Below are 144179 nucleotides of genomic sequence, written 5' to 3' on the forward strand. Positions count from 1 at the left end.
CAGGAAGCTTGCTAGAAGTAACTGCTGAAGTCTGTAAAGGTGCAAAAGGAGTACAAACAATAATATTGCATGGAAAATAAAACTTCATTTCTACATTGATACTCAAAACAAAGAAGATCTAAAACCAGTCTTCACCAGAAATTAGAATTTCAAATAAAAAATTTTTCCAAACCAAACAACACAATTAGCCAAGACCAGACAGCAGTCCCTGCAGATTTTTGAAGTTTAAATGTGAGAAAGCTGACTGTACCCTGTATTGATGCAGCCTTACATCAGGTACTGTCTGCAGTTTTGGGGTTCACAATATAAAAAGGATACAAAACTATCAGGATAGAATCATAGAATCATAGAATAGTTAGGGTTGGAAAGGACCTCAAGATCACCTAGCTCCAAGCCCCCTGCCATGGGCAGGGACACCTCACACTAAACCATCTCACCCAAGGCTTCATCCAACCTGGCCTTGAGTACCGCCAGGGATGGAGCATTCACAACCTCCCTGGGCAACCCATTCCAGTGCCTCACCACCCTAACAGGAAAGAACTTCCTCCTTATATCCAATCTAAACTTCACTGCTTAAGTTTTAACCCATTACCCCTTCTCCTGTCACTACAGTCCCTGATGAAGAGTCCCTCTCCAGCATCCCTATAGGCCCCTTTCAGGTACTGGAAGGCTGCTATAAGGTCTCCACGCAGCCTTCTCTTCTCCAGGCTGAACAGTCCCAACTTTCTCAGCCTATCTTCATACGGGACTTGGGGGTGTTGGTCAATGGGAAAATGAACATGAGCCGGCTTCAGTGTGCTCCTGCAGCCCAGAAAGCCAATGGTATCCTGGGCTGCATCAAAAGGAGCGTGACCGGCAGGTCAAAGGAGGTGATCCTACCCCTCTGCTTTGCTCTCGTGAGACCTCACTTGGAGTATTGTGTACAATTCTGGGGTCCTCAACATAAAAAGGACATGGAACTGTTGGAACAAGTCTAAAGAAGGGCCACGAGGATGATCAAGGGACTGGAGCACCTCCCATAAGAAGATAGGCTGAGAAAGTTGGGGCTGTTCAGCCAGAAGAGAAGGCTGCGTGGAGACCTCATAGCTGCCTTCTGATATCTCAAGGGGGCCTACAGGGATGCTGGGGAGGGACTCTTCATTAGGGACTGTAGTGCTAGGACAAGGGGTATTGGGTTCAAATGAAAACTCTTCTCTTGCTCATTCTCTACTTGCCACCAGTACTGGTCCTGGGAAGCAACCATTGCTGATCAACTTGTTAGAACACATCTGTCAGAAGCAGGGACAAGGTGTGCTGGCACAGAGAGAGGTACAATCCTTGATGCAGAGACATCTTGCTAAAGCCAGAGAAATAATGAAGAATCCTTGTTTTACAAAGCAGATTTGGATAATTTTCATCTTTTTCGCCTCCCCGCCCCTTTTTTTTTTCCTTGTGGAGGGCACACAGAATTTTTCTTGTAAAGTAAGTACATTTTCTTCTCCATCTGAAGCCTAATTTCTGTAACTGTTGGTCAGCTCAGATATGGGTAGGTGAAGAGTTAACCATAAAACCTTTCTGGTACTTTGATAGGAGGCATAAGTAGAATGGCCAGATTTTTGTTTTATCAGTAGCTGTGTGATACAGGAAATGTCAAGGTGAGTTCTTTACAGTTCTTAAAATGAGAGGTATTGTGTGACGTCTGGCACAATTATGGATTAGTTTTACTCCTGGGAGAATACAGGTGTACAGTCTTGACTTTGAGCAAGCATAAGTTTTGCATGACAGTCATAGTGAGACAATAAGAAGTGTATATAAAGCTGTCTCTGTTCATACTCAGAGGCCACTGAAAACAGTTTATCACTTAGTCCAGACTAATAATATCTGGTTTCTGCCTACATTTTAATTGATGCAGAGTGAACTCCCATCTGTCCAGAATGCTGCAGATGGACAAGAAAGTGCAGTTTTGCTTTTCACAGCAAAGTACCCTGTTTGCCTTGTCAGTAGTGCACAGCTTCCTTGGAGCTAAATCAATTAGAAGACATTAGTATGGCATTTAAGATTCTCAGTTCAAAATTGTAATCCGAAGAGTTTCTCTGCTGTTTTTCTGGGAAGATGATCTATTCACCAGTCTGTAGGCTGTTTCAGAAAGAGAATTCTGACTTCAGAGTGCTGGTGGGAGCATTCAACTGAGAGATGACATTCCAGCAATTTTGCCTTTTATTTCCTATGGCCCAACTGAGCATTCATTATTAAATTTCTATCTGGAAAAAACAATATAGAGAATTTCTGCTTAATCTTTCCAATCTGGTTCTTAACACAATATCACAAAAAGACACATTAATATCATAGAATGGTTAGTGTTGTTTTCAACTCTTTCCTGAAATGTTGAGATGACTCCTAATCTAGATTGTTGACATCTGTGTCAGCAGTGTAAAAATTTGCATCTAAGCTAATTATCTAATGTTATTCAATAGATTCAGTACAACAAGTATCCATGGAAACATTTTTGTTGTGATGCATTTGACTTATTTCAAACAGCTAAATTAGGTTGTGTTTTTTTGTTTTGTTTTGTTTTTTGTTTTTTTTTTTTGTTTTTTTTTTTTGTCAATGTAATGCTAAACTTAGAACATACGAACAGATGAAAGGGCAGTTTTCAGCTAACTGACATTCATGTTCTGAAAATGTTTGTTCCAGTGGCTTAATACAGCAAATTTTATTTATCACTATTTTTACTTTGAATCTGCCTATATGCAAAAAAATTACAGTACACATTCTATTCACATCTCATATGTGTATCAGTACTGCATAGACAAGTATCTTCATTTTATCTTGGTTTTATCCTGCTGCTTTCTGCTGAACTGAACACTAAATTTCTGTGTAGATCATTGAGCACTTCAGTGTCTTCAGACTTTCTAATCAGAGCTGCAACACAGAAAATAATTTGTGAATACAACATAATTTGGCATAAATTTTTGCTATATAGCTAGAAGTCTGTTGGTATCTTATTTTTGTTTTCTTTGGTTCTGGGACTGATAATTTCTGCTGGTCCTGTTTTCTGGATTTTGTCTTCTTGTTGGGTTTGTTTTGGTTGGTTGGTTGGTTTTGGGGTTTTGTTTCTGTTTTTTTTTTTTTTTTGTTGCCTTTTTTTTTATTTTTTTTTTTTATTTTTGAGAGGGGGTATTGTAAGTAAACTCACTAGCAAAAGCCCGTGCTGATTATTTCGGTTCTGTCGTGGTTTAAACTCAGTCATCCACAGAGTTTCTACTCCCCCCCCCCCGTCTTTCCTTCCCCTCAGCTCCGCTGTCAACTCCCATGGGTTGAGATAAGAACAGTCCAGTAACTAAGGTGTAACACAAATCACTACTGCTATATTGATAACAGAAAAGAACAAGGGAAGAGAATACAATACCACTTGCCGAAACAAGCCCGACCGAGGAGAGTGCCCTTCCAGGTAACTCCCAATTACCTCCCTGGGCATGACGTGCTGTGGTATGGAATACCCCCCTGGCCAGCTTGGGGCGGGTGTCCTGTCTCTGCCCCCTCCCAGCCTCCCCTCCTCCCTGGCGGAGAATGAGACTCACAAAGTCCTTGGTCAGAGCAAACATTACTCAGCAACAACTAAAAACATTGGTGTTATCAGCTCTGTTCCCTGGCCGAAAGTCAAAACACAGCGCTGCACCAGCTACTAAGAAAAAGAAAATTTGACTGCTACTGCTAAACCCAGGACAGGTTCTAAATGTCATAAAGTTTCCTCTATCCTCCCAGATTTCCAGCAATCCTAAAACGCAGACTGGTATTTCATTTAGAGATTAATATTTCCTAGTCCACTCTTATTTTTTTCTGGAATTGTAGATGGTAAAACCATATTGCAATATGTTTCCATTGATATTGACCCTGAATGTACCAGTGGATTCTGCAGCCTGTTTCCTTTCCCTTCTGGGAGGTTTAGGCTGCCAGGACTCTTGCCTGATCTGTGGTGTGCACTGATTCAGCCTCAGAAGATCTCTCTCACTTGAATACAAAGAGAGGTTAAGCTAGCTCTGCTCATTGGCCAGCGCCTAAAGCCAATGGCAGGCTCAAAAAACACCTGAAATTCTTTTTGTTCATCATTTATACCTCCAAGATAAAATAGGAGCAAAACAGTCATTAATTTCTTAACATTTGCAATATCTGAGACAAGATTTCAGTATACTTTAAAACACACATACAGTTTCAAATATGAAAGGAACATTCAATCTAAAATCTGTCCCATGGGTTGAGATAAGAACAGTTCAGTAACTAAGGTGTAACATAAAATGCTACTGCTGCCACCAATAATAACAATGATAAGGGAAATAACAAGGAAAGAGAATACAACCACTCACCACCTGTCGACTGATACCCAACCTGACCGAACAATGATCTCACCCTTCTGGGTAACTGCCCCCAGTTTATATAGTGGGCATGATGTGCTGTGGTATGGAGTACCTCTTTGGTTAGTTTGGGTCAGGTGTCCTGTCTCTGCTTCCTCCTGGCTTCCCCTTCTCCCTGGCAGAGCATGAGACTCAGAAAGTCTTTCGTCAGAGTAAACATTATTGAGCAGCAACTAAAAACATCGGTGTTATCAGTGTTGTTCCCAGGGCAAAAGTCAGAAACACAGCACTGCACCAGCTACTAAGAAGGAGAAAAATGACTGCTACTGCTGAACCCAGGACAAGTACCTTTCAGCATAACACAAAAGAGAAGAACAGAGAACACAGTTGGTCCAGTATTGAGCTTAACAGGAAGTCTTAATCTTTTGTGCTTAGAGGAAAAGTTAAGCTGAGAGTATCAGACACAGAAAATTAAGCTTCCGAGCAGAACAGTGACAGGGAAAGACCCTGAGTTTTAAAGTTAAAAAAAAAAAAAAAATACCCACAAAAAAAGAAAAACCTAGAACGACAACAAAAAAAAAACACTCTTCCCCTTTACCCCCTCAACACAGCCCCCTCCCCCCCCCCCCCCAAACAACCTTTATTCTAGTATCTCTAGAGGATATTGTCCTGAGTAAGGAGACATGAAGGATGATTACCTCAAAGAGTAAAGATGCTGACATGTAAACATTGCTGGAGGACCTGGGACCTGTTTCCTTGCAAGAATTTCCTGCCTTTGTCTCTGAATGTCTTCCAGACAAAGTTTCAGTTTTTCAAGAGCTGTATGCATAGCTGTGCTTGAAAAGGTCATTTGCATTATTGCAGGCTGCATGGCTCGGAGAAGACAGATTAAAGGTCACTATTTGTTATAACAGATCGGTCTGGTAGGAATTGAATGACCATGATATAATACTTGAAGTAGAATTCACTGTAACTCCAAATGAGAGTCAGACGCAGTCCTGACACAGATCTGCCACTGAGTCACCTAGTACAGGAAAAAGTATGTTACAACAGCCAGTGCAAACTGAGATTCTTCCCCTCCTTTCTTCTGTTAAATCTATGTCTACTACAGCATTAAATATATTATATTATCTAGTTTAAATAAAGAAAACCAAAGAAAGATTAATTGGAGAGTACATTAAATGTCATAATGCTGACACAAAGCTGTGATGTCTGAAAAAAAAATCAGGAAAACAACATTGTAATTAACTATAAATGACTACATGGAGAACAGTAAAAAAGACTTGTGCCTTGCATTGGTTTCAGAGACCTGTGCAGTGTAGTGGTTTACCAAAAAACATTACTCTTACAGAAATATTAAAGGAAAAGAAAATTATATCTACTCCAGAAAAAAGGACTAATTATTGTCTATTTGTTTTTAAATAATTTGTAAAACGTGCCATTCATATAGTTATAAATCAAGGAGACCTCACTTGCTTAACATGCTTATGAAAAAAAAACCAAACAACCCACAACAAACAAACCTATCGATATGGCAATAGTACTGAATTTTCAGCTATATATCAGAAAAATAGATAAGCAACAGATCTTTTAATTTTCTGTATGGAAGATAGTATTCAACTTTCTTGATATTCTTTAGATTTTTTCCCCTCTTGTTGAAATATCACAAACAGGCATACAAATATTTACAGTCGTCTTCACTTACATATCTTTTATAGCTGTGATAAGCTAAATTTACTCATTACTAGATCTAACAACATCTTATATTCAGCTTTGCATGTAATCATAGGCACAGAATAAGAACCTAGGCATGCCAAAAACATGCATTTCTGCATTCTCGAATATACACATAGAATGAAGGTGTCTGGAAGGATAGAAAATTAAACACTTCTATAGGTCTAACTGAACATTAAAACACTCACAAAGCACTTACACATCTAAGTTAGCGTGGATTTCTCTTCCAAACAGTGAAAACAAATGGAATATGGGTAATTCACCAACACTTATTTACTGTATCTTTGGCACATTTAGTAATTTTTTTATGGGAAAAAATACCTCCAGGCTAGTATTTATGCTATCTCCACAGTATTCAGACTTTATTTTTTAATTGCCTTTAAAATTAAAGCAGGTGAACACACAAAAACCTTAAACACTTTTGAAAAGTCTGCCTCTTATTGTTTTTTACTACTGTTCAGCAATTAGAAATAATGAATGTGAATTCTAGCTTTTTCCAAATGACTGTTGAGCATTTCTCAAGCAACACTATGACATCCCCAAATGGCCAGTTAGCAGTGTTCTGAAAATTAGGCCTACCTAGAACATAACATTAGAAAATTCTAGAGAACAATTTTTTCCCCACTTATAAAATAAGATTGTGTTTATTTTTAGGTAATAAATAAAGCATTGTACCTTAACTCTTTTGGAAGAAAAAGCTTTTATGCTAAAAATAATTGAACACAAATGCAGACAGAATCAGCACTACCTAAAAGTTAGCAGGTGAAAGTGGGCATATTTTGGTGTGATTTTAAGTTCCAGTATGCAATTTAGATATCTCATGTGTTGGAGAAAAACATAGTTTTGATTGTAACTAGTTGCTTCAAAGGCAAGTGTGGCTTGAGAGTTCTATGTTTAATTATACAATTTCAATGTGCTGGGAACATATGTTCCCCCATTTTTAATTCTTCTCTGCTGTGTTTTGCTTCAGCTTTGAATCTTCTGATATATTTGCTGTAAATTTTGTGGAGATATTTCAAATATTTTTAATTACGGTTAGTAATATATGATGGTAGTTAAAGTGATTTTTATTATTAGTTTACACTCAGAAACACATGGCACTATAAACTTAAAATTAAAAACTCCAACAATGAGCAAACATATAATTTTCCAAACTAATAAAATCCAAAGTATTTGTTAAAAATCAACACAGCATTCCTGGACATTTACCAGCCTTTCACTTAACCAGCCTTAATCACTTAACCCAGCCTTTCACTTCCTTAACACAGCTGTTCACTTGGCTTCTATTAGAAAGTTTATTATTAAATTGGATTAAATACTTGTATTTGTTTCATTTGAAGATTACTGTGCATTGCTCCTGTTTTCCTTTTATCCTCCAAGAGTGAAATTAATCTTAGCTGCAAAATGAACTTCGGAGGAATATACAACTTTTTTGTTTTCCTGTCATGCAGAAGTGAGAACTGTGGCTACTGATATATCCAATGTGCTGAGCTTGTGAAATAACTACATTTTCCCAACATCTTAATCAAGGCTTTAGAGCAGTTACCAGTATATTTTCATATGTGTTCAGGAAAGCCATGAATATCCCAGACACAGAAATTATCTTGGGGTCGTATTTGGTATCTGCAAATAAGAGGAAATTTTAAAGATGATATATATTGCCTGTCACCATCACAGAAAGGGAGAAGAGACAAATAAAGAAATTTAGTTAGAATGTCCAGAACTTTGGACAAGTTAGTTTACATTATTTTAGATAAAGCATATTCCTTTATAATTATATGTAGATTTGGTATATATTTTCCACTCTAGTATTTTTAGGATGTACAAAATATTCTAAGTTATCAAATCAACTTAAAAGTGAAAATGCACATTCAGCTTTCTGGTCAGGTCTTCACTAGTGAAGACCATTGCCTGAAAATTATTTAGACATCCAGGAATGTGTAAAGGTCAGAAAAAAGGAAAAGACTAACTCTTAATCTTTTGCCATGATAGTTTGATTCAATTCTAAAGATTTTTTTCCTCATGGAAAATTTAATCAAAATCATGATGCTCCTCTACAGAAAATACATGTCAGAAATCATCTCATTATTTTTATTGCTAATATTTTCTAAAATATCCTGCTTCTAAAAGTGTCTTTTAAAAAAAATCTGTTGAGCACTATGTCTCTAAGATTTGATTTTACTTAGAAAGCAATTTATTGTACCTGGGAAAATGTGATTTACATGACTTGTCATTTCACTGTTTCATCTGTACCATTCAGCAGATACAAGCTCTCTTTCCTGTTGTTAATAAAATTCAGAGCAACTTATTTGGCATAAAACATATTTTCCAGTTATTTTCCCACTGAACAGAAGAGTCAATTCTATTAACACAAACTTATTTAAGGACTGCCTTCATTTCAGTAGCTACAAAACAACATCCATTCTGACTAGTTTTATGGGAATTGATTTAGCTCAATGGTGTCAAGGCTTCGGATTTTTTTTTTTTTTAATTTTTTTTTTTGTGTGTCAATAAATTTTCATTACCACCCCTGCTTTCTTAACTTATGTTAACACTTGGTTTACAAGAAGCATTTTTCATTCTGGATTCAACTTTCCTATTGTTTCTACCTGTTTACACTAGGTTTATGCTTTGATTACCTTTTCTGAATTTCATGTGGCTCTAGTGATAAAAATGGTGCGAGATATCTGCCATTTTCCACCTCCATTATCAGCTATATTTGGACTTGTCATGCATATTTTTCTGTCCCTCATAGCTTCTTGCCTGGCTTTCTGAGACTTTTCATTGTCAATATGTTCGTGTTCAGTATGTAGTCTGAGTCTTTTGGGGATAGCAGCATACATATAATAATACTAAATAATCCTGTTATTTAAGATTAATAAAAGCCTTTTGAGCCAGCTAGCTCTGGAGTTTTATATGTGTATTGATTTTGTACATTTTCAGTATAACAGGCTGCCAATCACTAAGTTTTGCAAATAAATACTATTCAGCAGCACACTTCACAGTTGTAGTACTTCTTAGGACTTGCTTGTTCTAAATTATGTTTCAATTGGTTTAATTTTGAGGAATCCTTCATTGTTGTTTTTTATTGAAAAAAAAAAAAGCAGCAATACAAAGATAATCTCTCCTCCTGACTTGTCTCAGCTGCAGAGAAACTGGTCCAACAGCACGAAGAGGGTAAGATCCCACTCCTCAACTGTACAGAGCATCTGAGCTATTGATAGTAAGTGTTCTTTTTCTCAAGGGAGTGAATATAGAAGTGTTCTTTTTCTCAAGGGAGTGAATATAGAAGGCACACACCAGAGGGTAACCTGTGGTTTAACCTGCAAGACCACGGAGAGGACATGAGGACTGGGATAGAAAACCTACTTAGACCCTAAGGGCATGGGTACGTGAATTGCAAGGAAAAAGAATCACAAAGGAGGATCCTTCCAGGAAATCTGCTGCTCCAGTGGACAGTTTGGCAGACAGAGTGGCAGGGCTGATTTTACTCCTGATCCTATGGAAAGAAATTCTAACCCATTTCTACAAGAAGTAAATGGAGAATCCTATGACCAGAAACTGGTGCTGTTGATTGGCATGTTGTGACAAAGCTTTGTAAGAGCAGGTCTATAACCTGAAGAAATCTAGTTTCTTTAATCAAGATCTTGAGTCCCACCTGTTTCTATCTACACACTATTACTATGGAACTCCTTAACAGGAGTTACTTACTTAGCCTGGCAGCATAACACGATGGAAGAGATACCAGGTTATGTGTATGTGTGCAAAAGCAGCTCTTGCAAGGAGCTTCAGATGACAGCACCCAGTTGTTAAAGGGTAGTTGCTTAAGATGCAAGTATCTTCACCTACATATAAGTCATGCATGACTTCTGAGGTGGATTGTTTGGTTTCTTGAGAAGACTTGTCCACCCCCAGTATGTTGGAAATATGAATGTTAGTTGTAATGCTCCGATAGATCTGGGGAAAAATTTACTGCAGTCTTTAGCATTTACCACAATTAATTAGCATTGAAACTGAATAAAATGTAGGATTAATCTGTAAACACTGTCAGAGTATCTAAAAATTATGAAGAATAGGAGCCTATTAGTACTTCCTTCAGAGAACAACTGACATACCTTCAGCATAAATAATGAGAGCTGTAAGTAAAGTGACACTCTTTTTCCCAGTTCAGTTTAAATTAGGCTGTGCAAAACCAGAGATGAGCAGACATTCTTAAAGATGAGATTAGAGTTAATAGAACTGTTTTGGCTAATAGATAAATGCAAGTTCTCAAGAATACGCATCTGGGTTCCATAAAAAAAAGGATCTTTAAAGCAATAGTAAATCACAGAAGGAAAGCCAAGGGTTAGAATTATGAGAGATGTTCTTAGCTGGCTCACAACACTGATTTCTAGCCTCCTGCTAAAAATACCACAGTGATGGTAAGGAAATGTGAGTCATATGGGAAACACTGAAAATCATGTTTAATATCTTCCACAGCCCACAAAACATACATTAGCATTCTATAATTCCAGAGAGCATTTCCTGCTACTGATACTTTCTTATTCTTTCTGACTTTTGATTTATGAAGCAGGACATATTTATGGTTTATTTTTGATAGATACTGTAATTAAGCCAGATTTAATATAAAAGGTACCAATATGGTTTAAAAAGTTTACTGCTTTTTGTGAAGACAAAGAGCTTTCAAAGATTACTTTCATGTTTTCAATGCGGAGGTTTTGTGTGGTTTCTGGTGTTGTTTTTTGGGTGTTTGATTGAGGAATTTTTTTAGTTCTTTCCATTTTAAAGTAGGTTTCTCTGCACTAAAGATCTTCCAGAAACCTTTTTTCCAAACTCAGAGAAATAAGAACTAAAATAGAATGGTAGACATAGGAAAACAAGATTTGCTGTCAAAAATATGTATTTCATTCCTACAACAATTTCAGTCATTATCTGCTAAGAATTATTCATTAATATTAGGCCATTTGGAATTACACTCTTAGTTTAAGTGCTTATTCTTCTATCCTACCATTTTCTCTTCCAGCTCCACTTTGTCTTGCTTTCTGAATTCTTTTAAATTATTTCATTTGTATTATTGTTGTAACATAAGGTAATTACATAACTTTATGTAATTATTATGTATACTATGGTATTGTACTACATATAGTAGTATTATTATTATATGTAGTATATACTGTTATTATATACAATGTCTTTTATTATTGTAGTAACTATATGTTATATATAACTTCATTTTGCTGTTCATTTGGAACAGTTCCATGATCATATCGTCCAAAGAAGCTGCCAAAGAACTGACAGAAGACACAGAAACTCAGGTGTTTCTACTGCTCCAAAACAGGACAATATTCAGCTTTTAAGCAATACAAGTTTGAGACTATTCTATCTGTCCTTTCATACCCCTAGTCTTTCTTTCTTCTACTGTCTACCATCTCTTCTGCCATAACTTCTTCCACATTATTTCTTCATCATGTCTTCATCTTCCATTGTTAAATAAACAAAACAAAACATCCCCACCAAATACCCCAAAATAACCTGTCTTTCCCAGATTAATCCATTTTCTTTGTGACACAGCTGTGATATAACTAAAATGCTTTAACAAGTCTGATGCTACATGGTAGCTAGGTCTTATGTCAATGTGCAGGACAAGTCTATGTCTGTCATTCCAGCAAACAGGTCACAAATAAGAGACAGCACTAACAACAGTACATTCTCCTTATTTTTGTACTATTTTTTTATCTTTCTATGCATAATTTTGTTTTCAGGAAAAAAATATTTTCTGGAAGAACAATGGCAGCAACAGCAATAACAACAGAAACTTCTTGCTGGAATAATCACAGAACAGACTGGCACATCTCTTTCTTCAAAGAAAGAAGAAATAATAGAAATAGAATAATAGAAATAATAGACCTTCTTTCACTGATGTATACTCCAACACTGTTAGCTATTCTCATGCATTATTCTAAGAAAGGCAGACAAGATTTTTAAAAATAAAAATTTCCCACTCCACAACAGAAAATGGGGTCTTGAGTTTTGTTTTACTTTAATAGAGCAAAAGTAACATGCTTTTACTTTTAATCTGTGCCATTTATTCCATAATGCTGAAAATGCTTGTGGTGATTCTATGGCAATATATTTTCAAGACTATGTTCAAGATGCCTATAATAGGAGAGGTAGAAATTTCCTTGTACTACAAAATCCAAAATCAGGCAGAAAATACCAGTTAATCATTAAGAATAATGGACTTGTGGATTAAGATACAAAAGGCAATAAAATCTCAAACTAAACAAACAAAGCCACTGCTTATCTTTCATAATAAACACCATATGAAGTAACTTAGGTGAACCCGTAACTTTAATATCTCTAAAAGAATGAGACAGTTTAATTGGAAAATGTGATATATATATCAGGAGCAAAGTTTTCTGTCAAAGTAATGACATTCCCAAGAAACTAGGAACTGTGTAGCTCCAGAATTATTGGAGCCTGAAATTCTTGGTGGTGGAAGTTGAGCATTTTGATTAAGTGAACCATCATTATATGAATCAAGCAAAATTTAAGACATTGCACTCAAAAAGTTACTGACTATGGACAGTATGAATGAAGCTCCTCAGATAGCTTGAATACTTAACTAACAACTCACAGTACATACATAGCACCTGCAGGAACCAACTACAATGAGTTCTAGTTCTCAAAATGAGTTGAGCACTTTGCGACTGCATAATTGTTATAGACCTGTAGAAGTGAATCAGCTAGTGTTAGCAGCCTGACATTCATACCTGAAACATTTCATTATCCTTTTAATTCTGGATTAATCCAACCTCATGGAGTGCCTGCCCATTTGTGGCTAGAATAGATTAGCAGCACACTATCAGTTTACGGAAAAGAATCCTATTCTTAGACAACTCCAGCAATTCCACTGAATTTAGCTAGCTCCTACTACTGACTAAAGTAACTGGTGTAATCCAGATTACACAGTCATCTTCCTTACATTAATATGAGCAATGCATTTTTTTTTAATCCACACTTGTGTCTATGATCATGATGTTACATCATAGTATGTTTTGAGATTGTTTAACAAAGTGTTCTGATCTAGGTTTTATTTAAGGATTTTGTGTCAGTTCCAGTTAAGTTTTCAAACACCATCCATTCACATGTAGTACAAGTAACCGTCTTTTCAAAATGCTATCTTAACAATGGTTCTGTTGACAGTATCAAGGCGGACATCACCATCATCTATTGATTTGAATAACTGAATAGTCCAGGGAACTTGTGTTATTACAAGAGTGTTAGTGTTTATTTGTTCCCTTACTTTTAATAGTCATAGTGTTATGTGTTTTGGTATACATGAAATGTTGAAACACCTTTAAATGTGCTGCTACATGATGTGGAAAATGCTGCTCAGCATGATACAGTTTTGATAATAGCCTGTCGTCATCAGAGAAATGGTAACTTGTTGCTTTGTATAGAGAAATAAACCAATGTGCCCATCTTAAATTTTAGAAAAAAAAAAAAAAAAATCTCAGGCAAATCTATTTTCCAGAAGTAATATTACACTTTTCAAAATTATGCGTGGAATGCATTGAAGAAAACATCCAACTCTTTTTTGATGGAAACAATAACTATTTCCTTACAGAGTAAACTACATTATGTAGCAAAGTATATCGTGCATAATACAATAAAAAATTTCAAATAGAATTCAAAATAATGCAGTGTTTATACTCAAAAATAAACTCATCCCTGTTAAAAGTGATGACTACCTTTCTGAAGTGAAGCGTAGCTGTAAGTACTCACCTGAACAAAGGCTTTTTTTTTTATTTATATATTTTTCCCAGAAAACAGACATTGTCAAAGGTTTTGTGTGGAATGTCTTCTTTTACTTATTAAAGAAAAAAAAAAAGAAAATAGCTCTCTAATTTACCATGACACAAGCAAATATTCAGGTTACATTCACAAAACCATTGGGTGAAAGCATCTCATTTATAATTTCATGATTACAGTATGATTTGAGGAGAAGGGAAAGCCAGATTCTTTTCCAGCCTCTACTACCTTCCTATTCTATCAATCTGAGTACTTTCAAAATCAGTTGATTAAGGTGTAGCTAGAATATTTGGATTCAGTACTTATAAAACAGTTAAGGGTGCTTTTTTTTAGTTTTTTCCAAAGCAGTGGCCAAGACATTAGACTAAAGGACCATTTTTGTTTTGTTTTTTTTTTTCCTACCTGACTATTCATGCCTTCGTACAAAGACAAAGTGTGTTTATGGCAAGTAGAATGGAAGGCTTATTTTAGGTTTGATTTTTCACTGGGTATAAGAAAAAGTTCTAAATCATTATCTCACTAGATTCAGGCAAGGTTTTGATCTTGCACCTCCTATCTTTTGGTTAGGTATTATTAAAGTAGCTGTAGCTTTTTTAAAAAAACCTTTTTCCATATTTTGACTTTCCTTAAGCTTTAGAAGCAGAGATCCTCATTTCTATGTTGCTGAAGACTTGGGTGGAAAATATGGCATTCATTCAACTGCAGAAGGGGAACTGTCATTACTTTCTTTATATGTTCATGTAAAAAGCCCCATCTTTGTAGTCAGGCTTTCTGATTTCTCAGCCAAAATTCGCTATTACATTAACACATAGGAAAGAACTTTAATATGTGCAGTGTATTTTTTTTTTTTTAATGTACTGCTGTTTGTTTGTTTTGTTTTTTTTTTTTTAACTGTAGAAGAGGTAAAATGCCAGTGGATCAAAACAACAAATCAGGTAACATTCCAATAGGATATGCTTTTCAACATAAGGCTGTTAAATTCTTAGACTTCAGAGGTGAGATCAGACATTATTGTAACTTTTTTCAGGCCTGAGAAGATCAGTACCTGTGTGGGATGAAACAATAAGATATTTTAATTTCTAAGTCTTGATCCTTGATTCCTATGATGTCAATCAAAATCCTTGTAATATTCAACTCTATTAAATTTGCTCAGAATACAGTGTGTTTTGTAATGAGACATGAAAAATACAAAGGAGAAGACACTATTTTGGAGATAGCAGGATGAGTCACACACTATGCTTCCTTAATTATTTTAGCAGGAGCAAAGGGCAACCTCCCAAGTGACATTTCACATTTGGGATAAATTACTTTCATATGCATGCATTAGCTTACAGGGAATTGCTCATGTTTTAAGCACAGATAGCTTTTAAAATCCAAATTCCATCTTTACCCCTAAAATTCCTTTTTGTTTCTTTTCTTGTTCAAGCTTCAGGTTGTATTTTGAGTTCATTATGTTAGCACATATATATTTTAACTATAGGTAATCATTGCTTCAATCTGAGAAAAAAAAAAAACTTTTAATGGTTGTGAGACTATAAAATTAAACAGTCAAGCATATTATGATAATTTGGAAGAGCCAGACTCTGACCACAAAGACTTGAAATTTAAACAAAGGAAATACAATTTTGTGAAACTGAAGGGAGAAAAATTAGTTCAGTTCCTACCACTCAGCATTCTTAAGAGTCCCATTGTTAATGTATATTTGTCATGGATGTGCAGCCTTCATCCTTTAGGATGATTTTCATGGTTTGGGAGGGAATAGACAGACCTTGCTAGCCTTACCAAGACTTTTGAGCTTATCTCTTGACATCTTGACCAGACAGTGTGTATGTCAGTATGTAGGAAACATCAGACAAAATTTATACATAAGATGAAGAGACAGATCATCTAGAATATACACTCAAATTACTTGAGATATTTAGTGAAGAAATTAATTCTTAATCTCTGATTTCTCTATTCTACTCTTTTACTATCATTATGATTATTTTGGTATTCTTTAGCAAACATTTAAATATGTCCCTTGAGTGGACATCAAACCTTGATGTTGCTTTCCTGCTCTAGACTTGAATCCTCCCAGCAATTATTTTAGGATGCTACCTACTAAGGAACTGAGGGGAAAGAATTTGGACCACAAAACATTTTTAATCTTACAAATGTGTTGACCATGCATTTATTACTTAATCTTTATGTTTTTTCCAGGCCTTTTACATAATTACTAACTGATCATTTTTTATTTCCACCTCATCCTTATTCTTCTACTTTTTCTTCCACTCTTCCACTGTCTTCATTTTCCCATTTTATAACAGAAAACCTGATTGAGTATAGTAAAATGATGATAAATTTACCATCATTTTGCCATATTTGGTTTAGAACATCTTTGTCTTCTGTATTTTCTAGCTACACACCCCTGAGAAAATGTAAATAAAGGACTGGCAGTAGTAATGTATTTGTAATGTGGATGTAACCTCAGCATCTTCATAAGAATTTACTCCAATGCAAGTGCCTTTTTTTTTTTTTTATTACATTTTCTTAGAATCATAGAATAGTTAGGGTTGGAAAGGACCTCAAGATCATCTAGTTCCAACACCCCTGCCATGGGCAGGGACACCTCACACTAAACCATGTCACCTAAGTCTCTGTCCAACCTGGCCTTGAACACTGCCAGGGATGGAGCATTCACAACCTCCCTGGGCAACCTATTCCAGTGCATCACCACCCTAACAGGAAAGAATTTCCTCCTTATATCCAATCTAAACTTCCCCAGTTTAAGTTTTAACCCGTTACCCCTTCTCCTGTCACTACAGTCCCTGACAAAGAGTCCCTCCCCAGCATCTCTATAGGCCCCTTTCAGGTACTGGAAGGCTGCTATTAGGTCTCCATGCAGCCTTCTCTTCTCCAGGATGAACAGCCCCAACTTTCTCAGCCTGTCTTCATCCGGGAGGTGCTCCAGTCCCCTGATCATCCTCGTGGCCCTCCTCTGGACTTGTTCCAAAAGCTCCATGTTGCTTTTACATTGAGGACACCAGAACTGCACACAATACTCCAGGTGAGGTGTCACAAGAGCAGAGTAGAGGGGCAGGATCACCTCCTTCGACCTGCTGGTCACGCTCCTTTAGTTTCAGCCCAGGATACGGTTGGCTTTCTGGGCTGCGAGCACACGCTGCCGGCTCATGTTCATTTTCTCATCGACCAGCACCCCCAAGTCCTTCTCCGCAGGGCCACTCTGAATCTCTTCTTTGCCCAATCTGTAGCTGTGCCTGGGATTCTTCTGCTTTATTTTCACAGACCACAGTACTGCTGTCTTTTCCCATCATGTATTTGTCACCTTTTTTCTGATTTTCTTGTTTGGGGTCTTCTCACATATACCAGTGTGTCGTAGTTTAAACCCAGCCATGCAGCTCGTTCACTCACTCCCCACCCCTTCCTCCCCCAGCTCCTGGAGGGTTGGAGAGGAGAATCAAAAGATTGTAACTCCCACAGGTTGGGATAAGAACAGTCCAGTAGCTAAGGTATAACACAAACCACTGGTGCTACCACCAATAATAATAATGATAAAGGAAGTAACAAGGAAAGAGAATACAATACCACCCGCCAACCGATATCTAGCCCAGCCGAGCAGTGATCTCGCCCTTCCAGGTAACAGCCCCCAGTTTGTATACTGAGCCTGACATGCTGTGGTATGGAATACCTCTTTGGGTAGTTTGGGTCAAGTGTCCTTTGTCTGCTTCTTCCTATCTTCCCCTCCTCCCTGGCAGATCATGAGACTCACAAAGTCTTTTGTCAGACTAAACATTTAAGCACTAACTGATACTGTTGGTGTTATCAGTGCTGTTCCCAGGCCAAAAGTCAAAAAAACAGTGCTGCACCAGCTACTAAGGAGAAAAAACTACTGCTACCACTGAACCCAGGACACAGTGTTTGCTTGTTTCTTCCAGACTCTTCGTGAGTCTTTCTTGCTTTTGTTACAGGCATGGTACTGCTGCCCCCACGCAGAACCGATCTGCTGTCCTGCAGGAGGCTAACGAGGTAATGCGCTTGCACTACAAACAACAGAGCAGATGACAGGGGAGGCTGCAGTGCAGAGCTCGGAGTGTAGGGAGTGCCTTCATTGGTCTTGTGAGGGAAAGGTGCACAATGCACAAGGCTGTACTCAGTGCTCCCTGGTGGAGGTCCTCCTGCAGCAGGTGGCTGAGCTGCGGAATGCTATTAACGGGCTGCAAGATGTCAGGGTAGCTGAGAGGAAGCAGGGTTGCTTGCTCCACCCCAAGCTGTGTAGGGGCCTCAAGCTTCTCCTCCGGCTCATGCAAGAAAGAAGGAGGCCGTTATCCCTGGAAGCTGGAAATTAGTGACAAAGAAAAATAACAAAAGAAGGAGGAAAAAGACAATTAAAAGCAAGGGGCTTCGTCCTAAATCTGTTGCCCCCACACAGAACCAATTTGCTGTCCTGCAGGAGGCTAACGAGGAAATGCGCTTGCACCACAAACAACGGGATGATGCACAGGTAAAGATCTCTACTGGCGCTACCAAGAAAAAGCAGAGGGTCGTAGTAATAGGGGACTGCTTTGAAAGGGACAGAAGCACTCGTCTGTTGGCCTGACCCCGTCTCGAGGGAGGTGTGCTGCCTACCAGGAGCACGGATCAGGCGTGTTACAGAGAGGCTGCCTGCTCTAGTAAGTTCCACGGACTATCACCCACTCCTGGTGATTCATGTGGGTGCTAGGGATATAGGAAGTAGTAAACTGGAGACCATAAAGAAAGACTACAGAACCCTGGGAGAGGTGGTTAGGGGCTCTGGAGCTCAGATAGTCTTTTCGTCAATTCTCCAGGACACAGGGGAGGACCTAAAAAACGCTAGGAGGATTGGCCAGGTTAATAAATGGTTAAAAGGGTGGTATCATAGTCAGGGGTTTGGGTGTCTTGAACACGGGACTGAAGTTCGTAGGCCAGGTCTACTAGGGGCTGGTGGAGCTGGTCCGATGATAAAGAAAGGGAAGAGCAGTTTTGGTAGGAGGCTTGCCAGACTGGTCAAGAAAGCTTTAAACTAGATGTGTTGGGGGAGGGGGGCATCATTCCATCCCAATACACCCAGTCAGTTGCCAACACCTATAATAAATGCTCTGAACAATGTAGATACATTCCAGCTGCTCCAGCCAACGATCTGGCTTCGTTGGAGCTCGTCTCAGATGCCTTTATACAAACGCCCGTAGCATGGGGATCAAACGAGGAGTTAGAGATGTGTGCACGTCTACGGGGGTATGATGTAATAGGCATCACAGAAACATGGTGGGATGGCTCCTATGACTGGAGTATTGGAATGGAAGGTTACAGGCTCTTTAGAAAAGACAGGCCCGGCAGGTGGGGAAGGGGAGCTGCCTTTTATGTTAAGGATAGGCTGGAGAGTATGGAACTCTGTCTGGGGACAGGTGAGCAGTTTACAGGGAGTTTGTGGGTCAGGGTTAAAGGGAAAACAGCCAGGGGGACATTACTGTGGGGATCTGTTACAGACCACCTGATCAAGGAGAACCTGTGGATGAAGCACTCTACAGACAGATAGGAAAAGCCTCACGCTCACAGGCCCATGTTCTCATGGGGGACTTCAACCACCCAGACATCTGTTGGAACAACGGTACTGCACGGCACAAGCAACCCAGGAGGTTCCTCGATGGAGTGGAAGACAACTTCCTTCTGCAAGTAATAGAGGAGCCGACAAGGAGAGCTGCCATTCTTGACCTTGTGCTCACCAACAGTGAAGGGCCCGTTGAGAACGTGGTGCTCCAGGGCAGCCTTGGATGCAGTGATCATGAGACGGTCGAATTTGAGATCCCCAGGACAGTGAGAAGAGTGTGTAGCAAGCTCACTGCCCTGGACTTCAAAAGAGCAGACTTTGGCCTCTTCAGGAACCTGCTTAGTAAGGTTCCATGGGATATAGCCCTGGAGGGCAGGGGGGCCCAAGACTCTTGGTTGATATTCAAGGATCATCTGCTACAAGCTCAGGAGTACTGCATCCCAACTAGAAGGAAGCGCAGCAGGAGGGCCAGGAGACCTCCTTGGATGGATAAGGAGCTGCTGAGGAAAATTCAAAGGAAAAAAGAGTCTTATAAAAAGTGGAAGCAAGGACAGGTGGCCTTGGTAGAGTACAGGGATGTTGTCCGGGAAGCTAGGGACCAGGTTAGGAAGGCTAAGGGCCAGTTAGAACTAAACTAGGCTAGGGATGTTAAGGATAACAGGAAAGGATTCTACAGGTACATAGCAAACAAAAAACAGACTAGGGACAACACAGGCCACCTGAGGAAGCTCTTGGGAGAGCTGGCTACACAGGATTTGGAGAAGGCTGAGGTTCTTAATGACATCTTTGCCTCGGTCTTCACTGGCAAAGGCTCTGATCGCACTACCCAAGTCTTAGAAGGTAGACGCAGGGACTGTGAGAATGAAGACCTTGGGCCCACTGTAGGAGAGGATCTGGTTCGAGACCATCTTAAAAATCTGAGCTTGCACAAGTCCATGGGACCTGATGTAATCCATCCGCAGGTCCTGAAGGAGCTGGTGAATGAAGTTGCTAAGCCACTGGCCATCATATTTGAAAAATCATGGCAGTCAGGTGAAGTTCCTGAGGACAGGAAATAGGGAAATATAACCCCCATTTTCAAGAAGGGGAAAATGGATGACCCAGGGAATTACAGACCAGTCAGTCTCGCCTCCGTGCCTGGCAAAATCTTGGAGAATATTCTCCTGGAAGGCATGCTAAGGCACATGAAAAACAACAAGGTGCTTGGTGCCAGCCAGCATGGCTTCACTAAGGGGAAATCCTGCCTGACCAATTTGGTGGCCTTCTATGATGGGGCTACAGAACTGATGGACAAGGGTAAAGCAGTTGATGTCATCTACCTGGACTTGTGCAAAGCGATTGATACTGTCCCACACGACATCCTTCTCTCTAAATTGGAGAGATATCAATTTGATGGATGGACCACTCAGTGGATAAAGAACTGGCTAGATGGCCACACACAAAGAGTTGTGGTCAATGGCTCAATGTCCTGCTGGAGACCAGCAATGAGTGGTGTCCCTCAGGGATCAGTGTTGGGACCGGTCTTGTTTGACATCTTCATCGCTGATATGGATAGTGCGATTGAGTTCGCCCTCAGCAAGTTTGCTGATGACACCAAGCTCTGTGGTTCAGTTGATACACTGGAGGGAAGGGATGCCATCCAGAGGGACCTTGACACGCTTGTGAGGTGGGCTGATGCCAACCTTATGAAGTTCAACCACGACAAGTGCAAGGTCCTACACCTGGGTCGGAGCAGTCCCAGTCACAGCTACAGCCTGGGCAAAGAAGATATTCAGAGCAGCCCTGCGGAGAAGGACTTGGGGGTGCTGGTCGATGAGAAAATGAACATGAGCCAGCAGTGTGCGTTTGCAGCCCAGAAAGGATCCGTATCCCTGCCTGCATCAAAAGGAACATGACCAGCAGGTCAAAGGAGGTGATCCTGCCCCTCTACTCTGCTCTTGTGAGACCTCACCTGGAGTATTGTGTGCAGTTCTGGTGTCCTCAATGTAAAAGCGACATGGAGCTTTTGGAACAAGTCCAGAGGAGGGCCACGAAGATGATCAGGGGACTGGAGCACCTCCCCTATGAAGATAGGCTGAGAAAGTTGGGGCTGTTCATCCTGGAGAAGAGAAGGCTGCGTGGAGACCTCATAGCAGCCTTCCAGTACCTGAAAGGGGCCTATAAGGATGCTGGGGAGGGACTCTTCGTCAGGGACTGTAGTGACAGGAGAAGGGGTAACGGGTTAAAACTTAAACAGGGGAAGTTTAGATTGGATATAAGGAGGAAATTCTTTCCTGTTAGGGTGGTGATGCACTGGAATAGGTTGCCCAGGGAGGTTGTGAATGCTCCATCCCTGGCAGTGTTCAAGGCCAGGTTGGACAGAGACTTAGGTGACATGGTTTAGTGTGAGGTGTCCCTGCCCATGGCAGGGGTGTTGGAACTAGATGATCTTGAGGTCCTTTCCAACCCTAACTATTCTATGATTCTATGATTCTTTGTACTACTCTTCCATCTTTCAGGAAATGCTGTGCTCTTTCTCTAGACTTTACTGCCTACACCTAAATGCAGATGAGAGCAGAAGCATCACTAATCAGTCTATTTCATATAATACAGGCATGAGAAGCCCACTAAGCTACTGGTGGTGTGCACAGGCAAGGGAGAATCTGTCAATGATATCTCCCCAAAGGTATCTAAGAGCTGCCTGGAAACAGAACTGGAGAGAAAGAGAGGACACACAGTCAAAAGAAAGCTGAAGACCTGAGCTTGCTTCTCATAATGTCAAGAAATTATTTGTGGGGAGTGATGGGGAGAAAACTCGAAGTTAATAATTCAATTCTGAATTCACTTTTCCGGTTTTTGTCTTAGTGCTTGCAGTTTTTTTGTTAAGACTTTAAACTACTAGTTGCTAAATTTTTAGTGGTTATTCAGTTTGTTCTAAATGTATTGTACCATACTCATTTGAGATGTGATTTGTTCTATACTAGTTGTGATTACTTGTCAGTGTTAATTATAGGTGTTCAGAATATGAACAAACCAAAGAAGCCGTGAGGTTTAAAGCTCTTGTCATCACACAGATTTGAGAAAAAATATATTTAGGCACACTACAGAATTGTTAAAGATTTTCTTCTCATGCAAAACATTATGATCACTATACAACAACTAGACCACTGTATGATTTATAGGTTAGGTAAATTATATACCTGTATTCACTTACAACTGCTATATATCTATTTATGATATTAGATATTCAGGCTAGGATTCTTATCACCTAAGTTTAGCCTTCTGAAAAAGCTAAGCAAATATCCTTAGCTACACATACAAGCTATCTTTAATAGAGAGAAAAAAATGATGATTTATCCCAAAGATGTTAGACATCTATCTTCCCACAAAATCAGCTATTCTCTGAAAACTACCTATTTCTATTAAAGGAAGTCTAAAGAAAAGCTGACATTTAAAGCCTGTAGTTGAACTCCTGTTCAGCCCTTTAACTCTGTTTCAGGTGACTTATTTCTTACAGAGCAGAGCATCAGTTTATATAAAATTAATTGTTTATCTTCTGAAGATTTTCATCAATGTTTTTACAGTTCTAACTTTAAACCTATCAGAGATTTCACACATCAGAAGTCCCATGATTCTCTGAAAGACAAGGAGTGCTGGGGAAGAAGTGTTAGAAATAGAGACAGTCTGTTCTGGAAAGAATGTGACGGCTCAGGCACATTACCATCCAAACTAAAACATTTCTGGAAAAGAAACACCTCTTTTGGCAAGCTTTATTGTTTTCAGGTTTTTTATGTTGTTTTGGTTTTTAAATTTATTGCAAACTGAAACAAAGGATTTAATGTTTTTACCTATTTAATAGAACAGCTACTGAATTTAATCTTATTATCTTATTAACAGTTACTTAGTCATACGCTTAAGTCCAGAGATAGCATTGGAAAATCAAAACAGGAGATTCAGGAGTGATATGAAGCCTCAAGAACTTGCAAAAGGCTTTCTAAGGCTTTCTAAGAGCTGACCACCAATAATATTTTCTTTAGCTGTTTTCTTCCTGTCAGACTTCATGTGGAAATAGCAGAGATCTGTGGTTCTCCTATAAAGTCTACAGCAATGTAAGGAGTTTGGAAATAATTACATATAGACCAAAGATCAGACAGATACATAAAGCAAGAAATCCATGGGGTTTTCTTTCCTTTTTTTCTTTTTTCTTTGCAAGTATATTTGAGCAGTTTGTGCTGAACAATGTTTATTCTCATATTTTAAAATAAATGTGTAAGTAACAAGGTAAAATTTAAATAGTGAACAAATTATAATTGGCTTTTAAATTCAGTACATGCACAAGCATAATGTATGACTATCAAAAACAATGTTTCCTAATTACCCAGGAGTCCAGAATGGACCGTTTACTTAATTTACTTTTAATCACTTTATTTTGTATTTTCTCAGCTGTTTATGCAAATGACATACACAATGTCACCTCTGGCATAGATGTAGGTAAAAGAAGGAAAATTATTAATTGATCTTTAGGAAGAATTTCTTCCCCCAAAGCAGTAGGCTTTAATTTGAGTGTATACATAGACATAAGATGAAACTACACGAGTTCTCATCAGTCCTGAGAATGTTTTCACATGCAGATGGAAATCAAAAAAAGCAAGTTGAATTTATTTGACTATGGTTATACAATTCTGAAATAAATGGAGAACCAGGAGCTAGATTAAAGAAAAGATAAAGGTATACTGAGTATACTTAAGAAAAATCTACAATTCTGGAAAAAAAAAGAAAACTTTCAAAAATGTTATAGCTTGAACAAATAAATTAACTTCTTGCCAACATGCAACACATACATAGTATCAGAAAAGTAAGAATCTAGTTGGTAATTTTCGAAATAACTACTCAACTACAGAAAAAGTAGTTTATATATATGCAAATAAATATACTTATTGTAGAAACTGTGTTTTTTCATAATGAGAACCTATGTTACTTCATTTAGTATAAAAAGAAAAATATAACACCTTTTTCTGCCTTTCTCTTTCTTGCTTCATTCACTTAGGAATGAAATTGTTTCCTCTTCAGTTTGCACAGAACAGAGCCTGATTTATCCTGAACTTCACTGTGGAATATTCACACTTTAAATTTTTTCTGTTGAATATGTGTAGGAAAGAGACTGTTTAAATCAAGACAACTCACTCGATCATTAGTTCTCTTAGTTAATAAATGAATTCTGATGAAGAATACAGTAATCAATTTAGAAAATTACTTTTCTAAACTAAAAAAATCCCAGTATTCATAGAAACCCACATTCAGATCACATTCTTATTTTGGGCCACACTTAGACATGTGTTAAGTCAAAATGAAATTATATCATGGCTTTAATGCAAACCATAAATTATCTCAAGAATATTGACTTCATTGCAGCTCTGAATGTATTTAGTTTTTTCGAGGATTTTTTTTTTAATGAAGAGTTTTAATCCCTGAATATAAATTGCTATTAATATATTTATTTTAGCTGAACATAGCCTCACAGAGGGTAGTAACAGGGAGCTAACTGAAGTCATGCAGAATAATATGTATTAAAATGTGATGAAATGCTTCAGATGAACCAAGGTTAGTAATGTCTGTTTCCATCACTGACAGGATTTTAAAGTCACAAATAAGCAGTCAAAACCTGCTTAAATGTCTATAATGACATTTCCCTTTTTTTATATGTATTTTAGTTGAAGGGAAATATTATGCAAAACTGAAGAACTTTTCCAAAAGAAAAGTTGGCCAACCTGCAATTTGGTGAGACTTAATGTTTCACTATTAAGAAATAGAAACATTTTAGTAAACTAACAATCACTCAACATAGTTTTGAGATTATCAGCTGGATTTACAGTGACATTTACTAAGAAATATGTCAGAAATAAGAAAATTATACATACTGTTAGTCAGAGAAACTCTGCTGTTAGGGTCCTCAGGGTTACAGTGGATAAAAAAATTATATAACCTTAGTCTGAGCAGTCTGGAATTGCAACAAAGAGGACAGTGTGGCATAGGTAATAGACAGCTTGCCAAAATCTGTGCCAGTTTGCTTAATGGTAACAAAATCATAATCTATGTAACACATTCAGCAGCATTTGAAGCACATCAGGGCACCAGACTAAAACAAGCTTAATTGACATCAAGTGCTGAAACGACTGTGGTCAGCAAAGGGATGAAGAGATTAGTCTGAATTATGTTCCATACCTATAAATGCATGTAGATCTGTGTGTGCTTTTGTGTGTGTATGAGTGAACGCTTGTTCATGAATATGTTTGTCTCAGAGGAAAATATGACAGGTCAAATTCATCTCTGGACTGTCTTGCGCATTTGGGCCTTTAGCTTGTCTAAAATAAAGGAGAGACTCTAATTTGGACAGTCTTCTTAGCTGCATAAAAATTCATTGTTTTTAATTGTAAGATGATAGCCCTACTTACGGGGTGGGGGGGTAAGAGGGATGGGGAGAAGAGGATTTTCAGATGTCTCATCATGCTTGTTGACTTTATTAATTTCAAGATGAGCTGCTATAGTGAGTTCTTGGAGTTGGAAAAATGGATGTTGGGGTTGTAAGAATGGAAGGCTTCAGGAAGGCCTTATTGAGGTTTTTCAGTACTTAAGAGGGGCTCATAAGAAAGATGGGGAGAGACATTTTACCAAGGCCTGTACTGACAGGACAAGATTTCAAACTAAAATAGTTAGATTTAAATTAAACATAAGAAGTACATTCTTTACTATGAGGGTGGTGAGACATTGGAACAAGTTCCCCAAGGAAGTAATGGATGCCCCATCCCTGAAAATGTTCAAGGTCAAGTTAGATACAGCTTTGAACAACCTGATTTAGTGTAAGATATTCCCATCCATAGCAGGGAGTTGGACTAGGTGATCTTTGAAGGTTATTTCCAATCCAAACTATTCTATGAATTTGTCATTTTAACTTTATATTTTCTTGTGTCATAGTAGGTATTTTTATTATATTCTAAACCACCTTTTTCCAAAAGCAAGCATATTGCATAACCCACTATTCAGAGTAATACTTGCAATCTCACATGACATTTTCTAAAGAACAGATGTTCCATGGCTTGTGTACAGTTGTTGCACCTCTGTTGTTAGAATAGCCTGTACCGTATACTCTCCTACCTTATTTAGATAGAATGCACATATTCCCAAGCCAGGTGATTTATGCATTTCCCAGTATCAGTGCTCATTTTCAATCCCCTGCTAAACATATTTACCATGAATATGATGACTCTGACTCAAAATTATTATTTTTTTTAATTCTATTATTTAGTTTCTAATATGGTGTATTTACGCACCAAGTGATGCTTTGAGTCTTCAGTCTGGTAGGTGCATTCTACCTTAATGCTCCCTCGTTGACAGTTGCAACAAGCCTGGCAAGCAATTCATAGAATCATAGAATAGTTAGGGTTGGAAAGGACCTCAAGATCATCTAGTTCCAACCCCCCTGCCATGGGCAGGGACACCTCACACTAAACCATCCCACTCAAGGCTTCATCCAACCTGGCCTTGAACACTGCCAGGGATGGAGCTCTGTCTGGGTGCCTATGCTGGCAACTGCTGGGGCAGCCAGAGCATTGCTCCCAGACCACACCCTGGTCATACGACGGGTGCTCACCATCCCACTCGCCTGCCCACGCAAACTGCCTCAACCCGCTTTATTCGCCGCGCTCTTGGTCGCTCGCCCTCCCTGGGGCAGGTTTTTAACCACTCAGGGCTGGTGCTGCTGCTCCTGGCTCTGCCCCATGTGAGTCCTTGCTCTCAAGCACTTGAAAAAAATATAATTTTATATATACTCAATAAATATTTTTGTTAAGTTTTCCTAATTTTCTGTACACATCTGCACTGACTCTGTCTTACAGATTCATTCATCTCTCAGACTGACTTTTTCCTCTAGGGTTTCAAGAACAATAGGGAACTTTTTCTTGAAATATTTATTTTAGCCTGAGATATGGTTTGGGAATAAGTGCAATGAGTCACAGAACTATACCTCTTTGTGCACCCAGAAGACATGCTGCTCTGGCAATTGTTCAAGGTTTTATAGTAAATGAGGTTACATTTTAAAATCACTCTCATCTTTGCCTACTTATTGCTGTAGAAATTAGAAAGTCAATAATGAATGAGGCAGAGAATTGTGGGAATAGAAAACCTGTCGTGGCTACACTGGAAATTCAAACTGGCATGACTTGTGTAAAGAATCAGACACAAAAGTTCTCACAGAACTTCTTGCTTACAGGCTGTTAAGCCGACCTGTACATATCAACCGAATCCAAATCACTCCAGTACTGTCAGCCTGCTTCTTCTACATGTTCATATTATCTCTTTATATTCACTTTAATAAGTCATATTAATAGTACACGTTACTATATTGCTCACTGCTCTATACAACAGTGCCTGCAACTTTTAGGTGTCTAACAGGGTAGGCTTGTCCAGAAACAGGATACCTTTTTGCATAAAATATACATCAATAGATGTACAGTACTTGGACTGTTGTGTACAATATAAAAAGGACATGAAACTGTTGAAACAAGTCCAGAGGAGGGCCACGAGGATGATCAGGGGACTGGAACACCTCTCGTATAAAGATAGGCTGAGAAAGTTGGGGCTGTTCAGCCTGGAGAAGAGAAGGATACGTTGAGACCTCATAGCAGCCTTCCAATATCTGAAGGGGGCCTATAAGGGTACTGGGGAGGGACTCTTCATTAGGGACTGTAGTGACAGGACAAGGGGGAATGGGTTCAAACTTAAACTGGGGAAGTTTAGATTGGGTATAAGGAAGAAGTTCTTTACTGTTAAGGGTGGTGAGGCACTGGAATGGGTTGCCCAGGGAGGTTGTGAATGCTCCATCCCTGGCGGTGTTCAAGGCCAGGTTGGACAGAGCCTTTTGTGACATGGTTTAGTGTGAGGTGTCCCTGCCCATGGCAGGGGTGTTGGAACCAGATGATCTGAAGGTCCCTTCCAACCCTAAGTATTGATTCTATGATACTATGCACTGCTGAAAGCAATTTATTACATGCTGATTTGATCAGCTTCAAACCTCTCTCTCTCAAAAAAACCAAAAACAAAACAAAACAAAAAAAAAAGAAAGACAAACCAAACACCCCCCCCCCAAAAAAAAAAAAAATATGCACTAAACATTGTTTGATTACAATGGAAAATGTCAAGCAACACTTTTACTTAATGTTAACTAAAATTGCAATGACCTCCACTTATAAAGTCAACATTGGTAGTATTTGGGTAATTTCATGCTACAGGGGTTGTTTATTATTTACAGAAAATGTCCATTTTTCACCTTTCACATTGAAGATCTTCAGTGTTGCAGAACCTGGGGAAACATTTTGCAGCCCTGTGTTTGCAAGTTTGAGAAATTTATATCCATTCTCTAGCTTTTATATGCCACAGTTCCTGACTTCTAGAATTCTGTGTTTTTCAAGCAAAATGTTTCAAGCCTGGTTCTTTTGGATTGTATTTACTAGCTACCTTGTATAGCGGCAATATCCTGGCCTTCGGGACTAGCAAAATCATATTCAGTACTGCATTGAAGACAAATGTTCCCCACTTATTATCTTGGAGAGGATGAAGGTGTCGATTCAGGTATAACTAATTTATAGTGGCCTCAAAGGAAATGTATGCACTAGACATGTTGATGTCTTTGTAGTTCTTAGATTTTAGCATTAAAATACCTCATTTAAAGAATGTTTGTTAGCTGAATAGCTTTGGTTGTCCAAGGATCAACCAAACTGAAAACTTTTTTGATGCAGTATAAAAATACAAACAATTTGCTGTGCTCAGTGTTGTGTTTGAGCATACATAAATCACATAGGGTAACACTCTCCTAGTTATGCCTTTGTGTATGTAATTTCCAAGCATAATGTGAAAAACCTTTCTGTAAAGCATATAATGCAACGGGTCTCCGTTAAGCTGTGTGCAGTTTGATAATACATATTTTATGTTCCTTTACTTTGGGCATTGGGGAAAACTGAAATGAGTTGCATGCACAAGCAGAGGATTCCCCATTAGATTTGTCTTAGAATGACTGTGTGCCTGCTGAACTTTTCAGGTGCCATTTTAGTGGCCAGGGAGTGGTCCAGGAGGACAGCTTTACAACTATCAGGCTGGCAAAATCAAAGTTCTCACCTTTTTTACTGAACTGTGATTACAAAAATACTTGTGCTATATACCTCATTCAGCTATTGACTACTTGGTAGAGTCCAGCTGTGAAAAAAGAAAAATTAAAATAAATAAACTTTAAAAATCAGAGATTCCTGTCAGGAGTCAAGATTTTCTGGTTCTAAAAGCACTGATGCTAAAAACATACTGCAAACACACAACACACCACTGCTTTGGGGTCAAAGCAGTTCAAAAACAAATCTGTTATTCTCTCTGCTTTTCTATATTTATATGAGAGATTCAGTGATAGCTGGTGACAACAGCAATACAAGGTTATCACTGTGAAAGGCCTTCAAAGCCTCTCAAAACAAACCACTTTTTCTCCACATATTGATTTTATGTTTAATGGGCTTGTCCTATTCCTACAGAAAACAATTATAATTTTATAAGCTTTTTTATATTTTCAAAGTTATATTTATCTCCTCATGCATGTCATATGCATAAGCAATCTTGTTTTGTATGGTTCCTAATTACTTCAGCAAGCATTAATGCAGATATTAAGTACAGTGCCTTTAGAGCATTTTTAGAAAGCAAAGAAAGAAAACGTTTCTGTTATTAGCTAAGTGGAAAAAGACATTCTACTTTATACGCTGTCGCATTTAGACCTATTATAAATGTCTTGGAAGTCAGGAAAACCAAATAGCAAGAGGTTATCCTGGGTCCCCACAAAACAACTTTCCTTTAATTTCTGCTAATGCACAATATTTTCTCAGATCATTCAATATATCAAGGAAAAAATAGGTTGTATAATACTCTATAAGTCTGAATTCTTAAGATAATAGGTATGATAATAAAAATGTTATTAATCATTATTTTGCCCTTTTTGCATCACTATTGCACTAAAATATTTCAATGTTAAGGTAAAAACGTGTAATAGAAAATTGCTAAGCACTTATTTATCAAGACTGAATACACCTCTGTATATCAAAACCTGAAACCAGGAATGAGAGCTTTAGCTGACCGCCAGAGAACTATTATCCATTTGTAAATTCATTATGATCTTTTTACTGATAGATTAAGGCTATTGCATAACCTCACTAGAGCTGAACAGATGAATCATAACTGATGTTCCAAGAGAAGCATTTTTCTTATAAATAAATATTCTCTTGCTTCTTAGGAGTAGGAGAATATTCTGTGCCATGAGTTTTCACCTTCATTTGTAAATAACCATTTATGACACACTAGCATTATTTTGACATTTTGATTCCATAAAAAAATGAAAATAAACATCAACTATATTATTTTACTGTAGAAATGTTTATGTTGTCTTCACATATTAAGGCAAAGCTGCATGGTAAAATTCACCTCCATTTTAACATCAAATTTAGCTTATATCTGAATTATACTTTGCTAATCCTGAAGCAGTAGAATTAGCTGGGATCTGCAAATCTGGGTGACTTATGGCCATTCTGTAATCTTTGTACACCAGTTGTCTAGCTTTAAAAGCAAATGGAGTCCTTACTAAAACATTAAAATAAATAAAGAAAAAGTCTGCTAATATTTAACGACATACATCTATGAGTGCACACTAGTACAGGACTTTTACACCTCATGGCCCCTTCATATCTCACTCACTCACTGTAACAAGCATCATTCACATTTGGCACCTGAGAGAAAATTCAATTCAGACACCTGATTACAAACTAAGCATTACAAACTTATTTTCATAAGCCTTTTTCCTGGCCAATTTCATAGCGGTAAGTCTCAGCCAGGCTTGGTCTCAATGGCTGTTACTATCTCATTTTCTGACATCATCTTAGTTATTACAACACACTTCTTTGCATAAAAATAATGACAAATACAAATTCACTATGGATCTGTATTCACAAAACTCCTGTAAACATTATTTTCTTAGGTATAGTTACACTATATTCCCCTTTATCCTCATTCTCAGCTGTCTGTTCTACACAACGCTAATAATACGCTTCATGACTCCACACTGGAGGCCAACTTCCTCATTTAAATTGTCAGCCACCAGTTAGGCAGACTGGACTGGTGAGTGATACACAGACATACTCAGCAACCTCTTTCCTAAACACAACTGACCTGTTCTTATACCACATTGCATGAGATCAGCCTCCTGAGGGAAACCAATTTCAGACAAGTGCTATATTTTTTTAGGCGGCTGTAATATAGAATTAGGTATGTAGAAATAAATCTAAGCATCAAATTATGTTAGATGACATCTAAATTGTCCTGCATGGTCAAAAAAAAACCAAACAAACAAACCACAACATAGTAGAAAAGATGAAGTGATCATCCCTTCTTCAACTCTCAAAGGTCCGAATGGCTGATGTTGGATTCCAGTAAGGGTACTCCCCAGTTATGGATGTCAACTGCCTGTGGTATTTTTTGGCAATTATGGTAAACTCAAGCAAAGTGAAGTCAACGATGGTATTAAATTTGTTCCCTCACAACTTGGGTCCTCCAGACCAAGGTAATTTATTTTGGTTTTGAAGGCAATGTGCTGGTTTTAGCTGGAATAAAGTTTATTTTATTCGTAGTATCTATTATGGGGTGATGTTTTGGATTTGTGCTGAAAGCATTGTTAGCACCAGTATGTTTCTGTTATTGCTGAGCAGTGCTTGCACATAACCAAGGACTTTTTTTGCCTCTCAGACCACCCCACCAGCAAGTAGGCTTGGGGTGCACAAGTTGTTGAGAGGGGATATGGCCAGGACAGTGACCCCAACTGACCAAAGAGATATTCCATATCATATGATGTCATGCTCAGCATATAAATCTGCAGAAAGAAGAAGGAAGGGAGGAACGTCTGGAGTTACGCTATTTTGCATTCCCAAATAAATGTGTGTAATGGAGCCCTGCTCCATCATGGAGATGGCTGAAGCTCTGACGTCAGTGGGAAGTAGTGAATTAATTCCTTGTTTTGTTTTCGTGTGTGTGTGGCTTTTGCTTTACTTATTAAACTGTATTTATCTCAAACCACGAGTTTTCTCACTTTTACCCTTTGGATTCTCTCCCCCATCCTACTGGGGAGGAGGTGTGTGTGAGCAAGCATCTGTGTGGGCAATAGTTGCTGGCTGGGATTAGACCACAACAGGCAAACTCAAAGATACATATTTTGAATGTGTGTATTGTAAAGAAACCTCAGGTAGTTATAACTGACACTGAAACAAGGAACACACTTTTAAGAAGGAAGCACATTTAAATTAACCTCCAAAGTACATTGATCCTAGTTGCCTCACTAACATGCCTGTACACCATTCCTACCTAGTATAAGGAGTAGAGAATGACTTATGAGAACCGCCAATTAGCTGGCTCTGTTTGTCTTTGGAAGGTACTCAGACGATGGCAGTGGCAGACGTAAAATAGGTAAGCACAGAATAAAACTCAAAACAGTAAAAAAGATGAGGGAAGAGAATGTATGTAAAGACCAGGGAAGAGAACACATGTGAGCACATAGTCTGTATCTTGAAAAAGTGAAAATAAAAACTATTAATTGGAGAACTGGGTTGGAGAAGAGGGGCTGAAAGGAAATTAAATACCATATCCCCAAAACATATTGTGTATATGGATATTAAATGAAATAGGAAAGAGTAGGATATAGCAGGGCAGGGAAAAGGTGGTGGGAAAGGAAGAAAGGAAGGAAAAAGAAAGTTGAAGAAAAAGGGTGGGAAAGGTGGAAACAAGAAAGGAAAGTTGAGGAAAAAGGGTGGGAAAGGTGAAAAAGGGGAGGAAGGGCAAAAATAGAAAAAGGGAAAAAGAAAATCAGTTGGTTAAATGATACAAAAAATGTCTATCAGAGGAAAAATGCAGTAGTATTAAAAAAAAAAAAAAAACAAAACCCAAACCCAGGAATATATAAGTTCTAAACAACAACTTTTGGAATTAAATATCTTTTTATTGCAGTATTTAATCATAAAATTATGGTGTACTGGTCTTGATGTAGATAATACTATATATTACAGTTCAGGAAAAAAAAGCCTTTCAGTATTTTTAGATGGAGAATAGCATGAGATTAGGAAAAAAAAATTAATAGATTTTATATTAAAAAAAAATCATGTCTGTTCTTTCACTAACAGAATTTATGTATTATTCTTATAACATTAACAAAAGCATTGCCCTGTAATCAGCCCTGTTGAAGCCTTGCCTTGAGTACTGCATTCACTTTCAGACCCCTCAGTCCAAGACATCAAGGTGCTGGAGCACTTCCAGAGAAGGGCAACTAAATTGGTGAAGGGTCTGGAGCACAAGTCTTACAAGGAGCAGCTAAAGGAACTGGAGTTGTTTAGCCTGGAAAAAAGGAGGCAAAGGGGAGACCTGATCTAGAGAGCTACTAGTACCTGAAAGGAGGTTGAAGGTAGAGGGTTTCAGTCTCTTCTTCCAAGTGATAGGACAAGAAGAAATGGCCTCAAGTTGTGCCAGAGGAGTTTTAGGTTGGATATTAGGAAAAATTTCTTCACCAAAATGGTAGCCAAGCATAGGGACAGGATGCCCAAGGAAGTGGTGGAGGCACCATCCCTGGAGGTATTTAACAGATGTGTAGATGTGGCACTTAGGGACATGGTTTATAGGTGGACTTGGCAGCATTAGGTTAATGGTTAGACTTGATTATTTAAAAGGACCTTTCCAACCTAAATAATTCTATAAATAAAAGAATCTATATTTACTGGGAAATGTTTGCCTAGTCATCGTTGAGAAACTTTTTAATGACATGAGAATGACAAGAAAGCTTTCCAAAAGTTTTTTAAAAGGCCAGCGTGTTTTTTAGTGCCTGCTTTAGGACTCTCTCAGATTAAGTTTAGCATAAATTAACAGATTAGTAGAGTCAGTTAAAAATATATTGAGACTAAAGGGCTTTGCACAGAAGAAGTTAAATTTCTCCATTTATTTAAATATAAATTCATGTCTTTGATGAACACAAAACAAGACATATATCTTAGGTATTAGGCTGAAGAAAGAAAAAGGATTGTTTAGGAATTTTCCACATGAAGAAAGATAATTAAAATATGCTAAATATTAATAAAGTCTCTGTATAAAAAAGACTAGTTGTGGCACTGAGCTAATGAAAGGACAATAAAAACTAATTTTGAATGAAACCAAGTATGAAAGAAAGATTTTTTTTGTTTTCAGTGAAGTGATGGAAAAGAACATTAAAACATCTCCTTGAGCTGAATATGACATTTCGTATTTCTTGTCCTTCAATCCTTGATTTAACAGCACTTTTTACTTGCATAAACCACTAAAAGGTAGGCAACTAATAAAAAAAAAAAAATAAGGTTCGGCAACAGGATCAAGAGGAAGCAACTTTTCAGTTCACAACTTCACATAGATTAAATATGTCATAATCGGATGAAGATGTAACACAGGGAGTATATTTAAACTAATTTTTCTTGAAAAGATTTTAATGGAGGTATTATAATGCTATTATCACGGAAGAGATAAATAACATCTGCTGATAATTTGCTTTTCTCCTGTTTTAGTAATAAGAACATGAATTAATGTCACAAAAATACAAAGAATCCACCTCTGTAGCATGAAATTACCCAAATACTACTTTATAAGTGGAGGTCATTGCAATTTTAGTTAACATTAAGTAAAAGTGTTGCTTGACATTTTCCATTGTAATCAAACAATGTTTAGTGCATAATTATTTTGTTTTTTTTGGGGGGGGGGTGTAATTTGGTTTGTCTTTCTTGTGGTTTTTTTTGTTTTGTTTTTGTTTTTTTTTGAGAGAGAGAGGTTTGAAGCTGATCAAATCAGCTTTACCAATCACATGTAATAAATTGCTTTCAGCAGTGCATAGAATCATAGAATCAATACTTAGGGTTGGAAGGGACCTTCAGATCATCTAGTTCCAACACCCCTGCCATGGGCAGGGACACTTCACACCAAACCATGTCACCTAAGTCTCTGTCTAACCTGGCCTTGAACACCGCCAGGGATGGAGCATTCACAACCTCCCTGGGCAACCCATTCCAGTGCCTCACCACCCTTAACAGTAAAGAACTTCTTCCTTATACCCAATCTAAACTTCCCCAGTTTAAGTTTGAACCCATTCCCCCTTGTCCTGTCACTACAGTCCCTAATGAAGAGTCCCTCCCCAGCATCCCTATAGGCCCCCTTCAGATATTGGAAGGCTGCGATGAGGTCTCCACGCAGCCTTCTCTTCTCCAGGCTGAACAGCCCCAACTTTCTCAGCCTGTCTTCATACGGGAGGTGTTCCAGTCCCCTGATCATCCTCGTGGCCCTGCTCTGGACTTATTCCAAAAGCTCCATGTTGCTTTTACATTGAGGACACCAGAACTGCACACAATACTCCAGGTGAGGTGTCACAAGAGCAGAGTAGAGGGGCAGGATCACCTCCTTCGACCTGCTGGTCACGCTCCTTTAGTTTCAGCCCAGGATACGGTTGGCTTTCTGGGCTGCGAGCACACGCTGCCGGCTCATGTTCATTTTCTCATCGACCAGCACCCCCAAGTCCTTCTCCTTAGGGCTATTCTGAATAACTTCTTTGCCCAACCTGTAGCTGTGCCTGGGATTTATTTACTCCCTGTTATCCATTATATGCTAAATTGTATAAATTAACATTTATGGTAGGAGTCACCTAACCTGATTTCATATGTCATTACATTAAAACAGGGTTCTTTCTACTGAGTACTAGAGGTTGGATTCATTACATCTTCTACAAGTGGGATACAATATAAATATCTTAGAGTTTCTACTCCTACTCTATGAAACGTATATTTGTTTAGCCACTGTGGCTTCTGTTTAGATGCTGACTGTAAATTATGATGTAATGAATCAATCCTTGGCCAGACAGATTATACTGTCTGTATCACCATTGATTCAAATGAGGATCCAGACTGACACGTCAGAAGCAGACATTTTCTGTCCAAATATCTAGGACTTACTCCAGATGAATGTGTACCAACATATCATAAAGCTAGGTATTTTAGATTCACCAAGGCTGAGTAGAGGGGGAGGAGAACCTCTCTTGACCTACTAACCACTCCCTTTCTAATGCACCCTAAGATGCCATTTGCCTTCTTGGCCACAAGAGCACATTGCTGGCTCATGGTCATCCTCCTATCCACCAGGACCCCCAGGTCCCTTTCCCCTTCACTACTTTCCAGCAGGTCAACCCCCAACCTGTACTGGTACATGGGGTTGTTCTTCCCCAGATGCAAGACTCTACACTTGCCCTTGTTAAATTTCATCAAGTTTCTCCCTGCCCAACTCTCCAGCCTGTCCAGGTTTCGCTGGATGATTAAGGGAGTGGAACATCTCCCTTATGAGGAGAGGCTGAGGGAGCTGGGTCTCTTTAGCTTGGAGAAGAGGAGACTGAGGGGTGACCTCATCAATGTTTACAAATATGTAAAGGGTAGGTGTCAGGATGATGGAGCTAGGCTTTTTTCAGTGATATCCAGTGATAGGACAAGGGGCAATGGGTGTAAACTGGAGCATAGGAAGTTCCACGTTAACATCAGGAAGAACTTCTTTACTGTAAGAGTGACAGAGCACTGGAACAGGTTGCCCAGGGGGGTTGTGGAGTCTCCTACACTGGAGATATTCAAGGCCCGCCTGGACAAGTTCCTGTGTGATGTACTGTAGGTTACCCTGCTCTTGCAGGGGGGTTGGACTAGATGATCTTTTTAGGTCCCTTCCAACCCTTGGGATTCTGTGATTCTGTGATTCTGTGATTGTGAGACTGTGCAGGCTTCTTATAGAGAGCTAAAATAATACTGCTTGGAGGATATATGACAGCAAAGCCTTAATAATTAGTTCTAACTGGTTACTTTGTCTTTTAGATAGCTTTACTTAGCATTAATTAAAGTAACAAAAGGGAATGGGAGGAAAGAAGAAAGGAACGGAGGGAAGGAAGGAGGGAGGGAGGGAGGGGTGAGGGAGGGGGGGAGGGAAGGAAGGAAGGAAAGAAGGAAGAAGGGAGGGAAGGAAGGAAGGGGGAAAGGGGGGAAAGGGGGGAAGGGGGAAAGGGGGAAAGGAGGGAAGGAAGGAAGGAAGGAAGGAAGGAAGGAAGGAAGGAAGGTCAATGTTTTTTTATGTTGTTTTCTCTCAGGAAAAAATAGACTAATTATTAACTGTAATAACTCTCATTGTTTACAGCTATGGTATCTCCTCCCAAGAGTGCAGGTAGAAAAAATTGGTTGCTAATGCAATGAAAAGTGTGGTTTTTAATCAGCTTTGGGGGGTGGGGGGTGGGGGATGGGGGGGGGGGGGGGGGGAGGGGGAAGCATATTCATTGCCCATTCTACTTCTTTCTAATTATGGATTATTTTTCATATTTTTCATACATTTACCAGCAGTCAAAACATAAAATCACTCCTAATAAATCACCAATAGGCATTCTTCGTTTCACTCAGAATACGTTTTTGCATGATGCTCCAAGTTGTTGACTTTATCTTCTAGGTAGAAATGGAATCCATCATCTGCCTACACCAAGGTCAGTCACCTCCTTGAACATTTGGTTTTGCAGAAAAGATGATTATAGGTTATTGGTGAAATTAATACAATTTTTGGAGAAACTCTAGCTTCTTAGCATTGTGTGACAACCAACTAGTATGTGACTACCCTTGAGTCTTTTGATCTACTGCAGAGTTTTTTACCATTGGGTTTAGCAGAATAAATAGATCATATGTTGACAGTAGCATCTAACACACTCCATGACAGCAAAGGAAAGATCAAACTCCAGAGTCTTAAGTTCTACCTGAGAAGTAAAATGTCTCAGAATTTGTTCTTACATCTCTACATGCTAGTAGCTATTTTTAATGTCAATTTGGCCTTGATTAAGGTAGGTTGTTTCTCTCTGAAGACCAGTCCTACACTTTTCATTTCTAGTACATACCTGATGCATTTGAAAGAAAGAGGAAATAAAAGTCTCTAAATTCATTTAACCTGACTAGTCCACAAATTTCCCTGAAACATCCATGTTAAACATATCTTCCTTTTTTTGTAGAAACATGCAGGAATCATAAGAAGTGAAGAGTGTTCTCTTAGGAAGGCACATATTTGGAGCATTTTACAGAGGCCAGTTGTATATTAACAGGTAAAGTCAATGAGGAAGAAAATCTTCACAGGTTCTAGCTAATCTGTCGTACACACGATTTTTCAAAGACAAAAGGTTTGACAGAAGACTCTTCTCCATCTTCAAGTCCATGCTGCAAAGTCTCATGTGAATAAGTGCTTCTTGATATTTAAGTGACTATATTTTTTAAAAATATAAACCATAAATATTATCTGCCACAGTTTCAGAAATACAGAAATTATTACATAAATCTCAGAAATTATTTAGAATGAGGCAGACAGTTGATATTCAAAAATTTTACCCCATCATACTGTTACAAACTGCTGCAATTACAAATGATTATGGGGGTTTACTGTGAGAAGTATCAGACAAAGTGAATAACAAATGGTGTTTATTGCCTTGAATCTAAAAAAAAAATTCTCAGTTTTATATATTCCAACCATTATATTAACAATTACATTGTTCTTATGTCTTTGCCTGTTCATTTGTGACATTTTCCTTAGCAAACATTCTCACAAAGATCAACAGAAATTAAAATAAAATCCAAGAAAATGCTATAAAGTGAATTTCTATAGAAATTCATTATTCAAATTGAAATGTCAAATGTTCATTTTGAAGAAACTGAGATGAACATTGCTTTCTAAAGTTTTCAGGATGTCATAACAGGCAGATACACATGAGATACATAACAGTATGGACAAAAAACATTAAAAGTGTTTCTCTCATTTTGGTTAATAATACAGTGCTTAGTATTCCTCTAGGCCCCAGATCCTCTTGGATTTTAGAGGGACAGTCAGAGTCCTGGATGCTGGTGACTTACACTGTTGCAAAGGATTCATATTAGAATGAGATGGCAGAATATTATGGAGCTATTCACTTTCACCTCATCACTTAACATGGATATAAAAAATCAATTCTTGGCACTTTATATCACATATATGTGCTATTTACTTATGTATTTTTGCTCATCACAGTGATGTTTACAGCTATTTGATTTAGGCCTATTCTTTTGAATTTTATTGTGCTGCTTAATCACTCCATCTCATGATCAGAAAGCTAGCACCTTTGCCTTCACTTCTAGATCTAGAACTATAGGGCATTATTTTACTTACTCTCTTCAGCTGTTAGCAAATTTAAATTATCATTCACTTAGACATATTACCACAGTACACACAGGAGATCATTAGCAATTCATTGTAGAGTCAATGAACACTGATATCTAATAATGCTTCTGTACAGTATTTCTTTTTCATTATATCCCATCGGACAAACATGTCCAGTTTCCAGTCTGAAGAGCATGCTTCATAGCTCTGCTGAAGGAAAAGTCATTTGTTGCCTTTGGATTTTTTCCTTTTTATTTTTTCTTTTTTTAAATTGAAGTAAGAACAATTGAAAATGAATTATTGCTTTCCAATTTTCGGCTCATCCCTCTGATAATAGGTTTCAAAGAGTTCAACTAACTTTCACAAAGTTGAAACTGAAGGCTAAAATTGACAGCAATCTACCTTTGGCTTTATTTCTTGTTGACCATAACTGATTTCGATTTGGAATCTTACAGCAGCATTTGCCATAGCTAACCCTATGAATTGTTCAGACCACCTGGAACATTCTATGTTGACCTATTAAAACCAGTATTTTTCCTGCCCAAAATCTTTTACTCCTACAGAACCAGCATTCAGTTACAACAGTGAAGTTAATCCATCTTTCATATAAACTGATGTCTCTCTTGGTCTAGGTTTAGGTCATGTGGAAAGTGCATTCTAATGTACAGAGTATCTTGTCTTCTTCATCTAGTCTTTCTTTCGGGTATTCAAGATTCCTCTCTAGTAAAGAGGATGAATATGCAAACAGCCTGTGTACTTGATTCCTGCCATAATATGGAGGGAAGCTGGGAAACGGAGCCAGAAGTAGTTTTGGAACATGAGCATAAAAAAATACCTATAGTTATCTGTTACATATTTATACTTTTGTGTTTATTTTTTTTGAGAAATGTGCCAGTTCTTACAGAAGTACTATTTCATAATGTTTGCAATAAATAGGTTAAAAAAAATTATAAAGGGATTTTTCAATTAAATTCTTGTTTGGTGAGGTCTCCCAAAAACTCGCTACTCATATCTGGAATTTTAGTTGGTGACAAATTCCAATGTTCTGTGAAACATTCATTAGCCTAGCAGCTCCACTCAAATTATAAATCTATTCTGTTAAGTATTGCACAATTACCTATCAAACTGTCTTTATCTCAACCCATGGGTTTTCTAATTTTTATCCTTCTAATTCTGTCTTCCATCCCACTGCAGGGCAGTGAGTGAGGATCTGTGTAGGCATGTCTTCCTACTGGGGTTACACAGCAATCACTTGTATTTTATTTCTTTACTTCCAACTCTTTTTCTAACTAGTGTCCTTAGTTTCTCACCTTCCTCCCCCCCCCCCCCCCCCCCCAACTCAACTATTCCATGCTTATATGGCAGGAATTAAACACTAATTATGTTGTTCTCATTCGGCAGACAATAATGCTCTTCCTGTATATGGCACTGATGTTTCCTTTTTGGGGGATGGGGTTCTTATTCTCAGTAAAAAAAATTATTTCTAGTACTCATAACAATGAACTTTAATTGGATAACTTTTACTACAAGTAATCAATAAAGTAATAAATTACAGATCTGTACTACAGGGCGTACCACAAGTAAACAACAAAGTAATCAATAGCTGAGGTAAGTAGCTCAAGAGAGGACGCCTTCAACATCAGAGCTGGGGGAGATCAGCATCCAGGACCCTCAACTCAGACCAGCGAGAACCACTGAGGAAGCCTCAAGTCCTCTACAGGACCTGCCCAGCAACCGGCAGCTCAGCTGATGCGAGCAGCTGGCTCACAGTGGGGCAGAGCCAGGAGGAGCAGCACCAGCCCTAACAGGTTGAAAGCCCGCAACTCATGTTCCCAGGAGAGTGAGTGATTAGGGTGTGGCAGCTCACTTACGCGGGCAGCTCACTTATGCGGGATGGTGAGCACTCCACCGTATGACTAGGGCACGACCCGGGAGCTCTGCTCTGGCTGCTCCGGTGGTGGCCAGCGTAGGCACACAGACCCGATGAGAGAGGACACTGCAGCACAGAGCTCACAGTATGGAGAGTGCCTGCACTGGTCTCCTGAGGCGAGGGTGCGCAATGGGCAGCAGGGCTGCACTCAGTGCTCCCTGGTGGAGGTTCTCCTGCAGCAGATGGCTGAGCTGCGGGACACTGTCAATAGGCTAAAAGACGTCAGGGAAGCTGAGAGAAAGCAGGACTGCTTGCTGCAGCCCGAAACTGTGCAGGGGCCTCAAGCGTCCATTGTAGCTCATGGAGAAAAGGAGGCTGTTAACCCAGAAGCTGGGAACTAGTAACAAAAACAACAACAAAAATTAAAAAAAAAAAAAACAAGAGGAAGAGGACAATTAAAAGCAAGAGGCTTCCCCCTAAATCTGAGGTCCCCACCCAGAACTGCTTTGCAGTTCTGCAGGAGGCTAACTAGGAAACACACTTGCACCATGAACAGCCAGCTAATCTACTGGTAAAGAAGATCTCTACTGGTGCTGCCAGGAAAAACGGTGGGTTGTGGTAGTAGGGGACTCTACATTGAAAGGCACAGAGGCACTCATCTTTCGGCCTGACCCAGTCTCAAGGCAGGTATGGATCAGGGAAGTTGCAGAGAGGCTGCCTGGTCTAGTAAGTCCCACTGACTATTACCCACTTCTAGTCATCCATGTAGGTGCTAGTGATATAGATAGCAGTAGCCTGGAGAGCATTAAGAAGGACTGCAGAGCCCTGGGAGAGGTGGTTAGGGGTTCTGGAGCTCAGATAGTCTTTTCATCAATTCTCCAGAATAAAGGGGAGGAACTTAAAAGGCCACGCGGATTTGGCACGTTTAGAAGGGTGGTGCCATAGTCAGGGGTTTGGGTATTTAGAGCATGGGACTCAATTTGGGAGGCCAGGCCTACTACAGGCTAGTGGAGCTGGTCTACAACAGGGAAGAGTGGTTTTGGTAGGAGGCTTGCCAGGCTGGTCAAGAAAGCTTTAAACTAGATGAGTTGCGGGAGGGGGGCATCATTCCATCCCAGCACTCCCAGTCAGTTGCCAGCACCTATAATAAATGCTTGGAGCAATGTAGAGATACTTCAGCTGTTCCAGCCAATGAACCAGCTTCATTTGGAGCCCGGCTCAAATGCATCTGTACAAAAACCCATAGCATGATGAACAAACAAGAGAAATTAGAGATGTGTGCATGTCTATGGTGGTATGATATAATAGGTATCACAGAAACATGGTGGGATGGCTCCTATGACAGGAGTGTTCAAATGGAAGGTTGCAGGCTCTTTAGAAAAGACACGCCCGTTAGAGGGGGAGGGGGAGTTGCTTTTTATGTTAGCTATAGGCTGGAGAGCATGGAACTCTGTTTGGGGATAGGTGATCAGTCAACAGGGAGTGTGTGGGTCGGTGTTAAAGGGAGAACAACGACGGGAGACATCACTGTGGGGATCTGTTACAGACCGCCTGATTAAGTGGACTCTGGCTGAAGAGCTCTGCAGCCAGATAGGAAGAGCCTCACACTCACAGGACCTTGTCCTCATGGGGGACTTCAACCACCCTGACATCTGTTGGAGGGATGGTATAGCCCAGCACAAGCAATCCAGGAGGTTCCTCAATTGTGTGGAAGACAACTTCCTTCTGCAAGTAATAGAGGAGCTGACAAGGAGAGGTGCCATGCTTGACCTCGTGCTCACCAACAGTGAAGGCCTCGATGGAAATGTGACACTCCAGGGCAGCCTTGGTTGTAACGATCATGAGATGGTCAAGTTCGACATTCTCAGAATAGTGAGAAGAGCGTGCAGCAAGCTCACTGCCCTGGACTCCAAGAAAGCAGACTTTGGCCTCTTCAAGAACCTCCTTAGTAAGGTTCCATGGGATGTAGCCCTCGAGGGCAGGGAAACCCAAGACTGTTGGTTGATATTCAAGGATCACCTGCTGCAAGCTCAGGAGTGTTGTGTTCCAACTAGAAGGAAGTGCAGCAGGATGGCCAGGAGACCTCCTTCGATGAATAAAGAGCTATTGAGGAAACTTCAAGGGAAAAAAGAGGCTTATAAAAGGTGGAAGCAAGGACAGGCGGCCTGTGAAGAATACAGGGATGTTGTCCTCAACATAAAAAGGACATGGAACTGTTGGAACAAGTCCAGAGGAGTGCCATGAGGATGATCAGGGGACTGGAGCACCTCCCATATGAAGATAGGCTGAGGAAGTTGGGGCTGTTCAGCCTGGAGAAGAGAAGGCTGCGTGGAGACCTCATAGCAGCCTTCCAATATCTGAAGGGGGCCTATAAGGGTACTGGGGAGGGACTCTTCATTAGGGACTGTAGTGATAGGACAAGGGGGAATGGGTTCAAACTTAAACAGGGGAAGTTTAGATTGGATATAAGGAGGAAGTTGCTGTAAGAGTGGTGAGTCACTGGAATGGGTTGCCCAGGGAGGTTGTGAGTGCTCCATCCCTGGCGGTGTTCAAGGCCAGGTTGGACAGAGCCTTTTGTGACATGGTTTAGTGTGAGGTGTCCCTGCCTATGGCAGGTGTGTTGGAACTAGATGATCTGAAGGTCCTTTTAAACCCTAAGTATTCTATGATTTTATGATTTTAAGTTACTGTTCTAGTTTACATGTCATCAACAACACTGCGCATGCTTTAATCAGCGGATATCCTTCATGAAGTTTTGTCCTTAATCACACAGAGCATGACAGAGAATATAAATAATGAAGTGAAATTGCCCCATTTTCTCTTGGATCACTTTTCTATCTGCAGACATGAAAAAAGAAGAAAAACTGGGTTTTTCTTTTCCAAAGACTTTAATACTTCAGTTTCTTCAAAGCTTGGTGATGGGCATTGTCTCTATGTCTGAGAACAGTAAATGTAGATGACATACATTGTCTTTTCATATTTATCCTTGTTAGCTACAGAGAAGCTCCATATATTCTTCATCTCTGATTCTGATTATTCCCTGAAGGTATAATTTTTCTCATTTGTTTTCTCTGGAAGCAGATATATTTCTGATGCTGACAAAATTATTTCTCTTTGGCCTTGTATGCACATAGACGTACTGGTCTACACACATATTGAAGAGCTATTAAGAAGTTTTTCACACTTCCATTTGAATAATTTTTATTGCTGTTTTTACAATAGGTTCTGTAGAAACTCAAGTTAAAAAAAAAAAGATTATATGAGGAAAAATGCGCTAACGGAGGAAATATAAGCAAAATCCTGGAAAATGCTGTTGAACCCATTTAGATTGCAATGATGAGAATATTTAAACAGTGAGAATTATTAATTATACAGGAAAAAGATGCAGATCTAGTAGCGCCATTGATGGACAGACTGATCCAGAGTTAGAAAACCAGTGAAGCAAAGTCACATGAATTGTATGAAGAGTCATCCATAGTGATACAGTATGTAAAGATGCACTTGGGTGGTGTTACAGCCCTCTAAGTGTCCTCCAGAAATCATGTGAAAGGTGAAGGGAAGTAACAGATTCTCTAGCTATTTCTTTATTTCAATCAAAGCTAATGACCTTTCCGAAAACATGCTTGAACCCCTTACTTCAAGAAGGAAAATATGCTTGACTGGTAAGGTTGTCCTAGAATGGGACAGAAGAGTCCCAGAAGTGGAGTTCCGAAAGCATTACTCTGCTGGGCCCACACATATGGTGAAGTACTATTTGCATTACTTCAGATATGTCATTTCAGCTACCTGTACTGTTCAGTATAACAGAACTTGGATGGTATTAAAAAACCATCTATATTTCCAACAACCACAGATGTTGGCCTTAAAATACAAAAATGGAAATACTCAGTTTGCTGTGAAGGAGTAGATGGAAGTAAGCCCTGAATATTGCTGTGTTATAAATTGCCTGCTTTCTCCAGTGAACAGATGTTTAACTGCTATTAACATTATTTCAGCTATTAAATTAAATCAGAATCATGATCCTACTTCTTATTCTGCAAGGACACACAAGACCTGTGCACTGCAGTAGTCTACTTTGGTCTTTACATACAAGTGAAGAACAATGACCTTTACTGAGTATCAGTGCTACCCACTAGCAGCAAAAGGAATCCAGAGCAAGGTCATATTCTTAATGTGTTTTCAATGGAAAAAATCTACTGATTTTTGTAAGGATTCTATAGTCTTCATGATATTTTGGACTGTGAGGACAGCAAATAAAACTGTTGACTTGAATATTAGAATATACCTCACCTAGAGTATTGTGTGCCGTTCTGGTGTCTTCAACATAAAAAGACATGGAACTCTTGGAACAAGTCCAGAGGAGGGCCACGAGGATGATCAGGGGACTGGAGCACCTCCCGGATGAAGACAGGCTGAGGAAGTTGGGGCTGTTCATCCTGGAGAAGAGAAGGCTGCGTGGAGACCTCATAGCAGCCTTCCAGTACCTGAAGGGGGCCTATAAGGATGCTGGGGAGGGACTCTTTGTCAGGGACTGTAGTGAAAGGACAAGGGGTAACAGGTTAAAACTTGAACAGGGGAAATTTAGATTGGATATAAGGAGGAAACTCTTTCCTGTCAGGGTGTTGAGGCACTGGAATGGGTTGCCCAGGGAGGTTGTGAGTGCTCCATCCCTGGTGGTGTTCAAGGCCAGGTTGGATGAAGCTTTGGGTGGGATGGTTTAGTGTGAGGTGTCCCTGCCCATGGCAGGGGGGCTGAAACTAGATGATCTTGAGGTCCTTTCCAACCCTAACTATTCTATAATTCTATGATTCTATGATCTATTGGCATCAAGTTTTACAAAACACTAAAATTTTATTCTTGTATTACATTACAATTTATGTGCTATTAATATAAAATAGAAAAATTGTGTTCTGGTCTAAAAATGTAATTCACCCTTACTAAGGAGGAAAAGAACAGTATCTGTTCTTTCTGAAAGATAAAATATGCGATCTCTAAACTGACTTTCAATGTTTATTCCAGAGCACTGAACTGGGAGAGATGTGATACAACTGTAGAGAACTGGAATATAGATTTCCTTTTTCTCTGTTTTTTGTGGTTTGGTTTTTTTTTTTTTTTTTGTGTTGTTTTGCTTTGTTTTGCTTTTAATTTCTAGTGAAAATAATTTACTATTTTATGTGTGGCTTTTTTGCCATGTATGATTTACTTTTCTTTCATGGTATCATGTTTTGACAAACATATATCCAACTTTGAAACATGTATTACTTATACCTGTTACAAATACACTGGAGACTGTCAGCTCCTGACAGGAATTCTTCTTTCAATAAAAAGATAGCTGTTAAGCAAAATATGCAACATTTACCTACTTAGGGCACTCAAGGATGTATCTTCATACACCTTGCAAAGTCTTATCTTGTTCTTGTGGAAGAAAATATATGTTCTTTGGGTTTAGAACCACTGGATAAACTTTCAACCTAGTTCATATTATCCATATTCATGAACTACTGTAAATACTTTTTAGAAAAAAATACTTTTTCTTTTTTCAACAACAGTGGAGTGAAATGACATGCTAATAATAAGAGATGGCACACCTTGCTTTATTATGGTGAAAGTAGCAACAACAAATCATCTGCAGTATATAACAATCTCAAATAGTTCATTTCAAAGTTAATATTTTTATAATTATTTCTATGAAATATTTTTGAAGCTATTAACCTGTTGTTTGACAGTATGACTTGAATATGCATTGCTGTATTTGATTCCATATGTACAAAATTCTTATCAAATGCTCTTGATACTCCTGGGCGAAATCAGATTTACATAATATTCAGAAAGAAAAAAATCCACACTTCAAAATCTGATGCAAGCTGCACAGCCAGGGTTTGACATAATTGTTCATAACTGCCCAAGAGAAAATAACATTGTATGTATAAGTCTTAAGGGACCCTCACAGTAGCTAAAAATATGATTTATACTTATATAAGAAAAAATTAAAGTTACTGGTCCAAATACTGAGACATTAGGTTTGTTGTTTGGGTTTTTTTTTTTTTTGTTTGTTTTGGTTTGGTTTGGTTTTTTTGGTGGGGGTTTCTTTACTTTTCTTCTGTAAACTCTTCTGTTGTGGGACTGTCTACTTCTCACCACTGCTTAGCCAGTCTGAAGGGCAGATTTTGTCAATGGAGAAGTGAATATTACCATTTAAATTTCAGCTTTCTATCTGTAAATCAAAGATAACTATCACTTTTCACAGAGTGATATATTTGTAGTTGCCAATATAAACAATCAGACTCAGATACTACTCTTTCAGTTTTGAATGTTAGCGTAATCATTGATCTGTCTAAAGATGGCTTCCATGAAGATACTGAACATTGTGTGTTTCTTGTTAGTAATTTTCCTCTATTAAGCTGAACAAAATGATTAAAAAATCTGTTCATGTGATACACAAAAATTGATTATAACTAATTTTCATGACATCATGTACTCTTTATTTTCTTTTGTAATATACAGGGTCATTATAAATAATTATTTCCACAAAGTAATGCAGACTAAGCAATGTTGCAAAAAAATTAATGCTAATGCCAAAATCCTTTTATCCCAAAGTATTTATTGCAAGAGAAAAATTGATAAAAAATTAAAATCAAAAGAAAAAACTGTACAATATTTCTTAGAAAGGAAAAGGTTTATACACAGACACACAAACATATATATAATTATATATACACACATTTCTACATAGTAATTGATAGTATCATTTTTCTAGCTATTGGTTCCCAAACTTTTACTTGGCCTGAATTCCAACTAAATTTTTTTCTTTTCTTTGAAAGTTCCTTTTGGTTACATAAAGCAAAACAAAGACAAATACCTTGTAGACTAATACCGACAATTTTGGTCATTATGATGACTCAAATAATATTTAAAAATCAAATAATCTTTTTTTTTTTTCCAATGACATATTTACAATTTCCAATAATATTTGAGTAGATTGATTTAACTAACTGAATGTTAGTATCTGAATATTTGAATGCAAGTATGCAACATACTGCATAATTTAGAAGTCAAATGATCAAAACAAACATTTCTGTGACACATTCTATTTTGCACTGTTATTAATAAGCAATATATTGTGGGTAATGTTAAATCATATTTTCTCTTTGTTATTAGTTGATCTTTATCTTGCAGTGAAAGATCTACTGTAACCTGAGGAAAAGCAGGTGGAACCAAGAAATGGAACTTAAGCATTAACCTTCTTTCTGACAGATATCATTTTTTGTCAGAAAAACAGTACTTATTAATTTTCCCAGTCATCAATCCAAAAAGGTGTAATTTTCATTAAGTTTATGCCTAATGGAAAGATACCTGATTCAACTGTATTATATTGTGCTTGAGCCTCTAGTGAATTTTCTGAGTCGTTTCAGGTTCAGTACTCAAAGCAAATGGTCATGAAAGATTCCCAAATGGTGCTTCAGCCATGAAGATGACTGACACAGAAATAAATTAATTTGAATGATTTGCTTCAAAAGTTTAAGTACTTGTTACAATTGCTGAAAAAATTACATCATTTACTACTACAAGCTATCTGCAATACAGTTTTTTTTGGTATCTCTCTAAATACTTGATTCTTTCCTCGTCACAAGTCTTATTTTATTGATGTGTTAGAAATCACAGAAGTGCCTGAATCATGAAGGAATAAAGCTTGTACCCTCAGAAAGGTGGCAGGATCAGTAGCCTAACTGAAGTGCATTTACACCAGTGCACACAGCATGGGCAGCAAACAGGAAGGGATGGAAGTCACTGTGGAGTGGGAAAATTATGATACCATTGCAATTACGGAAACATGATGAGAGTCTCACACAACTGAAATGCTGTGATGGATGGGTATAAACTCTTTAGAAAGAATAAGCGAGTAAGAGAGGGTTCCTCCAGGGTCTGCAGGGTGGATATCTGCTTCACATGGACCTTTATGGGCTGCATGGTGATAACCTGCGTCACTATGGTCTTACCTATGGGCTGCCAGGGAATCTCTGCTTCAGCATCTGGCGCACCTCCTTCCCCTCTTTATTCACTGACCTTGGTGTCAGCAGTGCATTTGCTCTCACATTTTCTACCTCATCTCTCCCAGCTGCTGCTGTGCAGCGTTTTTTGTCCTTTTTAAAATAAGTTATCCCAGAAATGCTACCAACATCACTGATGGTCTCTGCTTTGGCCAGTATCAGGTCTGTCTTGGAGCCATCTGAAACTGGCTCTGTCAGACCCCTCTGCAGAGCCTTCTTATCCTCTAGCAGATCAATACTCCCACCCAACTTGGTGTCGTCTGCAAGTTTACTGAGGGTGCACTCAATCCCCACATTCAGATCACCAAAAAAGATATTAAATTATACTGGCCCTAATACCAAGCCCTAAGGGGCACTACTAGTGACCAGTCACCATCTAGATGTGAAACAGTATACCACTGGTCTTTGGGCTCTGCCATCCAGCCAGTTTTCAACCCAATATAGAATACACCTTTCCAGGCCCTGAGCAGCTAATTTCTCCACAAATAGTTTACTAAAGTCCAAATAGACAACGTCCACAGCCTTTCCCTTATCTACCAGGCAGGTCACATTATTGTAGAAGGAGATTAGGTTGATCAAGAGGGACTTGCCCTTCATGAACCCATGCTGACTGGTATTTTTAACTACATTACTGTCCTGGGTTCAGCAGTAGCAGTCATTTTCCTCCTTCTTAGTAGCTGGTGCAGTGCTGTGACTTTGACTCTCAGCCTGAGAACAATGCTGATAACACCAATGTTTTTAGTTGTTGCTCTGTAATTCTGCTGAACCCAGGGCAATTATGTAAAACAGGATGTGACTTCAGAGTATTAGAGCAGATATGAGCTATTGCTTTTCTAACACCAATTACTGAAATTACATACAGTCTGAATTCCTGAAATTTCATACAGTCTGCATAGGCATTGTTAGCTGAGGGCTCTCAACAATGATGATTTATAGAGGTGTTTTTCCTGGGTGCTTCTATTTAGCATGGTTACTTGTATAGCTATTAATAGAGTTAAATATTAATATTAAAGGAGGGTCTGGGTAAAAGTTTTTTTAAAAAAACAAATGCCAACAGGCTCTAGTGAGTATCTTCCTGCAAGAACACCTCCTAAGAATGTTTCCAGACTTTTCAATTATATACTGGATAGAAAGTCTAAAGTATTTATCTGTTTAAAATCAAGCTGTGTCAAAGAGAAACTTACATCTATTAAAAGACTTAGAGGCATGAGGCTTCCATATCTGAAAGCTGATTTTTTATTATATAGGTTTTCTACAATCTCAGGCAGATGAAGATCTCTGTAGAAAGAGAGGATATGTGATATCTGTAAAAAAATTACTATGATGTCATTCATGATTACTAGTATAGTAATATTCATTCATATATGCTAGCATAGCATATTCATAGATGGGTAATGGTAGCAGAATATCAAACTGTAGCAAACTCTAGGAGAAAATACAGAAGCCCACCAAGTAGCCATTTCTAGACTGAAAAAAAAGGAAATGGAGATCTGGGAGATGCAGAACTTCATCTGTGAAACAGACTATGATCTAAAAAGACAAAAATGAACTTCCAGAAAGTCTATTTTACCTATGTCCAAGATGTAACAATTATAATTGACACAAGAAGTAATTACTTCTTTGCTTTGTAGTGCCCATGAGTTTGAATCAGGTGTAGGCAGTGGTTGCGTGAACACCTCTGCAAGCAAAAGGGGTGTCTTCACACTGAATTTACCAGCAAGCTTGAATAACAGAGAAATACAGCTATATTAGAGTGGTACTTTGTTTAGACTAGTCAGCCTTTTTAAAAAGATATAATTTTAATGTAGGACAAATGCTAGGCAGAACGTGTCTGTGTTGATTTCAGCACTTGATATAATATATGGGCAGGACACATACCACACAGACATGTTCTAAGAGGCAAAAATCTGTATCTGAATATCTACATACATTTGTAAGAAATAGTAAGAAAAAATAAAGCAGACACCTAAAACATTTTGTCAGATTACATTTCTTTATTTTAAGTACCTTTCATTATGCTTTTAGTACTATGCAGGAGTTAAAAACCCACTGTCAATAGAACCAGCTTCACCTACATGGAAGCTAGTGACAGGTGCAAAACTGAACCGCATGCTTTTACTGCTACTATTTAGCATGTTTAGACAATATGTAATCAATCATTTGCAATGGTGTTACCCAGAGGACAATGATAAGATGCAAACTGGGTAATGAGAATTTTCATTAGTCAGAAGTCTGGCCACATTTCCCCCTAGAATTATAAATTTCCTAGGTGAAAGAAGTAATCCTGTTTTCAAAATACTAATTTCTAATACCTTCATATGAATTCAGCTTTTTGTAAAGGGAAATTAACAGCTGTAGATAGTAACAAATATGAGTTCTGATAGAAGTATCTAGTAACAAAGATCAATATAGTTCATAATTTAGGAATCCTGTGGTCCAAGACTATATTTAGTCTACAATAAAATATTAACCTCCTGCATCTACTCTTAGAACTGTAACTTAAAATTGAAGACATTTTCCACAGACAAATGTCCCACCAAAATAAAAAATGAGAATAAACAATGCCAGGCCCCTTCCTTTCAGATGCCTAAAATAAGCTTGTATTAAAACCACAGGGGAAAAAAAAAAAAAAAAAGAAAAGAAAAAAAAAAGTTGTTTTTCAAAGGAGGGCCTTTTATTTGGTTGTTATTTTTCTAAAATCAATGAATAATTAAATAAAACTCACTCATTTTCATGCACCTATAACCCCTTTAAACAGACATGAGTAGGAAAAAACGCTATGCCAGAAAGAAACATGAGGAAGAACTGAGAAACTGTTTTGACTTCAAAAGTTTTTGGAGAGAAAAAAAAACTTAAAAAAAAATTGGCTGTGCAAACTTTCTCTCTGCTCTCCCCTCCCCTGAATAGATCTGACCCCTTAATATTTTAAAGACTTACTATAAGTGATGGGTCACTGCTTTTACTAGGCATTCTGCCAATTTGAAGACACATGCTTTCAGTCAGTCTCCCTAATGAACTCTACAGCCTCTTCAGTGATTCATCACTAACAGCCATATGTTACCACGGGGTGAAAAATCCCAAAGTGGCTAATTTTCCAGTCTAATCACTATTTGAAAAGAAAACAAAACCAAACACACAAGAAAAAAAAAAAGACCAACCCCCCCCCCCCCCCCAAACACAACCAAAACCACAAAACAAAACAAAACAAAAAAACACCACCCAACCTCTTTTTCTTTCTCCCCTTTTTTGTATAGCAGGGACAAAAACTGAACACAGTATTCCAGGTGTGGCTTGACAAGTGCTGAGTAGAGTGTAAAAAACCGGAATATTTGCAAAAAAATAAAATAGCTTCTGTGCCTATCCGCAAAAAAATCAAATTGCATAGGAAAAATACCCATGTGTGGAACTTTCTTTCATTGAAAATCTTCAATTCTTTTTCAGAATAGTGTAACAAGAACTTATGTAATGTAACATACTAGTTATTTCCAGCATGAATTTTATTGATTGATAAGATTTTTCATTAAAAACCTTTTCATAGTATTAGTTTTATTCAGAAATATTTAATTTCAGTGCTTCAAAACACTAAAACTGCAAAAAATTTCTATAGGCAAATACCATTCAGTCAGAACAGTATTGCGTCCTGATCAGTATGGTGAAGGCTGTTGGAATCCTTGTGTAATCTTAAAATGGTCTGAATGCTTCCATACTGTTCCTTGGTAAAGGAAACTGACATCTGCTCAATGATGTTAGCGCTATTCATATGAATTGGGAAAAATTGTTTGCCTTACAAGTGGAGACTGAAAAGAAAAAAGTTATCCAAAAAAGTATGTCTGAATATCAAAGTAACATACCTGAATAACAGAATGTCGTGGTTTAAACCCAACCACAAAGCTCGTTCACTCACTCCCCCCCTTTTTTTTCTCCCTCTTTCTTTCCTCTCCCCCAGCCCAACCCCCCCCCCCCCCCCCCCCCCAATCCTCCCCGCTCCCGGAGGGATGGGGAAGAGAATTGAGAGAATGTAACTCCCACGGGTTGAGATAAGAACAGTCCAGTAACTAAGGTATAACACAAATCACTACTGCTACCACCAATTATAATAATTATAAGAGAAAATAACAAGAGAAGAGAATACGATACCACCGCAGAATGAGTTTGACCCCCTCAAAGAGAGACCATGCCCTTACGGGTAACTCCCAGTTACCTCCCTGGGCATGATGTACTGTGGTATGGAATACCTCTTTGGCTAGCTTAGGTCAGGTGTCCTGTCTCTGCTTCCTCCCGGCCTCCCCGGGCCCCAGCAGAGCATGAGACTCACAAAGTCCTTAGCCAGAGTAAACACTACTTAGCAACAATTAAAAACAATCGGTGTTATCAGCTCTCTTCCCAGGCTGGAAGTCAAAACACAGAGCTTGCACCAGTTACTAAGAAGGAGCAAAACAGCTGCTGGTAAACCCAGGACACAGAATTATAAGATTTTTGTCTTTATGTGAAAGCTGAAGATAACAGTAAATGTATATGGCACTTGATTCAATCTTGTACAACTGCCATCATTACATAATGATTTTTTATATAACTTGTCATCTTAAAATTCAGTACTTGGACAGTTTTCAATAGCTTAATCATTTTTTCAACATCTGTTTGCACTGGGACCAGTTTGTATAATTTTAAATTAAAATGTTTCTGACTGATGCATGTTCCCTGTGTAAAAGCATTGATAGATAACACATTCAGCCAGTGGGAATATGAAGAATACTTTAATTATTAAATACATATTCATTCAAGTTTCTTGTCACTTAAACATGTGCCAAATCAGTCAATTTCTTTTTTCAATAGGGTATTTCTTTAGTATCTTAGTTTATCTTCTGTTGCCCTGAAACTTGTTCATGGTCTAGCACACTTTCTTCTGCAGAATTATAACTGAGATAAATAGAGATTATTTACTTTCATTTTTGTTTCATTGCAAATATCAACTCATACTCTCAGCATGAACATTTAAATTTATCCTGCTAGCATGGTAATTTAAAATTAATTCAACATTGCATGTAATTGACTAACGAGCTATATCTGATAAATATTTTGAAGTTGTGAAGACTGTTTATACTTATATATAAACAGTCCTGACTACTGAAGACAGTGAAAATTTTAGTGGTGATCTTAACTAAGTCAGAGCTTCTTTGATTTGGTGAAGATCCATGTCCTGGATTCAGCAGTAGCAGCCATCTTTCTCCTTAGTAGCTGGTGCAGAGTTGTGTTTTTTACTTTCAGCCTGGGAACAACACTTATAACACCAATGTTTTTAGTTGTTGCTAAGTCATGTTTTTGCTGACCAAGGACTTTGTGAGTCTCATGGTCTGCCAGGGAGAAGGGGAAGTCGGGAGGAAGCAGAGACAGGACACCTGACCCAAACTAACCAAAGAGGTATTCCATACCACAGCACGTCATGCCCACTAAATAAACTGGGGACAGTTACCTGGAAGAGCTAGATCAGTGCTCGGTCAGGTTGGGTATTGTTCAGCGGGTGGTGAGCGGTTGTATTCTCTTCCCTTGTTATTTCCCTTATTATTATTATTATTGGTGGTAGCAGTAGTGTTTTTTGTTATACCTTAGTTACTGGACTGTTCTTATCTCAACCCGTGGGAGTTACATTATTTCAATTCTCCTCCCTATCCCTCTGAGAGCGGGTGGAGGAAGGTGGGAGGAGTGAGTGAACAAGTGTGTGGTTTCTGAGTGACAGGCTGATCTTAAACCACAACAGTTCTTTTTGACACCCAACGTAGGGCACGAAGGGTTGAGATAGCGACAGATCTGACCAGAGTGTATCTAATAGTATCTGTGATAAGCATTTATTGTTTCAGGATAGTAGTCACTTGTCACAGCACTGACTTATTGGCTCTCAAAGTTGCTGTTTTTGATCCCGCAGTTTCAGTATGTCGTGCCTTACAGCCGATATTTGCTGTGTTAATATTTATTGGCTGGGGTCCTTGGACTAAGGTTCTTGCTTCATTGTACTTTATGGTAACGACTTGTAATACAATTGAATCACTGATCATGAAGCTGATCTGGCTTGCATTTCCAGTGCAGTCTTATGGATCATGGAGAGGAAATGACGAAGTGGGATGGAAAACCAACCTCATCTCTGGAGCAACGGGTACATAAATTGGAGAGCAAGGGTCAAGGCTGATAATCCCGTGAAAGTTGCGGCTTCAGTCTCTGGTGAGCAGGTTCCCAGATGGAGTGGAAGAGCTGATTTTACTTCAGCTCCTGTGATAAAGACTAAATCCCTGTCAACAAGATGTAAGTGACCAATGTGATGACTGTTAGAGGGGCCCTGCCTCCAGCCAGGTGGAGGCAGGGGACAATCGGATTTACTGGATTGTGTGGATCAGGTGGCCTGGCACATCAGTTCCATAGAAGTATAAGGCTCTAGTAGATACCGGTGCACAGTGTACCCTGATGTCATCAAGCTGTCAAAGAGTGGAATCCATTTCTCTTTCTGGAGTGACAGGAGGATCCCAAGAGTTGACTGTACTGGAGGCTGAAATCAGCTTGACTGGGAAGAAGCACCCCATTGTGACTGGTCCAGAGGCTCCAAGCATCCTTGGCATAGGCTACCTCAGGAGAGCGCACTTCAAAGACCCAAAAGGGTACCGATGGGCTTTTGATATTGCTCCCTTGGAGACAGAGGAAATTGTGCAGCTGTCCACCTTGCCTGGTTTCTCAGAGGATCTTTCTGTTGTGGGGTTGCTGAAGGTCAAAGAACAACAAGTGCCAATTGCAACCACAACAGTGCACCGGCGGCAATATTGCACCAACTGAGACTCCCTGATTCCCATCCATAAGCTGATCCATAGACTGGAGAGTCAAGGAGTAATCAGTAGGACCTGCTCACCCTTTAATAGCCCCATATGGCCAGTGTGAAAGTCTAATAGAGAGCAGAGACTAAACTTAGACTATCGTGGCCTGAATGAAGTCACACCACCGTTGAGTGCTGACATACTGGACATGCTAGCACTTCAGTATGAACTGGAGTCAAAGCCAGCTAAGTGGTATGCCTAGACTGATATTGCCAATGCATCTTTGTCAATTCCTTTGGCAGCAGAGTTCAGGCCACAGTTTGCTTTTACTTGGAGAGGTGTCCAGTTCACTTGGAAATGACTGCCTCAGGGGTGGAAACACAGCCCTACCATCTGCCATGACTGATCCAGACTGCACTGGAACAGGGGCAAGTTCCAGAACACCTGCAATACATTGATGACATTATTGTGTGGGGTGATACAGCGGAAGAAGTCTTTGAGACAGGCAGGACAATAATCCAAATCCTGCTGAAAGCCGGTTTTGCCATAAAAAGGAGTAAGGTCAAGGGACCTGCACAGGAGATTCAATTTTTGGCAATAAAATGGCAAGATGGACGTCACCAGATCCCCACAGATGTGATCAACAAGATAACATCAATGTCTCCACCAACTAATAAGAAAGACACACAAGCTTTCTTGGGTGCTGTGGGGTTCTGGAGAATGCACGCCCCGAATTACAGTTTGATTTTAAGCCCTCTCTATCATGTGACCCAGAAGAAAAAAGATCTTAAATGGGGCCCTGAACAACAACAAGCCTTTGAGCAAATTAAACGAAAGATAGTTCATGCAGTAGACCCTGGACCAGTTTGGATCAGGCCAGATGTAAAAAATGTACTCTACACTGCAGCTGGGGAGAATGGTCCTACCCGCAGCCTCTGGCAGAAAGCTCCAGGGGAGACTCGAGGTCGACCCTCAGCTTTTGGAGCTGGCGCTACAAAGGATCTGATGCCAGCTATACCCCAACTGAGAAAGAGATACTGGCAGCCTATGAAGGGGTTGAAGCTGCTTTGGCAATGATTGACACTGAAGCACAGCTCCTCCTGGCACCCTAGTTGCCCTTGCTGGGCTGGATGTTCAAAGGCAGGGTCTCCTCTACACATCATGCAACTGATGCTACATGGAGTAAGTGGGCTGCACTAATTACACAATGAGCTTGAATAGGAAATCCCAGTCATCCAGGCATTCTAGAAGTCATCATGGAGTGGTAAGAGGGCAAAGATTTTGGAATGTCACCAGAGGAGGAGGTGATGTGTGCTGAAGAGGCCCCACTGTCAGAAAGTGAAAAGCTGCATGGTTTCTGAGTGACAAGCTGAGCTTAAACCACAACAATCCAAAACTCAAGGATTAATTAAGAACTGTAAAAGTTAGTCACGATGCAAATATTCAATAAAACCTGTAACTTCAAAACATATACACATGCACCTAACAAGAGCTAGGTATTTCACACAAATATTTTCAGTACCTATTTCTGCATGCTTTGCTTTCTGAAGGAATACAGAGCTCCTCAAGTTGTTTCCTTTCCAAAACAAGACTGGTTGTTTAAGATGTCAGGAAATAGAGAATCATAGAATAGGGTTGGAAAGGACCTTAAGATCATCTAGTTCCAACCCCCCTGCCATAGGCAGGGACACCTCACAATAAACCATGTCACCCAAGGCTCTGTCCAACCTGGCCTTCAGCACTGCCAGGGATGGAGCATTCACAGCTTCCTTAGGCAACCCATTCCAGTGCCTCACCACCCTTACAGTAAAGAACTTCCTCCTTATATCCAATCTAAACTTCCCCTCTTTAAGTTTTAACCCATTCTCCCTTGTCCTATCACTACAGTTGCTAATGAAGAGTCCCTCCCCACCATCCCTATAGGCCCCCTGCAAATACTGGAAGGCTGCTATGAGGTCTCCACGCAGCCTTCTCTTCTCCAGGCTGAACAGCTCAAACTTTTTCAGGCTATCTTCATACAGGAGGTGCTCCAGCCCCCTGATCATCTTCGTGCCCTCCTCTGGACTTCTTCCAACAGTTTCATGTCCTTTTTATGTTGAGGACACCAGAACTGCACACAATACTCCAAGTGAGGTTTCATGAGAGCAGAATAGAGGAGCAGGATCACCTCCTTCGACCTGCTGGTCATGCTCCTTTTGATGCAGCCAAAGATATGGTTGGCTTTCTGGGCTGCAAGCACACACCCCCAAGTCCTTCTCCACAGGGCTGCTCTGACTCTCTTCTTTGCCCAATCTGTAGCTGTGCCAGGGGTTGCTCCAACACATGTGTAGGGCCTTGCACTTGGCATGGTTAAACTACACAAAGTTAGCATCAGCCCACCTCCCAAGTGTGTCAAGGTCCCTCTGGATGGCATTCCTTCTCTTCAGTGTATCAACTGAACCACACAGCGTAGTGCCATCAGCAAGTGTGCTGAGGATGCACTCAATCCCACTGTCCATGTCAGTGATGAAGATGTTAAACCAGGCCAGTCCCAACACCGATCCCTGAGGGACACCACTCGTTACTGGTCTCCAGACGGACATGGAGCTGTTGACTACAACTGTTTGCGTGCAGCCATCCAGCCAGTTCTTTATCCACGGAGTGGTCCACCTGTCAAATTGACGTCTCTCCAATGTAGACACAAGGATGTCATGTGGAACATGTGGAACACTTTGCACAAGTCCAGGTAGATGATGTCAACTGTTCTACTGTCCATCAGTTCCATAGCCCCATCTTCAAATCCAGCTGTCCTGATAGCTTCTGCAGAGGCCCACATTCTCCCTGGTCTGCATGTCATTTGTAAAGTACCTTTCCTTTTATCTTTAACATCCCTAGCCAAGTTTAATTCTAACTGGGTCTTAGCTTTCCTAACCTGGTCCCTACCTTCCCAGGCAACATCCCTGTGTTCTTCCCAGGCCACCTTGCTTCTACCTTTTATAAGCCTCTTTTTATCCCTCGAAGTTTCCTCAGCAGCTCCAACAGATATCAGGGTGGTTGAAGTCATATAAGGACAAGGGCCTGGGAGTGTGAGGCTCTTCCTATCTGGCTACACAGTGCTTCATCTGCAAAGTCCTCTTAATCAGGCAGTCTGTAAGAAATCCCCACAATAATGTCCCCCATCGCTGTTCTGCCTTTAACCCTGACCCACAAACTCTGTGTTGACTGAACACCTGTCCCCAGACAGTTCCTTACTCTCCAGCCTATCCCTATCAGAAATAGCAACTCCCCATCCCTGTCTGCCCTGCCTGTCTTTTCTAAAGAGCCTGTAACCTTCCATTCCAACACTCCTGTCATAGGAGCCATCCCACCATTTTGGGTGTTTGTACAGATGCATTTGAGCCGGGCTCCAAATGAAGCTGGTTCATTGGCTGGAACAGCTGAAGTATCTCTACATTGCTCCAAGCATTTATTATAGGTGCTGGCAACTGACTGGGAGTGCTGGGATGGAATGATGCCCCCCTCCCGCAACTCATCTAGTTTAAAGCTTTCTTGACCAGCCTGGCAAGCCTCCTACCAAAACCACTCTTCCCTGTTGTAGACCAGCTCCACTAGCCTGTAGTAGGCCTGGCCTCCCAAATTGAGTCCCATGCTCTAAATACCCAAACCCCTGACTATGGCACCACCCTTCTAAACGTGCCAAATCCGCGTGGCCTTTTAAGTTCCTCCCCTTTATTCTGGAGAATTGATGAAAAGACTATCTGAGCTCCAGAACCCCTAACCACCTCTCCCAGGGCTCTGCAGTCCTTCTTAATGCTCTCCAGGCTACTGCTATCTATATCACTAGCACCTACATGGATGACTAGAAGTGGGTAATAGTCAGTGGGACTTTACTAGACCAGGCAGCCTCTCTGCAACATCCCAGATCTGAGCACCCTGCTAGGTAACACACCTCCCTTGAGACTGGGTCAGGCCAAAAGAGGAGTACCTTTCAATGCAGAGTCCTCTACTAATTTGTCCCACTTTTTCCTGGCAGCACCAGTAGTGATCTTCTTTAGCAGTGCATCAGATGGTTGTTCATTTTTCAAGGTGTGTTTTTCCTGATTAGCCCCTTGCAGAACTGCAAAGCAGTTCTGGGTGGGGACCTCAGATTTAGGAGGAAGCCCCTTGCTTTTAATTGTCCTCTTCCTCCTTTTTTTTTTCTTGTTACTAGTTCATAACTTCCTTGGTTAACGGCCTCCTTCTTTCCTGCATGAGCTACAATGGACACTTGAGGCCCCTGCACAGTTTGTGCCTGGAGCAAGCAGTCCTGCTTCCTCTCAGCTTCCCTGAGATCTTTTAGCCTATTGACAGTGTCCCACAGCTCAGCCACTTGCTGCAGGAGAACCTCCACCAGGGCGCACGGAGTGCAGCCTCCCCTCCCATAGTGCACCCTCTCCTCAGGAAACCAGTGCAGGCACTCTCTACACTGCGAGCTCTGTGCTGCAGCCTCCCCTCTCATCGTCTCTGTGTGCTGGTGCTGGCCACCACCGGAGCAGCCAGCTCAGAGCTCCCAGATGAGGCCCTGGTCACAAAGCAAGCGCTCACCATGTTTCTAGAACTGCTGCTCAAACTGCCGCGCTCCGCTCCTGGTCGCTTGTGCTCTCTGGGGCGGGTTTTTAACTGTGGCGTATCATGACATGGAGTCAAGTTGATAAGGAGAGCAATTCCAACTTTATCCCTTTTTATCCCTCTTTTCGGTACTTTCCCAACCTGCACAAACGTGCCATGTTCAATCTCGTTGGACCCTGTAAAAATCCCCAGATAAATAGTCCAATCACAAGGCTGAGCATACATTGTTCACACTGTGACAATTTCACCTTGTTGCTTTAGATCTTCTCAGGACCACCGCATCCTCTGGCCTCCAACTGAGATTCCTTGTTACAACATCCAGGCTTATCCCCCTCAGGGCTTGCTTATTTACCTTTCCTGTCTTTCGCCATTCCAACTTACCACCCCAAGGCTTGTTAAGTATCAAGACCTCAGAGCTTGCTCCCACAGTGTTTCTCATGCAAATTCTATCACCTTCACTCCCCACATTTAACCTGTCAGGACCGGTGCCGTCCTCCTGGCTTCTCCCCCTGTGAGTCAGCTGCTGTGCCGGCTCCTGGGCAAGTCCTGTTGAGGACTTGAGGCTCCCTCGGTGGCTCTTGCCCCTCTGAGTTGAGGCTCCTGGACGCTGAACTTCCCCTCTGCTCAGATGCTGAAGGTATCCTCTCTCGAGCTACTCACCTCAGCAATTGACAGGTAATGGTCGATGCTGTCCGGTTCAAATCTGCCGCGGCCCCTCCTGGCTCCGCCCCTGTGAGTCACTGCTAGCATCAGCTGAGCTGCAGGCTCCTGGGTAAGTCCTGTCAAGGGCTTGGGGCTCATGAGGACATGTGATGATGGGAACTTTTTATTTTAAAAGAGAACACATACCAAGCAGGAAAAGACAAAAGTGTTTTAAAAATACAATACATAATTCAAAAACAGAGCTTCATCTCAAAATCGATTTTTTTGCAAGCAAACTGGTGCTTGGGCCTGCTATTTTTGTAGAATTGAACTTGTAAACTGGGAGGTCCTATAAGCAGAAATTAATTTTAGGCAGACAGAAACAATATGGATCTGGGGGAGTGCCCTGCATAATTTTCTGGTCTGAACATAATCAATACAATTGTTAACTAGAAGTTCCAATTGCAGGGTTATTTTTTCAGTTCCACTATTTTTGGTATTTTCCCTTTAGTTACATTTATGCAACCTGACTGGAAGTAATTGAGTTGCACAAGTGAATCTGAAGGCAATGCTTGACCTGCAAAAATCTTTATTATTGGTGAGCCATGAGTCAGATAGAAGAGAAATAAACTTCCAAATCCCAATCCTAATTTAAAGGGCTGGCAGTCAGAAAAGCATTTCAATTGCAAACTGAATGAATTTGATTGAGAAATTATGGGGGGGTGGAAAAAAACAGATTGAATGTGACAATACTGTTTTGGTAGAGAGTTTTCAGAGTAGCCTTGCACTTTAAGAATTAATCACTTTCTGCTGTTATTCCCTACTTGAAGGCAAAATGCTCCATTTTGATGTTACAGTTGGTTGTCATAGAAATGATAATCAGGTCAAAAAAAGAGAAAAAAGTAAAGAATTAGGATTTCAGGTGAGGCATAATCTGCAGGAAACCTTGACAAAGCTTTCTTCCTTGTAAGTATCAGCCATAACATATGTAAAGAATGAAAATATTAAAAATATTTTTACATATACACACACATATAAATGAAATTAAATAACATATTTTTCTTTTTTAGAAAACACAGCTCCATTTGGTTTCAAAGAAAGAACGATGGGGTAGCACATTGCTATTTAAGACCCTAACTGTGCAAAACCAAATTCTAGGTCTTAAAAGCTAGCACACACACACAAAAAAACAGTGTGTCCAACCACAAATGCTCACCCCAAACAAACAAACAAAAGAAAAAACCCAAACAAACAAAACCAAACAAAAAACCCAAATATCTATATATCTGTTTACCATATGATGCCTACAGGCTATTAATATTTTTTTCTGTTTGTCTTAAAAGTAAGAACCTGTAGTTATGATTTTTCACATAATTAGTTATTACTGGCTTTTAGCAAGTGTTACGAAGGACAGAACCCAAAGTGTGTCAGAATTATTTATATGCTCACAAGAAAAAGTGGAAGTAATATTTTTTTTATATATATATATATAAAAAATTGGAATTGTTCTTAAAGAAAAAAGTCTTTAACCACCCTTTTTCTGGATCCAACTGAAGAGCATATACAAATCTACTTAGGCGTCTGTACAGCAGATCTGGCCCTATAGTTGTACTGCAAATTGCCAGATTAATTGCCCTAGATATGGTCAGTATGTACACTAGTGTAATGAAGGAATGTTCAAGTAGTTTTCTGAGTGGAGGCTATCTCGTTGCAATGAGTGGACATAAGTTCCCAGTCAACACATTCTTCTTGAATTATGAAAACAAAATACGTGTGCTACTACTGTGGGTTTAAAATATTTTCATTCCATGATCTTGAACTGTAACTGAAAAAAATTTGATAATAAATCCCAAACTGAAAACAGCATTCATATTAACACAATTACAGTTAAAAGATATACGTAACCCTGTTAAAAATAGCACAACATAATATCCCCACTATGCAAACCATTTAAATATATATACTGATGATTTGCCTAAGAAATGACAATAGACTGAGTATAAAGTTTCCCTAAAAACAAGCATAAGGCAATGATCTCCTCACTTTTCTAATCTTTTATTGAGGAATACTTGAGAGCACTTATTTCGAGGGGCTGGAAGAAAGAGTGAAGGAGACTGGAGAGCCATGAAAAAGGAGGAGTAGTCTAGAGAGAGATACGGGAATCAGACCTTCACTCATCCTTTGTGAACACTCTAAACTCCTTCCATCTGTCTTTTTTTCCTTGCCCTGTGAAGTATGCTTGGGAGAAAATGAAAGGTATTTCCACAGTCTTACCTAGCCTAATGAAAAGGGCATTTCCATAGGTGAGATTAGTCCCTCAAGTCTTTCAAATGAAGTACATACTCCCTTCTCCAATATCCAGTATAATAATCTTCATTGTTGATAGTTTTTGATATACATTTTTTTCCACTACTTCCTCTTTTCAGTGCTCTGACAACTTTTATTTCACCATTTTATTATCCTCCTTGAAATAATCTTTCTTTATTTCACCAGCATAATGATAATGGGCTACTAATGTTTTCTTTGTAGTTTCCTAAGATGACAATGACAAGCATTTGCAAAGCATATTTGTGATGCTTCTATTTTTCACTCCTATTTTCACACTCTCATTAGAGGCTAATACTGAAAAGTTTTGTCACTGCTGTATTAATTTATTTGCCAAACCTATCACTTGTGGATTTATTATGCAGTAGTCATAATTTCACTAATAATTTTGCAGCTGATATCAGAAAGTTAAACGTGTCAAAAAGTGGATTCATTATAAGGGAAGAAAAAACCCAATTGTCCTCTGAGTTAGTAAATAACAAACTACACTGCATAAAAATGTCTCATTATTGGCTGTCAGAATCAGTGCTGCAGATTAGCTCCACAAATTCACAAAAAAAACCTATATGATGTTGATGGATATAGGTTATTACACAAGTAGGATAGCCAGACAGTCTCCTAGAACAGCATATTAGATGTGTAGGATGTGTTCAGACATTCAGATATCATTTAGTAGTGAAGTTTTCCTCCAGTGAGGAACTAAAATCAGTATAATTTAGACAAGAAGCTTCGCTCTGGAGTTTTGGGGTGGTTTTTTTTTTTTTGTTGTTGTTGTTGTCGTTTTTTTTTAAGTGGCATGCATGAAGTGTGTTTACTAATGAAGTGAAAAGTGATGTCAGATGCATAAGGAGCATGGCTGGCATACTTCAGAATATTTCAGGACAGTTAATGTGTCTAATCTGTAAAAGCCAAAAGTAAAGTCAAGATATAAGTTTTTTGCATGGAAGAAAAATTATTCTATTTTATCCATGACCACAGCAGACATCTCCAAAAAGCACATGTTAAGCAAACCTAGATTTTGCTAAACCTGAGTTAGAATCATAGAATCATAGAATAGTTTGGGTTGGAAGGAACCTTCAAAGGTCATCTAAGCCATCTCTGTCTCCTTGCAATGAGAACTGTGACATCTTCAACTAGATCAGGTTGCTCAAAACCACATCCAGCCTGGCCTTGAATGTCTCCAAGGATGGTGCATCCAACATGTCTCTGGGCAACCTTTGACAGTGTTTTACCACCCTCATTTACCACCCTCGTCACATCCAGCCTGAATCTCCTCTCTTTTAGTTTAAAACCATTGCCCCTTGTCCTATCACAACAGGCCCCGCTAAAAAGTGTCTCATTCTCTTTCTTATAGGCCGTTTTTAGATGTTGAAAGTCCACAATAAGGTCATCCTAGAACCTTCTCTCCTCCAGGCTGAACAACTCCAACTCTCTCAGCCTTTCCTCACTCGAGAGGTGTTCCATCCCTCTGGTCATTTTTGTGGCCCTATATTTCATCAATAGTACGTTTCTTCTTTTCACCTATTACTGATTGAAAGACTGTATTCATACTTCATTGCCCAAAGTGTAAAACTGAGTAAAAGACCTGAGATGAGTCAGATCATTAAATTTGTACATATGCACTTTCTGCTCTGTACATACTAGTTGAAACTGAACAGTCAGAACACAAATTTTTACTTCAGTTTATAAAAGTTACAGTACAGAGGGCTAGTTCTTAGGGATCAATGATCAAATGGGCTTAATGGCCTTAAAGAGCAGTTTGGGTTGAATAGGTGCTCATTAATTGAGGAGAAATGTCCATCTTGTTTCTTCATCTTTACACGCCTTAAAATCTATGACCTGTGTCAGACTTGCATCAATCTCCTTTGTGACATCGTACACAGCTGTTACACTCAAGATACGAAATATTCATTTAAACACTTAATGTCAATAAGTCTTTTATTTCAGTCATCAAAAACTTCCTTGCTTACAGCAGGTGATGATAAGCAAGAGAAAGGTAATCTCCCCTGGTTGATAATCCAGGCTAGGGATAGAGCAGTGAGTAAACTCGGCCTCAATAAAACTGTAAGTAGATAAACATTTTTTACTTGAGACTACTTTTAAGAAAAATGGTTGTAAATCATTGTAGAATATTGACTTCTCAATATTGCAGTGAAAACATAAAATGTTTAGATGTCTAGAAGTGTGTATAACTTACTGATTACACTAGCTGATTAAAGACACAGGGATAATATGACAAAATACATCTCTGCCGCATTAAAAATAACTTCATTTGTTACAACGATATATCTTTATTGATGTTCATCATTAAAATAACAAAACCCTGTGCTTTTATATGAAGTCCATTTAAGCAAGACCTGCCAGATGAAGTTCCTCTCCATTTTTTTTTTTCACTTCAGTTTCCCCCTTTTTTATTGTGACAGCACAAGCATTTGACCTAACTTACAGAAAAGACATCGACCTGAAAATAACTTAGAATAAGGACCCTCTCAGGCAAATCAATGCCCCTACTTAATTTACTATTGAGCTGCAACGAGTTCTGTGAAAGGCTATATAAGTATAGAAAAGAGTCTGAAGAAAAAATTCAATCTTTTGCAGCAGTGTTACCTTTCATATATGTGAACTGATACATCCTTACCAAGTCAGTCACAGTTTGCCTGTTTGGTCTACCTAAATGTCCTTTCACCTACCTGTTTTTTAAGCTCACAGCTAGACCTTTGCCTGACAGCTGAATGATGCCCATCTGAATGAATTTTGTTAGACCTGTGTCGATTCAAATAAAAATCACAAATTGAGAAGAAGATTCACAGAATGCAATATTTTTTCATGTTTTCCATCTGAAAGTGTAGGCCCAGGTTTTAGTGAGATCTGTTTTGGTTTGTTTCAGGGTGGCATTTTGTTATTTTAGTTTCTTTGGTTTTAATTCCGAACTTATTTGTCTGTCAAAGTGTTCTCTGTCCAACAATCATCCAGAATCCAGAATGTCTATTGTAATACTTCTAGACAAACTGTCGCACTTTGTAGAATGAGTTAAATCACTCAAAAAAATAGAGATGACTTTGAAATAATTTGATATAGAGCAATTTATCTGATCTTAAATTCTTCACCATACTCTAAAAATGTCTTCTTAAAGTCCAAAACATTCTACATTTAATCTGTAGGGTTCCTATAAGGGCTGTGTCTGTGCATATAACCTATAAAACATTAAAGTTTTTTACCTAAACTTTTACATTTTAAACATGTACTTTTAAGAATGATTTTAACACACTGTAATTTGCCTTTCATTTTGAGCTACAAATTGAGCCTTTTGTATATTGTTCTGTATCTGAACATGACATTCTGTGGGCCTCTATTAGTTTTGATCGGTTACCAAGGAAACTGGAGAGAGAGAGAGAGAATACGTTTATATGCTTAACTACAGTGAGTTGCATCCTTTTCCACATTTCTGTGAAATAAATTAGTGACTGAATTTTTAGAGATAGTCCATAGTACTGAGTGTATTTTTGGCAGTATCTAAGTTGTTAATGATTTATGCTGGATTTGCATTAAAGGCTTTTGTTTATACTAAAAGCGTGAATGTCACTGACGATGGGAGTTCAGGCTGTCTGAAATCTTTATCCACCTACTCACCCAGCCAAAATGGGGCATGAGAGTGAAAGGTGAACCTACCAAATTGATGCGTGGTGAGGCATCAAAAAATAACTCCTGGTTCTAAAAACAATCAAAAATTCATCTCCTGGAGCCTATTGAAATGTTCTCATATTACAGTGACTTTTTGCCCTGATCAATGTGGGTTAAAATTAAAATATTGATGAAAGGATTTGTATAGAGGCCAAATTTACAAGCTATTCTGTACGAAAATATGAGGAAAAAAAACACAACAGTGATGAAAACAAAGAGTTTTGTGAATTCTAAATACAGTTTATATATAAAAAAACAAGGGTGGGGGTTTTATTATTATTTTAGTATAAAAATATTAAAAAAAGAAACCAAAACAATTTTTACAAATAAAAAAAATTTGACAGTGATTATTATATATTACTTGTTATTACTTGCATTGGAGAAACTCAGTGATAACTTGTAAAGAGTGTCATGTGGGGAAAATGAAATGCTTAAGTAGGTGAATCCTCTAACCACTGTCATATATGTTATGTATTTACACAAGATATTTTAGATAGATGCCCTGCCTTTGTCTTGAACTGACTGTACATATTCATTGTGAGATAAAACAAGCTACTTTACCAGCATCCTGGTGTGGCAGCAGGGCCAGGGCAGTGGCTGTGACCCTGCACTGGACACTGGTGAGGCTGCACCTCGAATCCTGTGTTCAGCTCTGGGCCCCTCACTACAAGAGAGACATTGAGGTGCTGGAGCAGGGCCAGAGAAGGGCAACGGAGCTGCTGCAAGGCCTGGAGCACAAGTGTAATGGGGAACAGCTGAGGGACCTGGGGGGCGGTTAGTCTGGAGAAGAGAAGGCTCATGGGGGACCTTATTGCTCCCTACAACTGCCTGACAGGAGGATGAAGCCAGAAGGGGCTGGTCTCTGCTTCCAAGGAACAAGGGATGGGGCAAGAGGAAATGGCCTCAAGCTGCACCAGGCGAGGTTTAGATGGAGATGAGAAACAATTCCCTCCCCAAAGGCTGCTCAGGAGTTGGAACAGGCTGTCCAGGGTAGTGCTGGAGCCACCGTCTCTGGAAGTGTTCACACACTGTGTAGAAGAGGCCCTCAGTGCCATGGGTTACTGTGGCGTTGGCAGTGCTGGGGTAAGGGTTGGATTGGATGATCTTAAAGGTCTTTTCCAATCTGATTGATTCTATGATTCTATATTGAAGCAGTGTACACTCATTCATACTTTGTGGGACCTTTTGGTCTTCTGGGTGTACAGGAAAGAGCTTATATCCATTCACACTAAACCTTGCAAGCAGATCTGCAGATACATTTACACTTTTTTTGTCTTTTTTATTTTTTTATATTAAGTAGAAATTCAGTTATTTTGTTAAAACAAACAAATCAACTGTGTCATTCACAGTTCTCCTATCTAAATTTAACACATTATTATGTGATCAGAAATACCCACACACTCACTGAAGGTTCAGAATCTCATTCTTCTGCTACAGGATTGAACCACTGTTCAAGATCCAGTGAGAGTTGCAGTGTTGTGGTGCTGTATATGTTAAGTTGCCAACAAGCAGAAATATATATACATGTGGCTGTTACCTATGGAGTGAAAAGAACCACATAGAAAAGAACAACTATATCCTGCATATGTGCAAATTTAACACAGGAGCTGAGTTTTTTGGTTTTGAATGTGACTTTGGTTTCTTTGCTGTGGCAGCCATTCCAAGAAAATTCAGCACAGTGGTTTCCCCATTCTTCCTCAACTCATTTGAGGGAAACACATAGAAGGAACACTCTTTTTTTGTCTTCCCTCTGATGCAAGTGCTGCACTTTCATGTTCTTCATTATGTGACTGAAAAACAGAAGCCACTGACATGAGAACCATGCCCTTTTTATATGTAACACACAAATGGGAAAGAAATCTCTTATCTTAAAAAGCAAATGTTTAAAACGAAATTAAGTCCTTATAATTCCTTTTCCTCAGATGGATTCTTATATTCTACAGATTATTTAAGCTCTCTATAGCCAGATGGGAACAGCCTCACGCTCACAGGCCATTGTCTTCATGGAGGACTTCAACCATCCTGGTATCTGTTGGAGGTATGGTACGGGCCGGCACAAGTAATCCAGGAGGTTCCTCAATTGTGTGGAAGACAACTTCCTTCTGCAAGTGATAGAGGAGCCGACAAAGAGAGTTGCCATGCTTGACCTCATGCTCACCAACAGGGAAGGGCTGGTTGGAAATGTGATGCTCCAGGGCAGCCTTGGTTGTAGTGATCATGAGATGGTCAAGTTCAACATACTCAGGACAGTGAGAAGAGCATGCAGCAGGCACATTGCCCGGGACTTCAAGAGAACAGACTTTGGCCTCTTCAAGAATCTGCTTAGTAAGGTTCCATGGGATATAGCCCTGGAGGGCAGGGAAACCCAAGACTGTTGGTTGATATTCAAGGATCACCTGCTACAAGCTCAGGAGTGCTGCATCCCAACTAGAAGGAAGTGCAGCAGGATGGCCAGGAGACCTCCTTGGATGGATAAGGAGCTGCTGAGGAAAATTCAAAGGAAAAAAGAGGCTTATAAAAAGTGGAAGCAAGGACAGGCGGCCTGGGAAGAATACAGGGATGTTATCTGGGAAGCTAGGGACCAGGTTAGTAAAGCTAAGGGCCACTTAGAATTAAACCTTGCCAAGGATGTTAAGGACAACAGGAACTGATTCTATAGGCACATTGCAAACAAAAGACAGACTAGGGAGAACGTGGGGCCCCTCTGGAAGCTACCAGGAGAACTGGCTACCCTGGATTTGGAGAAGGCTGAGGTTCTTAATGACTTCTTTGCCTCAGTATTCACTGGCAAATGCTCTGACTGCACCACCCAAGTCTTGGAAGGCAGGTGCTGGGACTGTGAGAATGAAGACCATAGGCCCACTGTAGAAGAGGATGTGGTTCGAGACCATCTTAAGACCCTGAACGTGCACAAGTCCATGGGACCTGATGAAATCCATCTGCGGGTCCTGAAGGAGCTGTCAAATGAAGTTGCTAAGCCACTGTCCATTATATTTGAAAAATCATGGCAGTCAGCTGAAGTTCCCAACCAGTGGAAAAAAGGTAATATAACCCCATTTTCAAGAAGGGGAAAATGGATGACCCAGGGAAATACAGACCAGTCAGTCTCACCTCTGTGCCTAGCAAAATCTTGGAGCAGATTCTCCTGGAAGGCATGCTAAGGCACATGAAAAGCAACCAGGTGCTTGGTGACAGCCAGCATGGCTTCACTAAGGGGAAATCCTGCCTGACCAATTTGGTGGCCTTCTGTAACGGGCTGTTGACATCAGTTGACATCATCTGCCTGGACTTGTGCAAAGCGTTTGACACTGTCCCACACGACATCCTTTTCTCTAAATTGGAGAGACATCAATTTGATAGGTGGACCACTCGGTGGATAAAGAACTGTCTGGATGGCCACACGCAAAGAGTTGTGGTCAATGGCTCAATGTCCAGCTGGAGACCAGTAATGAGTGGCGTCCCTCAGTGATCGGTGTTGGGACCGGTCTTGTTCAACATCTTTGTCAGATACTAACCTCATGAAGTTTAACCATGTCAAGTCCAAGTTCCTACATATGGGTTGGAGCAAACCCTGGAGCAGCTACAGGTTGGGCCAAGAACAGATACGGAGAAGCCCTAAGGCAAAGGACTTGAGAGTGTTGGTCGATGAGGAAATGAACATGAGCTGGCAGTGTGCGCTTGCAGCCCAGAAAGCCAAATGTATCCTGGGCTGCATCAAAAGGAGCATGACCAGCAGGTCGAAGGAAGTGATCCTGCCCCTCTACTCTGCTCTCATGAGACCTCACTTGGAGTATTGTGTGCAGTTCTGGTGTCCTCAACATTAAAAGGACATGGAACTGTTGAAAGAAGTCCAGAGGAGGGCCACGAGGATGATCAGGGGACTGGAGCACCTCCCGTATGATGACAGGCTGAGGAAGTTGGGGCTGTTCAGCCTGGAGAAGAGAAGGCTGCATGGAGACCTCATAGCAGCCTTCCAGTATCTGAAGGGGACCCATAAGGATGCTTGGGAGGGACTCTTCGTCAGGGACTGTAGTGACAGGACAAGGGGTAACAGGTTAAAACTTAAACAGGGGAAGTTTAGATTTGATATAAGGAGGAAATTCTTTCCTGTCAGGGTGGTGAGGCACTGGAATGGGTTGCCCAAGGAAGCTCTGAATGTGTTGTGCCACCATCCCTGGCGTTGCTCAAGGCCAGGTTGGACAGAGCTGTGGGTAACATGTTTTAGTGGGAGGTGTTCCTGCTGATTGCCCTGCTCCTGGCTGGGGCTGTGGAACAGGCTCTGGCACCCTGAAGAGCCCCCCAGCCCATGCAATGCCTTAACATGGGGCAGTGTCCTTTCTGTTCATGCACTGAGCTTGTTTTTCTAGATTTCAGTTGGAAAAGACTTTTATGACTGTTGCAATTGTAATTCTATAACTGTGGTGTTAACTATATTTAGCTTTCCTAAACAGCCAGTGAATTTTTAAGTTCTCCTGATAATGTGAACGTTGGAATATTTAAGGCCACGGGATAGGAATAAGACCTAGTAAAAACGAAAAACAAGCTTGAGCAGCAAAGAGAAGAGAGGGTGTCAAGAAGATGAGGCCTGACTCTACTTGGTGGTACCAAGCAATAGGACATGAGGCAATGGGCGTAAACTAAAGCACTGGAAGTTCCACCTGAGCATAAGAACAACTTTACTGTGAGGGTGACTGAGCATTGGAATAGGTTGCACAGGGAGGTTGTGGAGTCTCTTTTCCTGGAGATCCTTAAGAGACATCTGGACACAACCCTGAGTAATGTGCTCTAGGTGACTCTGCTTCAGCAGGGAGGTTGGACTGGATGACCCCCAGTGGTCCCTTCCAACTCAACCATTCAGTGTTTCTGTGAAAACATTTCCATGATAGTTGGATGGTCAGAGAGTTCATACTTAATTTTTTGCTTACAGGCAAGACTAGTAATCAGTGGTGGGTGTTTTGCCTCTGTTTGGACAAAGTATTGAAGAACTTTTTTTGCATTAGTCCTTGGCTTTCACAGATGACTGATCAAATGACTTCATATTCCTTAATCTTGATAAAGGCTTTTTTTCAGCTTGTACATGGATTAAACCAAGTGAAAAGAGCTACTTTTCTATATAAGTTCCAAATATACACCTTCAGGATAGGTACATACTGCTCACCTTTTTTAAAGATATGGGGTTCTGCACGGTTCTTTTTTTACTGTCTATAATACATAGAGACAACTGTCTGTTTAATATATCAGACTACTCTTTCACCATCAGAGATGATGTTTTAAAAAATTATTTTATTAAATTGCTCTTTCAAAGCCACATTCATTTGTTCTCCTAAACGGAACACCAGAGAGCTGACAGTCTTAAAATGACAGAGATCCATTATTTGTGTTAAATGACTTTTATAATAACCTGCATAGAAGATAGAAAACTTCTGTAAGTTTTAATGTGTGAATAAGCCCAATGAATGCTGAACTGTCAAGTGTTGTGGCTTAAACCTAGGCAGCAACTAAGTTAAGTTCTACGCAGCCACTCGCTCACAACCTTTTCCCCCAACCCAGGCTGAATAGGGAGTGGAATCAAAAGAATGTAAAACCCACAGGTTGAGGTAAAAACAGTTTAATAATAACAATAAAGTACAATATTAATACTAATACTAATATTGGAAACAATGAGGAGAGAGATATAAAAGGGAAGAAAAAAAAACCCAAAATAAACACAAATGATGCACAATACAGGTGCTCACCGCCTGCCAACCAACACCCAGCCTGACCAGAACAATGATTGGTCCCTTCCGGATAACTCCCCCAGTTTATACACTGGGCATGACGTGCTGTGGTATGGAATATCCCTTTGGCTAGTCTGGGTCAGGTGTCCTGTCTCTGCTTCCTCCTGTCTTCTTGTGCCTCTCCTCAGTGGCAGAGCATGAGAGACTGAAAAGTCCTTGGTCAGGGTAAGGGCTACAGCAGGTCAGCCTACCTCACCATGGTCTGCACCATGGGCTTAAGTGGAGTCTGCTCCGGTGCCTAGAGCACATCCCCCCTCCTTCTTCACTGACCTTGGTGTCTGCAGAGCTGTTTCTCTCACATATTCTCACTCCTCTTTTTCTAGATTTCTGTTATTATTAGGAATAACAGTCTGTTCCTTCTGGCTTGTCCTCTGTAAACAAATTTTGTTGCAAATAGAATAACAACAAAAGCCTGACTCTATATCCCACTGTAAAATTTCAAGTGTCTGTAATGATATTGCAATTTTACGGTCAAAATGCATCTCTTGTTCTTTTATACGGTAATTCCTTTACAAACAGTAACACCAAGCCGACATTCAGAGTGACAAATACCAGAATCTGGTCCATAGACAATAAATTTTTTCCTTTTTCTCAGTGGACTTCAGATCATGTTACACAGCAATAACATAATCTGTTACATCTATTTTTCCACTCTGAAGGATGTGAGTTATATGTATATGTGTGTCTAAATGATTTTAGAGGCATTTCAAAAAAGTTAAAGTTATGACTACTACACTAGAGACAAATCAGAAACTAGATCTAGTCATCAGTATCTCTGTTAGATCCTTGGTTTTAATACTACATTATTTGAGATGTTGTCTTGCCTCTTGCTTTCAACCTCCTGTATGAAGACACGCTGAGTGGAGACCTCATTGCAGCCTTCCACTCTCTGAAGGAGGACTACAAGGATGCTAGAGAGGGACTCTTCAGGGACTGGAGTGATAGGACAAGAGTAATGGGTTCAAACTTAAACAGGGGAAATGCTCCCCAGCATCCCAGCCTATAAAGGCTCCCTTCGGATACTGGAAAGCTGCTGTAAGGTCTCCACGCAACCTTCTCTTCTCCAGGCTGAACAGCCCCAAATTTCTCAGCCTGTCGTCATATGGAGGGTGCTCCAGTCCCCTGATCATCCTTGTGGCCCTCCTCTGGACTTGTTCCAACAGTTTTGTGTCCTTTTTATGCTGAGGACACCAGAACTGTACACAATACTAAATGAACAAATATAAAATAGAATCCTGTAAGTGATTTGGCTAAATTTCTCAAAGGTGGTCAACACTGGACTAACTTTCAGGAGGAGGAGATTGCCATGCTTTAGCAGAACTCTTCACTAAGAGAAACCCATTTTACTACTATTGTGAGCTAGTAAGGTATCTGCAGGATATTCAAGTAATAAAGCAAGTTGTAATGGGTGGTGATCTGTTAAACTAAACAGCCTACAAACTATGTCAACTTGGCTTTTAGAAATCATCTTCCATGGGAATAATATGGAAGTGGGAAGTGTGAAAACAACTTAATTTAGACTTTCAAAAAACCTTTGAAATCTACCTCTTCCCCACTGTCCTGTGAGCTTTTTTAACTGTATAAACATACAAACCTTTGTTTCAAGGGTAAATTAAGGGACATGCACCTTTTTGGTTTGGAAGCAGTCAAACACTGTTGTGTTAAGACATTTATTACCCTTGTAAAAGTTATTGTATCAATTTAATTAATTTATTTGTGAACAAAGCCTTTGTGCTATTAACAATAACTAATGTTGTATAGCTCTGTTAGATACATTTAAGATAGAACCACATAAATCTTAAGAAGCTAATAAACAGGGCTGTCACTGTAAATATAATAATGAGAGAATTCTCTGTGAATACTTAAGAACCAAAATGTGCAGAACATGATGCCAGGAATGGTTCCCTTTCTCTCCATAACCTAATTTCCCTATGCTATACATATATAAACTGCAATGAACCTCTTCAGTCATATGAGAGACAAAGTCACAGTAGCTTCTAAGATAGCTCTTCAGAGAGCCTTGCTACTAAATGAATGATACTTATTGCAGCACCCTTAAGACGTATCACTTGAAATAGCAGCCAAAATGGCCCTGCAGACAGTGTCACTATGGGACTTCTAGTTGTTCTTAATCACAGAATCACAGAATCCCAAGGGTTGGAAGGGACCTCAAAAGATCATCTGGTCCAACCCCCCTGCAAGAGCAGGGTAACCTACAGTACATCACACAGGAACTTGCCCAGGCGGGCCTTGAGTATCTCCAATGTAGGGGACTCCACAACCCCCCCGGGCAACCTGTTCCAGTGCTCTGTCACTTACAGTAAAGAAGTTCTTCCTGATGTTAACATGGAACTTCCTATGCTCCAGTTTACACCCATTGCCCCTTGTCCTATCACTGGATATCACTGAAAAAAGCCTAGCTCCGTCATCCTGACACCCACCCTTTACATATTTGTAAACACTGATGAGGTCACCCCTCAGTCTCCTCCAAGCTAAAGAGACCCAGCTCCCACAGCCTCTCCTCATAAGGGAGATGTTCCACTCTCTTAATCATCTTTGTGGCTCTGCGCTGGACTCCTTCAAGCAATTCCCTGTCCTTCTTGAACAGTGGGGCCCAGAACTGGACGCAATATTCCAGATGCGGCCTCACCAAGGCTGAGTAGAGGGGGAGGAGAACCTCTCTTGACCTACTAACCACACCCTTTCTAATGCACCCTAAGATGCCATTTGCCTTCTTGGCCACAAGAGCACATTGCTGGCTCATGGTCATCCTCCTATCCACCAGGACCCCCAGGTCCCTTTCCCCTTTGCTACTTTCCAGCAGGTCAACCCCCAACCTGTACTGGTACATGGGGTTGTTCTTCCCCAGATGCAAGACTCTACACTTGCCCTTGTTGAATTTCACCAAGTTTCTCCCCGCCCAACTCTCCAGCCTGTCCAGGTCTTGCTGAATGGCAAAACAGCCTTCTGGTGTGTCAGCCACTCCTCCCAGTTTTGTGTCATCAGCGAACTTGCTGAGGGTACACTCAGTTCCCTCATCCAGGTCGTTGATGAAAATATTAAACAGCACTGGTCCCAGCACCGACCCCTGAGGGACTCCACTAGTCACAGACCTCCAGCTAGATTCTGCGCCATTGACCACAACTCTCTGCCTTCTTCCTTTCAACCAGTTCTTGACCCACCTCACTACTTGATTGTCAAGCCCACACTTCCTTAGATTATCTATGAGGATGCTGTGAGAGACAGTATCAAATGCTTTACTGAAATCAAGAAAAAACACATCTACCGCTCTACCATCATCCCTCCACCTAGTCACTTCCTCATAGAAGGCTATAAGGTTGGTCAAACATGACTTCCCCCTCATAAAACCATGTTGGCTGTTCTTAATGACCCCCTCATCCTTGATATGCCTAGAGATGGAGTCAAGAATAAGTTGTTCCATCACCTTTCCAGGGATGGAGGTAAGGCTGACCGGTCTATGATTACCCAGGTCCTCCTTCTTGCCCTTCTTATAGATTGGTGTGACATTTGCCATCCGCCAATCCTCAGGCACCTCTCCCATTTCCCACGACTTACCAAAGATGATGGAGAGTGGCCTAGCAATGACCTCCGCCAGCTCCCTCAGCACCCGTGGGTGCATTCCATCCGGACCCATCGATTTACACATGTCCAGATTGCATAGCTGATCCCTAACCCAATCCTCATCTACCAAAGCAAACTCCTCCTTTGTCCTGACTCCTTCTGGGGCTATAGGAATCCAGGGCCCTCGGGGAGAGTCTGCAGGAGTAAAGACAGAGGCAAAGAAGGCATTCAGCACCTCTGCCTTCTTTATATCCTCAGTCTCCAGGACACCCACCTCGTTCAGCAGTGGGCCTATATTGCCTCGTGTTAGTTTTATTTGCTATGTACCTGAAGAAGCCCTTTCTATCGTCCTTAACCCGACTAGCAAGATGTTGATACTGAAAAATACAAATGCCCAGACTTCTTTCTTAATGCCCAGTTAAGGCATTAAAGTATGTTTGTCATCTTGAACATTGGGGAAAAAAAAAAATAATGTTGATGTAAGAAAATATCCAGCTAAAAGAATACTGAGATCATATTAAAGGAGGATTTCACTTTAACAATCAGCCTGGTTCATAGTCCTTCAAGATAGACCTTGTGCAACTAAAATTTATTTTTTTTCTTAAAGAAACAGTAACTTAGATGCCATTAAGTGTCATTAAATATATTATTTTTCAGAGGAAAGATAGCAAGTTGAAATGGGCTGATCTTCATTTTTATTTTTAATGTTGTTAAAGTCAAACTCTTGTTTACTTGCAAATAAGAGAAATACATGGGGGAAAAAAAGTTAAAAGCATAGTAAATCTAGAAAATGCAGTTGTCTCTTACAAACTTGTTGTTGGAAAATGGCAGTGTAAATCAGAAAGATGCAAACTTTTTAGCATTTCCTGTGAGTCCATACTGCATTGTCTTATTGGTAAAGCGATATGTTTGTGTCCAAGAAGAAACAAAGAAGCTACTTCTTCAGTTATAGCCATGGAATAAATGTCTAGTATGCTGTCTTGATCAGCTGAGGTAGGTTTTGTTTTAGAAGGCAAAACTAAGAGAGGTAAGGAAAAAAAAAAAAAGACTAATTTGTAATGCAGCACAGAGGAGGCTAAGAATATAACGGGCATGTCTCATAACAGGCAGTGTTGGAAAAGAGATCAAGCAATAGCTCAGTGTGAAGGCAACAAAAACTTGAAGAGCTCAATATGTTTAGTGAAATCTTTGGTGAGTCTCATTGTCTCATTACTTTCTAAAATTATTTATTACTGCATGAATTGCATTCTAGTGTTTCTCTTCTTATTTCTCTTGTCTGCCAGATGCAATGTTAACATGGTTCCTGTGATTTGTCAATATCTGATTTTATTTGATATCAAGGGGTTTTTCTGCCTTTCATTTTTGTTAACCTTATGATACATTTAATCTATCAATCTATGCACAACATTCATTAACAGTTTATGGAAGCACTGTTTATCTTTTTCTTTTTCTTTTTTTTTTTTGTTTGTTTGTTTCTTTGTTTGTTTTACGTTTCTGATTTTTTACCATAAAGAAGAAGGAATAATTGTCATGATATAGACAAATTGACTATATATTTTCAAATTAACATATGAAAAATATCCAATTTCTCCTATTACTGTAACACATGGAAATAATGTAATGAGGAAAAATATAGTCCCTTTTTCTTACAATGACTTGCTACTCGTGAATAAAACCAGTAAATTTCACTCAGGTGACTTTCTCCTCATCTTTGGCTAGGTGTAGTTTCCTTTTTCATTTCTAGTTCATTGCCCTGCACCATAAATTCTCCAAATATACTGTTATTGTCTTCTCCTCCCTTTCACTTTTTCATACATTAATTATGAAATGATACACTACTTTCCCAACATTGTATGGTTCATTAATCTGATACATGGGTGGCAAGACAGTATAAAGATATAAAAGTTCTGTTGCCTTAAGGGGATGGTCAGACTCATCAAAGACTCATAAAAAAACCCAATAGATACATTTCTGTTGATTTCAGTGTCCACATTACCTTTTTTTTTCAGACAGGTTGCAAATATTTTTAGAGATAAGTGAACTGATACACACATACAACTGAGCACTTTTGAACTATAACAATGCCAACTTCTCAGAGAGGGCTTAACACTTTGGTTAGTCTACTTCCAAACCCCCTTACTATTTTCCATTTCTCCATGAAGCAAGAAACCCATTGTAGAATTAGTTATTGCCATCCCATTTATTCATGCACATCTCACTAAACAGAAGTGCTGCTATTTTTCGTGTTCCCCCAGCTACAGGCAGTGTTGGACAAGCAACTAATTCCTTGTGGAAGGTAAACAATTTTGACAATCCACAATCTAGTACATATATTAGTGTTCTGAATTTCTAATAAGCATATAAAATGGTATGAGTCCACGGGCTCTTGCAAATCGTAGAATAGTTAGGGTTGGAAAGGACCTTAAGATCATCCAGTTCCAACACTCCTGCCATGGGCAGGGACACCTCACAATAAACCATGTCACCCAAGGCTCTATCCAACCTGGCCTTGAACTCCGCCAGGGACGGATCATTCACAACCTCCCTGGGCAATCCATTCCAGTGCCTCACCACCCTTACAGTAAAGAATTTCCTCGTTATATCCAATCTAAACTTCCCCTGTTTAAGTTTTAAACCATTATCCCTTGTCCTATCACCACAGTCCCTGATGAAGAGTCTCTCCCAAGCATCCTTATGGGTCCCCTTTCGATACTGGAAAGCTGCTATGAGGTCCCAACTCAGCGTTCTCTTCTCCAGGCTGAACAGCCCCATATTTCTCAGCCTGTCTTCATATGGGGGGTGCTCCAGTCCCCTGATCACCCTCGTGGCCCTCCTCTGGACTTGTTCCAAGAGTTCCATGTCCTTTTTATGTTGAGGACACCAGAACTGCACACAATACTCCAGGGGAGGTCTCATGAGAGCAGAGTAGAGGGGCAGGATCACCTCCTTCGACCTGCTGATCACGCTCCTTTTGATGCACCCCAGGATACAGTTGGCTTTCTGGGCTGTGAGTGCACACTGCCATCTCAAGTTAAGTTTCCCATCGAACAACACCCACAAGTCTTTCTCTGAAGGGCCGCTCTGTATCCCTTCTCTGCCCAACCTGTAGCTGTGCCAGGGGTTGCCCCAACCCATGTGTAGGACATTGCACTTGGCATGGTTAAACTTCATAAGGTTAGCATCAGCCCACCTCACAAGCATGTCAAGGTCCCTCTAGATGGCATCCCTTCCCTCCAGTGTATCAACTGAACCACACAGCTTGGTATCATCGGCAAATTTGCTGAGAGCGCACTCAATCCCACTGTCCATGTCACCGACAAAGATGTTGAACAAGACAACTCCCAACACCAATCCCTGAGGGACACCACTCGTTACTGTTCTCCAGCAGGATATTGAGCCATTGACCGCAATTCTTTGTGTGCAGCCATCCATCCAGTTCTTTATCCACCAAGTGGTCCATCCATCAAATTGATGTCTCTCCAATTTAGAGAGAAGGATGTCGTGTGGGACAGTGTCAAATGTTCTGCACAAGTCCAGGTAGATGATGTCAACTGTTCTACCCCTGTCCATCAGTTCCAAAGCCCCATCATAGAAGGCCACCAAATTGGTCAGGCAGGATTTCCCCTTAGTGAAGCCATGCTGGCTGTCACCAAGCACCTGGTTGCTTTTCATGTGCCTTAGCATGCCTTCCAGGAGAATGTGCTCCAAGATTTTGCTAGGCACAGAGGTGAGACTGACTGGTCTGTAATTCCCGGGGGCATCCATTTTCCCCTTCTTGAAAATGAGGGTTATATTTCCCTTTTTCCAGTCATTGGGAACTTCACCTGACTGCCATGATTTTTCAAATATAATGGACAGTGGCTTAGCAACTTCATTCGCCAGCTCCTTCAGGACCCGCAGATGGATTTCATCAGGTCCCACGGACTTGTGCACGCTCAGATTTTTAAGATGGTCTCGAACCACATCCTCTTCTACAGTGGGCCTATGGTCTTCATTCTCACAGTCCCAGCACCTGCCTTCCAAGACTTGGGTGGTGCAGTCAGAGCATTTGCCAGTGAATACTGAGGCAAAGAAGTCATTAAGAACCTCAGCCTTCTCCAAATCCAGGGTAGCCAGTTGTCCTGGTAGCTTCCAGAGGGGCCCCATGTTCTCCCTAGTCTGTCTTTTGTTTGCAATGTACCTATAGAATCAGTTCCTGTTGTCCTTAACATCCCTGGCTTGGTTTAATTCTAAGTGGCCCTTAGCTTTACTAACCTGGTCCCTAGCTTCCCAGACAGCATCCCTGTATTTTTCCCAGGCCGCCTGTCCTTGCTTCCATCTTTTATAAGCCTCTTTTTCCCTTGAATTTTCCTCAGCAGCTCCATTTTCCTCCTTGTCCATCCAAGGAGGTCTCCTGGCCCTCCTGCTGCACTTCTTTCTAGTTGGGATGCAGCACTTCTGAGCTTGTAGCAGGTGATCCTTGAATATCAACCAACAGTCTTGGGCTCCCCTGCCCTCTAGGGGATCATGAAAGTCCCACAAGCCACAGGAACTTTTTGTTTGTTTTGTTGTTTTTTGGGGTTTTTTGTTTTTGAGGAAATATTTCCTCTGAGGAATGTAAGAGCTTTGTTATAGCACATCCTGAAAGTCACAACTCTAGTGATAAGTAAATGCATGCACGGCAGAATCTGTGGAATATTTTGGTATTAACTTTTCTTAGCTGTTTTCATTCCATTAGTTGTTCAAGGCTCATTATGTTAGCATAAGCTGTGTTTGCAAACTAGAGAGTGTCATGCTATCAGGTTTGCCTAATGTATTTTTTAATCATCATTTAAATGTTTTGAATGCCAGACTGCTTGTGAGAGATGGCGGAGACTCAAGAGAAATGTCTGAGGTTGTGAAAAAGAGATATAGAAATGGTATTCAAAATGAATTTATATGACAAGTATATAATGGTCAGATCCTATAGCTGATGCATTTATCTTTTAGAAAGAGGAGCAGGATCATTCAGGATATTTTTTTTTTACCTTTTCTTTACAGTTAAGAAAAGTTACATAACTTGTCTGGGACCATATCAAGAGTTTTCCAAAGTAAAGGTGAAACGAATGAGTCCAGAAAGGTATCGGGGACAGATCAGGAAGACTGTCAGGACAGAAGCAGCTAAAAAGACATCAGAGTGACAACAGATGTAACAGCTTAACCCAGGCAGAGCAGCACAATCCTGTCCAAAGTTAGTTTATTTATACTTTATTTTTTGATGACAGTTCTAATACAATCAAGAAACAAAACTAAGTTAAGCTCCAAGTTAGCTATCTGTAAGGTGGTCTGTGAACTTTTGTTTATAAAAGTGGATTCCTTATGTCAGCAGAGAAAAAGCTAAGTGTAAAAATTTCCATTTTTTCAATAGGCTGCCAAGAATACTATCACTTTTCAGCACAGATTTTCTTGCATTCAGCAAGCAAAAGTAGTTTTTTAAAAATGTTTTTCTTGGTTTTAATATAGTGCTGTTAAAGCCACCTTAAACATCCTCCACCATTAGCATTCATGATAATAGTCATACAGCCCACCTAGAAACAGCTTTGTACCTGAGAGTGAAGAGAGTTTAGTCCATATGCTAACAATGTTGTCTATAATATTTTCACAGAAAGTTTTCACTGTTTTACAATAAGATGGCATCATGGACTGACTGAAGTACCCAGAATCTTGGTGGGTTGAGGAGAGCTTGTCAGATAATCACTTCTGCCCAACACACATGCAGCATCAGTAAATATACTATGCATTTAATAAATACACTATGGCCCAGAGTATTATATTTTGGTATCAGATTTTGAGCTGGGTAATTTTGTTGGGTTTTTTTTCTTTTGTAAAATACTGTGCAAGACAGCAATATTGTACAACTACAAAAAAAAAAAAAAAAGACAAAAAATGTAGATTATTTGCACAAAAGAACACTTCTGCAGCCAACAGTATCATTTTTGGTATCCACTTTCTATATTTGCTATATCAAAATGACTTTGAAGTACAGAAGATGTCTATTTCTAGTATTTTGTGGTTGGGTGGGGTTTTTATCCATGTTTTACATGTTCTTATTTGATACCTTCCTTTAAAAAAAGGGAAAAAGAATTATAGCCAGTGATTTTTGTGAAAGATTTAACAAAGCAAAGATTTCTGGGAAAGCATGGGTGGTACGAAGTGCCAGAGAACCATCCGAGTCCTTTAAAACAGTCTGAGTGAAAAACAATCTCACATGAGAGGGGTACCTTAGCATGATGAACGTGATTCTCTCCATCTATTGGACTTTTTCTACAGCAAGAATAAGCTTTTCTATTTTAATCTAAATGTCAGCTGGTACACACTTCTATGTACGTCAAACAATCTGCTTTGATAAGATCAAATGTAATTTGCATCCTGTATTGTATAATTCATGTATAGGGAGCGAAGCACTGTAATTTTTTTAAAAGGTAAAAATGTCTTTGCCATATTTACTATTCCTGATGAGTAGTAGATATTTCAGTCTCTAATCTCAGTGTTTTTATAAATAAAATAAATATTAAAAGATCACATTAGTAAAAATGCTTCCATAAGAAAAACAAAAATTGGCTCAAATAAAAGCATGTAAGTTAATTGAAAAGATGGAAGGTGAACAAACTATTATTAGATATACGCATTTATTTCATATTAGGAGAAAATCTTTGCTACACTTTTTTTTTTTTTTTCCTAGAGCAATTTTTCTTTCATTTTATAGTGTCTTAAACCCAGCCAGCAACTAAGTACCATGCCACTTTTCAATTACCTCCTGTTTCTGACCTAGGTGGGATAGGGATAGGGAGGAGAATCAAAAGAATGTAAAACTCATAGCTTGAGATAAAAAACAATTTAATAATTAAGGTACTATATAATATTGATACTACTAATGATAGCAGAATAGGAAATAACAAGGAGAGAAATATAAAATTAAATAGGGAAAATAAAACAACCAAAAAACCCCATTGATGCACAATACAGATACACTTTAACCTGATGCCCAGCCGACCTGAGTAGCGATCGATCCCTTCTAGGTAACCGCCCCCAGTTTATATATGGGGCATGATGTGCTTTGGTATGGAATATCACTTTGGCTAGTTTGGGTCAGGTGCCGTTTTTTTGCTTCCTGCCAGTTTCTTGTGCCCCTCAGTGGCAGAGCATGAGAGACTGAAAAGTCCTTGATCAGGGTAAGCACTACTGAGCAACAACTAAAACATCGGTGTGTTATCAGCATTGTTCTCAGACTAAAGCCAAAACACAACACTGCACCAGCTACTAGAAAGAAAATCAACTCTATCCCAGATTAAACCAGAATACATTTTCAGTATGAATATGCTTGATGTAAAAAAGAAAATGGCAATTTGAAAATGATGACTGCATGATGTCATAAATTATAAGAATACATTCTCTTCAGTGAAAAGTCTATGCCTGCATTAATGGAAAACATGTTGAAATAAGGATAGTTTCAGATAAATTCTGAAAATAGTTAGTTTCATATTTATTTGATCTGCTACAGGAGATAATTTTGCAATTAAATCTCTTTTTATTCTCTCAGCTGGAAAAGCTTTGTCTCTGGCTCACATCTGTTTCTAAAAGCCTAATTATATGATACACTGACAAATACATGTACTCTCCAAAATGGTTAGATGAATGACTGAAACATTAGCCAGATAAAATCAGGCTTAATAGTAAACAAAACAAGAGTGTTACAATAAGACAACAGCCTAAACACAGGCCTGTAATAGTATTGAAGATGCTATTTATCTGACCCTGACTAAATACTGTGATTGGCATTTAGTCACCTAGTGCATATGTGGACATTAACAGACAGATACCTGCATAATCTTAATTTTGCAATGGAATATTTGAATATATTTATGTCAGACAGTTAGAGATCACTGTTAGTTTTCACACTTATACTTTAAGTCAGCTGTCAGTATACCACAGCACAGAGCTCATGTGTTTGCTCTGATGCATTTTACACATGTATTCAAGTGATGTCTATGGCTCTTAGCCACAGATGTGATCAGACTTGAGAGCTGTTTAACAAGTAAACCATACCACAAGATAGAATACTATTTTAAGAAAAGGTTCTCTGTCCAATTGATATTGTTTGGATAAAGCAAAATGTTATCTTTTAGCCTTTTTTGCCTTTAAGGACATCACCAAAGTGGTCTGGGAATCTAGATATTCTATGCATGCTGCCTGAAGCAGTAAACAGGTAAGAGGAGATCAGATGCTCTCTATATGGTCAGTTGAAATTGTTGCAAATCAATATGGTATTAAAATATTATACATGCACCCATACTTTCCTCCAAGAAGTCATAACAAAAATTATTAAATTTTGAGTGTATTTAGGATACCTAACAAAGAAGAGTGTAGAAAGTTGCTAGTTGGAAGAGATTTACCTCTGAGAACTAAAATGCAGGAAATGAATGGTTTCAGAGTAATTGCTTTTCAGGGCTACTTTTCACTTTAATATATCAAATGCGTTAAGCTTTTTGTAAAGGAAAATAATATTAGTTGTTCAGGGAATGTTTTCACTAGTGTGTAATACAGAAAGAGAAACGTGGAAAGAATTTTGCAAACCTAATGAAAAAACTAAATGTCTATACTCTATACAGATAAACATTTAACAATAGGGAATAAACAGAAGTTCCTTTGATCCCTCAGTAGTGAGAGATCACTACTGGCGATCAGTGGTCATCAGTACAGTAGGGAGAAAATTTTATATTCATAGGTCCCTGTTTCAAGTGGAGCTGCAAGGAGCTGATCCACAACTGAGCTGTAAACAGTACAACCAGGTGGAGCCATGTTGCAAAGTATATGCAATAGCCTTATTAGTGTTAATTGAAGGGGAAGTATTGCAGTCTGACATCTCACTATCCACCCCTAGTAAACTATGGGATTTATTTATTTTTTGTTTTAAATGCGTATCTTTGTGTGGGAGCTTTGTTAAAAATGTTTATAAATTAAATTAGGAATGAGAGTGTTGTCTTCTGTCAGTGACCTACATAAAACATACTAGAGAGATGACTTAGAATAAGCCTGGAGAGAATACCTTGCTGATCTGCAGCTGAGCTGTCTTCCACCATCACAGCCTTATGGGTATGAACATGCTCTGGTGTTTTTTTGGTGGTGTTTTTTTGGTTTAGTTTGGTGGGTTTTGTGGTGGTTTGCCACCCGCACATCCTCCCCCCCGCCCCCATATTTTTTGCACAGAATTAACTGCAGTGAATGCACTAATATTAGGGTTATAACTGAGTACCTGGTGTCTTTGTTTTTTTGCAGGAGCGTGATTTCTCCAAATGGAGAATACAGTTGTGTCTGTCTTTTTGAGGAAGGTTATGTTCTGAAACATGCGTAACAATGGAAAAGTTATGGAAGAACTAAAAAATCTCTTTCCTCAGAACTGCTCTGCCCACCCTAGCAATTCTAATATGTTACAATGAGGCCTAGTTCAGAATATCTGTGGTTATTTAGAAAGATCTAATTTTATATATATATACACTCTCATTTTTTTTTTTCTTTTAAAACTACAAAACTCTAAATTGCAAATTTACTTGGAACTGGGGAAATATCAATTCAGCACGTGGTATAAGGAGGAAAAAAAAATAGATTATTGCTTACTCTCTCTTTGAGTTGTAGAAGCAAAACCTTCACATACATTTGCTTTGCTTTTCTTCATACAGGCACTATAGGTTTAGTTCTGTTCTTACAGTTGTTTCCATAATGAAAATAACTGACACCAAGTATGCATAAAAACTGAATAACTAACACATTTAAAAAGACAAAAATGACTGAGAATCCTGATTGTGTTAATGTGCTCATGGTTTTGTTACATGTTCACATTAAGTTATTCAGTTCTTTTGGTTAAATGGTTTTCTTCCACTACCTAATGAAGCGTTTTTCTGGAAAGTTTTTCTTTGCTTTAGTATTACAGCATTTATTAAAAGACTTCTTAAAGTTCTTTCTTAATTAATCTTTTTTTTTTTTTTTTTTGTATGTATCTGAATGGGGAGAACTTCTAGCTAGTAAATTGCCTGAAGAAAAATAATTGAAAATTATTTGAGAAAACACATCTTAAAGTATTAGGTTTTCTTAATAAAAAAACCCAAATATTTGCCAACATTTCTAAGTCTGATGGCAAAGGTCACCTTTTGTTCCATAAGATTCCTAGTAATAAAGGAACAGGACAATGGAAAATTTCCGGAAACATAATACTACAAATAAAACTTTTCTGCTAATCTTTTGTGTATGCATACATATACACATGTATATATATACAAATCTATCAAAATATATTTTAGGACTTTCCCCCTGTACTCAACACAGATGAGACCACACCTCTAATCCTGCGTTCAGTTCTAGGCCCCTCACTACAAGAGAGATATTGAGGTGCTGGAGTGCGTCCAGGGGAGGGCAACAAAGTTGGTGAAGGGTCTGGAGAGCAAGTCTTATGAGGAATGGCTAAGGGAACTGGGGTTGTTTAGTCTGGGGAAGAGAAGGCTCATGGGGGACCTTATTGCTCTCTACAAACTACCTGAAAGGAGGTGGTAGTGAGGTGCGGGTTGTTCTCTCAAGTAACAAGCATAGGACAAGAGGTAACAGCCTCAAGCCGTGCCAAGGGAGGTTTAAATTGGATATTAGGAAAAATTTCTTTACAGAGAAGGTAGTTGCACACTATCCCTGGAAGTGTTCAATAAACGTGTAGATGAAGCCCTTAGTGACATGGTTTAGCAGTGGACTTGGCAGTCCTGAGGTAAAGTTTGGACATGATGATCTTAAAGGTCTTTTCCAACATAGTCAATTTTATGATTCTATGATTCTGTTTCTTTGAGTTACATATCTTTAGAATACAAACCCTATAAAAGATGCAAAAAATTACAAACAACTTTACTTTTATATTTTTCTACTATTAAATCAAATTAGAATTAGAGTTAGATTTAGAGTTAGGATTAAATACCCACTCCCATTTTGTGCAAACAGTACAGTCCTCTGAGATTTAATTTGTGATGTTTCTAGCACTATAAAAAGAGGAAGAAAAATGGTTTTGGCTTAATTAATCAACCACTGTTAATGTTGGAAAACATGCAGTGAAACCGTGTGGGTAAAGTCAAAGGGTAATAACATATATAGCTCATGATATTATGTAACTTACAATGAGAAGCTTTTTGAACATATATAAATACTTATATAGAGCCTAATTGTTTTGCCACAATATCTACTATTGTGTCCATACTTACAAAGTAATAATAGAAATTATGTAGACTGACTCTACACACAAAACATTGCTGGTGTTTCCATTTGGTTTTATTTTCATGATTAGTGGAGGAGATGGAAAAAAGAGAGAAATGGAATTAAAAAACATGAAAGCTGGATTTGTTAACAATTCAGTTTCCCATTGTACCTTTTCTCCCTCTTGCTTCTATTTTCTTATGTGGGATTCTCCTTAACAAAATGTGGATATTTGAATGCCTGAGTCACAGAGGACACTTTACATAGCTGACAGCAAGAAGGATGTAATTCTGCAGTTCAATTTCTCTGATGTATCTAGAAACCTGTGTTGGGGTAAGATGAATTGGTCTCAGAAAGTGCTTATTTTCCTTTTTCTTTATTGTCTATGAAGGGAGCATGAGGTCACGAGATAGGACATATGCATTTACACTGACATGTCTAAGTGAGACAAATCCCATCCTTATGCTCAGCAGGGTGAATCATGTCAAAATCATCACTTAGGAAAAATATAAGTGTAGAAGATATATGGTTGGTGAATGTCTTCTACTCATCTGTTCTTCAAACTCTCCACTTATTGTCATATTAACTTTGAATACATACTAATTTTCAGTTCCAGACTACCTCTCCTTTTGTTCGTGTATAGCAATTTTCTTCCTGTGTATATGAAATACTAGAATTTTGTCTGAGCATGTGTATTAGGCATGCCACAGTATAACAAAAAGAAAGAATGCAAGGAACCAACAAAAACTACAAAACTAAAAATACATATACCTAAAGGGATGGATAACTGGACAAACAAATAAATAAATAAATGTGTACCTTCTGTGGGTTAACCTTGGTAAGCAGATAAACACCATAAAATCAATCACGTCTTCAGTGGATGAGGGAGGGAATTGAAGGATAGAAGTGAAAGTAGAAGTGAAAGTGGTACTCCAGGGCAGCCTTGGATGCAGTGATCACGAGATGGTCGAATTTGAGATCCCCAGGACAGTCAGAAGAGCATGTAGCAAGCTCACTGCCCTGGACTTCAAAAGAGCAGACTTTGACCTCTTCAGGAACCTGCTTAGTAAGGTTCCATGGGATATAGCCCTGAAGGGCAGGGGGGCCCAAAACTCTTGGTTGATATTCAAGGATCACCTGCTACAAGCTCAGGAGTGCTGCATCCCAACTAGAAGGAAGCGCAGCAGGATGGCCAGGAGACCTCTTTGGATGGATAAGGAGCTGCTGAGGAAAATTCAAAGGAAAAAAGAGGCTTCTAAAAAGTGGAAGCAAGGACAGGCGGCCAGGGTAGAGTACAGGGATGTTGTCCGGGAAGCTAGAGACCAGGTTAGGAAGGCTAAGGCCCAGTTAGAATTAAACCTAGCCAGGGATGTTAAGGGTAACGGGAAGGGATTCTACAGGTACGTAGCAAACAGAAAACAGACTAGGGACAACATAGGCTCCCTGAGGAAGCTCTCGGGAGAGCTGGCAACACAGGGTTTGGAGAATGCTGAGGTTCTGAATGACTTCTTTGCCTCGGTCTTCACTGGCAAAGCCTCTGACTGCGCCACCCAGTTCTTAGAAGGTAGACGCAGGGACTGTGAGAATGAAGAACTTGGGCCCACTGTAGGAGAGGATCTGGTTTGAGACCATCTTAAAAATCTGAATGTGCACAAGTCCGTGGGTCCTGATGTAATCCATCCGCGGGTCCTGAAGGAGCTGTCGAATTAAGTCGCTGAACCACTGGCCATCATATTTGAAAAATCATGGCAGTGAGGTGAAGTTCCCAACAAATGGACAAAGGGAAATATAACCCCCATTTTCAAGAAGGGGAAAATGGAAGACCCAGGGAATTACAGACCAGTGAGTCTCACCTCTGTGCCTGGTAAAATCTTGGAGCACATTCTCCTGGAAAGCATGCTAACGCACATGAAAAGCAACCAGGTGGTTGGTGACAATCAGCATGGCTTCACTAAGGGGAAATCCTGCCTGACCAATTTGGTGGCCTTCTATGATGGGGCTACAGAATTGATGGATAAGGGTAAAGCAGTTGATGTCATCTACCTGGACTCGTGCAAAGCGTTTGACACTGTCCCACACGACATCCTTGTCTCTAAATTGGAGAGATATCAATTTGATGGATGGACCACTTGGTGGATAAAGAACGGCTGGATGGCCGCACACAAAGTGTTGTGGTCAATGGCTCAATGTCCTGCTGGAGACCAGTAACGAGTGTTGTCCCTCAGGGATGGGTGTTGGGACCGGTCCTGTTTGACATCTTCATCTCTGACATGGACAGTGGGATTGAGTGCGCCCTCAGCAAGTTTGCCAATGACACCAAACTGTGTGGTCCGGTTGATATGCTGGAGGGAAGTGATGCCATCTAGAGGGACCTTGACATGCTTGTGAGGTGGGCTGATGCCAACCTTATGAAGTTCAACCATGACAAGTGCAAGGCCCTACACCTGGGTCGAAGCAAACCCAGGCACAGCTACAGACTGGACAAAGAAGAGATTCAGAGCGGCCCTGCAGAGAAGGACTTGGGGGTGCTGGTCTATGAGAAAATGAACATGATCCGGGAGTGTGCGCTCGCAGCCCAGAAAGCCAACCGTATCCTGGGCTGCATCAAAAGGAGTGTGACCAGCAGGTCGAAGGAGGTGATCCTGCCCCTCTACTCTGCTCTTGTGAGACCTCACCTGGAGTATTGTGTGCGGTTCTGGTGTCCTCAACATAAAACTGCTGGAACAGTCCAGAGGAGGGCCACGAGGATGATCAGGGGACTGGAGTACCTCCCATATGAAGACAGGCTGAGGAAGTTGGGGCTGTTCAGGCTGGAGAAGAGAAGGTTGCGTGGGGACCTAATAGCAGCCTTCCAGTATCTGAAGGGGGCCGATAGGGATGCTGGGGAGGGACTCTTCGTCAGGGACTGTAGTGACAGAATAAGGGGTAACGGGTTAAAACTTAAACAGGGGAAGTTTAGATTGGATATAAGGGGGAAATTCTTTCCTGTTAGGGTGGTGAGACACTGGAATGGGTTGCCCAGGGAAGTTGTGAGTGCTCCATCCCTGGCGGTGTTCAAGGCCAGGTTGGATGAAGCCTTGTGTGGGATGGTTTAGTGTGAGATGTCCCTGCCCATGGCAGAGGGGTTGGAACTAGATGATCTTGAGGTCCTTTCCAACCCTAACTATTCTATGATTCTATGATTCTATGAAATAACTTGTGGGTTGAGGCAAAGACACTTTACTAGGTAGAGAAAGAGCTGCATGCACAAGCAAAGCAAAATGAAGAATTCACTCACCACTTCCTATGCTATATTCAGCTCACTCCAGGAAAGCAGGGCTCGATCAGGCACAATGGTTACTGGCAACTCAAACACCCTAAATCTGAATATCCCCCCTTCCTCCTTCTTTGCCCTGGGCTTTTATTGCTGAGCATGTCATCACGTGTTATGGGATATCTCTTTGGTCAGTTAGGGTCAGCTATCTTGGCTGTGGCCCCTCCTATCTCCTTGTGTACCCAAGCCTAGTCACTCACAGAGCAGTGAGAGAAACAAAGAAAAATACTGATTCTGTGCAAGCACTTTTCAGCAATAACTAAAACATTGGTGTGTTTTCAACAAAATTTTTGTCACAAATCCAAACATAGCACCATACAAGCTTCTGTGAAAAAAATTAACTATTCCAGACAAATCCAGTACAGTGCTATGGCTTTAAATAGTTACCGGTTTGAAGATGAAGTTTGAAAAAATACTAAAAAACCTTTGAGATAACCGAGTGTCCTGGGTTCAGCAGTAGCAGTCATTCTTCTCCTTCTTAGTAGCTGATGCAGTGCTGTGGTTTTGACTTTCAGCCTGGGAACAGCACCGATAACACCAGTGTTTTCAGTTGTTGCTAAGTAATGTTTAGTCTGACCAAGGACTTTCTGAGTCTCATGCTCTGCCAGGGAGAAGGGGAAGCCGGGAGGAAGCAGAGACAGGACACCTGACCCAAACTAGACAAAGAGGTATTCCATACCACAGCATGTCATGCCCACTATATAAACTGGGGGCAGCTATCCAGAAGGGTTAGATCACTGCTCGGTCAGGCTGGGTTGTGAGGTGGTGAGTAGTTGTATTCTCTTTCCTTGTTATTTCCATTATCATTATTATTACTGGTGGTAGTAGTAGTGGTTTGTGTTATACCTTAGTTACTGGGCTGTTCTTATCTCAACCCGTGGGAGTTACATTATTTTGATTCTCCTCCCCATCCCTCCGGGAGCCAGAGGGAGGAAGGTGGGGAGTGAGCAAGCAGCTGTGTGATTCTGGGTTGCCAGCTGGGCTTAAACCACAACAGTTCTTTTTGGCACCCAACTTGGGCCACGAAGGCTTGAGATAACAACAGATCTGACTGGAGTGTGTCTAGTCGTATCTCTGATAAGCATTTATTGTTTCTGATTAATAGCCACTCATTACAATGCTGATTTATTGGCTCTCAAAGTTGTTGCTTTTGATCTCACAGTTTTAGCATGTTGTATCTTACTTACAGCCGGTATTTGCTGTGTTAGTGTTTATTGGCTGGGGGCCTTGGGCTAAGGTTCTTGTTTCACTGTACTTTATGGTAATGGCTTGTAATACAGCAGACTCATTGACCATGGAACTGGTCTGGCTTGCATTCCCAGTGTGGTCACCACTTCTATACTTTGGGAGGTATATAATAGACGTGCTTAGCAATTACACATCCTTTTTCCCCTCCTCAGGTGGTCAACCTGTGAAGGAGACATCCCCTTAACTTCCCAGCCCCCCCACCAGACCGTTTACAGCATCATTAGAGAGTTCTGAAGGTTTTGAATGGCCTTAGGTACCCTTGAGACCTGCCTGCTGGTTGTGATGGGGATCATCATGTTGGCATACATACAGAGTGTGTTTTACCCACGACCATCTTGTCTGGTCTCAAAAGTTATGCAGAGTCAGGTTTGGGCCTTGCCTAGGATTAGATAATGATATAGAAGGACCAAGAGGTTTTCCCAGAGGCTGGACAGTCATGAGTGGCAGGTTGTGTGGGATATTATGGGCAAGTATCTAGGCCAGCAGTCCCCTCCACTGCTTTGGAAATTCACCACTGAACAAGTGCTAAATCCAGAAAAATTATGAAACTACTTAAATGAGGTGTGTTGTCATTCTGGTTATACCAGAGACCGCCAAATCATGGCAACGTTCTGGGGCTTGGCCTATGCCTACAGAGCCCTGTTCAACACTATCCAGCACCTTGAAAGGGAAAAAAAATGTCTCTGGAGCTGATGGCATAGCAACTGACAACACAGCTACTCCAGCTCCAAGCACAGGAGCTACACCAACCCCAGCAACAAGTGCAGCAGCTACTCAAACTCCAACCACCACAGGCAGCATAGCTGCTCCATCTCCAAGCACAGCAGCTACTCCAAACACAGCAGCTACACCAGTGACAAGTACAGCAGCTACTCAAACTCTGACTACAACAAACAGTGCAGCTAATCCAATTCCAAGCACAGCAGCTTCGCCAACTCCAGTGACAAGCACGGCAGTTGTATTTTACAGTATTAGCAACAAAGGACTCTTTCTTAAACATGCTGAACATGCAAGTTTTCAAAAATTTAATTTAGTAACTTCCTGAAATCTTGTTGCCCACTTTTGTCTTTGTTTTCTTTCTTCAGTAGCTAAGGTGAATAACTCAATACTAATGAGAAACAATTCCGTCTTGTAGAATGATGATTTTTAGGCAGTCCCATTAACAACATTGCAAGTACATATAAGTACTGAGGCCCGAAAAACAAAACTCTCATTATACTTTCCTGTGGCGTATATATTTATCTATTTTGTGTAGTTTATATAAAATATTTAATTTCAAATATCTTCATTAATTTTATTCCTCTGTCCAGGCCTGGAAAACTGACAAGATTACAATTTGATGAGAGGTTCTGTGTGCCAAAAATCCTCCCTTTTTTTTATCAAGTAATACAGATTTCTCCTGCCTATTTTTTTTTTTTTTAACAGCCATTGTTAACTGCTAGCAAATAAGAAACAATTTGACCATCCAAGAATACAATGATAGTTTGAGTTACCAGGTGTGTTATTTATCTGAAATGAATAGAGACCCCATTAATAAGTCTGGCAGGATGTCTTCCTAGCAACAGTATTGTTAGCCCATCCTCATTTCCCTAGTAAAGATGAACTGAATCAATCAGAAAACTATTTTATTTCTTATGGTAACTGTAATGCAATCACCCCAGAGCACTTCGTAACAGTAGATGCAAGATACAGTTTTGTTTCTACAGCAGCTATATTCTCCAAATATTAATTTCTTTGAATGTGGAAATAATGTTTTCTCATGCTGATCTTCATGTTTAAGTTCAAATCTTGATTGCACTATGCTGTCTGTAAGAAAGAAAGACACCAGAGTTGGGAGCTTATACACATTTCAATGTTAATAGGTGGGGAAAAAAAGGAAGAGCCACAGACTTGCAAAAAATCTAGCAATCCTGAAAAAGATACTGACCAGCATGAGCACACTGAATGGATGTAAAGTCCACAACTACAGGTGAAAGCATCTCTAATGAAAGAACATGTCTGTGTAAATAGATGCTCCATAGGAAGCATAGTGAAATCTTACAGCCTGGACCCCTTTTACAATGTCTAATTAAACAAAAAAGGTGTGCAATAATCATACAGGAATGGAGAGAGTAAGGTCCTTGGTTCAGTACTTTCCCAAGCAAATCTTCCTCAAGATTCTATGATTCTAAGATGATTATGTTCACACAAATTTCAAAGCAGAAGTGCACAGCTTGAGCAGGATGTGAAGACCTGCAGATGAGTGAGGTGAAGGAAGAAGGGCCTTTTCTGTTTTCATAGGATCACCCTTTTTCTTTATATTGTCCCAGAGTCACTGCTTATCTAGGAAAACCACAGTCACGCACAAGACAGAGGCACAGATGTTCCACAGCAGGATCCGCAACACTATACCTTGCACTGTGCTGCCTATCTGTTTATATTGTGGTGACACTTTCTCTGGGAGGTAACAGGCAACTTCAAAATAGCATTTTGCAAGTCCAAGTGCCGGGTGGAGTAAGGAAAATGGTAAAGATGATAGGGCAATATAAGGTCAAGTGATTCTGGGATAATGACATAATATATTACTGTCTGGAACTTAGATGTGTTTCATACCAACAATTAATTACCTTTTTTCTTGTGTATGCTTGTAATGCTCATATTTGACAGTAAATAGGCAGGCTCCATCCAGAGCTGAAATTAAAATTAAGTAGGATAATGGAAATACTTTTTGTGTAACTAAAATATTTATTCATGGGGCTGAGTAGCACAAACGGTTTGCAATAAAATAAAAGCAAAATATAAAGGATAATTCTGATCAGTTGGTGACAGTACAGCTAAGGAATCACAGTTTCATTCAAACTGATTTGCTAGTTGAGATGTTGCAAACTTACACTGTTGTTGCTTCCAGATCACTGTTGTTGATTCCAGATCAAAACTAAATGCTTATAAATACCTTTGACTTCAGTAGGAAACAAAAGTTAGTTAAAAAAAAAAAAAAATTACCATCTTAATAACAGATATATACCTGCAACTAGGAGAAAAAGAAATATGGCCTATTTCAGTATGAAAACTTGATTACATATGAATCTGTTTCGGAGGGCATTGTAATCAATAATGTTAATCTATAACTCTGGATGATAATTTTAAAAAGAGATTACTCTCATAGCATCTACCGTCTAGAACATACACAGTATCTAGAGAATATATAGTATGTCTAACGTTCACCATTTGGTATTGAGATACTAAACCTAACTTTATTCACCTAAACACTCCTGGCAGTGGTAGAGCAGAGCTCAGGACCTCATACTTATAGCTAGAAAACACGTGAAAGCTGAGAATTTTTCATACTAAAAGCTCTTTTCTGTCTTTACTGATTCCCTACACATAGCTTGAACAGTGTATATTGCATATTGAACCTTGAGTGTTCTGTATTTACATTTTTTGTAATTGTATATATTTGTCTGATAGATACTGCTGGTTTTACCCCTCAGTACATCATCTAATATTTGGACCTGAATTTAGGACCAGTTGCTGAACAGCTATCATACTGCCTATAAAGTTTCACATCACATTGTCTTTCCAGTGCTTTATTTCAAAATAATAACAAGGTAAAAAAATGTTGCTCATTAGAGTTAATTATTTTGTAATTATAAATATGAAAGTAAGCATGATTTAAATTCTGAATAATTTTTAGATTCCAATCACTAATGCTCAGGAGATGAGGATGAAGAATAGCTATATGCTGTATTTTATATGCTGATATTGGTGTTCTAGGTTTTCCATACTGATGTTCTAGTTTTCCATATAGACTAGACTAGACTAATAATTTCATTTGGAAGCAATTTATGATCATCTAGTCCAATTGCCTGACCACTTCAGGGCTGAACAAAAGTTAAGGCATATTATTAAGGCATATTAATATGCTTTTTTTTTCCTAGTGGCGTATTATTCAAGTGCCTCTTAAATGCTGGCAGGCTTTGGACATTGATCATTGCCCTAGGAAGCTTCTCGGTAAAGATATGTCTCCCAGTTTGTCACAGCAGTCTTGTATTCCCAGTAGATGTCGGAGAAGTTGAAATCTCCCCATAAGGATGAAGGTTACCAAAACAGAGATTACTCCTAATTGCCTATAGAATAAATCATCAGTGCTGTCACCCTGGCTAGGTGAACAATAGTAGACACCCAAACAATATCTGCTTTCTTTTCCATGCCTTTAATCCTCACCCAGAGGCTCTCAACCACAATATCCCTAACTGTGAGGTCTGTGAAGTCAAACCTCTCCCTTACATACAGTGCAGCTGCTCCACCTCACCTGAACAACCTGTAGCCCTCTCTTCCAGCACTCCACTGGATTAATTCCACGAAGTCCCATTGATATCAGTTATTTCATAGGTCTGGGAGTGGACTAACAGACCAATGATGGTCAGAGCTATAAGACTTAAATCAGAGTTATGCTATTTCTCTTATGTACTGAGTTGCCACTAAAGTATTAATTTCTAAAGGATAATACCCTCCCATCCTGCCCTTCCTTGGTCACACAGGAACTGGGGCCAAATAAATTTAAACTAGAAGACCAAAGCTAGCAACTCTGAGGTAAGAAGGGATTCCTTGAATGGACAAAGCTTTCAGCAACTACACCTGCATTAATGCTTTATGTCTCCAGGGAAACAGATCAAACCCAATGTGCCTGCATTTTTTGTAGCACTAAAGTGTCATGATAAAACCTTGGAATGAGGCACTGATCTTTTAAATAATTTAGAAATATGAATAGAACAGTTTGATGATAGGATGTTAACTACCTGTTTTAAATTCAAAATGCTATTGACGTCTTATCAATGTGGAAAGGCCTTTTTTGACCCTGGAAATAGTGTGGTGAGCCAGCAGAGATCAAAAGTTTACTTATGACTGCATTCAATCCTGCTGATTTCTAAGTTAGAATGAACAGTAGAAAAGAATGAGTCACACGGAAAGACATTTATCACCAGCACATAAAACAATAGATGCCAGTCTAAGTGGTTATTATTTAATTATGTTAATTCAAATATTGTAATTTGGTGATGAAAAAGTAACTGGTCTACATGGCAATTTTATTTGAATGGCTTTCTGTTAATACTTAGTCTCGAGTACTAACATCTATATTAAAGATAAGATTATTTTATGTTGAAGTTAAGCATATTTTATTTTATATACTGTAGTACAAAATAACCTATTTTTTTACAGAAATAATTGATCACAATATCAGAGACAGATGACAGTTTTGACTGAATAAAACTACATAAAATATTGCAATTATGTATGTCTTACCAATGGCGTATACCAATGCAAAACCAAAATCTACTCCTCCTTAGTTCAAAACTGAAGACATAGTTCCCATACTTCTTTTTGTTCACCTAAAATCATGTTTGTCAATATAATCTATTGTATGTATTTTGTGTGCACATCTTCCAATGATAGAGTAATTCATTTGCTGTAATTCCACTTAGATAAAAAATGACAGATGTAAAATCTTCCAAGCAGCAGTTCTTAGGGTATACGAAATATTAATTTTTTTGCAAAGTTTGCAGTGTAAGAATCAATGCAGGACACATATCTAAAGGGGACAAGAGCCAGTTCCCCCAGTTCAGCCAGCAGTCTTGCTACCGCTGTATCCAGTGGAATTATTAAAAACATGTGGCCAAGACTGAGAGGAAGTGGGGCCACCCATCCTGGTTGCAGCTTGTACACAGACAAGACTAAAAGACTGTGAAATTGCATCTTGGGAAAAAGGAGTTCTGCTTTATACTTTAGCAATAAAGTCTGACAAATTTTGATGCCTTTGCAAGGTAAATGTCCCTAACCAAGTAGGAAAGATTTGAATAAAACAGGTAAGGAAAAGAATGTGTAAAAATGCTTTAAAGGAATCAAGACAAAAATATTCTTGTGTTTTTTTGGTTTTGGTTTGGTTTTGGTTTTGTTTTTTTTTTTTTTTCCCTTTTTGGTTGTATGGCTTATAAGTGCTATTGGATTAAACTGAAGTCCTTAAACAGAGTTTACCAGATAAACACAAGTTACCCTAAAAGGTAAACAGAATGCAGAGTAACACGTTATGGAAGTAAATGGTTCTCCAGAGCTCTTGGAGTGCTCCTGGTTTCATGCTTCAACCTAAGAATTTCCAGAAACCTAGTGATACAGTCCATATTTTCAGCCTAATGGAAGAATGAGTCCTTCTGTTGAGTCCTTTGACCCTACAGATACTATGGGAGACTTTAATCATGATTAAGTCAAAATAGCGGTGGGGTTTTTTTTCAGAAATTAGGTATGTTAGTAGAATCTGTGAAGAATAACTTTAAAAAAGATGTCTGTGATGATCTAAAAATGAGCTATTTTTCCCTTAGATATGCTGATCAAACTTTTTATATTTAAGCTGGTGCTGTTGTGAAGGATCTTACTTTTCTCAAACAGGATGCAGCTGAAGGAGTACATTTGGAAGACACAGGAATAAAAGTGAGTTCAATTAGTTACAAATTACTCTCCAGGCAAATGTGGAAAAAAAATAAAAAATCACTCTGTATAGGACAGCATATTGTTATAGTTCACAGGCTAAAAATAGGTCCTGTAAGAAAAGCTGCTTTGAAACTCAGGGTACAAATTGTCAGAATCTGTGGTAAAGTAATTCATAATATCTAGAGAAGTTTGGGCTCTCTTTGTTGTTTCACTGCATGTACTCTCTATTTTACATCTTCAGGTAGTTCTTCAGAAAGAAGGGCATGTTCTTGCATATGTTCTCTATTAAATTGTCACCTTTTTTGCTTCAAGGATGTATGCTTGGATACATATAAATGAGAAAATCCTGTAATCACGTTCTGGGAACTAAGTTGATAATATATAATATGTCAGTATTCTTGGTCAGCTCATAGCCTAGAAAAATAATTTTAAATTACCTCTAAGGCAAATGATGCTATTATCTAGGAAAGAAATAAAATATGTTGTTTCAATTTTGTTTTGTTTTAATGAAATCTACTAAAGTTATTTTACTTTCAACAATTTTTTCAACATCATCTGCCTAAATAAAATTCCTGAGATTATGCATAGTACACAAGTGATATATTTGCCTTATCAGAGCTATTACAGATCTTGTAGTAGCTAAATTTACATCTTAGCTTTACTGAGCAAGAAATAAGTAAACAAAGAATGTACTTTTCATATGGTAATGCAATTGGCATGCTTACTTTTTGTGGTCAATTATGTTATTTCCTGGGATTACATATTTGGCAGAAAATCCAGAATTCTAAAGCCAAAATCTGTCAGGGTCTGTAATTGCTTTTCTGTGATATCACTGACTTTAAAATTCATACTTATTGTTTCTGTCAGTTTCCTGACTGACACAAACAAGCAGGAGCATCAGCTGGGTATTTAGACTCTGGCTGAAGAAGACGTGGCCCAATGTTTGCACAAAACTATAGATGAATTTAAAATCTTTTCATTCCCCATTGCAGCTGCAAGTGGTTCTAATTTCGTACATATATACAAATAGTGGACAGGTATTTTTTACTTTTAGAAAAGCATTCATATTTTTGAGAACCTAGAGAAAACAAGCTAACCACATATTACAGTGTACCTTAGATTTTGTAAGAGCAGACATCTTTTTTTATTTAGTTATGAAAGAATACCAAGATCCTGATAGTAGAAACATCTTTTATCCTCACATGTAATTAATACTAAATGTTGATAGCTATTTTATATTAGTTCACACATATATATATACAAGTATACCTTTTTCCTAGGTATGATAAATGTCTGTATATCATAATTTATGAGGAAAAAATGCTTCAACACTTATTCAAAATATATTTTATTTCACTGCATTCATTAGTTCTGTTTCCAAAAGGATTTTTTCCCCCTGACCGAGGGGATGTCGCTGTATCCACAAGGTAGGATGCTTTTTTTCTGTTTTCTTTCTACTCTCATAAAAACAACAACTTGCCAAGACTTGTTCCTGCTGACAGTTTAGAGAAGGTCTGCAATAAAATTGTTTAATTGTTTAGTTTTTCAGCTTGTGTAGAGTGTGGTAAAACATCAACTTCCCCCAGAAGCCCTGGGCAGGGTGGGGTACCATCTGTGGCAGTGTTTAAAGCCAGGCTGGATGAGCTTTGAGCTACCTGGCCTAGTGGAAGGTGTCTCTGCCCATGGAATGGGGTTGCAACTAGATGAACTTTAATATCTCTTCCAACCGTAACTGTTCTGTGCTTCTATAATATGTCACTATTAAATTTGTATAAAATGGAAAGGTTGAATTACAAGTAGGGACTTTCTTTTAGTGACATGCATATGTGAAAGTGTATATGAAAATTAATATCTTTATGTGAGAATGATACAATTGCCACCCCTGACTGGATGGTTCCTAAGATTTTGATGTATATAAGATGAATTTGGTCAGAAGATGATGCTGTAAGAAATCAAATATTTTCAGAGAAGCTGAGTGAGAGAAGAATTAGAAAATCTGTAGTAAATTTTGACAGTAAGAAATAGTGCAGATTCCATTTGATTAACTTAAAAAAAAATAAAGATGAAATGTTGAATTTTGGTATTTCTGATACAATCCTTTTTCACATGATTGATTGGACAGTTTATTTCTAGACATTTGAATTTTATCAAAATTCTTGTTGTATGCCTTTACTATTAGACTGATATACATATTTTATAAAAATGTAAGGAGGGTGTATTTACATCTGTAATGGGATGAAAGGAAAAGCTGTTTCTTAGCTGAAAACTCTCATACTGATTGCTAAGAGACTAAGTGATAAATGGAGTTCCAGAGCAAAGAGGGAGATCAAGAAATGCATATTCATAATGACCACTGCTGCTATTTGTTCAGAAGCCAGACTTTCCTTGGGACTTAGAGTTTCACTCTTGAATAATCATGAAATTAATAGTATAAAGAACCCTGAGATATTTGGGTTAACAACATAAAATGCAGTGTAATTATATGAATTCCACAAAGAGAAATTGTATCTCGTTAATTTACAGTAATTCTTTGCATGTATTACAGGTAAAGTCATTTAAAGTGAAAGATAGAAAATTTCCAGCTGATGAAACACTTCATTTACAAAATGCCTAGCTAAACTGTGGATCTCTTTGTAACTGAAAGCTGTTAAAGCCAAAAACTCAAAGGCTTAAAAATGGGGTTTGTATTTATTAAAATAGTTTCTGGTCATAGCATTCAGAACGGATTCCGACACCTCTTACACAGACGTTTAAATCCCTATCTGTTAAAAACAGGGAGGAAAAATAACATGGGTATAATAAACACAATAGTGCAAAATTCTTATTTTATCTTGCAAATATTCTTGATATTTTATAGTAATTTTTAATATCTCTTAATGTAACAGTAATTAAATCTGGAAGAGAATTACAGGCAAGAATGGGCAGAAAATCTGTTAAAGAGATATGCTTGATTGATGGCTTGGCTTCGCAAGCGATGATTTGGGAAGGTCTTAACCACGCTTACTACAAACACAATGACCAACGGCATGTGGGCTATGCAAATCTGGTTGGAAAACAGGGTGCTTAGGCAATCAGGAAGTGTCCGACTAGGACTGTCGTATCCTGAACAATCTCAAGCAACCCATGTGCTGGTCCACCCGCATGCAAGGCTGGATCTGCAGCTTCCCATGCACCTTGTCACCTGCCGTTTCGACCCTCGCCTGTCCATACAGACAAGTGTCAATAAGCCCTTCCAGCCTGTACAGTGTTTTTTTTAGGTGAAGCACAGCTTATGCAGAACTGGCCCACCCTTTACACCTGAGGTTTAACTGCCACGACCTAGATAGCTAGGACGGTGACAGCAAAGTCCGGAGGTTGTAGGTTTTGTGAGAGTGTACTTCTCTTAGATGGAAGACCTTACAAGGCTAGACGAGTTCCATCTGACCAGGTTTGAAGATAGGAGTTTTCCTTCTCCTATGAGGAAGGCCTTTCTTCGCTAACAAAGATTCAGGAAGGGCTTTAACCCACACATTCTGAACAAGACTGTCATCTCCTGAGTCAATCTCGACTGAGCAGGATTACTATTGCAATAACACATCATCAGTAGGGTAAAACTAATCTGTCTCACGATGGTCTAAGCCCAGATCATGTTCCCTATTAGTGGGTGAACAATCCAACGCTTGGTGAATTCTGCTTCACAATGATAGGAAGACCCAAAATCGAAGGATCAAAAAGTGACATCACTATGAACACTTGGCCGCCACAAGCCGGTTATCCCGTCGGTGAAATACCACTACTCTTATTGTTTTTCACTTACCTGGGGAGGCGGGGCTTCGAGCCCTGAGGGGGGCTCTTGCTTTTGGCACGAAGCGCCTGGTGCGTGCTGGGCGTGACTCGCTCTGGGGACAGCGGCAGGTGGGGTGTTTGACTGGGGCGGCACACCTGTCAAAGTGTAACGCAGGTGTCCTGAGGTGAGCTCAGGGAGGACAGAAACCTCCCATGGAGCAGAAGGGCAAAAGCTCACTTGGTCTTGATTTTCAGTATGAATACAGACCATGAAAGAGGGGCTTCATGACCCTTTTGTTAAAGAGATATAATCCTGAAGCTAATCACAGTTATAATTAACATATGATGTTAACCATGATGGATGCCTGGATGGCTGAGAGGATAGAATTCATTGACAGCATATATCTCCACAATTTGAAAGTGCTAGAAAGGAAGCAAGGCTGAAGTTCAAGTACTTAAATTCTCACCAAAGATACCTTGGCTTAGTTTGGATTTGGGTTTCTCCACCTAATGCTACATATTTTAGCTTCAGCAACATGTGAAGTGTATCTAGCACTGTTTTCTTGCTTACTTAATAATTTTTTTGGATGCAATGCCAGGTAGGACATTTGATCCATCTGTTTGTCGTAGTGTTCTAGCCTGTATTTGAGAACTGAACCTGCCAAAACTTGTGATTTATCATCCACTTCATGTCTGAAGTGGGACACTAATGGATCTTAAAAGACAGCATGATACTTGTACAGTAAACAGTTGAACAGTGCTGGTAAGCTATAGGGTGAAGTGCTTGTGTTCATTCAGTTAAGATTTTTAGACAGTTGGGCATGTAGAGTGAATCCTGCAGATAATGTGTAGTGACAGGAGCTTTGCCAAAGTGCTAACAGCAGGCAAGCAGAATATAAAAAGTAATATTGGCAGAAAATGCTGTCTCAAGTACACATTAAATATGTCATGAGTTACTTTGGAGTAGTAAAGCTAATCAAAACGAGGTATTTGAAACCTTTGAGTCAGGTGTGTCCTTGGGTTCCCAGAATGGCTTGTTGGCTCCCAAGGTTATGAAGCACTTCACATTAATTTATATTATTGCATTTTGTATTTGGATTTTTTTCCACCAGTTTCCTGAATCCTGTTTTCTCATTAGCAGTTTGTAATGCACCTTGATGTGTGGCATATTCTTCCTCACGTTTTCTGCCAATATTTGTTTCTATTTTCTAACTATGCTAAGTCAGTGATTTTTTTTTTTTTTTTAATTGTCAGCTTGATGCTCCAGCTGGCAAATATGTCAAAATGGTTTGTTTGGATTCCAAGGTTCCATTTTCAGCTCTTGTTTACCTTGCCACATATTCACAGCTTCCTCCCACTTCAGCTGCAAAAAATTCAGTGCATAGCCTGGAAATACCATCCTGGGTCTTCTTGACCCCAATCCAGTATCAAAAATATTTTCTTACATTTTCAATCATCTCTGTTAGTACATATTTTTTTTCTACTAGTTTTGTCTGCTTCTGTATTTTTTTCTCTTTCTTCTCCCCCACCACCTGGGAATGGAAGGAGAAATGAATCTTTACCATAGAATGTCTCAAAAACTGCAGGCTTTGGAAATAACCATTTTAAAGCTTCATCAAATGGCCATATATTTAGATTACTTTTTTCAACAAATGCAGAATGAATCTTTTGAGGTATCCAAGTTCCTTTTAAAACATCCTTTGTTCATGTTACTGACCCTAATTCTTTATTTATAATAAAGGAGATTACTCTTTGCTCACTCTTGCTGTTGTCTTTAGTTTTGTGTAGGTTTTGTTACTATCTGTGTGATCTGAAGTGTTAACTGTGAAGGACACAGTATTGACTTTTTTCTAATGTTCATGCCTGTCTCCATATGAAGTTCTAGTGTAGTTTTTGTGATTGAGCTATCATATTTCTTTAAATTACTAAGTAGATACTGAAATCTTGGGTCTTAAATCATCAAGTAGTGCTTCTCCCTTGTTAAATTCCACTAAATATGTTAGTTGTTTAGAGTTACCTTAATGCTTTAGCTCTCAAGTGCCTTTTTGCACTTCTTGATTTCATTTACTTTTATACTGTAAAAATGTATATACTGTATCAAGGAGGGAGGAAAGGAAAAAGACTTGGGACTAGAAATGATAGACATGTATCACCAGAATTTTATGCAAATAGTTATAAGAAAAGCTACATAAAAGTAAAAGCTTTCTTCTTCATGTAATTCATACTGAAGAAAACTGATACTTCTAGATTTTTAAGGAGAAATAATGATTATACATGTTGAATGCAAGCATAGAGTTGTCAAGCTCAAGTATCTTGCCTACTCAAATTCACTGTGTTAAATCAGCGTTCTGATAGTTCCAGGATACTAGCTGAAGAAGTTTCAAGTGACCATTAGGTATTTCAATGGAAGCATGAAATATCTGGAAGATGCAGTAGTGAGGATCTAAAAGTTAATATCTTGTGTTCAGAATAATTTTGGGTATGATAACTGACTGGTCTTTAAACAGATTGTTTTTCACATCTGCAAAGCGGGTCAAAAGAAAATCAGCTTAGTGATACAAATAAATCCAGTGATACAGACCAACTTGGAAAGACAGCAAAGCCATGCCAAAAACCCAAAAGCAAACACTCCCTCCTCCAAACAACCAGCCTTTTTCAAATGAAGTAAAATGTCTTCTCCTTGGGTTCTGATACTGTTAAATACTGAAGTTCAGTTTATGGTGTGGAAATGCACACTTAAAACATAACTTTACTTTTAGAACCTGAAGTTATGTCTTGTCAGGTGGAGCTGATTTCATTGTGAAGGTCTTAATCAATATTTAGAAAATACTGTACTGAATAGAAAAATTAGAAAAGGGAATGATATGTTAAAAATCTAGTGTACAACAGAAAACATAGAAACATACAGAAAACTTGTAGAGAAAGGGTTTGCTCATGATACAGAAAAAACAAGACCTCCATTCTTTAATACATGACATAGAACCACTATGGTGGTTGGAGAGTTAATCATACTAAATGCAGTTATAAGATGTGATGACTTTGTGTGCATGGAAATTAATTTGTTTATGGCATGTGAATTTTAATTTGGGATGATAAACTGCAGTTGTTCATGGAATTCTGGAGTCTTTTGTTAGTGCTTAATTTAAGCACATCTGTGAAATGGAGACTTGTGTTTATGATTTTGCACATTAGTTTTTGACAGAAGCCTATGTGATCAGAATACCTACACCAAGAAAGATGGGGGCGGTGGGTAGGGTCTGTGGGAGGGGAGTGAGTGGGGAAAGCTTTACATTCACTAGCATTCAATGGCAGAAAATTACTTTATCCTGTAATACTATAGACATTAAGGTAGAATGGTTGACATGATGAATAGTATGCATGCAAGCATTGTAAACTGTACTTTGTAACAGTTGTGAACAGTCTATTAATCTCCTTCATTAAATGCAGGAATATCAGAAATTTAAGACTGGGCAGCTGCAGGCTTATGAGACATCTGGTGTCTAAGGTTATTTCTAGTGCTGCGGTGTGTTTAACCTGGCCAGCGCTGAAGCCCCAGCCCAGCTGCTCACTCACCCCTGCCCAACCTGATGATGGGGAAAGCAAGAAAACTTGTGGGTCAAGGTAAAGGTAAGTGGAGAAAGCAGCATGTGAGAGGAAAGTAAATAAAGGAGTTAATTCACTACTTCCCATCTGAAGGCAGATGTTTAGCCATTTCCAGGGAAATGGAGCTTTGGTGTGCATATTGGTTACTTGGAAAGGCAAATGTTACAACTATGAACTTGCCTTTTTGTCCTCTCCCTGAATTTTTATTGCTGATTATGGCATTTTATGGTATGGAATATCCTCTTTTTCTGTTTTTGTCTCCTTCCAATTTCTTGAACACTCCCAACCCCCTTGCTGAGAGGAGCAGAGTGGGAGGGGGGAAAGGAGGCCTTGAGGCAATGCTAACACTGTTCTGCAATTACTAAATCACTGGTGTGTTATCAACACTTCTGGTCACAAGTTTGCTATGAAGAAAATTAACTCCACCCTGCACTTTAATGATCCTGACCTTGCAATGCTGGCTTGTCTTCTTGGTTTGATCTTGGACATGCCCAGGAGCTCTTTCTGCTTTGGGTACTGTGGGACTGCACCTCTTCCTAGTAAGGCTAATGTTTTGGTTTTTTTTTTTTTTGCCTTGCTGTCACAAGTTTGATCTTGGCTTCCAGCTTCCTAGCTACAGGAGTAAACCACTCTTGCCACTTCCTGGAAATGAGAACCATGAGCCATATTTCCAGGATGTATTACAGCAATAAAGGCATACATAATAGCTCAGACTTCCTCAAGTCTTGTTTTTTTCTGATATATAGATAGGGTTTATTTTAAATTTTCCAGAACTAGTAGTATAGTTTCACACAAAACCTTCCATTTTTAAGAAGCTGAAATTCCAGACCTGTGATAGGTCTGACAGCCGTGTGTTTAAAGCAAGCTTTCATCCCAAGGTGCTTATCAAGCTACACCATGACCACCTGATTGTCTTATTTCATTCTGACATCCTCCACTTGCTTTTCTTTTTTCTCTGCACAATAAATTATTTCAGGAGCCTGTATCTTCCCATAAATATATACAGCCCTCACCAGATTTAGGCCTCTTCAGTAATAAAACAAGTTGTTACTGTGAAGGAAAACAAAACACATCTAAATTCTGTGCTTTGTAAATCAAAAGTGAAGGGCTTCTGGGAGGATTTACTTGCTTCTAGCCAGAGCTAGTTGAGTTTATGCCCTGAAATCTTAGAATCCATTGTCCACACACTGTTCAAGAATAAAAAATCTGAAAAGATATGTTAATGAAAAGATTTATAAACTTAAGTGCAACTTTATTCATATACAATGGAAATATCACAGTGATAAAGATGAATTCAGTGTGATTTTTATTAGTCCTTCCACTTCCCAAAACTTCTGATACAGCAGTCTTATGTACTTTGTCACCATAGGAGAGGAACAACATGAAGTCAGTGGCAAATGCCCAGATTTTCTTAGGGAATGTGGTAGCTTGGTCACTGGCAATACGCATGCTGTAATTGTATGATAAAAGACATTAAATTTTTACTCAGCTTCAGTGCAATTCTTACAGTGAATTTGTTTGAAGCAAGGAGAAGGAAAACCAGTGGAGAGAGAATTTGTAACATCCTATGAAGCCAGAGATGGATTCGGTGCATTTCAAGCTGGCTAGGACTAGAGTTGGGACTTCAGATGTACAATGTGAAACAGGAATAATCTGGTTTGCAAAACTTGCATAATATGAGACAGTTGAACTATAAATACCTGTTACTTATTCATACAGTTGCAGGATAAATGACTGCAGAGCGGTACCAAAGTTTAAAAAGAAGTTTTATTCACTGTCTGTAGTCAGAAATTTAATTTTAGATCTCTAATTACACCTTAAACCAAACAGAATAATGATGTATTACTGCTTTTTATGTAGGCATCTTGAAATACTACCTAATTCCATATATGGCCAGATAACTGCTGAGATATTGTCTCTTTTGGGTTTGAAAAGATATATATATTTAATTTTTTACATTATCAAATGTAAAATTCTGTTACTTTGGAATTCTCTTAGATGCATATATTATAAATAAATGAAAAAATGAATTAACAAGGATGCTTTTGCATGAAGGCATTCTGGTCTTTAAACAAATAATGGCAAATAACCAGTGCTATCCTTGGTATGAGACAAAAATGGAGATCTTTTTCAAACATGTAGACTATAGTATCAGCATTTATATCCCCCAACTAAGCATGAGAGAATGACAGTTTTTTTTCTATAGTTGCTTCCATGTTTCTTTGGAGAATGTATGGTGGGCAGAGGGGGAACCCGAACTTTCTGCTACGTCTTCTGCTACGTCTGCAATCTGACCTATTTGACTTCCAACTGAAAAATCACAGAGATGTATATTGTCACATTTTATTTTCACCACAAATCTGCTGATATTACTGCAACTGCCTGGTACTGTCATACACCTTGAAATCTGCAGCAAGCTTCGAGAAGAGTGAGATGTGGAATTATTTCTGTATCCCTAGGCCACATTATTCTATCACCACTTGTCTGTCACTTATGAAGTTTGAGATAGTTGTTTAAAAATAATTGGTATGGAATTTTGTCTCCCCTCTCCTATTTCAGGCATAGACATTCCAGATACTGGTATGCTGCTTTTTTGTATGTGAATCCATAAGTATGGTTGCTGTTCTTTGTGTTACTGTACTGTTGTAAGCTCAGCTCATAGGCTGTTTGATAAACTTTGGTAATCAAGTCTCTGGAGCAGTGGCTCTGAGGTGAGCCAGTATAATTTAGATCTATGTTATTTTCATTCTTTCCTAATCAAGACTTGCAGATAATGCTTGGCACACTTCTGGAAGTTTCCTACTAATAAATGCTAGACTTTTAGTTAAACCTGTTGCCTCATACTTGTGCAGTGAAAACACCAGTTCCCCATTATTATTATTCTTTTTTCTAGCTGCAGAACTTAGTCTTTTTTAGGGGTTAGTAACCTCACCTCAGTTCTAGTAGTTCTGCTCATGAAAATGTTCTGCTTTGGTGGCAAGGAAAGCAGACATAATTTGCAGTAGTAATGGATTTATTTGTTGATGTATAGAAGTGTTGCAATAGGATTATGTCTGTTAAGTGTTTAATTTTTATAGTGAGTAAATGTACACTTGCCTGAGGACAATGGCTTGTTTGCTTTTTCTTGTTTGGCAATGTGTTTTCTTAAAGCTTTTTGTTGTCCACTCAAGAGCCAGAGTCTTGCTCTGCTCACATGGTCAAAGGGCTTCACACATGGTTAGAAACTCTTGTGTATAGAAACCCTGCTACTGCAGACATATGTAATGCTAATATATAAATGGGACTCAGAAGAAGGACTTCAACAACTCTGCAACCCTTTTAAACCTCTTAAACCTGCTTTCAGTTATTTAAAAGGTTCTCCAGTTAAAGAAAAATCCTTAGTTTAAACTATTTCTTGTTTTTCTACTATATTGTCCCCAAATAAGCCTTAATTAGGTTGGGTTCATTCCAGTTTACTTTAGGCATCTAACCAAAGTGGATTATGTAAGAACATACTTAATTAAAGCTCCCGTTGTGCCCAGTAGTGACAGGCACCTGATTCATCCTGTGTTTATAAACTGTCAAGGAAATGGAGAGTAACTCCTGAGAACTCCATTCAGTGACTGAGGTTTAATTTGGGCCATAAAGAGCCAATGGTGGAGGTATGCAAGACCTCACATTTTTTATCATGTTTTACAAAACAGAAAAACACAATAGAAGCAGATCAGTAGAGTGAAACAGTTGAGGATGCCTGAATTCACTGAGAGTATTTTATTTGGGAGTCTTACCTGGTCTTCTACTGAAAAACCCACATAGTATCCTGTAGGCCATCTTTCAGGTTACCTTGTGTTGAAGGGAATCCATTTTGCACATTTGGAGTGAACTTCTACAAACTAACTGCTGCAGTGCAAATAGGCTGAAGCTCCCTTTATTGTGATATATTACAGTTCTAGGAGTTGACTTCACACAGTGTCTCTTGAAATCAAGTTCACAGCAGGTACCTGTCTTAGGCACATGCACAGATAACTAACTGAAGGACAGGGTTAATGAGTCTACATTACATTAGTCTACATGATGCTTTTGCATGACTTAAATTTTACTTCCACAAGGAAAAAAGCTGCTTTGAACACATCAGAGATGCCATCTAGGGCACATGGTAAGGCAGTGAAACACAAGGCAATCTTCAGTAAAAAAACCCAAACAAAACCCTCCCCAAAAACCCACCAGCACCTCATCTCTCCTACGTCCTACCCCCCCCACCCCCCACGCCCCCCCAAAAAAAAGCCCACTAAAAGAACCCCAACATCCTGCACACTGCATTTTTATTGTAGATATAACCAGAGAAAATGGTATGGTGCTAAACTAAGTGCAGGAAGTAGGGATGATCAAGAGATGTACTTCAGAAGTTTAGCAGTGATTCAAGTTTAAAGAGTAAGGTATATAGCTTTAAATGGGCAAGAAACTCTGTCAGAAGGATTCCAAAGCAGCTTTTTAGAAACATGCAGCAAACAGAAGTGTCAGAAAAAAGGCTGAAGCTGAAAGGGCAACTTCAGATAGAAATGAATCAGACCTTTAGTGCTTGAGGTTGTAGTATGAAACACCTGTAAACTCTGAGATTATAATTGCCCCAAGCTTCTACAGAACTATAATATTTTTGATCACATGAAGGCATACTGACAAGCCTATACTACAGATACGTTATAAACATGTCTCAGATAAACAAAACAAGAGTAAATATCCTACTTCAAATCACCTGCATCTTATCAAGTCAAACTTTTTGGGTCTTAAGTTTATTGTAGAAATAGAGCTTCATGTTGCCAGTACATTTTTGGAGTTGTTGAACAGTTTAATGCAACTCAGTATGAAAAAACAAGCTGACAAGAAAACGCTTTGAGTTGGAGCAGGCAGCTTCTTGTAGGTGCTAGTAATTAGGCTTTGCTGTCTGGGGCACCTTCATATTTGACTTTACAAATTTGCATTTGAACACCCAACTGTTACAAAGCATATGGCCTGCCATAGTAATCCCATATGCTGGATGATAGCTGACAGTTACCTGTGCAGGATTCAGACAATAATGACATTACAGAATGTTTTAGACTGTACAACAAGTTTAAATAGGCATCCCTGAAATTTTAAAGGTCAGGAGTAGCAGATTTGCTACTTATAATGCTTCTGGTACTCCATAGGCTTTTAACTCAAACTGGTTTTGAACACATTTTGGGATTTAATGGAGAGCTATTGGTACTATGGGCATATGTATAATATTGAACATTATTGAAACATTCAGCTTTATTTGGATAGTGCCACTTTATTATTATAAATACTACTTTTTGTATTATAATGCAGATGGTTTTGGACAAGCTGCAAATCAATTTAAGTAGTTTAAATCTAGGAAACTACAGGTCTTCACAGTAATCTTTTGGGAAACTGTTTAATCAAGAAGTTTTATAAATTTACTACACACTTCTCACAATGCATGTTTTCCTTGACATCGGTAAACTAAGAATAAAATATTTTGTCTCAAGAAGCTTCTGCATTTCTTGAAATCTAGTTCAAAGGCATCTTCTCCTAAATCAAACAGGGCTCTGTTTAATTTGTTACTTTAGTTAACTGAATGCACTTTTGCCCTGTTAAGAGCCTGAAATTGTTAAAATTCTTGTCCATCTAAATGGCTCGTAACACTTTCAGGATTAAAGTTTGAAGGTTTTGGGTTTTTTTATGTGTGGTGTGTTTTTTTCTGGAGAATACTGTCTTCTGAAACTAAAAAAATCTCTTACAATTTAAGAAGGAAGATCAAGAGGACTCCATGGAGTGTTAACAGCTTCAATTTCTTCAAGCGCAAACATCAGTGCCAGTGTCTTATCAAACACATACACAGCAGCAGAAAGTTGCCTGGTGAAACATACCACAAACAAAAATTGATTTTTTGGGAAAGTGAGTCAGGAGTTTCATCATCTCAAGCCAGAGAAGATCCACTGAACCTTTATGTTAAATACTTCCATGTTAACTCCAGAAGAGGTGTCTTCATTTCAGAAACAATGCAGTGCTGTGTGAAGATGCTAGTTTGGCTCTTAGAAAAAAACCCTACAGCAGTAGCCCGGAATCTCAGCTGCTGTTATGAGTATTTTAGCCTGAGTTGATTTTCAGTTTAGCACTAAATTCTCATCTGCCTGCGTGGATCAAGCATTGTATTTTGTCAGACGTGGTGGCAGAAGGGACAAGCATTAGGATTGATGCAGAAAATGCTATTACTAACATTTTTTCTTGTAATGTTAATCCACTTGAAGATATGCTTTGAAACCAAAATCAGACACAATCACAAAATATCCACAGAACAACAGATAGAACATATTCTGTCTTTCTTTTCATTTTTTTCTTTCACTCTGTGTTTTAGAAACCCAAACCAAAGCACGCAAACAAAAACCCGCAATCAAAGTGACTCAAACCCAAAACTATTTACTAGCGAAAATTATTTTGCCAATGAGTCACTCATTAAATAAGCTGACAACCAAATATCCTTGCATTTTCCTCTTCTTTTAGGAAAACATCCAAACCCTTCCATTCATGCTTGAAGATAAATGATATCTGTAAAGAAATCTTTGCATGTGCCCTGGCTTAAGACATCTGAGAGGTGCAGATAGGAGTAATCAAATCCTGTGCAACATTAATCTTTAGTTTCTGTGGAACTAGAAAACAACAGCGTACTCTCAAGCATTTTGACTATATACGTTAATAAATTAAATGATGTCAAGTCATGGGGAGGATACGGGAATTAAAAAAATTGTGCATATTTTAAATGTCAGAATGATCATGAGCACAGCTTTGGGAAAGGACAACTAGCATTCTTCGCGTGAGGGGTTATTGCTTTGTATCTAATGTTTGCATTATGCATTGCAGGAGTGTATTGGATCACTGAGAAACACTGGACAGCAGTTATTGCCATAGATGGCACATTTTCTATGAAACTAATCCAAGTCCTAAATGAAGAGTTCTTGAGACTCATTCTGCAAGTACAATGCAGTTTGAACACGTCTGTAACACTGCATGGGAGGGATAATTGTTCTTTGTGGGGTTGCTTGATAGGAAAATAACAGATTTCAGATATTAAAACAGGAACTGTTAAACTAGCTGCAACACTGCATGATGTTTTGTGTGTTACCATGACAAGATATATAGCACAGATGCAACTTTATTCTAACTAAAATACTGAGAGGACTTTAATGGCACTTTACCACGCTCAATTAGTACCTCAGAGATTGGAAGGTGGCTCATGTAACAACATTATGTAAATAAAAGTCTAAGGAAAGGCTAAATTACAGTTTTGTTAGTTTAACTTCAATTGCAGAGAAATATTACGTATTCTTTTGAAGATCTGATGAGCGGACACTTTGAAAATTTTATCTTCATAAAACAAAACTATGACATTTTTGAGAGGTATTTTTCACTAATGCACACTGCTATCAAGATGGAAAGAGGCAAATAGTATACTTACTAGGCAAGCAAGTATTACAAGGAGGCATTTGGCAACATTTCACTCTCCAAAGCTTTAACATGTAAGATGCGCAATTCTTGATATGCAGAACATAAAAGGAACTTTAGTAATGCTTTGAATAGGACTCCTCTGTTGAGAAATAAGGATATAAATGAGTTATGAATGGATTTACTTTAGACTTGAAATAAGATACCAGTGAGAGACATGCACATGCACGTGCACACACACACACACCCCTGAGAAAACAAATCACAGCCTTAAAAATTAAAATAGTAATAAATTCCTGATTGCGCAACAAATACTAAATGTGATCAAAGTCCTTACTAGTTTTAAGTATGTATGGGAAATTTAGTATCACATTTAACCAACAGAAAATGTGATCCAGTGCATGGAAATATATAGCTCTACAGCAAAAGCTAATCATACAGCAGAAACATTTTATTGAGTGTAAATGTTAGAGTATTTATAACTGATACCCAAATAAGAACTGTGGTGTTTGTGAAGCAAAATAGGTATCCTAAGCTACATACATTTTGAGGCCTAGCAGATTGTTAGCTTATGATCAACCTTTCAACTTAAACCCAAGAACATTACAAAATCTGTTTTACAGAAGTGGCAGGTGTGACACATACATATGTGTAAAAGTGCTCTAGAAAAAACTAACTGTTGCTGCATTTAACTTAAAGAACATCTAAGAACTTGAACTGATCAAATACTTGGGAATGTATGTATTATTACTTACTAATTCAAATTAATCATAAAGTCAGAAGATGCTAGGAAACAAGAAAACTGACACTTGTATTTAGAACTACTTTGAAAAACATATCACTTCATAAAATTGTGCTTTATCTGATGGAATCCTTAGATATGAACAGATAGCATTGAACAGATTCTTCAGCATGTCACAGAAAACCAAAATTCAAGATTAATTCCTTCAGTAAAATAAGTGTCCTGGGTTCAGCTATAGCAGTTATTTTTCTCCTTCTTAGTAGCTGGTGCAGTTCTGTGTTTACTGGCCTGTTCTTATCTGAACCTGTGGGATTTACATTCTTCTGATTCTCCTCCCTATCTGTTCGGGGTGGTGGGGGGAGAAGAGGGAGAGTGAACGAGAGGCTGCGTGGTTCTGAATTACTGGCAGGGCTTAAACAGCTAAGTAATTTCTACTTTATTTTAGTGGTTAGTTCCTTCAGGTAATGTGGACTGAATATTGTATTTTGTTATTTTGTTATAAATGCAGCAGCTGAACTTGCATCAGTTCAGTGTTCTAGTCTGTACTCTTAACAGAAGTAGCTAAACAAGATTTTAATTTGAAATGGGTTGAAATAGATTATCAAAGACTTATAATTAACTGGCAGTCAGTGACCTGTATGCTGCAGATCAGTATCAGCAGTATATCAAATAAATAAGAGTACTAGGCACAAAATGCTAATTTATATTAGTCTGAACACCCCCTCTGTAACTAACCCCCAGAAATTCCCTTCCTGCTCTCCCCAAGTTACATGTATACCTCACTCAAATGCCGAGGGGGTGATGCACACAGATGAGTGCACACACACGAGTGCGCACACACACACAAGTTGCTCTGTCTGACCTTGGAAGGGGTTTGTGTCCACTGTGGGGACTATGCTCTGTTATCTGCTCTGTCTCCCCTCTGGTACAAATCTCCATGGTCCCTCTGTGCTTTTCAAGCTTGTGCTTTCTTAGTTTTAAAAATGTCATTGTAATTCTACGGTTACTCTTTAATCCAGCCAGTGGGCATCATCTCTTCAGCAAAATCATTTTTGGTCAAATGCCTCCTTAGGCAGTTTTAGGGGTCCCAGCTCCACACACTGGCTGCATTGATACTCCCGTCTTAATAGCTGCAATTATCCAACTTCTTTTACCAAAGGTGGGCCGTGCAAGTATCTCTACAATATTCCACCTGAGGAGGGAAAAAAAGATATGTAATTGCTAAGCACTTCTATTATGTACCTCCCAAAGTATAGTGGTGGTGACCACACTGGGAACACAAGCCAGATCAGTTTCATGATCAATGACTCTATTGTATTACAAGTCATTACCATAAAGTACAATGAAACAAGAACCTTAGCCCAAGGCCCCCAGACGATAAACACTAACACAGCAAATACCGGCTGTAAGTAAGGTATGACATGATGAAACGGTGAGATCAAGAGCAACAACTTTGAGAGGCAATAAATTAGCATTGTGGTGAGCGACTATTAATCTGAAACAATAAATGCTTGTCACAGATACAACTAGGTAGACTCTGGTCAGATCAATCGTTATCTTAACCCTTTGTGCCCCACGCTGGGTGCCAAATAGAACTCTCATGGGTTAAGCCCAGACAGCAACCGAGAAACCAGGCAGCCATTTACTCACACCCCACCACTACCACTTGCTCCCCCCACCTCCCAGAGGGATGGGGAGGAGAATCAAAAGAATGTAAATCTCATGGGTTGAGATAAGAACAGTCCAGTAACTAAAGTATAACACAAATCACTATTGCTGCCACCGATAATAATAATGATAACAGAAATAACAAGGAAAGAGAATACAGTCTCTCACCACCCACTGACCAACACCCAGCCTGACCGAGCAGTGATCTAACCCTTCCGGGTAGCTGCACCCAGTTTATGTAGTAGGCATGACGTCCTGTGGTATGGAATACTTCTTTGGCTAGTTTGGGTCAGGTGTCCTGTCTCTGCTTCCTCCCAGCTTCCTCTCCTCTCTGGCGGAGCATGACACTTGGAAAGTCTTTGGTCAGAGTAAGCATTACTGAGCAGCAACTAAAAACACTGGTGTTATCAGAGCTGTTCCCAGGCTGAAAGTCAAAAACACAGCGCTGCATCAGCTACTAAGGAGAAAAAATGACTGCTGCTGCTGAACCCATGACACCTAGGCAATCCATTCATGTGCCACACCACCCTTACAGGAAAGAACTGCCTCCTTATATCCAATCTAAACATCCCCTGTTTAAGTTTTAACCCGTTACCCCTTCTCCTATCACTACAGTCCCTAGAGAGGAGTCCCCCCCCAGCGTCCTTATAGGCCCCCTTCAGATACTGGAAGGCTGCTATGAAGTCTCCAAGCAGCCTTCTCTTCTCCAGGCTGAACAACCCCAACTTTCTCAGCGTATCTTCATATAGGAGGTACTCCAGTCCCCTGATCATCCTTATGGCCCTCCTCTGGACTTGTTCCAAGAGTTCCACGTACTTTTTATGTTGAGGACACCAGAACTGTACACAATACTCCAAGTGAGATCTCATGAGAGCAGAGTAGAACGGCAGGATCACCTCCTTTCACCTGCTGATCATGCTCCTTTTGATGCAGTCCAGAGTACTATTAGCTTTCTGTGCTGCAAGTCAGCACTGCTGGCTCATGTTAAGTTTCCCATCGAACAACACCCCCAAGTCCTCTGCAGGTCTGCTCTGTATCACTTCTCTAACCAACCTGTAGCTGTGCCTGGGATTGCTCCAACCCATGTGTAGGACCTTGCACTTGGCATGGTTAAACTGCATAAGGCTGGCATCAGCCCACCTCACAAGTGTGTCCCTCTGGATGGCATTCCTTCCCTCCAGTGTATCAACTGAACCACACAGCTTGGTGTCATCGGCAAACTTACTGAGAGCGCACTCAATCCCACTGTCCATGTCACCGACAAACATGTTGAACAAGACCGGTCCCAACACCTATCCCTGAGGGACACCACTCGTTACTGTTCTCCAGCAGCGCATTGAGCCATTGACCACAACTCTTTGTGTGTGGCCGTCCAGCCAGTTCTTTATCCACCAGGTGGTCCATCCTTCAAATTGATGTCTCCCCAATTTAGAGAGAAGGATGTCGTGTGGGACAGTTTTGCACACTTTGCACAAGTCCAGGTAGAAGATGTCAGCTGCTCTACCTCTGTCTGTAAGTTCCGTAACCCCATCATAGAAAACCATCAATTTGGTCAGGCAGGATTTCTCCTTAGTGAAGCCATGCTTGCTGTCACCAAGCACCTTCTTGTTTTTCATGTGCCTTATCATGCCTTCCAGGAGAATCTGCTTCAAGACTTTGTTAGGCACAGAGGTGAGACTGACTGGTCTGTAATTCCCTGGGTCATCCATTTTCCCCTTCTTGAAAATGGGGGTTATATTTCCCTTTTTCCAGTCATCGGGAACTTCACCTGACTGCCATGATTTTTCAAATATGATGGACAGTGGCTTAGCAACTTAATTCGCCAGCTCCTTTGTGACCTGCAGATGGATTTCATCAGGTCCCATGGACTTGTGCACATTCAGGCTTTTAAGATGATCTTGAACCAGATCCTCTCCTACAGTGGGCCTAAGGCATTCATTCCCACAGTCCCTGCACCTGCCTTCCAATACTTGGGTGGTGTGGTCACAGCATTTGCCAGTAAAGACTGAGGCAAAGAATTCATTAAGAACCTCAGCCTTCTCCAAATCCTGTGTAGCCAGTTCTCCTGATAGCTTCCAGAGAAGGCCCACATTGTCGCTGGTCTGTATTTTATTTGCAATGTAACTATAGAATCCCTTCCTGTCAACATCCCTAGCCAAGTTTAATTCTAAGTGGCCCATAGCTTTCCTAACCTGGTCCCTAGCTTCCCGGACAACATCCCTGTATTCTTCTCAAACCGCCTGTCCTTGCTTCCACCTTTTATAAGACTCTTTTTTCCTTCAAAATTTCCTCAGCAGCTCCTTATCCATCCAGGGAGGTCTCCTGGCCCTCCCGCTGCACCTCCTTGCAGTTGGTATTCAGCATTAATGAGCTTGTAGTAGGTGATCCTTGAATATCAACCAACAGCCTTGGGCCCCCTGCCCTCTAGAGCTATATCCCTTGGAACCTTACTAAGCAGGTTCCTGAAGAGGCCAAAGTCTGCTCTCTTGAAGTCAAGGGCTTCATTGTTGGTGAGCACGAGATCAAGAATGACACCTCTCCTTGTCGTCTCCTCTATTACTTGAAGAAGGAAGTTGTCTTCCACACAGTTGAGGAACCTCCTGGATTGCTCGTGCCGGGCTGTATCGTCCCTCCATGAGATATCAGGGTGATTGAAGTCCCCCATGAGAACAAGGACCTGCGAGTGTGAGGCTGTTCCTACCTGTCTATACAGCGCTTCATCCACAAAGTCCTCTTGATCCAGTGGTCTGTAACAGATCCCCACAGTAATGTATCCCATCGCTGTTCTCCCTTTGACCTTTACCCATAAACTCTGTTGACTTCTCACCTGTCCCCATATAGAGTTCCATACTCTCCAGTCTATATCTAACATAAATAGCAATTCTCCCTCCCCATTCAATGGGCCTGTCTTATCTAAAGAGCCTGTAACCTTCCATTCCAACACTCCAGTCATAGGAGCCATCCCACCAAGTTTCTGTGATGCCTAATATATCATACCTCCGTAGATGTGCACACATCTCTAATTCCTCTTGTTTGTTCCCCATGCCATGAGCATTTGTATAGAGGCATCTGAGCCGAGCTCCAAATGAAGATGGCTTATTGGCTGGAGCAGCTGAATATCTCTACATTGCTCCAAGCATTTATTATAGGTGTTGGCAACTGACTGGGTGTGTTGGGATGGAATGATGCCCCTCTTCCCCAACACATCTAGTTTAAAGCTTCCTTCATCAGCCTGGCAAGCCTGGTACCAAAACAGCTCTTCCCCTTCATTGTCAGACCAGCTCCACCAGCCCCCAGTAGACCTGGCCTAAACTGAGTCCCATGTTCTAGATATTCAAACCCCTGACTACAGCACCACCGTTCTAACAATTTATTAAGCTGGCAAATCCGCCTAGCCTTTTTAAGGTCCTCCCCTTTATCGTGGAGAATTGACAAAAAGACTATCTGAGCTCCAGAGGCCCTAACCATCTCTCACATGGCTCTGTAGTCCTTCTTTATCTTCTCTGGGCTACTGCTATCTATATCACTAGCACCTACATGGATGACTAGAAGTGGGTAATAGTCAGTGGGACTTACTAGAGCAGGCAGCCTCTCTGCAACATCCTTGATCTGTGCCCCTGGTAGGCAACAAACCTCTCTTGAGACTGGGTCAGGCCGAAAGATGGGTGCCTGTTTGCCTTTGAGAGTCCCCTACCACTATGACTCGCTGCTTCTTCCTGGCAGCACCAGTAGTCATCTTCTTTACCAGTGCATCAGCTGGTTGTTCATGGTGTGAGTGTTTCCTCGTTAACCCCCTGCAGGACTGCAAAGCGGTGTTGGGTAAGGACAGCAGCTTTAGTAGGAAGCCCCTCGCTTTTAATTGTCCTCTTCCTACTTTTTTAGTTTTTTTTTTCTGTTTGTTTTTTTTGTTTGTTTGTTTTTTTTGTTACTAGTTCCCAGCTTCCTGGGTTAACATCCTCCTTCTTTCCTGCATGAGCTACAATGGACACTTGAGGCTCGTGCACAATTTGGGCCTGCAGCAAGCAGTCCTGCTTCCTCTCAGCTTCCCTGACATCTTTTAGCCTCTTAACAGCGTCCTCCACCAGGGCGCACTGAGCGCAGCCCTGCTGTCCATTGCTCACCCTCACCTCAGGAGACCAGTGCAGGCACTCTCTACACTCCAAGCTCTGCGCTGCAGCCTCCCCTCTCATCAGCTCTGTCTGGGTGCCTACGCTGGCCACCGCTGGGGCAGCCAGAGCAGAAATCTCAGACCAGGCCCTGGTCATAAGGCTAGTGCTCACCATCCCGCTCTCCTGACTGCGCAACCTGCCACTCTCCGTTCCTGTTCCCTGCACTCCTGGTAGCTCGTGCTTTCTGGGGCAGGTTTTTAACCAGTCAGGATTGGTGCCGTCCCTCCTGGCTCTGCGTCTTGTGAGTCAGCTGCTCGTGTCAGCTGAGCTGCCAGCTGCTAGGCAAGTCCTGTCGAGGACTTGAGGCTCCCTCTGTGACTGTTGATGCTCTGAATTGAGGCTCCTGGATGCTGAGCCTCCCCCCGCTGCGGTGTTGAAGGTATCCTCTCTAGAGCTACTCACCTCAGCAATTTAATAGTAATTAAGAATTTTCAGTCATATCACACAGAAGACAGCCTGTCTTAAAACACTTAAGCCCTTCCTGAAATCATCGAAGCTTCTACATGAAGAATGTTTGCAAGCTTAAGTCATTGTAAATCTATATTCTGTGCATAAGAAGTTGTGTGTTCAACTGTGTTTATTGCTGGTGTGGCCTCATCTTGCATAGTTTCTGCAGTTCTAGGCCCCGCAGTTCAACAAGGATATGAAGGTCCTTGAGTGTGTCCAGGAGAGGGCAACAAACCTGGTGACAGGTCTGGAAAGAATGCCCTGTGAGCAGTAATGATGGACTTTGGCTTGTCTAGCTTGAAGAAAAGGAGGCTGGGGGTGGCCTCATTGCACTTCACAGCTTCCTGTAGAGAGCAAGAGGGGAAGAGAGATGAGTTCATCTCCCTGTATCCAGTAATGGGACACATGAGAACAGTTCAAAGCTGTGTCAGAGAGGGTTTAGACTTGACACAGGAGGCTTTTCTTTACAGAGAGGGTGGTCAAGCAATAGAACAGGCTTCCTAGAGAGGTGGTCAATGCCCCAAACCTATCAGTGTTTTAAGAGGCATTTGGGCAGTTCCCTTAACAATATGTTTGAACATTATGTCAGCCCTGAATTGGCTAGGCGGTTGGACTTGATAATTGTTGTAGGCACCTGCAAACCTTCTTTCCTCCCACTACGCATGTCTACATATTTCTACTTCTATGTAGATGCATTTGCTAACCTTTTGCTTATGAGGTGAATTTAAAAAAAATAAAAAAAAAAAAGAATCCTGATAGGTAGATCTGTAATCTGTGGAAAAAATCTTTTAAATAAATTCAATTTTTCAATATTAATTAAATGTCTACCAGTAATGCTTCCTCCAGTAAAGGGTACTATTAGCTCTTTGATATTGAAAACAATGGTGAAAGCTGCTGGTATAAATGAGTTTCAAAGGGTATAAATAGAGGCAAAAATCCATTCTAGTCTAAAAGCTGAAGTAGTTCTGAGAGACAATTTAATAACTACTATTCATAAAAACATCTGGTTCTGATTTGGCTCTGATCTTTGTAGGTTTTACAAGTGTGCTCTGCTGCCTTTGCATAGTTCTTTTGGTATATACTCACATAAATGAGAAGACAGACAAACCCTTCATTTGAATTTAATGTCTTTTTAATTAATTTAATGCCTTTTAATTTAATGACTCCTAGTCATCTGATTATAATTTTCCTTCCTCACCATCTTTCTTCAGGCCTTTTTCATGTACCTTGAACAACACTTCTTGATCATGAGATTAAACTGAAGTTAAACTAGTCCTAATTAACATCAATTTATCTGCATACAGTAGATACAGTTCAATATAGTTCAAGAAGATTAAATGAGAGTTGAAATTTGTTGCCAAATTTTGTGTTGTCTTACCAAACTTACTGAATTGTTTCAAATTGCCTTTCTATTAGCTTATTAATCAAAACATTTCTAACACACAGCACTACAAGTATTGTTAGAGAAAAAGGCAAAATTTTACGATAACTAAACATTAGAAATGATTATATTTGAAAATTTATAAATCAGTAGTGTGGGTTTGGAAATACTGTAATTTTCCAGTACAGTTTGTAGTTTTGTACCAGAGTTATTCAGTAACCAATGTTAACAATGGTAGGCTAGGTGGTAAGAGCTAACATAATTACATACGGTAAAGGGCATACGGGTGGATTTAAAAAGTATTGTGAAAGTCTATCGAAGTAGAAACTAATGGACACACCAGGGTAGTCAAGTGAGAACAAGACAATACTGGCGTCCACACAATGGTTGGGATATATCCAAAGAACAGAAAGGTGAAGGAGGACAGAGCGAGGAAGACTTCTTACTTCATCTGAGGAAGACTCCTTACTTCATCAATGCGACCACCAGAAGAGGCTGCGCAAGCGCAGAAGAGGCTGATGTCGTAATAGACTGATGTGGCAATCCTTGATACATATGTAGTAGTTAATGATGCAATCCGTGTTAAATATGTATTAGTAACCAAATTTTAGTGTATAAATTGCGAACGCGATGTGACGAGGTCGAAGCCAGATTTGGGCAAGTGCCCCTGGTTTCCCAGCGCTGCAATAAAGCACCTCATATAACCATTCTGGTGGTTATGTGTTTATTCTTACGCTAACATTTTGGCGACCCAGATGGGACCTCGCGGGCATTGCTGAGGCGGATCGCGTTTCGACCCCGCTCCAGCCGGCACCGAGAAATTCTCGGGGAGCCATCGACAGCGACCGACCTCTGCTGCTCACGACGGACCTCTGACACGGTAAGAAAGGTGCTTTATTTAAGTTACAGAACCGGTTTCTAGTAAAAGTATGGTGTATTGACCTTTGGTTAGGTCTGGTAAAAGCCTGCCTGTAATACGCAGCGAAAAGCTGCGTTTGGCTGGGCTAGTAGTAAAGCCTGCCTGTTAGATGCGGTGAAAGCTGCGCTTGGTTGGGGCTAGAGAGCTCTCGGGATAAAAGCCTAGGCGCCGTCCGTTAGACAGTAGCGAAAGCTCTGCAGGTTCGGCAAACGTGGTTATGGTATTGGTATTTCTGCTGCAGGATCAGCATCTGTCTGTATAATTCCTGTAACGTAGTGGTAAGTGTGTGTGCGTGTTTTGGAGATCTCTTTGTATTTACAAAATGCCATTGGTCCCTAAGTTGTCTCCATTAGGTTGTTTTTTTTAAGTCACTGCAAGGAGGGTCGGTTTGGGCAGAGCATGCAAAAGAGTAAACTAATTGATTACTGTAATGTACGGTGGATGCAATATGAATTAGAAGACCAGGAAAATGGCCTGAGAATGGAACTTTACAGTATAATACCATCTTGCAGTTGATGTTGTTTTGCAAAAGGGAAGGAAAATGGGACGAGTTTCAAGGGAGGCAGGAGCGAGCTGGAAAGCCCTGCTGCTGCCTTCCTCCCACCCACCTACCCCTCCTCCTTTACCCCTCTCCTTTCCCCACTCCCTTTCCCTCCCCTCAGAAAAAAGAAAAAAAAAGGAAAAAAAAAAAAATGAAACCTTTAAAAAAACAAAAAAAAAAAAAAAAGAGAAAAGATGAATGGCAGAAATCCTATGGAATAATGGTTGTTAAGGTAAATACTAATGAACAATGTAAGGGATGTGTTACTAAGGAAAGAGGTATAGGGTGTCTTGCTTTAAAGAATAATTTACAACATCAGAAAGATATTGAAAGCTTGGATTTGACAGTTGCCCCATCAGCCCCACCGGCATTAAATGAAGAAAGGGGGGAGGAAGAGGATTTTGTAATTAAAAAAAAAAAAAAAAGAGAATGAATGTAGACAGAATGTGATATAATCAATGTGCCCTTTGCAAGCAGGAAGGACATTGGAAAAATGAATGTCCATCAAAAGGGGGGCAGTTCATGTCAACAAGAAATCCTTTTGCAGGATCCGACATGGCTAAAACAATGTTGTTGGGGGATTTTGTTAATCAAAGCTGACTAAGCCAAGCAGAAAATAAAGAACCCCTTGTAAAGATCCAACTAGGAGAGGAGGAAGTAAAATTTTTTTAATAGACACAGGGGCTACATATTCAGTTTTAAATGATTTACACAGGGGGTTAAGGGAAAGAACTATGACAATTGTGAGAGCCACAGGGAAGGAGGAAATACGGCCATTCTTGCAGCCCCTAGATCTGCGATTTGGAGGGAAGGAATTAACACACGAATTTCTATATGTACCTGAATGCCCCATTCCCCCTTTAGGACGGGACTTATTGGCCAAATTGGATGCAATAATCATTTTGAAGATGGTGTATTAATAATGCAAATCCCCGAATCAAAAGCAGGACAGATTTTGGTTCTTAAAAAAAAAAAAAAAAAAAAAAGAAAACACCATTGCTCAAATTCCAAAAGAGGTAAAAGTGGCTGTGATACCGACAGTTTGGGAGACAGAAATCCCGGGAAAATCAAAAGCAGCTCAACCAGTAACAGTGGAATTAAAAGATGGGGTTAGGCCAGTAAGAGTTAAACAATATCCTTTGAAGCTAGAGGCAAAGTTTGGGATTATAAAAAACAATTGAGAAATTTTTGAAATGTCGAATTTTGGAAGAATGTGAATCAGAATATAACACACTAATTTTTCCAGTAAGAAAATGAAACAGTGAATATAGGTTAGTACAGTATCTGAGGGCAATAAATAAAATAACAAAAGATATCCCCCAGTAGTAGCAAATCCTTATACACTGTTAACATCTGTGAAGGAAAAATATAAATGGTTTACAGTGATTGATTTAAAAGATGCCTTCTTCTGCATTCCTCTTAATAAAAATAGCAGGAAACTGTTTGCATTTGAATGGGAAGAATCCACAGAGTGGACGAAAAACAGAACTAGCGTGAACCAAACTACCACAAGGATTCAAAAACAATCCAACCCTTTTTGGGAATCAATTGGCTAAGGAACTGGAGACATGGACTACTCAAGGAAAGGTACAGGTACCGAGATCACAATATCTCCGATTGCAATACGTAGATGGTATCTTTATTGTGGCAGAACAGAAATCATTATGCATAAAAGTGACTATTGAAATCCCGAACCAGCTAGGAATAAAAACTGCATAGAGACAATTTGTGCCATTCCAGAACCATGGAATTTACATGAGTTAAGAACATTTTTGGGCATGGCAGGATGGTGCACGTTGTGGATAATGAATTACGGACTTATTGCTAAACCCCTTGTATGAAGCCCAAAAATCACATGCTTTTGTTTGGGACAAACCACAGAAAGAGGCCTTTAAAAACTGAAGAAGATGTTAATAAAATCACCAGCATTGGGACTCCCAGATTTGACAAAGGACTTTCAGTTATTTGTCCATGAGAGGCAGAGATTGACGTTGGGAGTATTAACCCAGAAAATTGGAAGCTGGAAAAGACCAGTAGGATATTTTTCAAAACAACTAGATCCGGTAAGTGCGGGATGGCCTTCATGTTTAAGAGCGGTAGCGGCAACTATTGTTCTAATACAGGAGGCCAGAAAACTGACTCTGGGAAAACATATGGAAGTGTTTGCACCACATATGGTAAAAACTGTCTTTGAACAAAAGGGGGGGTATTGGTTATCCCCTAGCCGAATGATGAAATATCAAGCAATCTTAACAGAACAAGATGATATGAATCTAAAGACTACTAATTTGTTAAATCCAGCAGCTTTTCTAGGAACTGACCTAGAGGAAGGAACTCTTGAACATAACTGTACAGAGGTCATCGAGCATATATATATGCAACCAGAACAGACTTAAAAGAGGTACCTCTTGAGCAACCGGACTGGGAACTTTTCACGGATGGAAGCAGCTTTGTGGAGAACAGAACACGGTACGCAGAATATGCTGTAACAATGCAACAAAAGGTAATTGAGGCAAAAACATTACGTCCTGGGACGTCAGCTCAATGGGCAGAGCTGATAGCTCTTACAAGAACGTTGGAACTGAGCGACGATAATAGGTGAATGTATGAACTGATTCAAAGTATGCGTTTGCTATAATACATATACACGGAACATTGTAAAAAGAACGAGGACTGTTGTCTTCACCAGGGACTGATATAAAATATCAAGAAGAAATTTTGAAACTGATAATTGCTGTACAAAAACCCAAACAGATAGCCAGTAAGCATTGTAAAGCACACCAAGGAGGAACTTCGAAGATGTCCAAAAAAAATACACTGGCAGATTGGACAGCTCGACAAGTTGCCCGAAAGGTATGGAACACGATGGCCCTGATACCTCTCAAGGTAAGCCCACTCCATACCTATCTTTCACAAGATCCTAATTATTTAAAAGAAGATGAAAAGCTGGCAGGACTATTGGAGGCTCAAAAGAATTCTGAAGGGTGGTATACACCAACAACTGGACAAATAATAGTACCACCAGCAATAATGCGAAAAATCCTACAAACTGAACACCAAAAATGTCATTGGGGTGCAGAAGTATTGGTAACTTATTTAAGGCTAGGAATAATTTCCACACAGATGTTAACGATGGCAAAAGCAGTAGGATCAAAATGTGAAATTTGTTAAAAAAAAAAAACAAAAAAAAATCCGATAGTAAGGAGACAAATTGAAATAGGAAAAATTAAAATAGGAATGAAGCCAGGAGATTATTGGCAGGTTGATTTTGCGGAATTACCAAAAGTACAAGGATACAAATATCTGTTAGTAGGGGTTGACACCTTTTCTGGATGGCCAGAAGCCTTTCCTGTCGCACCAATCAAGCAAAAGAAGTGGTAAAATGGTTGCTTAGAGAAATCATTCCACGGTTTGGAGTTCCTTTAGGAATATCATCAGATAGGGGTCCACATTTTATTGCCAACGTAGTACAAGAAGTTAGTAAACTATTAGGAATATCATGGAACTTACACACTCCTTGGAGGCCCCAATCTAGTGGACAGGTAGAAAAGATGAACCAAACAATAAAAAGACAAATCTGTAAAATATGTCAGGAAGCCAAAATAAAATGGCCACAAACATTGCCTATAGCTCTGCTACGAATTAGAATAAAACCCAGAAGTAAAATGTCAGTAAGCCCCTAAGAAATCCTCTATGGAAAACCATATGAGACACCGGAACCCAACCCTAATACCCATATTAAAGGGAATCAGGATGTTTATAATTATGTGCTATCTCTCGGTAGAACCTTAACTCGACTGTGAAGCACTCTGGTGTAGAATAGGCCACTATCTCTGGAAAATCCAGCACATGATATCCAACCAGGAGACCAAGTATACATCCGGAACTGGAATAAAGAACCATTAAAAGAACAGTGGGACTGACCATATCAAGTATTGCTAACCACATTCACAACAGTGAAGGTAAAAGGAATAGATTCTTAGATACATTATACACGAATAAAGAAAGTTTCAAAAATCTGGGAAACACAGGTACTAGGCCCTACAAAACTAAAACTGGAATGTAAATAAGATGCCTGGGTTCTATTATAAAACTTTGATTTTCATATGGTCGTTAACAGAGCTGACAGCTGTTTTTATCCTAGCAATCCCTCAGAAAGATGTTTTAAAACGACCTAAACCAAGATGCCATTCTGACTTGCAAGTTCACAAAAACCACTCCAATAGGACCAACACCAACAAGGGTAGTTGGGAAAAAGATAATTGGTCCTATAGGACTGGATATACAATTAGCCATAACGAAACTAAGGTTACAAGAAAAAGGACTAAAAGATCAGTAAATTCAACACAAATAATCCAATTGTATCATCGAAATCCTGAGGAAAATTTAATGATAGGACTGATTGAAGATTTTGCAAAGATGAAAAACACAAGTAGAATAACAGCTTGTTTACCAATACCCAAAGCGGCAGGAGAACCAACTGAATGGGGAATAATAACATTCTCACTTTCAGAAATTAACAGAGCAATCATGTGTCAGGAAAAGGAGGTAACGGAAAACATGACAGTGACAGAATATCGAGAAGAAGGTGTTTTTGGAGATCCTGCAGTTTTAGTACTGAGGTCAGTCTGTGAGAGATACCAAAATGCTCAATTTACCTCTGTAAGAGATGAATGGGAAAATGCATTTATAAGAAAGAAATCAAGATAAACAGGCAAAAAAGGGTGTGGGAATGTGGAAAAACAAATAGTTCAAAACAAGACTGGAATACAATTTGGTCAGTGAGCATTTTACAGAAATTCCAATATATTGGGAACATCTCTTGGTGTCTTAGATGGACAGGAAAACAAAACTTAACAGAAAATATAAACATCAGTAACTTACTGTCCATAAATAGGGTTAGTCAAAATATAATCAAAAATGTTCCTTGGTGGAATTGTACCAAAATCTTAGATTGTGACACTGACCTTGAGAAAATTACAATACCTCCAATCGAGATTGCTTTAAAGACAGGATGCGCGTGCCGAGGACTGAAAATTGGAGGAAAAGTAATACAAGTCCCCGTTGACAATATAGATTGTAAATATTCAGCAGTGCATAGTATGGGACATTTCGTTTGGGCAGCAAGTGACGGGACCTGGACTACCCACCTACCCATGGAAGGTCCAGCTAAAGAAATTACTTTAGGATTACCAACTCTTTGTCCAATTTGGAAAAAGTCACCATTCAAAGGCAAATTAGAAATCTTACAAATTCGAACAAGAAGAGATATAGATAATAACGACAATAATGATGAAGACATCTGGCAGGAGCCCTCAACAGGAGTTAAGATAGGATGGGCTTTTGAATCTCTACTTGCCCTAGTGGCAGCATATCGAAACAGAGAAATGATTGACAACCTGTTTAGTCAAACAAAAGGGTTAGCCAGAATAACCAAAAAAAAAAAGGGGATTCAAAGATATAAATTTGCAATTACAAGCCACAACTAAAATGACCTTGCAGAACAGAACGGCATTGGACATGTTACTGATTAAAGAACATGGTGTTTGTGAATATTAGAAAGATAGAATAGACCATTGTTGTATTCATATTCCCAATGTAACTGCGAACATAGAATATAATATTTCCCAATTGACTAAAGTTGAACAGGAAGCAGAAAAGAAAAAGAATATATTGAACAAAATTGGATCGGAGCACTTTTTGATGATCTAGGCCTTCACCTCACAGGATGGGTCCATTCCCTCGTACAAACTATAATAGTGATACTGATTGTATTTTTAATGCTATATTTGATGTATCTTTGTATTCGAAAGGAAATAGCCCAAAACAGGGCATGGACCCATCGAATCATAGAGGAAACATCTGAAATACCCTACACCTCCACTGACTTATCAGGAGACAGCTACCTAAGAGAATGAAAATACTTACTTAAGTTAAGTGAAGTATTTTCAAAGGGGGGAAATGTTAGAGAAAAAGGCAAAATTTTACGATAACTAAACATTAGAAATGATTATATTTGAAAATTTATAAATCAGTAGTGTGGGTTTGGAAATACTGTAATTTTCCAGTACAGTTTGTAGTTTTGTACCAGAGTTATTCAGTAACCAATGTTAACAATGGTAGGCTAGGTGGTAAGAGCTAACATAATTACATACGGTAAAGGGCATACGGGTGGATTTAAAAAGTATTGTGAAAGTCTATCGAAGTAGAAACTAATGGACACACCAGGGCAGTCAAGTGAGAACAAGACAATACTGGCGTCCACACAATGGTTGGGATATATCCAAAGAACAGAAAGGTGAAGGAGGACAGAGCGAGGAAGACTTCTTACTTCATCTGAGGAAGACTCCTTACTTCATCAATGCGACCACCAGAAGAGGCTGCGCAAGCGCAGAAGAGGCTGATGTCGTAATAGACTGATGAGGCAATCCTTGATACATATGTAGTAGTTAATGATGCAATCCGTGTTAAATATGTATTAGTAACCAAATTTTAGTGTATAAATTGCGAACGCGATGTGACGAGGTCGAAGCCAGATTTGGGCGAGTGCCCCTGGTTTCCCAGCGCTGCAATAAAGCACCTCATATAACCATTCCGGTGGTTATGTGTTTATTCTTACGCTAACAGTATGGTAAATTTATATTTCAGTGTAATGCAGCAAATTCTGCATTCTAACATATCTAAAAGGTAATGAACTTGTTTATATAGGTACAGGTATATATGTACAGGTATGTACAAGTACATATAAATTTTGAACCTGAACTTTTTTTGTTTGCCCCTCTGAAGCACCAGATTAAAGTTCATACTATCCATATTAAAAGAAGCTAAAGTAAACCACAAAAAAGTTATGGAAACATATGTGACAGAAATCTCAAACAGATTATGTGGAAATGTGTTTTAACTGCTTTATTTACAGAAATAGGTTTCTCAAGTCTTTTGTGAGTAAAGCTAGTGAGATTAAGATCTGTACTGTTTTGAAGGTTTCAGTAACTGACTAAAGCTGTTTCTTACAGCATAAATTTATACAAGAACCTGTCTTTCATATAGAAAACAAATTAAGCTGCCTTTGTAGTCTTTATATTTGAAATTTTGCCATAAGTTAAACTGTGTAGTTTGGGATTCACTACTGAAACTGCAGAAGTGCAGCATTCAAGACAGTCCTGTGTGTTTGTTGGGTTTTATTTCTTCAGTAAAGCTGAATGGTTAAAACTAAACTTAAATGGCTGTAGAAATTCCTAATCAGTGGTTTAATGTTTTTCAGCATATTGAGCTACCATCAGATTCTGTCTACTCTTATTTAATGAGTACTCAGCATGTATGAAAACAAGATTACTTCCTTAGTTATCTGAATTAAGAATATAAGAGCCTAATTCTGACACTTTACTAAAAAAATAAAAAAAAAAAAAAATTAGCTGTTTTCTTTAGCGAAACATTTTCACGGGGAAGTGCCTTTCATGGGAAGATTTTGGAAAAACAATTCTAAAAAGTTTATTGATCAGTATGCAGTAAAACACTAGTCATTATCAAACTGATGGGCCTTGCATGCAGAGAAGTAGAATGAGTGGCACAGAGCCAGACAAGGTAAAATTCAGTCAGGAGAAATACACCTCAGGCACACATTTTAGAAATGGATTGGTTTTGTGCTATAAAGAACAACAACAGTTTCAATATTTGGCAAATTTTTATTTGTGAAATACTGTAAAAAATGTAGATTCTGGTTTTGCTGCATAATGGGAATAAAGATGAACAAATTGGAATAAGCTTACCTGTTATTTTTATATACAATGATCAAAAAAATCCCAAAACACTTGAAGCCAGTTAGCTGCAATAATACTCTTAAATATGTATTTAGGGTGAGGTAAAACAAACTAAACAAAGTTGACTCACTTTGATCTTAATGTCCATTAGTATTTAAGAAAATTTCTTGCAATAGGCCAAAACAACTTTTTCCTGACAGCTGATGACTGGACTTCAAGTTAGACTTAGGCAGTTAATATGATTTCCATCATCAATTGCATATGCTTACAGAGAAAAACTGGGCCACTGTAAAGTAAGAATGACTTAATCAAAAGGCTCAATTCTCTTTTAGCATAACAGTTACAGTTATGAGAGAGAAAACAGACATTACTTGAGGTATTTCGGACCTACTGAAAATGGATGAAAACAAGAACTATCAACACTGTTATTGTTAGAATCAGGCAGAGAAGTATTTTGGAAAGGACTGAATGTACAGAGAACTCATGTACAGAGAACAAGAAATATTTGCCAACTTTTAACCTTTTAAATATCCATTATGTGCAGTCTAGCTTTGATTACTTTCTCTGGTTTTATTCTATTCCCTACACAGAATTTTCTTCTGTCTTTTGCCCTTTCAGTACTCAGCAGAGACTTTATAACAGTATTCCACTACATAAAGGGGGCCTACAAGAAATCTGGAGGGAACTTTTCACAAGGGCACGTAGTGACAAGACAAAGGGGAATGGCTTTAAATTGAAAGAGAGTAGATTTAGATCAGACGTTGGGAAGAAATTCTTTACTGTGAGGGTGGTGAGGCATTGCCCAGAAAAGCTGTGGCTACCCCATCCCTGGAAGTGTTTAAAGGCCAGGTTGTATGGGGCTTTTAGCAGCCTGCTCTAGTGGAATGTGCCCCTGCCTGTGACAGGGGAGTTACAACCAGATGATCCTTAAGGTCACTTCCAACACGAACCATTCTATGATTCTATTATTTCATTACCTTCCCTTCTCCCTCCTGCAAGCCATGGTCCACAGGTGACTTACTGGTGTGGGAGGTCTTACTTGGGGAGGACTGCCTTGGAAAACAGACACTTTCTTTTGTTAGATGCTTACTGTTCATGCTGTGAATTCCCTGAGCTCATATGGCTTTCAGAAATGAACTTTATCTCACTACAATGGAGAAATTTCTGTTACCAAAACTTGGTTGAATTTCACACTCTAGGGTCAAGAAATTAAATTTGCTTGTATCTATTGGAAACTAATTAAAAATAAACCCTGGAAATTCAAATATAACTGAAGTTAATATAATAATTTTCCAGGAATCTAGGCAAGTAAGCATCTCACAGTTTTTTTGTCTTGAGAATTCATTTGAGAGTTCTGAGGAAAGTTTCTTATCAAAATAATATCTCTGTGTTTTGCTGGTATGTTTAATTTGTTAGTCAATCATTTGGAGAGGAAAAAAACTCAAACAAAAATACCCCCCCCCCCACCCCACACACAGAAAAGAAAGAAAGAAACTGTCGTGGTTTAAACCCAACCACAAACCTCTTTTGCTCACTCCCCCCCCTTCTTGCCCTCCCCCTGCTTCTGGAGGGACGGAGAGGAGAATCAAAAAGAATGCAACTCCCACGGGTTGAGATAAGAACAGCCCAGTAACTAAGGTATAACACAGATCACTGCTGCTACCACCAATAATAATAGTGCTAAAGGAAATAACAAGAGGAAAGAATACAACACCTTAACACCAGCTGACCAATAACTCGCCCCACGCCCCCCAGCCAAGCACCGACCAATACCTCCTCCAACCCTGCAGTCCCCCCAGCCCTTCCGGGTCACTCCAAGTTACATCCTGGGCATGACATGCTGTGGTATGGAATATCTCTTTGGCTAGTTTGGGTCAGGTGTCCTGTCTCTGCTTCCTTGCAGCCTCCCCTCCTCCCTGGCAGAGCATGAGGCTCAGAAAGCCCTTGGCCAGACCAAACATTCGAGCAGCAACTGAAAACATCGGCGTTATCACCACTGTTCCAAGGCCAAAAGATCAAAACACAGCACTGTACTAGCTCCTAAGAAGGAGAAAAATGACTGCTGCTGCTCAACCCAGGACAGAAACAAACAAACAAAAAACCCTGGAAGATTGAACTTGTAAATGAACAACCAGCTAAATATGTGGGATTTTTATTTCCTATGTAGGATGGTATGATTACATCCACATTTCAGCAGGTGAAAGTGGCTGATAAGCATTAAGTCCTTAGAGACACTATTTAGGATTAGATTAGTCACATATCTAATCCAGCAAATAGGTCACCATTTAACATTCCCAGATGACTCAGAAGAAAATATTTATCAAAAGATACACAATTATGCAAACATGTGCTTGCAAGGAAAGCTTCCTGATTCTGTTAATTAAAGGTTAGTACACACCTTGAAGTTTTAAGTATTAATACACATTAAAAAAAAAAGCTGGGATTTTTTTTTTTTTGGTCTTCACTTCTAAAATTCTTGAGTCAAAATGTCACAAAGAATCATTTTTTTTTGCTCCCTGATCTGAATGACACTGATGTTTCCAGTGCATGACACTGAAGGGGGATTTCCATAATTTCCTTTATAGTATCATAGAACCATAGAATCGTAAGATCATTTAGCTTGGAAAATACCTTTAAGATCAAGTCCAGCCATTAACCTGGCATTGCCAAGCCGACCATGAAACCATGTCCCTAAAGTGCCAAATCTACACATCTTCTAAATGCCTACAGAGATAGTGATTCAACTGCTTCCCTGGGCAGCCTGTTGCAATGTTTGACAACCATCTTGATGAAGAAATAATTAAAAAAATATAAAAAAAAATATCATAATTTCCTAATATCCAGTCTAAACCCCTCCTGGTACAACTTCAGGCCATTTCCTCTTGTCCTATCACTTGTTACTTGGGAGGAGGGACCAACACCACACTTGGTTCTTTCAGGCAATAAGCAGAGACTTCAGCTAAAGTATTTAGCATGGAGAAGTTCTATTCCACTAAATCTGCCTGCAGTGTTACAGGACCATTAACAAAACCATGAAAATATTATTGTGCTACTGTATTTTTTTATTCCTTCCTTTTTAATAAATTCTATTAAATATTTATGATAGGAACACTTGAACAAAAGATTTTCCTGTCTTTTTAGGTTTATTGTATTCATTGGTATTTTTGTGATATCAAAATGATTACTGCTTTTTACTAATTAAAATTCCTCCACTTACTGCATATACAAACAATGTTTGCTCTGCTTCAAAAACATTTATAAAAATGCATGCTTTAAGAAGTCAGATGAGTTTTAAGCTCTATAAAACAAACAAAAAAAAACCTTTAAAAATAAAAAAGCCGTTAATAAATGAAAGAACGAAAGTATGTACTGAATTACTGGACAAATCTGAGATGATTATGAATAACAATGTAATTGCTGAATCCTGACAACCAGAATTTGCCTTATGAGCCAAGGAAAGCTAGTTGAAACCATTTTGTACTGTCCTGTTGTTTCTCAAAAGAAGGTTGGTCTCTCTGAGCTATTCTGAAGAATAAAAACATAGGGTTGATGTTGCCATTTACATTATCTGAGTAGGGAAACAGAGCTCTTTGCAAGAGAGGTCCGGAAGAATATCACCCTTTTCGCTTTCTTGCCAGGAAACGAAACTTTGTGCTAGAATGGTACCATTCTGCAAAAGACTACTCTTCAGGGGATCCCACAGAATGGAGATATCTCTGTATCTGTCCTGAGACTTAAAACAGCAGGTACACATATAGATGGATCATTTGCATCCCCAGGGGACAACTCTATAATAATATAATGTGGGCTGGGAATATCCATGTTTCTATGCTACAAGTCTTTTTTATATAAACTTGATTTTCAGACAGATTACTTAGCTTGAGCCACTGATAAATATGCTGCTCTTCTCTCTTTCAAGTTGCTACTTCACTAAATTCAATTATCTCATCCCACGTGGCAGATTAACAACACACCTTTATTACATTAGCTGAGATCAAAGAGGAGAAATGCTTTAAGTATGACATATGCAGAACATGGGTTAATTTCCTTTAGGGCAAATATATACCTGATTTCCCCAAAGAATCTCAGGGATTATTCTGAGTGTTAGCTGAATGACTGATTTTGGGGAGTTGTTTTTGTTTTAAGTTGTTTCGTTTGACTTAATAATCATTGAAAGAACATAAATTGTTTTGAAGCCATTTCCTTACCTTAGGGAAAATACCTGGCAGTGTTTTTAGGAAAGTGAGTTTCTCTGGAGCACACACCGTCCTAGTGAGAGAAGGATGGTTTGTTTTTTTGTTTGTTTGGGGTTTTTTTGCAATTTAGTGTTGATTTTTTTCAAAACTAGGAAGTTCTTGCCATTCATAATTCTACTTTATATTTAGATCTTGAACTATCTATGTTACACGCAAGATAAACTCCTGTAGAGATTTCAGATTTACTGCCTTGAATGTCACAGTATGACGCATTGAATGTTTGTATATCCAGCACCAAGGAAAGGAAGGGCAACGCTTACAAAAGGAAAGGCATTCAAAACATCATATCCCAAAAGTGCTTTTGTGGTCCTAAATTTGTTACCTTTTAAATGTCCTTTAATAATTACTTTTTCTCTCATAAGCAAATGGCACATATATATACACGTGTATTATGTAATTACAAATGTATATAACTGATACAGACCTAGTAATAAAAATTCATGGATACAAGGAAAATTACATGAATGTAAAACACTACCAATAACGTCAGATTGTAAATGCATAAAAAAATTTGAATCACACAAAATAAAACACTTAATTAAATTTGTTGTTCTTCAGAGTTAAGGAATTTGTGTAAATTTTGGATACCATGAAATTTTTGAAATATTTCTACTATCAAAGAGATTGTGCAGAAAGTTTTTGAATTTTTAATGGGTGTTGGCATTTTACTTTCTTGCCCATAACAAAATGAACAAAACTTTGTGATTAAGCCTAGCAAAGCAATATGAAAAAGAAAAAAAGAACCCATAAACTACTGTTTTTTCTCCAGCCTACACAGGCTGTATTTTTCAGTTAAGGTTTACATCTATGGTTCTGGCTTCAACACATATATTATTTCCAAATATACAATGTACAAACTGGTAAGAAATTTCTATGTTATTATTTATATGCTACAGTTTGTGTATGGTAAGGGGTTAACCCTTACACATGAAGTATAAAGTTTTTCCCCTTCTACTATTGAAAAAAAGTATTAATGTTTGATGAAGCTCAAGAATGTGATTCATGATTATAAAACAACATGGAGACAAAGGTCTTCCATCTTAACAGTTTACGAAAGAAAGTCAAATGTATAATCTGACGTTTCTTCAAGTCTAAGTTGCTGCTGATTAATCACCTTAAGTGTAAAATGGATTCTGTTTTATGCTTTTCCTAGTTTGTTTTTTTCGTTTTTGTGAGACTTCTCAATTTGCAATTTTTTAATTGCCTTCCATTTTCCCTGAAGTATGATAGGCCTTGCAGAATACGAATACTAAGAGTTGTTAAATAGGGTTTGCACTCCCCACCTACAAAATGCTCTGTTTTTGTGATTAAACAGTCAATAACTTTAGTAAAGAGTTCTCTAGGCCAGTATGCTTATACTTGGACTATATCTGCAAAAATCATGTGATAGTCTTTGTTTTGTTACCATGTCACTGTTGTAATTATAGCTGCATAGTAATTTAAAATAACTTTTGACACAGCTCTAGTTCAAGCATCTATTCCTGTTTTTTAATCCTGTACCGAATGTCTCATTGGTTAATAAACAGTGTTGTTTTTCTGTGGAACATGTGTGCAACATTGCTATTTGTTTAGATATTCCTCTAGGGCTTGTAGAGAATGGAGCTTGCTAATTTTTCGAATGGTATATTCTGTTATAAAATAGCAAGCCACTTCAATTCTGGTACCAATGATTATTATGGCATTTTATTAATTTCAGTTTTCTCATCATGAAAGTCTTTATTTGTTTTCATAATGTATTGTACAATAAAGGGTGAAAAGTAAGTCAAAGTCCCTGAGCTAAGGAGCTTCTTCAAAGACTGATGAAAATGCTGACAGTGTTGTCATTTCGATGATTTATGTCAAGGATTTGCTGAACTTCAGGAGTGAGCTATATGGCTAAAAGATGTAAAATTTCATGAAGGACTGTGTGCTGCAAGTAAAGGCATCAAGTATGAAGAATTAGAGGACAGTGCTTCTTGATACGTATGTTTTCATCTGTCAAAATAAAAGAGAAAGGTTAATGCCTTTGACTTTGCTAATAGATGTTCTTTATTAAGTCTATGATCTAAGTTGGTTATATGGGAAAATATAGACCAATTTTTTTGAGGTTTATTAAACTTGATGGCATTATTTAATCTTTTAATCTTTTTACACTTTGACTGTGGCCTTCCTTTGATTTAAGAAATGATATCAAGATGCATCACATTCATAAGGACAATCCAGGCCTGAGCTGGCAAAGTGCATTTCTTTCCATTTACTGCCAGTATAACGTGGTTGTAGGATTCAGGAGAGGATAACTATAAGATCTTTTTATTTTGGTTTGATGATTGCATATTTTTTGAGCATTCTTGAAAGTCTTTATAGGCTTGACAAGTAGCTCATAGGTCCTGTGGCATAGCTAAGCCATGGTATTTGTTTCCTAGGAAAGCTTTGTATTCCTCTCCAGTTTGGAGGAGTCTCCCTCTTACTCATTTTGTGTCACAAAGCAGGCATTGTACAAAACTTTATTGCTATTAGTCTATCATTTCCAGTAATTGTGTAATACCTGACTTTTGTACTTACTCAGTTTTACACCTTTCATGATATCTGGTATTGAGAATATGCAAAAACTGTTCAATTCAAACTTATTTCCATATTATGTTGGAAATCAAGTCCCTCTTTCTAGTAATTTGTAAACTTTGATTCAGTCTATCTTAAATCTGAAGGAACCATCTGATTTTCCAAGCAAGAAGAATCAGAGTTTAAGAATACTCTGGATGTGTAAAAGCTGCTAGCCGACAAAAATAATAGTCTTTTGATGAATATCCATAGTCACTGGCACTGAAATTTTGTTTTCTTTTTTCCAGTAAACCACCTTATCATGCAGTTTATAAGTGCTAACGAGTTCAGCAATCATATTATACTTTTGGGGAAGAATTTCAAGGGGCTATTAAGCCTTTTAAATGCCATCTAAAATACAATAATAGAAGTATGGCCTTTTGAAAAGTATTGTTGTTCATATATATAGTTCAGGCATTTTTACATGGTGTTTTGCAGACAAAAAAGTCACATTTTGTTTGCAGGAAGAGAAAAGTAATAATTGTAAAGCAGAATGAAGGTTAGGGAAGACAGAGAAAGATTGCTTCTGACCAAACATTGTGGAATATTTGTAGTGTACCTATTAAGGTAGCATTGTTCTGGGATCAGATTATGTTACAACTCGTAATGAACTTTTTTGTTTTCCCAAATGTCATGATGAAAACATAAGGATATCTAGATTTTTTTTAAAATTAATTGGGCCAATCTAATTACAACTCTTAAGCTGGTAATTGTCAATTATATAAATCTCTTATTTTTCTGTCATAAATATTCATCCTTTTGAGTAAGCTATGCATGAAACTTTAAATATTTCTAAATCTTAAAATGCATAAAGTGTTCTAGAGCCTCCATGCGTTTTTCTACCATCTTTACTGTGAATTCTTTCTTTCCTGTAATTTTCATCCCATTCATTTTCTTGACATTACCTATTTATGGAGGAGTTGGAGACCAAGAAATCGAACTTTCTTCTCTGTTTGTTATGTTTATCCAGGAGTCAACAACCCAAACTTAAGTGACAGTGTTCTTATAAAATTCAAACCCACATATTTTCTGTAGGTTTAATAAAGTATCAACCCAAACTGTGTACAAAATGTATCATGTGATAGCAAAAATATTTTTGCACCCTAAAAACCCATTCAAAATTTTTTAATTGCCTGAAACAGCATATTTCGTGAACTTTAAAAAAGTAATTTGAGCAAAATTAGACATTGGATGTGTCAAACCTTTTACAAATTCCCAAGATGGAGAATGCTGAACAGCTAAACAAAAACAATTTTGCAAATCTGACTGACAACTGTCAGCTGTTTCTCAAGGGTTATTCTCAGCATAACTTAACCTTAGGATACATAATTTCAGGATGATATGTAGTCTCTTTTGAAAGCTGAAATTACTGAATCAATGAACATCGTGTTTCTCATGAAGAGCTAATTAATTCCCTTATTTAAAAACTCATCCATTAACTTTTTTTTTTTTTGATGGAGTCAGACGATACAAGCTGATGTAAACATCAGGAATTGTTTAATTGTATATAAAACTGAAATCAATAAACTAAAGGTTGCCAGAAGCTAAATAAATTATATAAAAATGCCTTTACTTAAACTTCAAAAGTATCAACATATATTTTGAGGTAGAAATAAAGATCACTGGTTCTCTCTGACTAGATCTGCAATACTTTTTATTACACTATAAACAGTTCTTAGTCTGATAACATCCATAGGATTTTTATTTTACGGAAAAGAATGCCTAAAATGTAAATAAATTTGGAATGACTGCATACTGAACTGTACACAGGATGATGTTAAGAACAGAATTTGATAATAATAATTGTGCAATTGGAAGTGTGAATCTGTCAAGCTATGCTTTAAAGAGCTACGACTATAACCATATCCTTTATAGGTAATTTTGTTTAAAGCCCATGAAAGGTATGGTCACTGACCTCTGTGCCAGTCCATCAGATTATGAATTTACCATTATGACAGATTCTTTATGGGGTACTTGCTTATGTGTGCATATAGATATGCTTTCAGTGAAGGAGACAAATACTGAGTAAACTGCAGGCGCAATTTCAAAATTCAGGTTAAAAATTAGTTCCAAAGAAAAAAAAAAAAAAAAGCAAGGCTTCTTGCTACTAAAATGGCTGGCTTCACATGCAGGGTTTTGATTGCAGAGTTTTGTTAAAAAAAAAAAAGAAGCAGAAAGTTTCAGATTTTGTTTTGAAGAAAATATCGTATGGTGCTTATAACTCCCAACTAATCTCACTTTCCTATAAACCTTAAGGACTGGATCCTCTTTTAAAATCAGTAGAGATGTTGGATTCTCTCTCAATATAGGATATAATGGAATAGATAAAAGTGATAGGCCGAGGATACCTAAATTTGTCTGCTATTCCTTAATGTTCTGTTGCTCATACTTAATGGAAATTATAGCAAGAGAACATTTGAAGGATCCGTATTCCAAATCCAGGCATTATCAAGGAATTCTGCTGCTCCTGATGACCTTCATCATAGTTCTGTCCTACTGAAATTACTGTATTGTGCCACAAAGAACCAAGATCATCCTTTGAGGTATCACAGAAGACTTTATGATGTTGTAGTTTATTGAGACTGCATTAAGGTGAACTCAGATAATACACAGTTCATTTTTTTGTTAGGGACTGTAGTGAGAGGGGTAATGGGCTCAAACTTAAACAGGAGAAGTTTAGATTGGAGATAAGGAGGAAATTCTTTCCTGTTAGGGTGGTGAGAAACTGGAATGGGTTGCCCAGGGAGGCTGTGAGTGCTCCATCCCTGGTGGTGTTCAAGGCCAGGTTGGATGAAGCCTTGTGTGGGATGGTTTAGTGTGAGGTGTCCCTGCCTATGGCAGGGGGGTTGGAACTAGATGATCTTGAGGTCCTTTCCAACCCTAACTATTCTATGATTCTATGATTAAGCAATACTAACTCCACAGTAATTATTAACCATTTTGTATATGCTTATTATTTTGGAATAATTTGAAATAAAATTTAAATAAAATATCTTTATTGGAAACAGGAAAATTTTTTCCAGAAAAATTACAGTGTCTTCTAGGCCTATAAGCAGAAACTGTTTGTTAAGTAAATACCTTGTGTGATGTCTATTAGCTGGTCTTTGAGGAGCTCTTTCACTTCTAAGTTGAAACTGAAAAATTATTCTAGCTAAAGAGCAGGTATTTTGAAAACTCAGTTGTTGCAATACTTTTAATTTGCATATTGCTGTTAAGGAAATAGTTTTTGTTTCAACAGATTTCTTCGACTGTCTGCACCTGACACAATATGATACATGAGTAATACTTTCTTATACATTTGGGAATAGGTGATCCTGCCCCTCTACTCTGCTCTTGTGAGACCTCACCTGGAGTACTGTGTGCAGTTCTGGTGTCCTCAACATAAAAAGGACATGGAACTCTTGGAACAAGTCCAGAGGAGGGCCGTGGGGATGGAGCACCTCCCATATGAAGACAGGCTGAGGAAGCTGGGGCTGTTCAGCCTGGAGAAGAGAAGGCTGCGTGGAGACCTCATAGCAGCCTTCCAGTACCTGAAGGGGGCCTATAGGAATGCTGGGGAGGGACTCTTTGTCAGTGACTGTAGCGACAGAGCAAGGGGTAATGGGTTAAATCTTAAACAGGGGAAATTTAGATTGGAGATAAGGAGGAAATTCTTTCCCATTAGGGTGGTGAGGCACTGGAATGGGTTGCCCAGGATGGTTGTGAGTGCTCCACCCCTGGCAGTGTTCAAGGCCAGGTTGGATGAAGCCTTGTGTGGGATGGTTTAGTGTGAGGTGTCCCTGCCCATGGCAGGGGGGTTGGAACTAGATGATCTTGAGGTCCTTTCCAACCCTAACTATTCTATGATTCTATGATTCTATATATACTTTCTTTAAATAAAAATTCAGAGCTATTGATTCCTTTCTTTAATTGTTAGATTTGTTTGATCTTCAAATAGTTTAAGAATATGCTGAATTAATAACATCCTAGAGAACACGATTTTACTGTGTGATTAAGGATAACTGCATTTTTAACAATTGTGTGTGCTCCCTGCTATGAATGTGGAGGAGTTTTAATTTTTAAATGCTTCTGGATTTGCCACTATCAAGGTTTTTGTTTAATACAATATATCTAACTCAGCCAAAGAAGAGGAGTAGTATCTTTCCAATACCTGATAGTTTCTTCTTTCTCTCCAGTAAATGGGTCCAGTTGCTGAGTTTGTAGGAAAAGGAGAGAGGTGCAGAAGTACATACTAGAAGAGGTTATAAACCTTCAGGAAAAAAACCAAACAAAAGTATTAAAAACTTTTTCAACATTGACACAAGAGTATCTGAACAAGTTCAACTATCTGTAACATTGCATGTACGTTTAGTAAGATGCACAAGCAGACAGACTGGCTGTTATTTTAAAAATAAAATTCCTAGCTGTTAAATGCATACACATATCTATCATAGCTAATTATGGGTTTTCAGTTTCAGCTGAATTGAATGTTCATTATCCATTTGCTCCAGGTAGGAATATAAACTTTTTTTATATACATTTGAAGATTCAGAAGGAATTATTTAAGAAATCAAAATTATGAGTTTATCACCAGACAAAACGAATTGGGTGAGCACCGAGGCAAGACAGCAAATTGGAAAAGCTTTACAGAGCTATATTATCAAAAACTTATTTCTTCCTCATTGCATCAGAGGACATTGAAATACATGGAGAAGGATACTGAACAGCAGCTTTTAATAACTTTTCAATAACCATGAAATATTTTCTTTTGAAGATTGACTCAAAGGGTAAATACCTGGAAAGCATGATCTGAAGGAATGTAAATAGGTGGTTTTGTTACAAAGCTATCTTACATATTTTCTTGGTTAATACTTAAGGTACCTGACTGTCTCCAGAGAAGAGCAAAAAAGCTGGCTAAAGAGCTGGAAGGAATGTCCTATGAGGACATTGGGCTTGTCTAGCATGGAGAAAAGGAGACTGAGTGTCGACTTCATTGCTTTCTACAGCTTCCTGAGGAGGGGAAGTGGAGAGGGAGATCTTAAGATCCTTCCCAACCCTAACTGTTCTATGAACTAATGACAGAATGCATGGAAACGGCTTAAAGCTGCATCAGAGAAGGTTCAGACTTGACATAGGAGGCATTTCTTTAGAGAGAGGGTGGTCAAACAGTAGAACAGGCTTCCTAGAGAGGTGGTCAAGGCTGAAGCCTGTCAATGTTTAAGAGGCATTTAGGCAGTGTTATTAACAACATGCTTTAACTCTTGGTCAGCCCTGAATTGGACAGGCAGTCAGATTAGGTAATTGCTATAGGTCCCTTCCAAATCACATATTCTACTTTACTCCATTCTATTCTGATAGTTTAAATAATAAGTAGAAAAAATCCATTTCTTGGGTTCAGCAGTAGCAGTCACTTTTCTCCTTCTTAGTAGCTAGTGCAGCACTGTGTTTTTGACTTTTAGCCTGGGAACAGCACTGATAACACCAGTGGTTTTAGTTCCTGCTCAGTAATGTTTACTCTGACGAAGGACTTCATGAGTCTCATGCCCTGCCAGGGAGGAGGGGAAGCCAGGAGGAAGCAGACACAGGACACCTGACCCAAACCAACCAGAGAG

This window comes from Lathamus discolor, chromosome 5 (genome assembly GCF_037157495.1).
Source record: "Lathamus discolor isolate bLatDis1 chromosome 5, bLatDis1.hap1, whole genome shotgun sequence".
NCBI lineage: Eukaryota > Metazoa > Chordata > Aves > Psittaciformes > Psittacidae > Lathamus > Lathamus discolor.